Source organism: Podarcis cretensis (genome assembly GCF_951804945.1).
Source record: "Podarcis cretensis genome assembly, chromosome: 4".
Taxonomy (NCBI): Eukaryota; Metazoa; Chordata; class Lepidosauria; order Squamata; family Lacertidae; genus Podarcis; species Podarcis cretensis.
This window is the reverse complement of record NC_137173.1, coordinates 17,073,582-17,217,347: the sequence shown is the minus strand read 5'-3', so window position 1 is coordinate 17,217,347 and position 143,766 is coordinate 17,073,582. Positions and strand designations below refer to the sequence as shown.

The 143,766-nt window shown below is 45.8% G+C and overlaps 2 protein-coding genes and 1 long non-coding RNA gene across 8 annotated transcripts in view; 2 read left to right on the top strand and 1 right to left on the bottom strand.

Moving 5' to 3' along the window:
• Positions 1 to 47,555, top strand: part of SMCO4 (single-pass membrane protein with coiled-coil domains 4) — a 48,263-nt gene extending 708 nt beyond the window's left edge. For 2 of the 4 annotated variants that reach the window (XM_079974262.1, XM_079974261.1), the window contains exon 2: positions 46,673 to 47,555. In XM_079974262.1, the coding sequence (XP_079830388.1) occupies positions 46,811 to 46,990 (180 nt within the window). In that variant the 5' untranslated portion in view covers positions 46,673 to 46,810 and the 3' untranslated portion in view covers positions 46,991 to 47,555. Of the gene's footprint in view, positions 1 to 25,273; positions 25,420 to 46,672 lie in introns of those variants that run through there. The other 2 variants (XM_079974260.1, XM_079974259.1) reach the window with 2 other exon arrangements.
• Positions 47,556 to 71,546: 23,991 nt separating this feature from the next.
• Positions 71,547 to 138,698, bottom strand: DEUP1 (deuterosome assembly protein 1). 3 transcript variants are annotated; one of them, XM_079973776.1, is made up of 13 exons: positions 138,584 to 138,698; positions 135,588 to 135,648; positions 128,033 to 128,204; positions 124,482 to 124,577; positions 123,122 to 123,256; positions 119,604 to 119,717; positions 109,598 to 109,852; positions 104,224 to 104,369; positions 101,796 to 101,901; positions 96,260 to 96,457; positions 92,457 to 92,656; positions 78,338 to 78,626; positions 71,547 to 71,973 (listed from the first exon to the last, which is right to left on the bottom strand). In XM_079973776.1, exons 2-13 carry the CDS (start codon positions 135,629 to 135,631, stop codon positions 71,800 to 71,802), a joined length of 1,929 nt encoding a protein of 642 aa, XP_079829902.1. In that variant the 5' UTR covers positions 135,632 to 135,648; positions 138,584 to 138,698; the 3' UTR covers positions 71,547 to 71,799. The 3 variants fall into 3 exon arrangements, with proteins under 3 accessions (XP_079829902.1, XP_079829903.1, XP_079829904.1); XM_079973777.1 differs by having other exon boundaries at positions 109,598 to 109,849; XM_079973778.1 differs by lacking the exons at positions 71,547 to 71,973; positions 78,338 to 78,626 and adding exons at positions 80,328 to 80,358; positions 90,870 to 90,974.
• LOC307215233 lies at positions 79,078 to 95,651 on the top strand. The gene is made up of 2 exons (XR_013838411.1): positions 79,078 to 79,222; positions 94,712 to 95,651. It is a non-coding gene; the product is annotated as an uncharacterized lncRNA (long non-coding RNA).
• Positions 138,699 to 143,766: the final 5,068 nt, after the last annotated feature.

The window sequence follows — 143,766 nt, the reverse complement described above, 5'->3', positions numbered from 1 at the left end:
GGAGGGCAGAGAAAGAGTTGAGTGTGTTTGGGCGGGATGAGGCCTCTTTCGGGTTGCAAGGAAGGCGAGAGGCGGGAGTCCCGTTGGAAACTTTGCAAAGCAAAGGGAAGAGGCGTGTTTAAAGCTGGGAGGGGAGGTGGGTGGAGGGGAGGGGAGGGTTAAAAGGGGGTCGCGGATCAAGTTGCTGCCCTGATCGCGACCCGGAGACTAGTCCCTCCCTCCACCCCCCCCCTTTAAGTCAGTTTCCAGACGCGCAGCTGCTCGGCTTTGTAAGCCCCCTAGTAAGCGGATCTCCAAGAGACGAGTTGCTGTGTGGATCGAAATGGGGAGTCGTGCAGGCTGGAACTTCCTGCGCAACTTGGCCAGGACTTCCCCAGCCCCGATTGAGGGAGAGAGGAGGATCCGTACACGTAACGCCGCTTTGCTGCTGATCCAAGAAGGAGCCGTCCCTCTCTCCTTTTTACCCCCGCCAGCGTGTTTTGGACTTTGCGCTGTTGCATGTCTGGGACGATTTTCCCGGTCCCTTTTAAAGTAGGTCTTGGCTGCGTTTTGGGGGAGCGGAGATCAGGACTGCACCTTGCTTAGGCAGGGGCGTCTCATGGATGTTTTCCTCGGATGTAAGCCCAGCTATGTTCAGCGACATATGTTACGCCTAGTCGCGTTGCAAATCCTAAGCACCTTTAAGATTTAGTGCAGTTTTGGGGAGCAGAACTTGAAACAAGAGACTTGATGAATATAGCAGCGCTGCATGAGACTCTGGGAACTGTAGTTCTTTTAAAATCAAATTTAGCCTGGCCCTAAGAAATATGAGTAAAGGGGAAGAAGTCGTAGCGTAACAGCCCAATAAGTTGAGGTTAGTGGGACACCAAAGGCTGCTTTATCATTTTCGCTCCAGTAGCTGTGAAACTGGCGACTGCTTTTGATCTTTGGACACAGTGACATTCGTCAGGCACACATTTCTTCGGTTAATATTATGCTCAAGGTGTATGATTTTCTTTATTGCATTTATATCCTGCCCTTTCTTCCGAGGAGCAGTGGCGCAGCGTGGGGGTGCAGGGGGGCCCGGCCGCACTGGGCGCAACATCTGGGGGTTAGGGTTAGGGGGCGCAAATCCACGGGTTAGGGGGCGCAAATTACTTGCCTTGCCCCGGGTGCTGACAACCCACGCTACGCCACTGCCGAGGAGGTCAAGGGAATGCACATGGTTCCTACCGTTTTATCCAAGCAACAGCCCTGTGAGGTAGGCTATGCTGGGAAAGAGCGACTGGTCTGAACTCTTGCAGTGAGCTTTGTGGTTTAGGATGCGATCCTATAGCAAAATCCACTGGGATGAGTGGGTTTGGGATTGAGCCAGGAAGTTCCTGGCAGAGCTGGGCTTTATCTTCCCCCATCCCAGCTCAGCTTAAGCCAGCTCTGAAAAAGGGGGCGTTTGGGGATGTGAGGTGGTGGCAGGAACAGAGAGGGATCTCAGGCAGGATCCCAGGCCACTTCATCTTGGTCACATGACCTGGCAACCCTGGCTACCTTTGAAGGTGACTCAGAAACTACAAGTAATCCAGAATGCGGCTGCCAGACTGGTGACTGGGCGTGGCTGCTGGGACCATATAATGCCAGTCCTGAAAGACCTATGCTGCCTGCTAGTATGTAACTGAGCACAATTCAAAGCCCTAAATGGCCTCAGTCCAGTATACCTGAAGGAGCATTGCCACCCCCAGCTCCAACCTCACTGAGGTCCAGCTCCGAAGGCCTTCTGGCAGTTCCCTCACTGTGAGAAGTAGGGTTACAGGGAATGAGGCAGAGGGCCTTCTCGGTAGTGGCACCCGCCCTGTGGAATGCCCTCCCATCAGGTGTCAAGGAAATACACAACTATCTGACTTTAGAAGACATCTGGAGGCAGCCCTGTGTAAGGAAGTTTTTAATGTTTGATGTTTAGTTGTGTTTTTATATTATGTTGGAAGCTGCCCAGAGTGGCCGGGGCAACTCAGTCAGATGTGGTAGTAGTAGTAGTAATAATAATTTTAAGCCGGCAAAAAGGGCAGTGTCACTCAAACACTATTTTAAAGGCTTGTTTTGCCTCTGCCAGGCTCTGCCACCCTAAAGCAAGCCCGCTGCTGAACAGAGTTTGGATCTGCCAGCTTAACTTTCACTGACTTGATTTACATCAACTTATTGTGCGAAAGGTATTGTTCCTGTGGTGTGGATTTGAATCCGGGCATTGCCACCCTTTTTCTGCCCATGGGCACATTTGCACACCGGAGAATCTGTTCTGAATGCACCCCACTTCTCTTGCACACCTAGACATGTGCTGCAACCTGTTTTATTGCCTATGCAGTAATGTAATACTACTTTCAAAACTTTCCTGGTCAACTGGTGGGGTGAGAGCGGGGGTACCAGGAGGGCATTAGGGATGGCCTTAGTGGGCACATAGGTGCTATGTTGGCAATAATATCAATCAATCAATCAAACCTTTATTGCATTAGCATACAGCCATAGCAGGATAAAACAAAAATGCTATAGACAAGTAACCAAACAAAATTCAAAGCGATATTACTGGGGTTATGACATTTAAATTACCCTAAGACAATAATGTAAAGAATTAGTTGCCGGGGCCGGGAATCTAGAAAGCGGATGTATATAAAGCATAAAATGGCCCCAAAATAGGCTAAAAAATTAGGTTAAAAAGGTAATGAAAGAATTAAAACAGGTCCAGGTCTAGGGCACACTACCCAGTCAGAGTAGACCTGAGTTTCAAGGCCTGCACTATAAAGATTGCCACCCCACGTGAAACTTGGGGATTTGCATCCACAAGAAGCGATTTCAAACAGTCTTCCTTAGATGTAATGGTGGACAGGATCAAGCGGAGGAGCTTAGTTCTTATTAGCTCATAAATAGGGCAGTAGAAAAAGAAATGTATGAAGTCCTCTACTTCATTCATTGTGCATGGACATAGACGCTGAGTAATAGGGGTCTTAGAATAAATCCCCTGCAGGAAGGCTGTGGGTATAGAATGGAAACGGGCCATGGTAAACACTCTTCTCAAATTGGGCTCCGTCAGGTCTATCAAGTAGTTGGCAAGTGATCTTACCACTTTCACTTTAGGGAAATAAATAATAATAATTTATTATTTGTACCTTGCCCATCTGGCTGGGTTTCCCCAGCCACTCTGGGCGGCTTCCAACAAAGATTAAAAATACATTAAAATGTCACACATTAAACACTTCCCTGAACAGGACTGCCTTCAAATTTCTTCTAAATGTCAGGTAGTTGTTTATCTCAGGGCGTTCCACAGGGTGGGTGCCTATACCAAGAAGGCCCTCTGTCTGGTTCCCTGTAACCTCACTTCTCTCAGGGAGGGAACTGCCAGAAGGCCCTCAGAGCTGGACCTCAGTGTCTGGGCAGAACGATGGGGGTGAAGACGCTCCATCAGGCATACTGGGCCGAGGCCGTATAGGGCTTTAAAGGTCAACACCTACACTTTGAATTGTGCTCAGAAACGTACTGGGAGCCAGTGTAGAGAAGGCAACCCCTTCTCTGAGCATTGCCCCATTCTGGTTTGAAGGAGGGGAGCCTGCAGCAGGAAAAGAGAAGGGAATTTGTGCGTTCCCATTGACCTAAGAGTTATTTTTAACCTCCCGCCTGTGTTTTTGTACCAACTTTGTGTTTTTCAGTTGGGGAACCTGTATTGCATTGTGCTCGGGACTGGTTTCGTTTGGGGAGGTGGCAGCAGGCTCCCCCATCCCTCTTCGCACAGCCATGATGGAAGTTCCACCTGCTTCCCCTCCCTATAGGCCAGGTGTGAGGAACCTTTGTCCTTCCAGGTCCTGCTGAACTACAACTCCCATCAGCCTCAGCTAAGCTTGACCAACCAAACAGTCAGGGATGAAGGGCGTATCACTTCCTTTTTCAACTGTTCTTTTCATTAAAGCATCCAATAAAACAAATGCAAGCTTCAAGGGGGGGAAAATCATCATCTGGAAGGCCAAAAGTTCCCCATCCTTTGCCGAAAGTGTGGTGGGACATCGCTTCTCCAGGTCCCTGTTTTTCAGGCTGTGTGTGGCAAAGGTGTGGGAGGCAGGCAAAGAGAATGTAAACCTGACACCGAATACTTTACAAAGCTTTAAGTACAGGCAGGGCTCTGAGCTGGCAGCAGGAAGGAAGCTGATGAGTAGGGGCGTTTCAGAGATCCGGGAATGATTGGCAAAGGAGCCAAGACGCAGCCTCTTTTCAACATCTGAAGGGCAGAAGGCGGAGCAGACTATTGCTTCCTGTTGTTCGAGAGGGCAGGGCCAGGATCAGGCGGCTAGAAAGTCGTGTTTTTCAAGGTGAATTTGGGTTCCTGAAATTCGTTCTGATTGTGCAGATAAAATACAACAGATACAGTGGTACCTCGGGTTACATACGCTTCAGGTTACATATGCTTTCAGGTTACACACTCTGCTAACCCAGAAATAGTGCTTCAGGTTAAGAACTTTGCTTCAGGATAAGAACAGAAATCATGCTGCGCAGCGGTAGCAGGAGGCCCCATTAGCTAAAGTGGTGCTTCAGGTTAAGAACAGTTTCAGGTTAAGTACAGACCTTTGGAACGAATTAAGTACTTAACCTGAGGTACCACTGTAGAATTCTACAGGCTGTGTGCTCTAGCCTGTGGAAACAGTTTGGGTCCAAGGATCTCCAGGCATACACCTCCAGTGGTGGAGACATCAGGCGCCATACTGGGCATCCTCACTTGGTCGCAAGCAGCCGACAGCCAGGTACAAAGGGCGCCTGTCACCGGGTGAATTACAATCGCTGCTCCAGATGTTTTGAACTCGCCGTGGATGGTGCTGATGGAAACCGTAGTCCAAAACATCTGGAGGGTGCCACATTGACGGTGTTCTAGAGCTGATGATGTGGCCGTGGTGCCTTTAAGACCAGTGTGTCTAAGGTTCTTGGCTCCCTTGCCCTGGTTTTATTGGATGCTGGGCAGCTTGACAACAGCACGTTAACCATGATCCAGGATTTAATCAAACCCTCTTTTCTCACTTCCTTTTTTAATTTCAGTCATTCGGCTAGGACCCTGTGGGGCTCCGCATTACGGAATGTGGGGAAAACAATACCCTCGGATTCTTGGCTGCCGTCACTAACACAGATTGAAAACCCCACAATTTGCTAATGAGAATGGGGGGGGGGGAGTGGGCAAATCTAAGAGGCAGGCAGGTACACCCTCCCAAAGACATTTACCTGGCTGCTGAATCCAGCACCCGTAGATATTTGGCAACCCGGGCAGCTGCACAGTTGGCCCATGTGGTTGGTTTCACTCTTTAAATATTGCGTATAAGGGGAACTCTGTTTCTTCTATACATTTATTGAAGCATTGTGATCCTAAGAAGCTAATTATGACCTGGAAGCGGAAGAGAATTTCACATACAGTGGTACCTCGGTTTGCAACCGTTTTGGATTACAACTGCGTCAAACCCTGAAGTGTGTGTCCCCTTTTTTTGGATTACAACCCATTTTTTTTTGGAGGCCCCAAAGCGCGCCTTGGGTTACAACCTGTTTTGGTTTACAACCGGACCTCCAGAACGGATTATGGTTGTAAACCAAGGTATCACTGTACAGTGGTACCTCAGGTTAAGTACTTAATTCGTTCCGGAGGTCTGTACTTAACCTGAAACTGTTCTTAACCTGAAGCACCACTTTAGCTAATGGGGCCTTCTGCTGCCGCCGTGCTGCTGGAGCACAATTTCTGTTCTCATCCTGAAGCAAAGTTCTTAACCTGAAGCACTATTTCTGGGTTAGCAGAGTCTGTAACCTGAAGCGTTTGTAACCTGAAGCGTATGTCACCCGAGGTACCACTGTAATTGCATTTTGAACATTGCAACGGAGTCAGATCATTGGCCCATTGTGCTCAGAGCTTCAGGGGTTTCCAAACATTTAAGGTTTGTGGGCACCACCCCCTTTGTTCACTTCTCTCCCCTCCCCCCCCAAAAAAAACCAGAGAATATGTGTACGTGCTCCCTTTGCTTTTTCAAGAGCTCTGAGTATAAGATCCTGTAGAATTAACCTGAGCCTTGGAAAGCACATAGAGTTGTAAAAGGAAGTGGGAAAGAGGGTCACTCTTCCAACTTCCTGTTTCAGCACTTTGTAATTTTCAAGGGAGTAAAAAATGTAGACACCTAATGGCCAAGGGGGCAGTGAGTTCTTCCAGCTGTTTTGGACTACACCTCTCATCAGGCCCACCCAGCATGGGGATTGTAGTCTAAAAAGGCAACCGGAGAGCCCCAGATTGGTGAAGATGTTGGAGAACTTCTAGATGTTGGAGAACATTGGTGGCAAAGTATTTTTCTTGCAAGCAGAAGGACCCAGGCTCATTCCTTAGCCTCTTCAGCTGTGGCTGGGAATGTCCCTTTGCCTGAAACCCAGGAGGGTCACTTCCACTCAGTGTGGACGGTACTGAGCCAGATGGATTAAGGTCCAACTCTGTCTAAGATAGCATCCTGTGTTCCAGACCCATTGCTTAAGATGAGGTTGCTAATCTAGCAAGCGTGCGTAGATCCGCTCTTTAGCTGTTTGGCGGTACAGTTGCCGTCGTCCGAAAATAGTTCTTAAGTGCTTTGAAGAGATTAAGCCGGGCGTACTTGGGAAAGAAAAAGAGAGCTACATTGTTAGGCTTTAAGAATTAAATGTCCTAAACCGCCAGAATTGTTGTAATTGAAAAGGAAAAGGGGGGGGGGGGGGTGTCAGAAGGCTCATATTAAAACAGCCTACTAAAGAATGTCGGGAGATTATTAAAAGGAGAACCCTAATAATTGGTAGGATAATCCGCTCTGAATGTGAGCAGTGCAGCTTTGGTTGAGTTTCTAGGCACAGTTTGGCAGTTCGAAGAGGGCACAGATGTGAATTGTTTATTGAGCCAAGTTTAATTTACAACTTTCCCTCCTTTTAAAAAGATATTCCGAGTTTGACAGAGCCCATCTTTTTTCTTTTTGTAAATCACACACTTCCTTAATAATAATAACACTTCCCACCCGCCCCAATAATACTTTAGTTGTGCCAAAAGCCCATCGCAAAACATCCAGCCTGTTAGGTGAACACGAGTCTCTGCGGCTTTTAATGTCTGAAGGAGTGATATTGTCAGTAGTGCCAATTCCATCTGTTGTTGGATGCTTCCTTTGAACTGGAGGTTGATGCTATCCAGGAGATTAAGTGTCTCTTGAACTCATAAACTTGAAAGATGTGGCTCAGTGCTTTAGATCTGAAAAGGAAATATGATTTGGTCCACTTGGGTTACATAGTGGCATAGGATTTGACTTACACAACTTGCGGCCCATCAAGTTGAATGCAGCAGCTGTCTAGCATTGACTGCCAGGTGTATGACGACACATGCACAGCGTGAATAATAATAATAATAATAATAATAATAATAATAATAATAAAATAATAATATACATTATTTATATGCTGCTCATCTGACTGGGTAGCCCCAGCCACTCTGGGCTGTTCCCAACAAATTATAAAACCACAGTAAAATATCAACCATTATAAACCTCCTGATACAGATGTCTACGGAAGGTCCTAATAATTGTTTATCTCCTTGACCCAGAGGGCGTTCCACAGGGCGGATGCCACTACCGAGAAGGCCCTCTGCCCGGTTCCCTGTAACCTCACTTCTCGCAGCGATGGAGCCGCCAGAAGGTTCCCGTAGGCTGAATTCAGTGTTGGAAATTAGCCCAGCACCTTTTGTACTTGGCTGTAGGTAACTTGCAACAGTCAAGATCCAAGGATCTTGGTACGCATGAACCTCCAGATGATGGAGATGTTGGGCGCCAGGTTGGAACTAATCCCACATCCTGTGGAATTCTGCCTGCAATGTTTTATCGGAATGAATTTCAGGAACCCATTTTTTTTTCTTTACTAGAAACAGGGAGCAGCTCTAGCCAGCCTAGCCTTGTGCTTCTGTTGCCTTTGGACCGCAGTGTGTTACTGAAGCATCGGAGAGGGAAGGCGTAAGTGGAATGTGCCTGATCTACCCTTCCAGTCACTTAGTCGGGCGCTGCTTGTGTGTGCTTAGAAATGCAAGGACTGTTATTGTGGTGGAATGAGCAAAACAAGATGTGGGCTAAGCAATGTAATTACTTTTCCAAACACTCAAGGCCCCGGTTAGCTTGCTGGCGGGAACAGACCTGGATGTGTTTGTCATGCGTCAGGATCTGAAACGGCGAAATGGGATCTTCTTGCCCCTAGATGAAAGAGGCATGCAAATGAGGTGCTGTGCTCAGGTAGACGCAATGAAGTGCAGTCTCCCCATTGCTGTAGGCACCCCAGATAAGGACAATACCTGTGCTTCTGTAGTTGCCGTATTGGAGTTGCTGAGCTCATTCTTCTGGGCTCTGTATCTACAACAGGGCGGCAGGCGTTGCAGCAAAGAAGTGTGTTCAGCGTTAGAAACTCAGGTGTAGGCGTCAAATGGCTCCTTAAACCAGGGTTGCAATGGCCAAAACAGAATGTCTAGTTGCCGTTTTGGGGCCAGACGGCTCGGAAGTCATATTTTTCAATATGACGTTTTAGTTCCTGAAATTTGTTCTGATTGTGCCAGTAAGATATCACGGGTAGAATTCTGCAGGATGTGCTGCTAGTGTGTGAAAACGGCCCAGATCCAAGCATCCCCAGGCAGGCAACTCCAGGCGGTGGAGATGTCAGGATTGCCCTGCACACCACCATTTGGTAGCCAAGCTCCAAACCCAAAGTCCTGTTCCGATGCATTTTGGCTTCCCTGCTGATGATACAGTGGTACCTCGGGTTAAGTACTTAATTCATTTCGGAGGTCCGTTTTTAACCTGAAACTGTTCTTAACCTGAAGCGCCACTTTAGCTAATGGGGCCTCCTGCTGCTGCCGCACCGCCGGAGCACGATTTCTATTCTCATCCTGAAGCAAAGTTCTTAATCTGAGGTAATATTTCTGGGTTAGCGGAGTCTGTAACCTGAAGTGTCTGTAACCTGAAGCGTCTGTAACCCGAGGTACCACTGTATTGCTGATGCCTTTGCTCCTTTCGCTTCATGCCTCTTCTGGTTCTGTGAGACCAGGTGGGAGGGGAGTTGGTTACAGCAGGAAGGGGAGACACCCTGTCTTCTTCACCAGCCAGACCCATCTCTGCCTCTTGGCCTCCCTCCTCTTCTGCTTCCTTTTCTACCTCTGATTCTGCACTTCCCTCTGCCACAGCCTCTTCCTGCTCACTAAACCCCGTTACCTCTTCAGCTCCTGACACCTCCACTCTCCAGCCTTCTCCCTCTGACCGCTCATCATCACCCCACCACCACTTCCCAGGATCTGAACCTTCTTCCCTTGGAGGTTTCCCAGCTGGTTCCTCCCAACATAACTCTGTGTACAGCCAGTCTGAGACAGTCCTATCAGCAAACTCAGGTGGTGAGTGCCATTAAAACACGGGAACCATTTTCCAGGCTGAGGGCTGCATTCCCTTGTAGGCAACCTTCTAGAGGCCACTCCTTCTATCTGGGATGGTCGTCCTCTTCCACCGAGCACGCAGCTTCAGGAGGGATGCACACGGAGCGGTGAGGGAGGAAGGAGACACCTGCCTAGCCAGCCAGATCAGCTGAATCACCCCTGGTGATCAATGGGGTGACAGATATCGCAGCCAGATCGCCCTCACATTACCTCACATGAGATCATTACCCCACTCTTACTTACCATCCCGGGCTGCCCATCTGAGGCCACATTGTTCTTTCTTTTATCAGATCAAAAGGAACAGATAACAGCAAAGGTTGCTAGGATTATTGAGGGTGCAGTGAGATTAAGGGCCACTAAGGGATGCGGGTGGCGCTGTGGGTTAAACCACAGAGCCTAGGACTTGCAGATCAGAAGGTCGGCGGTTCGAATCCCCGTGACGGGGTTAGCTCCCATTGCTCGGTCCCTGCTCCTGCCAACCTAGCAGTTTGAAAGCACACCAGTGCAAGTAGATAAATAGGTACCGCTCCAGCGGGAAGGTAAACGGTGTTTCCATGTGCTGCTCTGGTTCGCCAGAAGCGGCTTAGTCATGCTGGCCACATGACCCGGAAGCTGTACGCCGGCTCCCTTGGCCAATAAAGCGAGATGAGTGCTGCAACCCCAGAGTCGGTCATCATGACTGGACCTAATGGTCCTTTACCTTTACTTTATCTGAATGACAACTTTGGTCATTTGATTGCCCTTTTTACCCACTGCTGTCTTTTTTATTTGCATATATTTTATTTGTATATATTGCTTGTTTTGTGTTGCTATGGCCGTTGGCTAATGCGAATAACGTTTCTCTATCTATCTTCTAGAGGCTACATGTCATAGATGGGCATGGCCAGAGGCCATAGTGGGCAGGACAACAGGTGGGCCTCTTAGCTTTGTGCATCAGTTGAATCCCTGACTAAGGACAGTGGAACCCCTGCACAAGGACTTTTGCTTGTGCAATGGGGGCTTTCCCCCCATCCTCCCCCTGCAACCCCCCTTGAAATTAGTTCTGGAGAGGACGCTGGAGAAAAGCAGAGATCCAAACACGAACAGTATTATCAAAGCATCAGTGACAGAAGCGAGTCTTATGTGTCAAGGAAAGAGATGTCTCTATGAGATATCTGAAGTGGCTGGTGGATACTGCTTCACTTTAGAACATAAGTAGAGTTCTGTGCTGGATCATGCCAGTGGCCCACATTCTCCAGAATCCTGTTCTCACAGTGGCCAGGCAGGATCTTGGCGAAAGCAGGGCACACACTCTGTTCAGATTTCTTGGCCTATAGCCGCTGATAGACAAATCAAGCATGAGCCACATGGCTTCCTTAAAAAACAAAACATCGAGACCAATGGCCGTCGCTACCGTAGCAAATTAGATAAGTTAATTAAGACCAACTTGGCCCGGTTCTTCGGCGAGGCTGTGTTTCAGCCATCTGCAGCTCGCCCGCATCTCCGTAGCCATCTGGTTAACACATTTTGTTAATCCTTAACTCCTCTCCCCTGCCTTCTGTTTAGCGTGGATTGTAAACTCCCTGAGTGGGGACTGTCTAGGAAGCCGTGCCTAGCAGTTTCTGGGTAAAAGCGTCTGGCAATCCCCCCTCCCATGGGTCTCCCTATTTGTTTAGATTCAATCATTCCTCTCTGCGCAAGAACATTTCCCTCGGCACGTCACGGAGCTCCTCGCGTGCTGTTCTAGGATGCCGTGCCAAAACCAATTGTGCCGAGAGCTGTTGCACTTGCCTGCAGCGCTGAGGGCTTCCAGGCTGGCTTGAGTTTATGAGTTATTTTGGAAATAAATTAGCCTCTCGATGGCTGTCATCATGCCTATAGCAAGAAGCGATCGCAGGAGAGCCATCAGAATCTACAGGCAGAGGAACAAATGGCAAGTTTCCGGGTCCCGTCTGCATTATATACTTTGGAAAGTCGGGGCTTCTCCCCTAGGAATGCTGGGAACTGTAGTTTAAGGGTGCCAAGAGTTGTCAGGGAGACCACCAACTGCATCTTGTGGCAGTGAGTGCCATAGGTCCCCTATCCGTAATGTGAAAGTCGTCCATTAAGTCCCGAGTCCATTGTTGACCAGCTTCAATGAGTGAACCAATTTTTTACGGTTAGAGAAGGGAGAAATAATTCCTGCGTTCAATACCATTGTTAATCTTATAGATCTTTGCCATATCTCCTTTTGGACACCCCCCCCACCTCCCCCTTAAAATCTCACAGATTCTTTACAGTCTTTCCCTTAGGGAAGACGCTCCAATCTTTCTATCATTTTAGTTGCCCTTAGAACAACACCAGGAAGCTGCCTTATGCTTTTTCAGACCATTGGCCCATCAAACTCCGTTCTGCACTGAGCCAAAGTCTGCAGTTCCTCTCTGCCCCCCCCCCCCCCTTCTGCTAACAAACTTCATAGAACCAGCTGCATGGAATTATCAAATAAATCCTTAATCTGCAGGCTTAAAAAGTTTCTTTCTAAACGGATAAGATTATCAGAGACTGGCAGGGAGGAGGGATAAATTCTGTGGCAGGTTTAAGCAAAGTACACGGGGAGTGTGGGTGTGGGTGCGTTTTGCAAAAAAGCCTTAAGGGAAATGCTTTAACATTTGTGGTGAGATCCCAAGCAACAAGGCTGGAAAACATTGCAGCCTGAGACCTTGAATAGCCACTGTCTGTTTGTGTAAGTAGCTCTGGGATCTGTGGGCCAATGGTCTAACTTAAACTTAGGCAGAGCTGGTGCACATATTTTGTGCACGTACAGGCATACATCCTCTTCTTGGTAAGCCTACTGTGGATTTTTGCATCTACCGAAGATTCATGCCTTGCAGGGGGTCAGACTAGATGACTCAAGGTATTCCTTCCAACTCTACAATTCTATGAAATCTGAAGTGCCCCTTCAGCTTTTGTGCTGCCCTGGCCTCAAGGAGGAAATTGGAAGCTTCCACTTCCTGCCGTTTAGGGTTTGGATGAAAGCCTAAGTCGTGTCTAGTCTTAATTATGGTTTGTTAGAACCACCTGCTGCCTGGGGTATTGCCCCCTCTTCTGGGTGCTGCTGTTTCATAAAAATATCGACGCACTGGAACATGTCCAGGAGAGTTTGACATAGTTGGTAATGAATTGGGAGATGGGAGTTCCATGAGGAGCACTGGGGATGTTTAGTCTGGAGAAGAGGTCAGAAGATAGTGTTTCTCATATATGTGAAAGCCTGGCTCAGAAGGTGGAGCAAGTCTTGTTTTCTGTCATGGGTAGGAACAGGGCCAGATTTAGGTTTGATGAGGCCCTATGCTACTGAAGCTCTTCGTATAGCGGTTTTTTCGTCTTGCGAAGCAAGCCCATTCATTGACAGCTTAGCGGATTAGCGCTATTAGCAGTTTAGCGGCTTTTAGCGGATCAGCTGATAAGCGGCTTAGGGCTTAGGAAAAGGGGGGGGAAAGGGGGAAAACCCCCGCAGGAACTCGCAATACATTTTCGTCTTGCGAAGCAAGCCCATAGGGAAATTCGTTTTGCGAAGCGCCTCCAAAATGGAAAACCCTTTCGTCTAGCGGGTTTTCCGTCTTGCAAGGCGTTCGTCTTGCGGGGCACCACTGTATGAGTGATTCGAACCTGAGACCTCTTGCATGCAAACCAGGTGTTTTACCACTAAGCTACGTGCACCTCCTTGCCCGAGATCCTTCTGAAATATCTTGAATGCCTCTTGAGCTTTTCTTTCAGCGTGGATTAAATTGTTTCCCCGCTCAGTTTTCTTCTAAAATTCCATTTTCTGCCCGCTAATTGTATTTCCACCCCCTCACTCTCCACCTTGGTTTCATGTTAAGTTGTCCCCCTTCCCCAAGTGCTGCCTATTAGCCAGCCAGCCTCAATTTTTTTTTGAAATGGCTAATCTCACGGTTTCTGCGGCTCCCGCCCAGCGTAGACTCTCCCCGTCTTAATTTTGTTTAGACTTCGATTTTAGACTTCGATTTCTTGCCTTTCATCTCCTTTATATATATATTTCGACCCTCCCTCCCACTTTCAACTTTCATCCTCTCCCAGGGAAGGCGCTTGTATTTCTTTGCTTTTAGTGAAACTCATTTGCATTCTTGAGACTCATTGTTTATGGCAGAGGACTAGTCATTTCCGAATAAAGCGTTCCCTTTTCTCTCTCTCCCGACACCTCGCGCCCTCCGAAGGCTTTGCTCAAATTTTCCTCTGTTTGCACAAAGAAATCGCAAAGAATAAAGAGCGGTACTAGATTTTATTTATCTTATTTTCAAAAGGGTAAGGAGGAGAAGAAGCGGTCGTCCGCCTCAATCAATGTGCTGGGAGCTTTGTCACTGGGAAAGTAGGAATGCAATAACTCTCAGTCTGCCTTCTCCCCAAATGATTTGATAGGGGTGGGAGCAATGCAGGAATATTTCCCCCCCAGTTTTGGCTTCCGTGTTTTCATCCTGAGTTTGGGGTTGGAGAGTGGTAAAATTTGGGATAATTGATGTAACAGCGTATTTCCCTATTTTGAAGTCAATACAGTGGTACCTCAGGTTACATACGCTTCAAGTTACAGACTCCGCTAACCCAGAAATAGTACCTCAGGTTAAGAACTTTGCTTCAGGATAAGAACAGAAATCGTGCTCCGGCGGCGCGGCAGCAGCAGGAGGCCCCATTAGCTAAAGTGGTGCTTCAGGTTAAGAACAGTTTCAAGTTAAGTACAGAGCTCCAGAACGAATTAAGTACTTAACCTGAGGTACCACTGTATATTACTATATACCAGCCCAATCTCTTTGTCAGAGAGCGGCTGCGTGCTTCTCAGCCCTTTCCAGTTCCTACTCACCAGGGGAATTTAGAGGAGCAGAATGCAATTACCGGTGTTGAATTGTAGGCAATAGTTGATCAATAGGTATTTTCCTTATAATCAGTCAGATTCTCTTGTTTGCCTTAGTCTTGTGTGGCTCAGTCAGCGACAGGCTCCGGTACGGGGCAATCAAATTGCAATCTTGCTAACTCCACTGTCTGTGCCACTTGCTGTCCGTGATGTTGGGTTATCAAGTATTTTGGAGAAAGAAGTGCTAACTTTAACATCTTCAAGTGCCTGAGGTGAGAAAAGATGTGTTTTGCTGGGCTGATTCATACCCTAGTTGCTCGTTTGCAAGCATGATGCAGAGGTGCATGTTTCTGAATGTTGTGCTTCTGGCATTAGTGATTTTTGGCTCATGGCCATGAGCCTGCTTGGGAGGCGCACTTCCTCTTACAGTCATAACTCGGGTTACAGATGCTTAAGGTTGCGTTTTTTCGAGTTACGGACCGCCGAAACATGGAAGTACCAGAATGGGTTACTTCTGGGTTTTGTCGGTCGCACATGTGGAAAAGCACTAAATTGTGCTTTGCGCACACGCAGAAGCGCTGAATCGCAATCCACGTGTGCGCAGATGCGCCGCTGGGGGTTGCGGACGTGCATTCTGCATGGATCACGTTCACAACCCAAGCATTCACTGTAGTTGGATATTTTCTGGTGTGGAATGTACCTGTATGAATAAAGTGGACATTCCTGCTTCTCTAAAAGTACAGAATCATACGTGTGGCAGAGTGGCCATGTTTGCACAGCACAATAAACCAGGGGTTACTGGCTAACCATGGTTTTCTGGTTATGAGCAAACACACAGGCAGTGTTAGAAACTGGGACAGAAAAGCTAGGAGCCAAATGGCTCCTGGGACCTGGGTTGTGGGTGCCAAAACAGAATATCTAGTTGCCAATTTTGGGGGGGAAGTTGGCAAAACACTATTTATTTATTATTTTGATAAGCATGAACTAATACACAATTAACACAAGTGACAAATTGTTCATATCACATTTTAAACAGAATTTGTTAATACATGTTTAATTTGGTGTTTGGAATAAAAAAAAATTGGTACCATACAGTCATACCTCATGTTACGTCCGCTTCATGTTACGTTCTTTCAGGATACGTCCCACGGCGACCCGGAAGTATCGGAAAGGGTTACTTCCGGGTTTCGCCGCTCGTGCATGTGCAGAAGCGCAAAATGATGTCACGCGCATGTGCAGAGGCGGCAAATCGCCACCCGCGCGTGCGCAGATGCACCGCTGTGGGTTGTGTTCTTTTCATGTTGCAAATGGGCCTCTGAAACGGATCCTGTTCGCAACCACTGTACTTCAGTTTTCAAAACACTTACTCTTTATTCTTAAACTCCTTAACATATTGTCTATCCTTAACATATACTTTGAGGCTTCAGAGCACATACATTTCAGTAATCCTTGAGTGTCAACTAGGTGCAAAAAAATGGCACCCTGACTTTCGGAGGTACTCGCAAATGGAGAATCTTTAGGCGTGAAATGTGCCTGGCGCCCTGCTAATTTCGAATCCTGCCTACTGGTGGACCCTGCTTGGCTCTTCCTGTGGCACAAGTGGAATAAACTGACAGTGGATAGCTCACTGAGTGGAGCATGAGACTCTTAATCCCAGGGTTGTGGGTTTGAACCCCACACTGGGCAAAAAGATACCTCCATTGCAGGGGGTTGGACTAGATGACCCTCGGTGTCCCTTCCAACTCTACAGTTCTGTGATTCTATGCAGGAAGCCACAATTAAGGTTGGTTTCCTTTGATGTCTGAGCTAGGATAGTTGTTTGTTGCTCCCTTTAAAAAAAACAGGATTGCTACCCAGCCTTATACCATGCTAGTTCACAACAAATGATGTTAAACCCTAGTTTATTGTGGTCCGTGAACATGGCAGTGTCTCTCCATGAAACGGATACCAGTTGCAAATACAATATTAGACAAACTTGCTAGCCGCCGATTTAAAAAAAAATTGAGTAATTAATGTTTCTCAGGTGATTACCCCTTTGCTGTTGTCCCTGGATTTTTGCACCTATTTCAAGAAAAGCATTCTACATTTAAACCACACTAACAGTGTAGGGAGGCAAAATAAAATTAACATGGGGGTGCTTCTTTTGAAAGCTTCGTTTACAGATTACAAGCTGAATTAATACGCCAAATTAGATCCCTCATTAGGGCATCGGAACATTTTCCAATATAAATGGAAAATTATCCAATACAAATTGCCCTAATTTGCAGAGAAGATTTTCAATTTGGTTTTTGATTTTGATTTGAAAACCCATATCATTTCCTGCCACCCTAGAAACTTGCACAGGTTATTTAAAGGGTCAGCAAACTTACTGCGCCTTCGGCCGGTGTTTCCAGCGCCAATTGTGCGGAGGGTGGGTAGCGTGTGCCCATACGTGTACGCACACGCTATTTCTGGCGCACTTCTGGGTTGGCGGAGCACCGGAAATAGCTTGTGCGCATGTGCACAGGCCTCCGACCCCGATGTGCAACGGAAATAACACTTGTGCATGCGCACAAGCTATTTCCAGTGCTCCTCCGACCTGGAAGTGGGCAGCCACGCATCGCCGGTAAGAGTAGGCAGCGGGGGTCGCTGCGTTCTGGATAAACAAGTTCCTCGGGCCTTATCTGGCCCGCGGGCCTTAGTTTGGGGACCCCTGGGTTATTGTGTTCTAAGAAATGTGGACTATGGCAGCTTTCTAGCAAGAGAATCCCAGGCAGCTAGTGATCTGCAGAAGCTGTGAAATTGATGCTTAGGAAATGGAAATATTTCTCTTTCAGCCATCATACCTATGGTCACAGCCACCCCATATTTTTAAAACTCAGTTATGCCACTTTTAACAGTCACTGGGTGGGATTTGCCTAGCCACCCCCATCATTGTAAATTCTCTGCAAGGACTTCTGCTTGTGCAATGTGACTTCCCCCTTCTCCTTTGCATGTGACCCTTGCACCTCTGAAATTGGCTTGGCGGGGTCAGGGGAACCCCCAGAACAGCATGTGGGGGAAGGGGAGGGGACTCAATCACAAGAACACTCCCTGCTCCTGAAGTTTGCAGCAACTTGTAACAGAACCTTAAAGTCGGCTGGGGTTGGCAACCTGTGTAGCAGCTTCAGGAAAGGTGTTACATGTGTGTGAATGGAAAATAAAATAAAAATCCTTCCAGTAGCACCTTAGAGACCAACTAAGTTTGTTATTGGTATGAGCTTTCGTGGTATCTGAAGAAGTGTGCATGCACACGAAAGCTCATACCAATAACAAACTTAGTTGATCTCTAAGGTGCTACTGAAGGTGGTCTCTGAGGTGCTGGAGGAGAATCTTGAGAGTCCCATGGACTGCAAGAAGAACAAACCTCTCCATTCTTAAGGAATCAGCCCTGAGTGCTCAGTGGAAGGACAGATCATGAAGCTGAGGCTCCAGTACTTTGGCCACCTCATGAGAAGAGAAGACACCCTGGAAAAGACCCTGATGTTGGGAAAGATGGAGAGCACAAGGAGAAGGGGACGACAGAGGACAAGATGGTTGGACAGTGTTCTCAAAGCTACCAGCATCAGTTGACCAAACTGTGGGAGGCAGTGGAAGACAGAAGTGCCTGGCGTGCTCTGGTCCATGGGGTCACGGAGAGTCGGATAAGACTAAACAACACACAAGGTGCTACTGGAAGGAATTTTTTTATTTTGTTTCGACTAGGCAGACCAACACGGCTATCTACCTGTGTGTGAATGGATCAAAGAACCATAGAATTGTAGAACTGGAAGGGGACCGGAGGGTCATCTAGTCCAACCCTCGGCAATCTTTTTGCCCAGCGTGGGGTTGGAACCCATGACCCTAAGATTAAGAGCCCTGTGCTCTACCAACTGAGCTATTCTGCAGTAAGTAGCCCAGCTGTGGCATTCTGCCCTGGTTGCCGTTCCCAAACCAAATCAACAAGGGCAGCTTCACACAGAGACCAGTTGCGTTGAATGATCTGTGGCTTCTCTTGTAAGAACACTAGATTGAGAAAAACACTTTCTCTGGGAGAAAAAGTGGCCTTTGGTCCTGCTGGGCACAAGCTTGAGCGGTCAAGTGATAACTTGCGCAATGGGTTTCAGATCATTTGGAGACTCCGTTCAGCTGTTATCGACCTTCCCTTCAGCCCAAACTCTTGAGTTTAGTGCAGAAATAAAGGAGGGAAGATGGTGTTGTCTGTTGTATTACGATGACACAGCTGGGTGAATCGCTAGAAGATGAAACTCTCAAAGTTTGACCAGTGCTTGCTACCGAGAGAACATTGTTTCTTCAGCTGCAATGAGCCTTGAAATACCAATTGCCTAGTAAAATGAAATAAAGAGGTAGAATTCGTATCATATACAAAATAAGAAACACTTCAACACGGGCTCCTTTTTAAATAAGATTTGTGAAGAGGATTTGCGTCTTGATCAAACATTTATATAGAGTGTTCATTAACTGCTTCTTACTGAAAGAATGCGGGGTGGGATACGAAAGCACGAATATAAAGTAATCCCACCCCCCTCCGCAGCATATTAATGTAATTTAAAACCTGCAAATAACTTTTAACAAAGTGCAAGAAGACAAAAGCAAATGAAAAATGAAAAAAAAAACCCTTAAAGCAGGCATGCCCAAGTCTGTTATGGGGGCCTAATCCGGCCCTCTGGCTGGTTTTATCCAGTCCCTGTGGCAGTTTATTTATTGGGGTTAATTCCCCAAAAAAGCTCAAGAAGTTCAATCCTAAAAAAAGCTCAACCTTGGTCTGCCCTCATGTATGTTCACTTCATCAAATCTGGCCCTCTTTGGGAAAAGTTTGGGCCTTAAAAGTGAAAAATCGGGCAAACAAGTAAGGGCAGTATTCAACTAATTTATTGCATTAGTAGGGCGAGTACTAACACTAGTGCAAGAGGATTCCCCCCGTCCAAAGAATCATGGGAACTGTAGTTTCCACCTCATGGAGCTACAGTTCCCAGCACCCTTTACAAACTGCAGTTCCCAGGATTCTTTGCAGGAAAGCTACACACTTTAAATGTGTGGGTGCACATGCGGCTGTGGGTTGCTAATCTGGAGCAACAGGTAGAAGACTGCTGTTTCCTTCATTCTGGCAAGGCCAGCTCTAACAGTGGGTCGAATGAGGCGCCTCAGGCGGTGAATGCAGGAGGGGAGAAGCACAGGTGAGGGGTTGGTGTGTATGTGTCACATAGCTTGCCCAGTGCCTCACAAGCAGAGGATGTGGTCTTGTCGCCAGTGTTGAAGTAAGGTCCAGCTGTCCGTCCGGTTTGCTCCAGATAGTTGGGCGTCATATCTTTCGCCTCAGGCAGTAAAATGCCTTGGACCAGCCCTGTTCCGTTTAGCTAAAGCTGTCCTTTTGGGAAGGGATCAGAGCTCTGTGGGGCAAAGCACACGATTTGCATGTGGAATGGGTTGTGTTGTTGTTTAGTCGTTTAGTCGTGTCCGACTCTTCGTGACCCCATGGACCAGAGCACGCCAGGCACTCCTGTCTTCCACTGCCTCCTGCAGTTTGGTCAAACTCATGTTGGTAGCTTCGAGAACACTGTCCAACCTTCTCGTCCTCTGTCGTCCCCTTCTCCTTAAGCCCTCGATCTTTCCTAGCATCAGGGTCTTTTCCAGGGAGTCTTCTCTTCTCATGACGTGGCCAAAGTATTGGAGCCTCAGCTTTAGGATCTGTCCTTCCAGTGAGCACTCAGGACTGTTTTCCTTCAGAATGTATACGTTTGATCTTCTTGCAGTCCATGGGACTCTCAAGAGTCTCCTCCAGCACCGTAATTCGAAAGTATCAATTCTTCAGCAATCAGCCTTCTTTCTGGTCCAGCTCTCACTTCCATACATCACTACTGGGGAAACCATAGCTTTAACTATACGGACCTTTGTCGGCAAGGTGATGTCTCTGCTTTTTAAGATGCTGTCTAGGTTTGTCATTGCTTTTCTCCCAAGAAGCAGGCGTCTTTTAATTTCATGACTGCTGTCACCATCTGCAGTGATCATGGAACCCAAGAAAGTAAAATCTCTCACTGCCTCCATTTCTTCCCCTTCTATTGACACAGTAATGATGTGTTAATGGCAGATTTATACCAGACCATCCACAAATCATTTAACTTTGGTGCTTGCTAGTTGATGGTTCCCCAGTGTTATTGCATTATCTTGCATGATTGGGATGGTGAAGAATAAACCGGAAAATTAGTGGTAGGAAAATTTACAGACATTCAGCAGGAAGTTGCAGGGAATGAACCAACTGGAAGCAAGGCAGTATGTTCACCCACTAAAACCATAGCTTTTACTATACGGACCTTTGTTGGCAAGGTGATGTCTCTACTTTTTAAAAAATACCCATTCCCCAGAAGGAAAAGCTGACAGTGCTCAGAAGCCTTGCCCCCAAACAGGCAACGCATCTATTACACCACACTTGAAAACAGATGAAACAGACACAAAAAGCCAGCAGCAATCTCTTAAAACAGGCAACCCTCCCAAAAATAAAAAATGCAGTTGTAGAAAAATGAGAGGGGCAGACAGAACCGGAGGGCGCCATGGCGTTTTGTTTTGCAAGTGGGATTTATGGACCTCCCCCCCCCCCCGATGCTGGTGGCTGGTTTTTTTTGCTGAAAAGCACCTTAATTTAGAACGCTGGCTCCCTGCGTCGGAAAACCTCATCAGTATACACTGGGCAACTGAAATCGCCACAGGAGCCTGGGATAAGCCTGTCCTCCTTTAACTCCAGAACAGTGCCCATGATTAATATTTATGCGGAATGCTTTCATGTTTCCACAGCAAAATTGTCTTTCTATCAAAGGAAGTGGCGACTTTTCCCTGTTGAATCTGGGGGGGGTGTGTGTGTGGAGGGGAACAGGGGGGTGGAGAAGGGATGAGATCCTTTATCATATATATATATAAAGGTTTTCTGTATCTGAGACAGACATCAAGCCAGGGAGGGGGAAAACACACACATACCAGGCTTTTCTCTAATTTGGTGTTTCATTTTGTGAAATTGCCTATGCGGAGAAAAATAAAGCATTTACATGTATATGTATATGAACCAATGTTCACCAGCTCTTGGAAGGATGCCAGCACTCCCCGGGCCCCAAGAATGCTCTACGCTGAATGAGTAATAATCTACTGTTGTCAGTCCTGATTTATGGAGGGCTAGGCGAGAGCAAGTGTTTGCCGTCTCAAGTCGTCCCGCGCTCGGCGCGTCATCTCTGCAGTGCTGGCTTTCAAAAGTAGGAACTGGAAAAGACCCGAATATGCTTCTGTAGAGCCAAGAGGTAGTTACAGGGAACTGATTTCACATGTGCACGTAATGCAACAAGGTGTAGCTGTGCATGCCAATTGCCGCTTGCTTGGAACAGCCTTGCGCCTTTTATTTGTGTTATTTCGCGTGCTTTGTGGGTACGGATTTTTTTTTTAGCAGGGGAGAGCGGCAGCCGTCAGGCTGGCGGGATCTTACCTGAGCCAGCTGTGGAAAAGACATGCGCTCAGCATCAAAGAACCTGGAGCCCAGGAATTCCTTTTGAGGACCGGAACTGAACTCACAGTCCTTTCTACACAAAAACTTCCTCACCAGAGCTTTCTCCATCTTGGCTGAATAATTGGAGGAAGTGCTATTGTTCTCGTTGCGAAGCAGTTTGGAATCAGGTCCTTGCCAGCCTACTTCAAATCGCCCAGAGTTCCTAACCTCCCTTCTGTTTTAAAATGTGTTCTGAAAGCCGTGAGTCATAGCCTGTGATAGTCATGATATTCAAAATCTGCCTGTAGTAGCTATTTTCACACATTCGGGATATCACTTGTGGATATTTATTGAGTAATAAGCTGACAGGTGTCATGACTGTTGGAATTTTAATTGTTTCCTTTATTTATAATATCTCCTTTTTTTGTTGTTCAGCCCCCAAAATTCCCTCTGTTGTCTTTAAATTATAAACATAGATAAACACACACACACACACACACACACACACACGGCATTATGATAGAGCCATTTAATACACACTCAGAAGGAGAACAGAAATTTGATTCAGATCAAATACCTGGCAGAATAGTAAAAGGTAAAGGTAAAGAAAGGGACCCCTGACCATTAGGTCCAGTCGTGGCCGACTCTGGGGTTGCGGCGCTCATCTCGTTTTATTGGCCGAGGGAGATGGCGTACAGCTTCCGGGTCATGTGGCCAGCAATACTAAGCCACTTCTGGTGAACCAGAGCAGCGCACAGAAACGCTGTTTACCTTCCCTCCGGAGCGGTACCTATTTATTTACTTGCACTTTGACGTGCTTCGAACTGCTAGGTTGGCAGGAGCAGGGACCCAGCAACAGGAGCTCACCCCATTGTGGGGATTTGAACCGCCGACCTTCTGATCGGCAAGCCCTAGGCTCTGTGGTTTAACCCACAGCGCCACCCGTGTCCCAGCAGAATAGTAAACCTGCCCAAAAACCATCAAGGCTGAAGCTAGCTGGATCTTGCGAGGAAGGGAGTTGAACCATCTTGGGTCTCACAACAGAAGAAGCCCTGTTCTGAGTCCCATCCCACTGTGCCTCTGAAGGCAACAATAAAAGTCTCAAATGCAGAATGCAGTGGGCTGTTGTTGTTTTTGTTGTTGTTTAGTTGTTTAGTCGTGTCTAACTCTTTGTGACCCCATGGACCAGAGCACACCAGGCACTCCTGTCTTCCACTGCCTCCTGCAGTTTAGTCAAACTCATGTTGGTAGCTTCGAGAACACTGTCCAACCTTCTCGTCCTCTGTCGTCCCCTTCTCCTTGTGCCCTCCATCTTTCCCAACATCAGGGTCTTTTCCAGGGAGTCTTCTCTTCTCATGAGGTGGCCAAAGTATTGGAGCCTCAGCTTCAGGATCTGTCCTTCCACTGAGCACTAAGGGCTGATTTCCTTCAGAATGGAGAGGTTTGATCTTCTTGCAGTCCATGGGACTCTCAATAGTCTCCTCCAGCACCATAATTCAAAAGCATCAATTCTTTGGTGATCAGCCTTCTTTGTGGTCCAGCTCTCACTTCCATACATCACTACTGGGAAAACTGCAGTGGGTAGGAAAGCTCATATGAAGGAGAAGTGGTCCTTTAGATATCCCGGTGCCAAGCCGTTTAGGGATTTGTGGATAGTAACCAGTTCTTGGAAATGAACTGAAAGCCAGTGGTATGTTGAACAAAACTGAATCAATACACTTCAGCCAGTGCTGTTTTTCAAGAAAAAACAGGTGCAGGAACCCACCGTGAAGTTGTTGCAGTAAGCCTGCGGGCGACTTGGGGCAGACCTTGAACAGATGCTGGTTTGACAACAGCCACGTTCACTGCCTAGCTGGTTTAGGAGTCGCCCCTGGTTCTGGTGAAGGCCAAATCAATGCGCCCCCGACTCTCTCATTTTCTTAGATTTGGGCGGATGCCTAGGGCAGCTCAGAATGGCCATTGCGCAAGTGCAAGAGGCCTTGCTGGAAAGCTTCAAGCCCACCGCCACTACACGGGAGATGGGTGGAAGAAAAGGAAATATGAATTGGCCCCGTCCTGTAGCTTGGAAAGGAGCAGCCAGGAGCGAAGTGGAGTCCTTGATCTTGAAAAAGTGTAGACTCGCACACACTGCCTGTTTTGACTTGGAGTGTTCGTTTTGGGCTTCTCAGAAGTACGTAAAGGCAAGAAGCGGACGGGGGAAGCACCTGCCTGCAATGGCACACACCTGCGAGGTGCCGTGACTGCGTTCTGGTGCGCTGCAGCTGAAAAAAGGCACTGGCGGCAGCAACGCCTCAACAGAGCCCTGTGACTGAGCGCATGCTGTATAATCTAAACTGGATGTGACTTGGAAATGATGAATGTCTTAAGTGTTAGCTGCAGGATAATTTTGATCAGGTGAAATATTGGCACACTGACTTTTGCTTGCTTTTCTACTTCAGTAGAGGAACCAGCTGTAGCCAACTAAATAATAATAATAATAATAATAATAATAATAATAATAATAATAATTTATTATTTATACCCTACCCATCTTGCTGGGCTTCCCCAGCCACTCTGGGCGGCTTCCAACAAAATATTAAAATACAGTAATGCATCAAACATTAAAAGCTTCCCTAAAACAAGGCTGCCTTCAGATGTATTCTAAAAATCTGGTAGTTGTTCTCTTTGACATCTGGTGGGAGGGTGTTCCACAGGGCGGGTGCCACTACCGAGAAGGCCCTCTGCCTGGTTCCCTGTAACTTGGTGTCTCACAGTGAGGGAACCACCAGAAGGCCCTCAGCCCTAGACCTCAGTGTCCAGGCAGAACGATGGGGGTGGAGACGCTCCCTCAGATATACTGGACCGAGGCCTTGTCCAGTGTGTTGTTGGAGAGAGATCACAAATGATGGGTGGAAGGTTGTTGTTGTTGTTACACTCCACCCCCCCTTTTCCAAATACATTTGCTGTGCAAGGACCTATTGATTTGGATTTTTTTTTTTTTTTAGAAAGCATATTGGTACTCCCACCTGGGTGATGATTGCAGCCATTTCAGATAACCGCACTATCCGAAAGCAGCTTGTGTTTTAGCACGTTGCCACAGAGAGCCAGATCAGAAACGTGTACTTTTCTGGCATGCATCTGCGTGCGTGATGCCGAAGACCTACAGTGGTGCCTCGCAAGACGAAATTAATCCGTTCCGCGAGTCTCTTCGTCTTGCGGTTTTTTCGTCTTGCGAAGCACGGCTATTAGCGGATTAGCGCTATTAGCGGCTTAGCGGCTATTAGCGGCTTAGAAAAAAGGGGGGGAAAGGGAAAAAACTCGCAAGAACTCGCAAGACGCAAGCCCATAGGGAAATGCGTCTTGCGAAGCACTTCAAAAGACGGAAAACTCTTTCGTCTAGCGAGTTTTTCGTCTTGTGAGGCATTCGTCTTGCGGGCACCACTGTATTGCATTTTTAAAAAGGAGGAGAAAGGCAGCTCATTTCCATGCCTGAAGCCAATTGGATGGAGCTGTTCTGATGCCTCTTCCCTTTCAAGCACAGGATTCCACCTGGAAATTCCAATCCTGGCAACAGATTCCCTCAGCAACCAACTATCCGTAGCTCAGTCTTTTTTGCACCAGAGAACCACATCCGTTAAGAGTCTCTTCATTCAAATTCAGGATAAATCAGTCGCGCAGGCCTCATGTTCGCTGTAGGTCAGTCTATATCTGCCTTTAAATGTATCCTTGTATTTGGCAAGGTTTGAGGTGTTCCCTGTGCCAGGTAGCTCAAGCCCTTGACACAAGCACCCGAGGAACTAAAAATATTATTTCCCTTCACCTCGATATATAACCGGTTTGCAAGGCAAGGTTGAGGGAGAGTTCTATATCTGGCGCAGCGGTTGAAGCCGCAAAGCTTTTGGAAGACACACTATCCTAAGGAAGATGTTTCCTGTTAGCCTTGGCTTAGCCTTTGAAGCGCTGGGGATTTATAGCAGAGAAGAAGTGCTTAATAAATGCGCCCTTGTTTTTCCTTTTAACGAGGATTGTGCCGGAATAGAAACAAGAAAAATCGCCGCAGGCCGTGAAGTGACTCAAGTGTGACGCTGTGAGAAAGCAGAGCAGAAATCCTTGGGTCAGCTGTGGGAAACTTTGCCCCTCCGGATATTGCTGAACTACAACTCCCATCGTGCCTGGCAAGCATAGCCAATGGCCAGGGATGATGGGAATTGTAGTTCAGCAACAAAGGTCCCCCGGGCCTTCCTTAAAGGTTAAGAGGCCTGGAGAATGTATTGTTGCATTCCAGGAATGATGTGGAACCAACGATGTGCTCCTCCAAAGCTGTATTAGTGCAGGCTTTGCCAAACTTGTGTCTCCAGCTGCTTTTGGACTACAAGTCCCATCATCCCTAGCTAGCAGGACCAGGGATGATGGGAATTGTAGTCCAAAAACACTTTCAATGACCTTAACATACACATGCAAGATACGCCTTAGGTTAGGAGTAGCCGACAGGGTTCCTTCCAGAGGCTCCGGGCTAGAACTCCCACCCCCCTCTCCCAGTGGGAGTTGTAGTCCGAAACGCCTGGCGGACAGCCAGGTTGGCAAAAGCTGGCTCAATATCTGTGAGCCGAGGAGCCGTTGCTGCACAGCCAGTGGGAGGTAATTTTCTTTCATTGGTACAGCGACAGGGCGGACGGAAGAATGAGCTGTGGGATTTTGTTCCAAGCCTCCTGTTGTTCTTATTAAAGGGCAATTATGTCTCTGCCTTACCTGTCTGTACCAGGCAGAGTCCTGCTGGTTGCTTATTTTTTCTTCTTCTGAGAAAAAGGAATGAATTTCAGCAAAGGGGATTCGGTTTCGGTTTTTGGTTTAGTTTTGTTTTTGTTCTGTACTGTCTTTATGTGTAGGATTAAGAGAGACTGGCAGGGATTTGATTGGCCACCTCCCCCTTTTTCTCTCTCCCGGTGCCCCCCCCCCAAATCTGTTCTGGGCTGGAGGATCCCCCAATCCTCTGGAGCAGATTTGTGGGGCATGGGGCAAGGGGAGAAGAGAGTAAGAAAGAAAATCTTGTTGCACAGGTCCAGCCTAATGTCTACATTAGATTCCCCCCCATACCCCCAGTCAGTTTCAAATGATTGGCATGTCTCCAGTTCTGTGTGGAGTTTCACTTGCATGGCGGGGCTCCCTCTCCTCTCCCTGCAGGCCCCCAAAATCTACTTTGCAGGGTCCCTATACCCTCTGGAGCAGATTTTGAGGGGTTTGCCGGGGGGGGGGGGCTGGCTGCAAGGGAGAGGAGGGGGCAGTTCTGATGCTCAAACAGAACAAACAGACAATAACAGTAATAATTTTACCCTGCCCATCTGGCTGGGTTTCCCCAGCCACTCTGGGCGGCTTCCAGCACGTATAATAAAATGTCAAACCCAGAGACCCAGCTCTCTTTCCCAGGTCGATGATGCTTAGAGCCAAGCTACACATGTTGTATCTGAAGCAGGCATAGGCAGACTCCGGCCCTCCAGATGTTTGGGACTACAATTCCCATCATCCCTAGCTAACAGGACCAGTGGTCAGGGATGATGGGAATTGTGGTCCCAAAGATCTGGAGGGCCGGAGTTTGCCTATGCCTGATCTAAAGCAAGGCTTCCCAGACTTGGACCTCCAGCTGCTTTTGGACTACAACTTCCATCATTCCCTAGCTAGCAGGGCCAGGGATGATGGGACTTGTAGTCCAAAAACAGCTGGAGGTCCAAGTTTGGGAAACCCTGATCTAAGGTGTGATATATATGCAACCTGCTCTGTCTGTCTGTCTAATAATGTGTGGAACTGGTAATTAACAGAATCCAAGCAGGTGTGGAAGGGGAAATTTAAGCCCCTGGCCTCCACACCTGCTCTGATCCCATTTATTATCAGCATCCTTACCAGCCAATGCAATAATAGGCATTTATATAAACGAAACAAAAAACACCTATTTCCAGCCTTTGAAGTTGCATTACTCTCCTGCTGATAAATTGGCTGCTTAATTTGCTTTAGAACCAAACAAACACTTTTATTAGGTCCTTTCCACGCAGGCTCGGGGCAGGGGAGAAAGATGAGCTTCACCTCTTCCTCCTTAATAAAGCTAAACCCCAACATCTCCCCTGCCAATCTGACAAGCTGGAAGAGACTAATCAAACAAGCTTTCCTTCCAGTCGGGAAGCTCCCTGCGGGCAGCTGCCTAGGCATCGCTTGGCAATTAGGGCTGAATTCCTCCGTCTGCTCACAGAGGAAACTCCTATCCAGGTGAATCTAACCGTTCTTCTTGTTCAGTTCTGCTCTCACCGGCCTGTTACGTGTGGAGCAGGAATCAGGTGGCCTGCATTTCTGTGCCAGTCTCCAAAAGTCCTTCTCCATAGATGGCGCTGAGCTGTCTTTGGCGAGAGTGCATGGGAAATAAACCTTGAATTAATAAGGATGAGATTCTCCTCCATCGTGTACAGTGTTTGAAATTAGACAGGCGTGTTTTGCAACCGGCGCAGGTCCAGTTGCGACTGTGGAGATCTCTGGGTGTTACGTATCTCCACCTGGCTGATCCCTCCAGCTTTCTTAAGCAGGTAAGCAGAAGAACTTATTCATTGCATTTATCTCTCACCTTTTTCTCCAGTGAATCCATGGTTCACCCCCCCCTCCTCAGTTAATCCTTGCAACGGCCCTGTGAGGTAGGTTAAGAGCAGGCATAGGCAACCTCGGCCCTCCAGATGTTTTGGGACTACAACTCCCATGATCCCTAGCTAACAGGACCAGTGGTCAGGGGTGATGGGAATTGTAGTCTCAAAACATCTGGAGGGCCGAGTTTGCCTATGCCTGGTTAAGAAGCTGCGACTGGCTCCAAGGTCAGCGAGGGAGCTTCCTGACTGAGTGGGCATTCGAACCCCGATCTCCCAGGTCTATACCATCAATTAAGTAGGTAAATAAATCCGGGGAAAGCAAAATGTCAAAGAGAAGGAGCTGAAATATTTTCCTTGAAGCTTGGAATTGGTTTTATTCTGGATTGTTTTATTTGATGTTTTAATGTGTTGTAAACCACCTTGAAACTTTTTCTTTAAAATACAAAGAGACATAGAAATGAAAGGAATAATAAAAATAGAATTAATAAACCTCACTGATTTATTTATTTTTATTTAAAAAGGCGCGTAGACATTCTGTTTTGGCGACCGCAACCTAGGTTTAAGGTGCCATTTGATGACTAACTTACATATCTGAGTTTCTAACTTCTCAGTGTACCCTTTTCCCCTGGCATGCGAGCAGAGAGAGCGATTTCAGAAACCAATATCATCAAGGAGGTTGGGAACATCTTCTCTATAAGGCAGGGATGGGGAGCCTGTGACCTTCCAGGTGTTTTGGATTATTTGTGTTGCCAGTTAGGTACCGGGCTAAGTTCAAGATGCTGGTTTTGGTACACAATTTAGTACCAGGATACCTGAAAGGTTGTCTCACCCCCTATATACTACCTAAACGATCATTGTGCTCTGCTGTTGAAGGCCTCTTAGTAAAAGTAAAGGGACCCCTGACCATTAGGTCCAGTTGTGACTGACTCTGGGGTTGCGGCACTCATCTCGCTTTATTGGCCGAGGGAGCTGGTGTACAGCTTATGGGTCATGTGGCCAGCATGACTAAGCCGCTTCTGGAGAACCAGAGCAGCGCACGGAAACGCCGTTTACCTTCCCACCGGAGCGGTACCTATTTATCTACTTGCACTTTGATGTGCTTTCGAACTGCTAGGTTGGCAGGAGCAGGGACTGAGCAACAGGAGCTCACCATGTCGCGGGGATTCGAACTGCCGACCTTCTGATCGGCAAGTCCTAGGCTCTGTGGTTTAACCCACAGCGCCACCCGCGTCCCCGAAGGCCTCTTACAGGTGCCCTTGTACCTGGAATCGGGCCTCTAGCGTTGTGGTATCCATCTACCCTTTGCAATTCCCTCTCCTTGAAAATCAGACAAACATAGTCTTGGTTGTGTTTTCACTGTTGGCTGCAGAGCTCTCTCTTCCAACCAAGCTTTTATGAGTTGACCTCTTTCCCAGACTGCATCTGTATTGGAATTGCTTTAAAGAGGTTTTTACAGTTGTTTTATCACTTGTTGCCTGCTACCCTGGGCTCCTTTGGGAGGGAGGGCGTCTCATAAATGCAATAAATACATGACTCAACTCCCCATCATTCATGACCTGGCTGGGGCTGGCAGGTGGTGGACTCAAACTTCATCCAGAGAGCAACAGGTTAGTTCCTTTTGGCTGTAAGGAAAGGTTCTTCTAGTGCATTTTTCATGGAGCAGCCTTCCAGCTTGCAAACTCTGTGCCCTACAGTTTGCAGTGGTGCAATCCAGGAGCGGTTTCACCAACCTGTGCAATGGGTTTGGATAAAATAATTAGCTTGGGGCAGTCACGCAACCCACACCACAAAAAATAGATGGCCGTCTAAGTTGGCTCTCTTGAGTCCAACTCTTTTCGTGCTACCTGGATTAAATCGGCAGTGGACAGTTTCCTAAAATGTGCATCTGTTGGCCGGAATTTATGTAGAATAGGATTTTGGGAGTTTGGGGTGGTGTGCAGGAAGAGAAAGGCAGGGCAGGGGAGAATGTGGGCAGCCCAAGATGGGCCAGAGCTTTTTGCTGGCTCTCTTGGCCTAAAGTCCTGGGGCTTGTTTTCGTACTGCTTTTCTTCCGTGCCAGAATCCCCTTTGGTTTTGTGGTTTTAGAATTAACAGCCCGTTTCTGCTGTGGGCCCGGTCCTGCCAAGTCTGGAGCCTGAAAGGGAATATCTGTGCCAGGATTTTAATGACCAACTGAGATCAGAATCAGAAGCGCCAATGGTTCTTTATCCGTGCTTTCCCCCTTTTTTGCAAAACCATGAAGGCAAATGAGGCCAACAAATTCCTTGCAGAGATGCTGCATTGCATAGGATGAAAGAACTGGTTTAGCTGTGAAAGAGTGTGTGTTTGTGTGCATTTTTGCAGATATGTGGAACCAGACGGGCGTTTTTGTCTAGGCTGTTTGTTCCCTTATCTCCAATGCCCATTTCCATCAAGTGTGTTATCCAGAGCTCCAGCGATGTGCTACAGTTTGCATGCGTGCCTTGCCCGCTTCTATAAATGCTGTTGGGACAACAGTTGTCTTTGTTCGGGTGAGGAGGAAGCTGCTGGGCCAGCAGCTTGCTCACGAGTAGCCCAACCAATAATCAGCTCAGCCCAGCTGGTCTGCAGGTGGACAAGGATGGAGCTGATGAGAGGCTGCAGGCTTTTAAATTCCTCCTAGTAGCTTATAAACCCTTAGAGGGAATCAGGAACATAGGGTGCTGCCCTATAGGGAGTCAGACCACTGCTACATTGTGTAGTACCTATGGGACCGCCTCTCCTGGTATGCCCTGCGGAGGTCCTTAAGGTCCACAAATGACAGCATTTTGGAGGTCCCAAGTCGCAAGGTGGTTAGATTGGTATCAACTAGGGCCAGGGCCTTTTCAGTACTGGCCCCGACTTGGTGGAACGCTCTGTCACAAGAGACTAGGGCCCTGCGGGACTTGACATCTTTCTGCAGGGCCTGCAAGACAGAGCTGTTCCGCCTGGCCTTTGGTTTGGACTCAGTCTGACCCTTATGCTTCCCTCCCACAAACACGTGGTCCCGAGTTGTGTTTGCATCGTGTAGTGGGTGTCAACGTGACGCCTTGCGATTTAGACTTAATCATCACAGGTCGATAGCAAAGTGCAAATGGTTTTCCTTTCCTTTGCAGCCCCCCCTTTAAAGCGCACCCCCCCCCAATGCATAGGGTTTTGTGGGGTATATAGGAAAGGAAAATGTTTAAAAGCAAAGCTTAAACCTGCCCTCAACGGTATCTGCAGCCCCCTGCCTGCTGTCCATGAAGCCTCACGGTTTTACCGTATTTTTTGCTCTATAAGACTCACTTTTTCCCTCCTAAAAAGTAAGGGGAAATGTGTGTGCGTCTTATGGAGCAAATGCAGGCTGCGCAGCTATCCCAGAAGCCAGAACAGCAAGAAGGATTGCTGCTTTCACTGCGCAGCAATCCCTCTTGCTGTTCTGGCTTCTGAGATTCAGAATATTTTTTTTTCTTGTTTTCCTCCTCCGAAAACTAGGTGCGTCTTGTGGTCTGGTGCGTCTTATAGAGCGAAAAATAAGGTGATTTGGCGCAAAATTGCACCGAAGCCTAAAAAAGTATAGATTGTCAGGCTTCCTCATTCTAACGACTTCCGTGCATCACATTTAGGAATTTCCAGTAGAAGTGGCTCAGTCTCCAAGGGAACAAACAATATCCATTCTCATTTAGACGTCCCTCGTGGCTGCTCTGCACCTGTTTTTCTACATAGAAGTGGCATTTGTGTAGAAACTGCGCACATCACTTACGCATCATTCCCCCTTTAGAAGAGCAGAGTGGCTTGTTGCGAAGTAACGTGCTTTTAGGATCGTTGCCCTGATTTTTGAGCGGGTGTCTTGCATGTGAATGTGCAGAGTGGGAGAACTGGGATAGGGAAAGATAGGTCAAAGAGGGGGGTGTTGAACACATAGCAGGATGCTTTTTGAAAAATTGTTCCCCCCAATTTATTAAAGGGTCCTCCAAAACCCACAGGGGCTGAGGACTGTGCAGGTCGCGACTGTAGAGATCTATGCATGCTAAGTGTCACGGTCCGGTCTATGGGCGATTGATGTCCTGGCAGCGAGTTACCAAGTGGCCTCACCTGTGCGGCCGCGCCTTGCCTCTTAGGAAGGCCCCAGTCCTGCGAAGCCCTACTAGTCCCAGGGCCTGGCTCCTGCAAGCACTCCTGACACTAAGGGCCTTATCGCCAGGTGTGCTGGGATTCAGGTGGAATGGTGAGCAGTTGCTTGCATCATAGCCCTGGGTCCAGAACAGAGGGAAGGAGTTGAAGACATGTTATTATTTTTCTGTATAGGCCCATCGGTTTGCCAGTTCCTGCCCCAAGGAGCTTACAATTTAAAAGTCGTCGTAGGGAAACAACAGTAGTGGTAGACTCCCCTCCCTTGCAGGATTTTAAGCAAAGGGAGGATGACGCACCTGTCCTGTATGATTTCTGCTTTGGACTTGGGTAAATATTTGATGGTGAATGTGGGATAAACCACAGAGCCTAGGACTTGCCAATCAGAAGGTCGGCGGTTCGAATCCCCATGACGGGGTGAGCTCCCGTTGCTCGGTCCCTGCTCCTGCCAACCTAGCAGTTCGAAAGCACGTCAAAGTGCAAGTAGATAAATAGGCACCGCTCCAGCGGGAAGGTAAACGGCATTTCCGTGTGCTGCTCTGGTTCGCCAGAAGCGGCTTAGTCATGCTGACCACATGACCCGGAAGCTGTACGCCGGCTCCCTCAGCCAATAAAGCAAGATGAACGCTGCAACCCCAGAGTCGGTCACGACTGGACCTAATGGTCAGGGGTCCCTTTACCTTTACCTTTACCTTTACCTATGTTTCACACACTTAGGCTTGTGCAAGGTTATTTTAGTGCGTTCGTCAGACTGCATAGGAACACCAGGAAGCTGCACTGTACGGAGTCAATCTAGCTAAATATTGTTTGCACTGACTGGCAGCAGCTGTCTGAGATTTCAGAATAAGGCGTCTTTTCCAACCATACCTGGGGACACCAGGGATTGAAACCTGCATATTTTGCAAGTAAGGTATGTCATAACCTTTCGCACAAGTGCTGTGTCACTTATACGATATACGTGTTGAATTATAGTCAGGCATCCTTAAGATTTGGGGGGGGGGGTTAATTAAAAAAACAAACTGCAGTATGACAACAGTGCTTTGAACCAATGCACACACTATGCATTTCAAATAAAACATAGATGCAGATTGCATTGCAATGCAGAGGAGAAAAGGAATGGTGATGGAAAGAAAGCTTCGCTCCACAAATAAATTCCTTTTTTCTCTGAAAGGTATCACAGAGTGCTTCTCCTTGCTGCGAGCTCGCAAGGTAAATCTATTTCACAAATTCAACGGTGCAGCTCAATTTTAGCCATCTCCTTAGATCTTTTAAGGAGTCTGAAAGGTCTTTTTAATGTTCTACTTGCCAATTCTAGTCCGGCAATCTCCAAGCCCATGCCGATGTCGTCTTTCCGACAAACGTTTCAGATCTTGTAGCAGCATCACCACGGAATTCAGAATGAGCCACGAGGGCTATGCTCCCCCTCAGCTGTTGAAGTCAGTACAGTGGTACCTCGGGTTACAGACGCTTCAGGTTACAGACCCGGCTAACCCAGAAATAGTACCTTGGGTTAAGAACTTTGCTTCAGGATGAGAACAGAAATTGCGCAGCGGTGGCGGAAGGCCCCATTAGCTAAAGTGGTGCTTCAGGTTAAGAACAGTTTCAGGTTAAGAACGGACCTCCGGAACGAATTAAGTTCTTAACCCGAGGTACCACTGTATGCATCTGAATGCCAGTGGCTTGGAACTGCAAGTTTTAGCTGAGATTCCTGCATTACAGGGGGTTGGACTAGATGACCCTCGGGGTCCCTTCCAACTCTACAATTCTATGATTTTATGAAAGTGCTTAGGTCCAGGTCTTTCTGGCCACTGTGAGCACAGGATGCTGGACCAGATAGGCCACTGGGCTGATCCACCAGGCTCTTCTTGGTTCACAGCTTGGGGAGATGGGGGCTCCTTGATCCAATTTGATGACTAGAGGCCCAAATGACCTCTGTGTCAAGGAGTGCCTTCTCCCAACTTCCGCCGGCCTGCCAGCTGCAACCATTCCTTGTCCAGGCTAGCCTGATCTTCGTGGTCCATGCATTGGTTGCTTCAAGACTTGATTACTGTAACACACACTGTGTAGGGCTGCCCTTGGAAGCTGTAACTGATGAATAGCTTACTGGCGACACGTCACTCCGTTGCTGAGAGACCTGTTCCGGCCCCCAATAGGCTTCTGGACCAGGTTCCGTTTCCTTGTGTATAATTCACAAATCTCGAGGTCGCGGGTTCAAGCCCCACACCGGGGCCAAAGGTTTCTGCATTGACTAGATGAACCTCGTGGTCCCTTCCAATTCTATAATTAATTCTGCAATGTGGACCCAAAAGTATCTCATGAGTAACCTGATTCTTTAGGGCTGCACCTCAGTTGCTGAGATCTTCTGATGGGGCACTTTTGGTGATCCTGTTTTTGTGGCAGGTGTGCCCTGTGGAACTCCTTGCCAGTGGAAGTATGGCCGGAGTTAATCCGTGCCGTCTTTTATATGTCTTTTGAAAGCTGTATTATTTAGGCAGGGTTTTGAAGCATGATTCCACCCCCTCCTTTGAACCAACTAACGTTTATTGATGTTTTTATTTATGTTACTGAAATGTTGTGTTTTATGTTACAGGCTGCCTTGTTATATTTTTTATGAAACTGCTGTATACATATTTGAATAGGTAGCTGGTTCCTTGTTATTTCTATAATATTCTTCTCCTCAACTCCCCAAATATGGGAATTTTTTTAAAAAAATGTGACCACAAGCAGTTATCATATTCTGCATTCCTCAAGGCACACTTCTTACATTATTGATCTGCCCTGATTTTGCAGGCGTTAAATAACGTCTAACCCCAAATTTTATGGAAATTTCCTTTTTATAATTGTGGCAGTTGGGGATTGCAAATTCATCCCCTATAAATCCCTACTTATTTTGATGGCCTGCCTGTGAGCCCATAAATCTCTGTGTTTGATTAGCGGATTATTGGCTGTTCTTTGGATTTGTAAACGATATACGTTGCTCAAGAGACCCTCGGACCCTTGATAATACATGCAAAGGTTTTATCAGATAATGTCGGCTTTCTGGCAAGTTCCGTTTGTCTGCCAAGCATTTTTTCTTTAAAGTAAGAGAGCCTAATTTGCAGGAGTTGATAAAGGGTGGCCTTGAGATTAATCGTGAGACATACATAGTTATAAGTTATTAAATTATTCCTTAGAAAGAAATCACAGCATAGCACTTTTCATGCCTTCAATACATGCATCCGATCAACCAGTGGGAATTGAATGGGGGTTTAGAAATGTAGGTCAGGGTGGAGAGATTTGGTTCTGTTTCATGTGGCTGACCATACCTGTAGCATTCAGAAGCCCTTTCCCACCTTTCAGATTTATAAGCCAATAACCACATTTCAGATTTATAAGGGAATAACCAAATGGCACCTTAAACCTAGGTTACAGTCGCTACAACGGAATTCCTAGGTGCTGTAATAAATGAAATTTATCACAGTGTGGTTATTGTTCAGTTCATTTCTATACCGCTTTATATTTTAAAGAACATAATATCAAAGTGGTTTGCAACGCATTAAAACATAGCTTTCCCAACCTTGTGTTGCTACACGTTAGTGTAGGGGCTGGTTTAATCTCTGTTTTGCTGGTAAAACTGAAATTACCACACCATGGAATGATGCGTGTCTGCAAAGTGCGTCACCAACATGAAAAGTTTGGAGAGCTCTGCATTAAAACATCAAATTAAACAGTCCAGAATAAAACAAATTCAGACTTCAAGGGAAAATATTTCAGATCCTCCTCTGAGGGACGTTTTGCTTTCCCCATATTTGTTGTATCTATAGCTGCCCAGAGCAGAAGTACTCTAGGGAACCCGGGTGCTGTAATGGTTAGAGTATCGGACCAGGACCTGGGTTCAAATCCCCACTCAGTCAGGAAGCTCCCTGGGTGACCTTGGAGCCAGTCGTAGCTTGTTAACCTCACAGGGCCGTTGTAGGGATTAACTGAGGAGGGGGGTGAACCATGGACTCCTTGGAGAAAAAGATGGGAGATAAATGCCATGAAAATAAGCTCTTTTGCTTACCTCAGGCATCCTCAAACTCGGCCCTCCAGATGTTTTGGGACTACAACACCCATCATCCCTAGCTAACTGGGGACCAGTGGTCAGGGGTGATGGGAATTGTAGTCCCAAAACAGCTGGAGGGCCAAGTTTGGGGATGCCTGGCTTAGAAAGAAATCTGGAACGGCCAGCCAGGTAGAGATGTCAGTCGCCTACTTGGCATTCAGAGATCTCTATGTGGTCGCAATTGGACCCCCTGCCAGATGCAAAACGCGCCTGGCCCCTGGCTAATTTCTAACACTGTTCTGTTGGATCCATGGAGAGAGTAGGGTGGGGATAGGACCAGTCCTGCGCTTTTTTCCCCTGACAAATTTTGCTTACCTGAAACCTAACTCTGCTTGTGCAAACTGGGACGGAAAGAGCGGGAAAGTTCTATTGCTTTTCACTTTTCATAATACAGTGGTACCTCAGGTTGCACACGCTTCAGGATGCAGACGCTTCAGGTTACGGACTCCGCGAACCCAGAAATAGTATCTCAGGTTAAGAACTTTGCTTCAGGATGAGAACAGAAATCGTGCTCTGGTGGCAGCAGGAGGCCCCATTAGCTAAAGTGGTACCTCAGGTTAAGAACAGTTTCAGGTTAAGAACGGACCTCCAGAACGAATTAAGTTCTTAACCCGAGGTACAACTGTACTAGGTTCTGCCATACGTCCGGAATTTCCCGGATAGAGCCGGGATCTGTCTGTCGAAAATGGCGTCCGGGCGGAATTTTCGAAAGGCGGCTAAAATGTCCAGGGAAACCCAAGCATATGGCAGCCCATGTTGGCAGTGTTTGATTTTTGGGCGATTTTCCTAAGAAACAGGTAAAAAGAACTTCATGGGGAGGGGGGAGATTTTGCAATACTCAACAGAAAAAAGGTTTTCTTTTTTTTTGAAGGTGAATTCTGTAAATATTTATTGAAATTTTTAAATACAAAATGCAAAAATAATAAACAAAATAACATGGATCATAACACATTTTTCAGAACTTCTTTGGACTCCCTCGCGTCTCCCACTCCCACTCCCTCATTATAAATTTTTTCCAGCAATTTATCATCTTATTTATATTCTTAAGTCTTATTCAATTAATTTAATCTAATAATTCTCCAGAAATTTTATATTTTCCTCAATCTCACTTATCGTCAAATTCAAATCTAATTCAATGGTAGGCAGTTATTTCTGATCTAGCATCCTTCTTAGCATTCGACCAAATTACAATACTTTTGTAAATAAATCTTGAATTTCTTCCAGTCTTCTTCAACCCTCTCTTCTCCCAGGTCTCGAATTCTACCAGTCATCTCGGCCAGTTGCATATAGTCCATCAGCTGCATCTGCCACTCTTCCAGTGTGGGTAGATCTTGAGTTTTCCAGCTCTTAGCGATGAGTATCCTTGCTGCCGTTGTTGCATACATAAAAAATGTTCGGTCCTTCTTTAACACCTTCTGGCCGACAATGCCCAGAAGGAAGGCCTCTGGTTTCTTAGTGAAGGTATACTTAAATACCTTTTTCAACTCATTATATATCATTTCCCAGAAGGCCTTCACTCTAGGGCAAGTCCACCAGAGGTGAAAGAATGTTCCTTCATGTTCTTTACATTTCCAACATTTATTATCAGACAAATGGTATATTTTGGCAAGTTTAACTGGGGTCATGTACCAAGAAAAAAGGTTTTCTTAGGGTGGCTCCTTCCCTGTGCCATTCTCAAACTATTCCCTGTAAACAGACAGTTTCAACAGCAGAGAGGAACCCCATATGCCATGGCGAGTTCCTTGAAGGAAAAAGATTCCTGCATTAGATGACCCCTGTGGACTTGTAAAAGGGTAAGAGTATTGGGAAATAATTTATAATGAATTGGGAAAAAATGTTTAAACATACTTTTCCACCCCCCCCCAAAAAAAACCCCCGAGTCCTTTTCATTGGGGATAATTCAGATAGAAATTCCCAGGTGTCAAAAATGAATGCCACCACTGCAGCCCGTGTTTCGTTAGCGCCAAAATGCAAAACGAGCAAGGTCCCAACTAAAAAAGAATGGCTGCTCATGGATATTGCAAGCTACTGTATTTTCCGCTCCATAAGACGCACCCTTTTCCTCCTAAAAAGTAAGGGGAAATGTGTGTGCGTCTTATGCAGCGAATGGCGCTGTGCAGAGATGAAGAGATTTTTTTTCTTGTTTTCCTCCTCTAAAAACTAGGTGCATCTTATGGTTAGGTGCATCTTACAGAGCGAAAAATACGGTAACTGCTTCTCAGCCTCTTTCTCCCCTGCCTGTAATATGCAGACCATAATAATAGCGGCTTACCTTACAGGGGCGTTGTAAGGGTAATTGAGATAATATATGTGAAAGTGCTTTGAGCACTCAGAAAGCTGTAACGCGAATGCTAAGTAGGGTTACTGCATATGTGATGGCCGCAGGCAGTGATCAGGGCAAAAAAAATCTTCTTCCTTCATCCCCTGCTATAGAAGAGATGTCACCTACAAGGCAGTCCCGAGACACTTGGAATTATTAAAACCTCATTGAAATAGCTCTTTCCTCCTTTTTTCTTTCTTTTTTTTTTTACTTCCTGTCATTCTGGCAGAATGTGGAGATTATTTTCATTTCTTCCAAATGCAATCGGAAAGCCCGGAAACTTTCCGAGCCGCACTTAACTGTAAAAAGCGATGTTTTTGTTAATGGCAGGTCAATTTTGATTTAGGCCTGTAATTTGGCGGGGGCGGGTGGGGGGGGGATACCTATCTCCCGTCTGAAGGATGGCAATTTCATGTGCTCTCCTAATACTCCTAGAATTGCCGTGCATATAACTAAAAGCTTTTTACCCTTGAAAATAACGGAACCGGGGAGGTGGGGGGGGGGACGAACAGATCATAATACTTCAGTGGTATGTAATGGGCTGCCGGAAATTTCTGTGGTATGCTAGAAAATTTATCTTCATGCACTAGAGGAAAGTTTCTGCTCTGTGTTGCAGTGCAGACAGAATACTAACAGCCACTCAGCCATTTTTAGGAATTGGGGAGTATTTTATGGGGTCTTCTGCTCCCTTCTACTTCCTTTGCGGTTCCCTCACTGCAAGAAGTGAAGTGACAGGGAATCAGGGAGAGGGCCTTCTCGGTGGTGGCACCCTCCCTGTGAAACACCCTCCCACCAGATGTCAAGGAGATAAACAATTATAGGACTTTCCGTAGACATCTGTATCATGTGTCAACTTTTTTTTTTTGAATTTGAATTTTATTTATTTGTTAACATTCTTATATTCCATCGGTAAACGTTGTCATATTGCATTACAGGACTTACTATAATATAATTTCCAACATGTATACAAAAATTATATACAAATTTTATATACCTAGAAAGAAAATGAAACACACAAAAAAGAACAAAGAGGAAAAAACAAAAACAACCCCCCCAATCATATACACACTAGACTTCCTGTCTTTCTTGTTGTATATTCCTTTTTTACAAGTGAATGTACTCTTATTATTGTATATTTCTTTACATATTATCTAATACATTCCTATATCAATATGTGCTCTTAGTCTTGTTTCTCAACTCAGTGTCACTCCAACGTCAATCAAATGCTAGCATAGATAGCAAACCTTTACTGTATTTTTGAACATATGTTTTATATCTATCCCATTTTTCCACAAATTTTTGTTTTGAATTGCCTCTCAGGGTATTTCTTAACTGCGCCATTTCGGCAAATTCTTGTAGTCCGAGTCATGTGTCAACTTTTAATGGTTGTTGTTTTACTGTGGTTTTATAATTTGTTGGTAGCAGCTCACAGTGGCTGGGGCAACCCGGTCAGATGGGCGGCATATAAAGCATAAAATTATTATTCTTACAAATTCCCTTTGTTAAGTGTGGCACATTATTATTACACCTGAACCAAATGTGAAAGGGCACAACATAAATGGCTTCTGAGAATAGGTTTTCCTCCCCACACCTCTTGTAGGTATAATTCTTCAATACATTATTTTTAAATGATGCTTCAGATACATTTTATTTTTTAAATCCAAACCCTACTGACCTTGATAAACAAGAATGTTGTAAGTATTTTTTTTTTTTTTTTTTTTTAGAGAGAAAGAAAAAGTTCAGTAGCATGACTTGAAAATTACAAGTATCTGGTCTTTTAAAAATGCATAGTGGAACTACTCAAGGACTGTTCTTTATTTTCCTGGTCATTTATTTCCTTTCAGCATTTGCTTGTGGACTGAGCCAGCTTTGGGGATAAAATGGAGCCGCTGGCATCAAATGCTCCTTTCTGGATTGTGAGCACTTAATAAAGCGAAGGAACGTCTAGCTTAGAAGTAGGTTTCATCACCACCAACCTTATAAGAGACAAGACACACACAAGAAAGCTGCCATTCTGACAATTCCAGGGCTTATTGGCAATACGTTCAAAAGTGGTGAATTCCATCCATTGTGGGGCTATAACCTTCTTTCTAAAGCCTTCCAAGTTGGTGACCACCACTAGGTCTTGTGATGGCAAATTCCATGCATGGTATTGGGTGCTCCAGTAGTTCCTTGAGGAAATGACCTCAGGTTATGGACCTCAAGTTAGAGAGACACTGGTGTAGACAGTACTGAGCTGCATAAGGCAGCCCCCCCCCCCCCCCCGCATACATAGGAAGGGCCGTAGCTTAGTGCTAGAACATCTGGCCTGCATGTAGAAGACCCAAGGTTCAATCTTTGGTATCTCCAAGGTAGGAATGGGAAATGTTCCCAGTCTGAGACTCTGAGCTTGATGGAGCAATCTAAGGCACCTTCCTCTGTTTTGACCGCTTCATTTTCTTCTCCAATCTGATTTCCACTGTATGTGTTGGACTACTGCAATGCACTCTACGTGGGGCTACCTTTGAAGGTGACTCGGAAACTACAACTAATCCAGAATGCGGCAGCTAGACGGGTGACTGGGGGCGGCCGCTGAGACCATATAACACCGGTCTTGAAAGACCTACATTGGCTCCCAGTACGTTTCCGAGCACAATTCAAAGTGTTGGTGCTGACCTTTAAAGCCCTAAACGGCCTCGGTCCCGTAAACCTGAAGGAGCGTCTCCACCCCCATCATTCTGCCCGGACGCTGAGGTCCAGCGCCGAGGGCCTTCTGGCGGTTCCCTCATTGCGAGAAGCAAAGCTACAGGGAACCAGGCAGAGGGCCTTCTCAGTAGTGGCGCCCGCCCTGTGGAAAGCCCTTCCAGCAGATGTCAAAGCGATAAACAACTACCTGACATTCAGAAGACATCTTAAGGCAGCCCTGTTCAGGGAAGTTTTTAACGTGTGATATTTTACTGTATTTTTGGTTTCTATGGAAGCCGCCCAGAGTGGCTGGGGAGGCCCAGCCAGATGGGCGGGGTATAAATAATAAATTATTATTATTATTATTATTATTATTATTATTATTATTATTATCATCATCATCATCATCATCATCGAGTCTTAGCGTTGGAAGGGATCCAAGGGTCATCTAGTCCAACCCCCTGCAATGCAGTAATCTCAGCTCAAGCATCCATGGCAGGTGGCCATCCAACCTCTGCTTAGAAACATCCAAGGATCTACAACCTGACCGTTCCACTGCAAAACAGCTCTTACTGTCAAAGTTTTTTTCCGAATGTTTAGTTGGAATCTCCTTTCTTGCAACTTGAAGCCATTGGTTTGAGTCCTACCCTCCAGAGCAGGAGAAAACAAGCTTGCTCCCTCCTCCATTTGACAGCCCATAAGATATTTGAAGAAGGCTATCGTACATCCTCTCAGTCTCCTCTTTTCCAGGCTAAACATTCCCAGCTCCTTCAAGCGTTCCTCATAAGGATTGGTTTCCAGACCCTTGATCATCTTGGCCACCCCCCTCTAAACACATTCCAGCTTGTGAATATCCTTCTTAAATTATGGTGCCCAGAACTGGACGCAGTATTCCAAGTGTGTCTGACCAAGGCAGAATAGAGTGGTACTATGACTTCCCTTGATCTGCAGCCTAGAATAACATTAGCTTTTTTTTTGCTGCTGCATCACACTGTGGACTCACATTAAGCTTGTGTTGTGTTTCCATACATTGCAAAATAAGTATAGCAACACCGCAGCTGACTTGGAACAACCATATTGCAAGTCTTGGCGCACACATGTGCAAACTCCACAGAAACTGGCTTTGCTCTACTTACGAAGCAAATCCTTTCATGGTCTCCTTTCCTCACGCAGATCCATCCTTTCCATCTCTTGGTTTGCTTTCTGCTGTCTAGATAATAACCATGTGCCGACTGAGATTTGTTTTTTGTTTTAAAGAAGCTTCCTCTAAAACAATGATTTTTTGAAAAGAAAAGTAATTCAGCCATATTCTCTCACCCGGTGTAGATTTCTGCGCAACCATCAGGCATCCGCTGATGGCAAGAGTGACATTGTCTCCCATAATAGGCTGCCGGGGGCGGGGGGAGATAGAGGAATTTTGACAGTAGGTACAGTTCCTTCTGAGGGACACGGGTGGCGCTGTAGGTTAAACCACAGAGCCTAGGGCTTGCCGATCAGAAGGTCGGTGGTTCAAATCCCCGCGACAGGATGAGCTCCCGTTGCTTGGTCCCTTCTCCTGGCAACCTAGCAGTTCGAAAGCACATCAAAGTGCAAGTAGATAAATAGGTACTGGTCCGGCGGGAAGGTAAATGGTGTTTCTGTGCACTGTTCTGGTTCGCCAGAAGCGGCTTAGTCATGCTGGCCACATGACCCAGAAGCTGTAGGCTGGCTCCCTCGGCCAATAAAGCGAGATGAGCGCCACAACTCCAGAGTCGGCCACGACTGCACCTAATGGTCAGGGGTCCCTTTACCTTTACAGTTCCTTCTAAAACCCTTGGTTGAACTGAAGACAGACCTCTTCTCCGTTCCAAGACTGAGAAGAAGGGAGAATGCATACCTGTTTGATACAGGAACGTGCATAGACACCTATATGTACTGCATTGTAAACATTCCAAGTTTGGTATGGCAAGAGGCTCTGGAGGGATCAGCTCCCTGGTGGTGGTGGACCCTACACAGACAACTGGGAAACACTGGCCTGCGAGCGCCCCACCTGGAGAACAGCCTTTACCAAAGCTTTCATGGGCTTTGAGGGTGCTTGAACTCAGGACGAAAGGGAGAAACGTGTGAAGAGGAAGGCACGCTTGGCAAACCCTCACCGTGATCAGCTCCTGCCTGGAAACCTATGTCCTCACTGTGGAAAGACGTGTGGATCCAGAATTGGCCTCCACAGTCACTTACGGACTCACTGTTAAGACTTTGTTCATGGAAGTCAATCTTACTCGATTACGAGTGATCGAAGAAGAAGAAGAAGAAGAAGAAGAAGAAGAAGAAGAAGGTGGTGGTGGTGGTGGACCCAGCCCAGAAGATGTGGAGAGCTTGCCAACACTGACAGAAGGAGCTTGCTTTGTATTGTGGGGATTATTTCCTGGTATGTTCTTTCCCCATATGAGTCCAGAACATTTGCTTACTCCATGGGTAAACAAACTAAGGCCTGGGGGCTGGATCCGGCCCAATCGCCTTCTCAACCCGGTCCGCGGACGGTCCAGGAATCAGCGTGTTTTTACATGAGTAGAATGTGTCCTTTTATTTAAAATGCATCTCTGGGTTATTTGTGGGGCATGGGAATTCGTTTATTTCCCCTCCTCCAAAATGTAGTCCAGCTCCCCACAAGGTTTGAGGGACAGTGGACCGGCCCCCTGCTGAAAAAGTTTGCTGACCCCTGGCTTACTCCTTTTTAACATTTCCGTTTGGCCTCCCTCGCTGTTTTGATGCTGCTTTACAAAAATAATTTTGAAAACAACGCACTGCAAAACCCAGCACTTTGGGGAGAAGAGAGCGGGGAGCAAGCTCTCACAGCCAACCGCAAGCTGCAGATCCCAACCACAACACTGTTCAACACAGCAATTTGGACTGCCAGGGGTCCCCGTTCTGCAATGGGGTCCCGAGAACCCATTCTGTGCGTGAACAGCTCGCGATATATCTGTTTGGCCACACACTTCTGAAAATTGTGGGGCGTACAATGGTGCATTCTGCAGATACACAATTATGGATGCCGTGTGAACCTGTGGGCCAATGAATACCCGATCCCCTGTCTACATCTGTGAAATTTTCCTGACAAAGCCTGTTCTCTTGAAACTCCAGGCGTGACCATTCTTTCGCAGCGAGCTTTAATTCTCCTGCCCTTGCCAGGGGGGAAATTAGCTAGGTTTTGAGCTGTCCACAGAAAGCCCTTTGATTCCTGCTCCTCCTGCCTTGCAGAGATGATGAATGCACCTTGAGTCTGAATTCAGTGAGAAAAGATCCATGTTTCCTCCTTGCACCCTCTGCCTTGCATATAAGCAGAAGGCTGTGGACCTCTGGCTAGGACCTGTTGTTCAAGATGGCAGCCGAGGGCCCCCTTATTGACAGGACACTTAATTCTCGTTATTGCCATCAAGCCCTTAGCTGGTGTTATCTTGTTTGTCCGGCTGCCTGGAATGAATGGGGTCCTGCCTTGTAGCTGAATTAAACTTAGCCACAACTTTGGTGGCCTTGGAGAAGTGTCTGCCGCATGATGAAGTGCTGTAATTTTTCCACAAGGAGAGCATTGTTAAGGCTGTTCCTCGCCTTGTCCCAGAGAGACAGCCTGGCTTTTTAGGAATGCTTTGGGTAGAAGCTCCTGAGTTATTCTAGGTATTCACAACAATGTCGGGGTGAGAGGATCCGGGTGCAAGGAGCACAGGGCTCCTATGATTTCACACAAAAAAAAGTCATGTACAGTGTTACCTCAGGTTACATACACTTCAGGTTACATACGCTTCAGGTTACAGACTCCGGAACGAATTAAGTACTTAACCTGAGGTACCACTGTATCGGGAAGTTTTTTATTGTGACGTTTTATTATGTTTTTATATTTTACTGGAAGCTGCCCAGAGTGGTTGGGTAGAATCATCATCAGGGGAAGACAGGTTTTATTTACTTTTACTTATTTTACAAAGCCAGCGTTACTTTACAAAATAAAGTGAGTTGTTTGTTTTACATATTGTACAAAGCCAGCCTTTGCCAGCATGATGTTGTGTACTACAACTCCCACAACTGTGCTGGCTGGGACTGATGGGAGTTGTAGTCCCAGGAGTGCACCTAGGGGGAGAAGGTGGCTCGTAAGTGATGTATAGGCAAAGGAGATTTAAAACCTGAACGCAACCAATGCAGACGGTTAATGAATCAAAATGCACCAAAAACACGAAAGAAAAGGGCTTTCTTTTGTCCCCCTGTTGTTCAACAGGAGCATCAAAGAGTCTCCCCTCTTTCCTCCCCGAGAGTTAGGCTGCTAAAATGAAGGAATCTTTGGGGGGGGGGGCACAAGGATGGGAAACCCGAAGCAGATTTTGCTGAGCTCAGTTTGGGTGCAGAGAACAAATTCTCGGGACGAACATGTGCTCAGTTTCTTAATTCTGGTTATCTGCCCCTACTTCCCAAACCACTAGTTTTCACGTGACTTAGGGTTCATGTTGATCTCCACAAGCCTCACGTCTCCCCAACCTTCCTGTAGAAAAAACAAAATCAGTCTAGTTGTGATTGTAATGCTTTGGTTATATGGTTGCGACCTCCCCTGGGACACTGGTGGGATGTGCAGGGCCTTTGTGGGATGTGAACTGGGGGGGGGGGTAGTTCCAAGGTCCAGACAGAGCAGCTTTGAGGGCCGCATTCAGCATCTGGGCCTGAGGTTCACCACTCTCCCCTATAAAAGCATTTACTCCTTGTCCAACACAATGGATGGAAGAACCTACTATTATCCAATATGGAGGAATGGTGCTGGGAACTAACAGAAACTAATTAATAACAAGAAAAATTTGGGATTCCCTCTTGGGAAGAAGAAATGAATGGCACTTTGGCTATAGTTAAACAGAAAGTAGAAAAGATGGATGGACTGAATATCTTAAATAATCATTTTCTAATGTAACCGGCAGATGGAAAAGCAGAAGTCCCCCCTTTTATCTTTAATGTTTCTTATCTCTCCGTTCTTCTTTTCCTCTGTTTTCTTTCTCTCTTTCCCCTCTTTCTTGTCTTTTGATTCTATCTGTTCCAGATATTGTATTGTGAAAACCGTAATGAAAATTTTAAAAATCTTTGTTCAGCAGCTACCCCTGTCCTTGCCTAAGAATCATTTTTTCTCTTCTGTTTCTTTTCCAGGTTTTAAATACAAGAATTCCTCAGAATTGGGAGGGAAAGAACTTTTGGCTCGAAGAGGCGCTTCTTCGTTCGCATCCCGGCACAACCTTGATTCCCGTTTGTTCGTTTTGGCTGATTGACGGCGAGTCCCGGAGGAGAATGAGACAGCTGAAAGGCAAGCCCAAAAAAGAGACGTCGAGAGACAAAAAGGAGCGGAAACAAGCCATGCAGGAAGCACGACAGCAGGTCACAACCGTGGTGCTCCCCACGCTGGCCGTGGTTGTGCTTTTGATCGTGGTCTTTGTGTACGTGGCGACTCGCCCAAACACAACGGAATGATGCGGCTGTCGAACTCCGCCGCAACTTTTGCCTCCTCTTCTGCCCAGTGCCAAAACCAAACCAAAATGAAAAGTCCCCGAAAGGAGGAAGAGAAAGAGAGCCTTTTCTCTATCTCCGAGTTCATCATAATAATAATCCTTTTGCAAAAAAGAAAAAAGGAATCTTCTTTCTTTGACTTGAACCAAACTCCACAGTAAACACAGAACGTATTTGCCACCATGGCACAAAATAAGTTTTCTCGCCCAGCTCATGTGCCTTTTTGACTTTGAGGGGGGAGCGCAGGGACCCCTCCCCATTTTTGGACCCTTTCGTCATAAAGGGGGAGCGGGGGGTCACTGTTGCTTTTGAAAATTTCTGTAAATCGAGTTTGAGCCTATCGATTTGTTGGCAACATTGCAAGTGTTGTTACCGTGAGTCGTTGTACGTTGGCTTCGCAACTTTCCAAAGAAACAAAACTGCCCCCCCTTTCAGAATGTTATAATGGCATTTGGAAAACTTTGACTAATATATATATATATATACATATATTTATTTTTGGAATAAAGAAGATGAGTCTTGCATAAAAGCTTTCTTTTCGACTTGACCCTCAAAAAACACAAAACCCAGCTCCGTTATGTAACGTTTTCCATCAAACTCACGTCAGAGGGCAAACAAAAGGCTTCGCTGTGAGGATAAACTGGTGTTAAGATAGTTTTTAAGAGGTTGTCCCTGCAAAACTGCTTGTAATCAGTGATAACCGTAGCTTTAAGTGGTGGCTGGAATGGTTTGAGAAGCAATAAGAAATGGCATTTTGGAAAGTGGTCCACATGCAGGTGATTTAATTTTTTCCTAAATAAAAATAAAAAAGTGACCTTACTTCCAACATTTACTGAGGGTCTGCTCAAAACACGGTGTAAAAACCACATACAGTGGTACCTCGGGTTACATACACTTCAGGTGACATATGCTTCAGGTTACAGACTCCGCTAACCCTGAAATAGTACCTCAGGTTAAGAACTTTGCTTCAGGATGAGAACAGAAATCGCGTGGCGATGGCATGGCAGCAGCAGGAGGCCCCATTAGCTAAAGTGGTGCCTCAGGTTAAGAACAGTTTCTGGTTAAGAACGGACCTCCGGAACGAATTAAGTACTTAACCTGAGGTACCACTGTACATTAAAACTGAGGGCAACGAAATTTAGCAAGCTGCCTTACCCTGGCTCCAATTATTTGTCCATCTGGTTGAGTGTTGTCTTGATTGGCAGCTGCTCCCCAGGGTCTCAGCCTAGAAACTTTCTCCACTGCCTCCTACCCTTTAGATGGAGATGCCGAGGATTGAACCTGAAACCTTCTGCATGCAAAGCAGATGTCCTACCCACTGATCTACATCCCCTCCCTGAGCCTCCGGAGACTATGGTGTCCGATACAAAATGGCGCAAAGGAAGGAAAGGAGAACGGGTGATGCAAAACTTTTCGGGGGCTTCCGAGTTCCAAGGAGGGCGCCTTCCCAGCCCTATCAGGGGATTGAACCTGGAACCTTCTGCATGCAAAGCAGGTGTTCTGCCACAGAACTATGACTCTTCCCCAATCATCGGTGGTCAATCTTCAGGTCCATTAGGCTGTAGGAACATACGTAGGAATCTGCTCGCTAATGACCAGGCCCTTCATTCCTCTAGCTCCCATCTTTCCCAAACTTGGGTCTCCAGCTGTTTTGGGACAACAATTCCCATTGGTGGGAATGGTTGGTGCATGAAACAATTTTTAAAAACACCGTATTTTCTGATCTATAAGACGCACTTTTTCCCTCCTAAAAAGTAAGGGGAAATGTGTGTGCGTCTTATGGAGCGAATGCAGGCTGCGCAGCTATCCCAGAAGCCAGAACAGCAAGAAGGATTGCTGCTTTCACTGCACAGCGATCCCTCTTGCTGTTCTGGCTTCTGAGATTCAGAATATTTTTTTTTCTTGTTTTCCTCCTCCGAAAACTAGGTGCATCTTGTGGTCTGGTGCATCTTATAGAGTGAAAAATACGGTATCTTCTGAACTCACACAGATGAGAAAGCAGCAAGTGCAGTGTGCCTGCCTGAGCATGCATTCTCAGAAGTGATTCTACAAGGGGATCACTAAACTCTCCAAACATCATAAAAATAAAAAATATATTTATTTTGAAGATTTGCCTGCCATCATGCACCTCCAGGTGGTATACAAGGGGTACCGTGGCATCTCCCACCCAACCACTGTCTAGACCAGCATCCCCAAACTTGGCCCTCCAGATGTTTTGGGACTACAACTCCCATCATCCCTGACCACTGGTCCTGCTAGCTAGGGATGATGGGCGTTGTAGTCCTGAAACAGCTGGGAGACCCAAGTTGTTGAAATCCTGCTCTAGCTCAATCTCGTCTACACTGATTGGCAGCTGCTCTTCACGGTGCCCCAAAGGAAACATTTCTAAGAGAGGGGGCCAAATGGTAGCTCAAGTATCTTCTGTATTGCAGTCTGTCGGCTGCACATCGCTTGCCCTTTTAACAGGGTTTTCTCCTACGGTAGAGAATCAAACGAGAGATACAGTAAAGCTACTGTATTTTTTGCTCTATAAGACTCACTTTTTCCCTCCTAAAAAGTAAGGGGAAATGTGTGTGCGTCTTATGGAGTGAATGCAGGCTGCACAGCTATCCCAGAAGCCAGAACAGCAAGAGGGATTGCTGCTTTCACTGCACAGCGATCCCTCCTGCTGTTCTGGCTTCTGAGATTCAGAATATTTTTTTTCTTGTTTTCCTCCTCCAAAAACTAGGTGTGTCTTGTGGTCTGGTGCGTCTTATAGAGCGAAAAATACGGTATATGTGGGGGAAGCTTTTGCTCTTCAGATGTTGCTGAACATAAATTCTGGGTCTGATGGAAGTTGTAGTTTGGCAACATCTGGAGGGCCAAAAGTTCGCTCTGCTGTATAGAAAAACAGTAACAGCAAGTGAGAAAAGACATCGGCTTACAAATTTGCTGGTCGTAGGTCTCTCTTAATACTCTTTTTTTAAAAATAAAATAAAATTGTATACATTATTCTGGTCAAAAACTTTTCTAAGTGTTTCAGCAGTAGGTTTTCAAACTGTTTCTGGGCGTGAAGAGGCGGCAACAGAATGGAATGATTTATTAGAATCCTTTTAGCAGAAAAAAAAATCACACTGTGCTATTTCTTAGAGCCCCATCATGTGATAAGCCACCAAAGGGGCTCATTACCTGATAAAACCATTCTGCATATATTCTGTCAGCCCCCCCTTCCCCACAAATCCATTTATAGCAGTGATTTTATTAGCAGCAAAATTTTCTTAGCGTGAATCCCATCTCCGTGTAAGATGTTTATAAAGGGCCAAGACTTTAATGGAGCTCTTGCAAATAAGTTTTTCTTTCCTTTTCCTTTTTAACTATTATTATTTTGAGTTGGAAGAAAATAAAGGGGAATAGGAAGGATTGTCCTTCTCTCGTTACAATGGTGAGAATACTTAGCTCTTTCAAATGAGAGGTGCTTTAAAAAAACACAGCTGTAGCAATTTGAAACTGCCAGAGGACTCAAGGGATTCCTGTTCGTTTGTTTAAAGTTGGACGCATTACTAAGGTACCGGAATATTTGACCTCTGAGGTGGATCATGCTGAATGACTTGCGTCCCCCAAGAGAACCTTGCTATTTCAAGATCTCCCTCCCACAAAAGAAAAGCACTGTTGAGAACCATATGCTAGGAAGAAGTGCCTCAAGGGTGACTGGAGAAGAAGTGAAGTTGAGAAATCTAGGTCAGTGGTGGAGATCTTGTGGTTTCTCCAACTCCCCTTATCCCCAACATCAGTTTTCTTTCCTAACTTGGACAGGATCTGTGCTTCCTTTTTTTGTAATCCTACCTTTATTTTACTGCCGCTTCTGGCTTCTGGGGTTGCTCTTTGAAAACCCCTTATAAACAAAACTTTTAAAAATATTCTCAGTATGAGCTCTTAGTAGAGTGAAGGCTGCATTCTTAAACCCAGTTCATGGGGAGGAAGTCCTCTTGTTGACCCAAAAAGGAACCACAAGTAAACCTATGTAGGCTCCCGTCTGCCAAGACAGGAACCGTGGGGTGGTTATGCGGAACATGACACTCTATGAAGTGCCATATGAAACCACTGTTTTAATTCTACCTTCTTCCACTACCTTGCAGGACACCTTCGGGAGAAGAAAAGGCTAAGGAGCTTTTGGGGGGATATTTTTTTGGGACAGATTTATTGGGGGAGATAGCTGGAAGGGACACTGTTTCTGGTGCCCTCTTGCCCCTGTGCCGCCTGGTGCGCCCTGTCCACCCCGCCCCTGCTTTCCTACGCTACTGGCTGGTGCCAAGGGTATTGCTCTGCTTTCCTTTGGACCACATAAGTGAGGCCAAGAGAGAGGTCTTGTCTTCTGGGCAGCCCAGGACCATCCACACTGCCCAGGCTTGTGCCCCAAGGCGGTCACTTGGGCACTGCTGTGGGTTAAAGCCTCAGCGCCTAGGGCTTGCCGATCGAAAGGTCGGCGGTTCGAATCCCTGTGGCGGGGTGCGCTCCCGCTGCTCGGTCCCAGCGCCTGCCAACCTAGCAGTTCGAAAGCACCTCCGGGTGCAAGTAGATAAATAGGGACCGCTTACCAGCGGGAAGGTAAACAGCGTTTCCGTGTGCGGCTCTGGCTCGCCAGAGCAGCGATGTCACGCTGGCCACGTGACCCGGAAGTGTCTCCGGACAGCGCTGGCCCCTGGCCTCTTAAGTGAGATGGGCGCACAACCCCAGAGTCTGTCAAGACTGGCCCGTACGGGCAGGGGTACCTTTACCTTAATGCAGTACTGTCATACCTCTTGTTACGTTTCCTTCAGGTTGAATCTTTTCTGGTTGCGTCCCGTGGCGACCCAGAAGCAACAAAACTGGTTACTTCCAGGTTTCTCCGCTTGCGCATGCACAGACGCTCAGAATGACGTCACGCGCATGCGCAGACGCGGCAAATCGCGATGCACAGATGCGGGTTGCATTCTGCTCATGATGCGAACGGGGCTCTGGAACAGATCCCGTTCGCATCCAGAGGCCTCAGGTTACATACACTTCAGGTTACAGACTCCACTAACCCAGAAATAGTACCTCGGGTTAAGAACTTTGATTCGGGATCAGAACAGAAATCGCACGGTGGCAGCGGGAGGCCCCATTAGCTAAAGTGGTACCTCAGGTTAAGAACAGTTTCAGGTTAAGAACAGTTTCAGGTTAAGAACAGACCTCCGGAACAAATTAAATTCTTAACCCGAGGTACCACTGTAGTTTGAGTTTACCTCTGGAGGCGCACTCCATTTTCTCTCGAGGTGGATGGATGCTAGCCACAACAATTCTACCTGTAGCAGATTGTGGAAGCGGGATGCTTCATAGAAACATGGAATCATGATTGGAAGGGACCCCAAGGGTCATCATGTCCAAACCCCTGGGATGCAGGAATCTCAACTAAAGCATCCATGGCAGATGACCATCCAACCTCTGCTTAAAAACCTCCAATGAAGGGGAGTCCACCACCTTCTTCTTCTTCTTCTTCTTCTTCTTCTTCTTCTTCTTCTTCTTCTTCTTTAAATATTTATTGAGATTTTACAGAATCATAACAAAATACAGCGAAAAAAGAGAAAACAGAAAAATACAAGATACAAAAAAGAAAAAGTAAGTAAAAATAGAAAGAAAAAAGAAAAAATCCCTCTTTCCTTTTTTAACTTTAAAGTTCATTACCTTGTTTCCTTGACCTCCTCACACCTCCCCTTTTTGTATTCCCATTTACATAATCAAATCAGCAAATCCTCACCCTCTTTCAATTTATCATCTTTAACTTTGTATCTTAAACATATCACAACTCAAATGTTTTCATCCATCAATTCTAACTTTATCACTAATGCCACTTATTTTCAATCCAACATCATTTTAGCATTCATAAATTTTACACTGTTTCTGTAGATAGTCTTTAAATTTCTTCGAGTCCTCTTCCACCAGCTCCTCTCCCAGGTCTCGGGAGTCCTCTACCTTCTGAGGGAGTCTGTTCTGCTGTCAGAACAGCTCATACTGTCGGAAAGTTTCCCCCAATGTTTAGTTGGAATCTCCTTCCTTGTAAATTGAAGCCATGGATTTGAGTCCTACCCACCGGAGCAGGAGTAAACAAGCTTGCTGCCTTTTCCATGGGACAGGAAGATGGCCATCGTATCTCTCTCGCTGCTGTTTTTGGGCGGAAGGAGATATGCACGCGAATGACATGAAACAGCCCTGAGCTTTGGTACATAACTTAAGCAATCTGCTTTCAACCTGATTCAGTTGTGTTAAATTTATTTATGCTCCTCCAGGCTGCGTGTTAATGACCATGCTTGGGGAATAGCACTTGCGGTTCTGGGGCATTCTGTCTGGTGTTGCTAACCCAAGACTTGCCCTGGCAAGCAGGGCAGCCATCAAATCCACTAGTTGTTATTGCTGCGGAAACCTCTTCCTTCAGGAAAGGAACCTCTTTGATAATTGCTACACATGCAGAGGAATGGGAAGGTTCCTGCCAGAATTCTAATGCGACGGAGGTCCGTGGAACCGGTTCTCCGCTGGAAGAAAAGCACAAGGGGAAATTAACTCTCTATATCTTTCTGACGGCTGGAGGTTGTTGGAGTTTTGACAGCTCTATCCCGTGCTTCCGTAAAGGATGCTGGCGGTTTTCTCTCGCAGCCCCCTGACCTGGAAAGCTCTCTTGGATAACCTACGGCAGTCCTTTGGAGGTCTCCTTAGCCCGGGTCAGCATGTACAATGGTCAGGGATGGGAAGTGCTAAAGCTTAACAATGTGTGATGGACCAGTTTCTGCATCCCTGGCTAATGCTATTCTTTGCTCCATCTTTGGAGATCTCTCTTCCTTAAAGCCCTTCTCAGTAGCCCTCAAACCAAGCTTTTTTTTTTTTTTTTTTTTTGCACTGATAGGAGTGTCAGGAGTTCAGCCTACACTCGAGTAGGACCCTGGTAGAGACACATGCCCAACTGGCATGTTCCCTTCCTCTTGGTCAATCGTTCAGGAGCTTCATAAGCTTTCTTCAGCCCGAACATCACAGAGACTGATGCCAACCGACACCGGCACACTTAGGGATCCGCAGAGTCTTCACAGCTTGTGTAACAGACCTTGGCAACTCAGCATTTTGGCTAATCTACTTTATTTACATATAAACACACATGGAGCACTGCAACATGGCTCCCTCTCTCTCTAGCATCAGACAGCAAAGAGAATGAACAAAGGACAATAGTCCCACTTCAAGGAACACAGTAACACAAACATCCTGTCTTCGTCACTTCCCACTCTGTGGAGTCAAAACATATACTGTCATGTGAAAGACAACAATCCTATGACTGCAATCATGGATCAGGAATTCTAACAAGGAGAACCATTTTGTTTTAAAGGGGTGGGTGGACAAGCATTGGTAGGAGACACTGCAGGCCTGACTGAATATAATTTACCCCACATATATTTTTCCCAACAGGCCCCTTCTTGTAATAATAAAGAATGATTATTTGGGGTAAAAGTTGTAGAGTCAGCTTATGGTGCTAATGGATACACGTGGGAAAGGTAACAATTTTGGTTTTTTTGTCTTTATAATCCTTTGTAGATGTCTAAAGACCGTTTAGTAATTATTGGAATAATGTCAAGACTGCCTCATAATGTACAGGACAATTCACTTTCTGCACCATATACTTCTCATAATGTGTTTTGCATCTTTAAAAAAGCAGTTTAGGCAACTAGCAGCATTTTAGTGGCTTTCAGGAATTTGGCAAAGGAGAATTCCTGGAGGCCAAGATTCAAGTATAGGACAATATTCTTTGTTGAGAGAACCCCTGCAGAGGTTTAAAGGCACAAAATATGCATGGAAATATCAGCTGTTAGGCCTTTAAAATGTGCCCTTCTAAGTGAGTTCCAAAATGCCCTCTTAAAAAGTTTCTTCCTAAACTTTCCTTCTTCTCCCAGCATAGGAAAAAGACCACAAATTTGGTAAGTTAAAAATGGTATTACTTACCAATTCTTCAAAGGTCAGATTCACATGCTTCAGATGTGCAGGCAGAAAAATATAGCTTAGTTTCATCACTTTATAAAGTTCCTAAATTTTTGGTATAGGAACTCAAGAATGGCTGATGAGAGCCATGTGGTTGAGCTGGAGCAACCAGCTCAATCCACTTTACATGCTGGGCATCTCAGACAGAGGATGCGGAAAGCAATAGGTTTGATTACCTATTTCTTCCAAAGGTAAGGGGAAGTGACCTGGCAGGTCACCTAACTCTGTGGTATTAACCCCTTCATGCATTAATTAGACCAGGCTTCCTCAAACTTGGCCCTCCAGATGTTTTTTGGCCTACAACTCCCATGATCCCTAGCTAGCAGGACCAGTGGTCAGGGATGATAGGAACTGTAGTCTCAAAACATCTGGAGGGCTGAGTCTGAGGAAGCCTGAATTAGATTTAAGCATGTTGGTTATATGAGGCTGGTTATCCCACAAAAAGCAGTCACAACCTTAGTACATGAACAGAACTGCAAAGGTGTAGGTTTTGGGGTAAGTGTCCAAAATCCTTTAAACATGGGTTTTCACTTATGACTGCTCAGGGTTCATAAATATTTATTTGAAGAACAATGTAAATAAAATTAACCGTAAACCAAAGGCTAGAATGAATGAAAATTGAATTAGTAATCTGCTAAATCTGCTTCCACCCAGCTAATTCATTCTCCCCTCCACCCTCTTCCACTGGTCAATGGATACCAGTGAGCCAGTAGAGGACCCATCAGTATTGGCATTCTGCCGGCTGTTGAAGTCACACCTCTTTAGACGAAAGAGAGAGAGACAGAGACAGAGAGAGAGAGAGAGATTGCACATACTTTTGTAAATCAATAAAATCTTTAATAAAAATACATTAAAAAAAAAAAGATCCCTACTCTCCTGACCTGAACCTCCTGTTCTGAATGGTTTTGATTGCTGTTTTAACTATTTTAATTGCTGCTCTGCTTTAGTGGGCTCGTTTTATTGTGCCTTTTAATTGAGGGTGTTCATTTTAAGGCTCTGATGGAATTGTTTGCGTTAATTATGTGTGGACCAAACTGCGGGAGGCAGTGGAAGACAGGAGTGCCGGGCGTGCTCTGGTTCATGGGGTCACGAAGAGTCAGACACGATTAAATGACTAAACAACAACAACATATTTTTTAAAATTGTTATTATAGTTTTGAAGCCACTTTGGCAATTAAGCAGCCTATAGTATTATTCTCACCGCCACCATTGCAATTGTCAGGCCCTGCTCCCTCTAACGTCTCTTTCCTGCTCCCCTTAACTTTCCTTCCCTCAAGCAATTTCTTCTCCCATTCCTTATAAAACACAAATCCCCCAAATGTGGTTCATTGCAAGTCTATTCCTGCAAGTTTCCCAGATGTTGGGTATATGGGGCACTGGTGATTTCCCCCTTTCTTTTCCTGGTTTTTTTTTAAAAAATAAAAGGTTATTTTAAAGATCCCCCCCCAACTCATTATATCTCATTTTCCATAAATGATGTGCCGTCAGTATGCATTACGATTTGATCCCATAGTTCACTTTGTTGTTGTTGTTGTTTAGTCGTTTAGTCGTGTCCAACTCTTCGTGACCCCATGGACCAGAGAACGCCAGGCACTCCTGTCCTCCACTGCCCCCCGCAGCTTGGTCAGACTCATGCTGGTAACCTCGAAAACACTATCCAACCATCTCATCCTCTGTCGCCCCCTTCTCCTTGTGCCCTCCATCTTTCCCAATATCAGGGTCTTCTCCAGGGAGTCTTCTCTTCTCATGAGGTGGCCAAAGTACTGGAGCCTCAGCTTCACAATCTGTCCTTCCAGTGAGCACTCAGGGCTGATTTCCTTCAGAATGGAGAGGTTTGATCTTCTTGCAGTCCATGGGACTCTCAAGAGTCTCCTCCAGCACCATAATTCAAAAGCATCAATTCTTCGGTGATCAGCCTTCTTTATGGTCCAGCTCTCACTTCCATACATCACTACTGGGAAAACCATAGCTTTAACTATACGGACCTTTGTTGGCAAGGTGATGTCTCTACTTCTCAAGATGCTGTCATTGCCCTTCTCCCAAGAAGCAGGCGTCTTTTAATTTCGTGGCTGCTGTCACCATCTGCAGTGATCATGGAGCCCAAGAAAGTAAAATCTCTCACTGCCTCCATTTCTTCCCCTTCTATTTGCCAGGAGGTGATGGGACCAGTAGCCATGATCTTCGTTTTTTTGATGTTGAGCTTCAGACCATATTTTGCACTCTCCTCTTTCACCCTCAATAAAAGGTTCTTTAATTCCTCCTCACTTTCTGCCATCAAGGTTGTGTCATCTGCATATCTGAGGTTGTTGATATTTCTTCCGGCAATCTTAATTCCGGCTAGGGATTCATCCAGCCCAGCCTTTCGCATGATGAATTCTGCATATAAGTTAAATAAGCAGGGAGACAAAATGCAGCCTTGTCGTACTCCTTTCCCAATTTTGAACCAGTCAGTTGTTCCATATCCAGTTCTAACTGTAGCTTCTTGTCCCACATAGAGATTTCTCAGGAGACAGATGAGGTGATCAGGCACTCCCATTTCTTTAAGAACTTGCCATAGTTTGCCATGGTCGACACAGTCAAAGGCTTTTGCATAGTCAATGAAGCAGAAGTAAATGTCTTTCTGGAACTCTCTAGCTTTCTCCATTATCCAGCGCATGTTTGCAATTTGGTCTCTGGTTCCTCTGCCTCTTCTAAATCCAGCTTGCACATCTGGGAGTTCTCGGTCCACATACTGCTTGAGCCTTCCTTGTAGAATTTTAAGCATAACCTTGCTAGCGTGAGAAATTAGTGCAATTGTGCGATAGTTGGAGCATTCTTTGGCACTGCCCTTCGTTGGGATTGGGATGTAGACTGATCTTCTCCAATCTTCTGGCCACTGCTGAGTTTTCCAAACTTGCTGGCATATTGAGTGTAGCACCTTAACAGCATCATCTTTTAAAATTTTAAATAGTTCAGCTGGAATACCATCACTTCCACTGGCCTTGTTATTTGCAGTGCTTTCTAAGGCCCATTTGACTTCACTCTCCAGGATGTCTGGCTCAAGGTCAGCAACCACACTACCTGGGGTATATGAGACATCCGTTTCTTTCTGGTATAATTCCTCTGTGTATTCTTGCCACCTCTTCTTGATGTCTTCTGCTTCTGTTAGGTCCTTTCCACTTTTGTCCTTTATTATGGAAATCTTTGTACGAAATGTTCCTTTCATATCTCCAATTTTCTTGAACAGATCTCTGGTTCTTCCCATTCTATTGCTTTCCTCTATTTCTTTGCATTGCTTGTTTAAGAAGGTCTTCTTGTCTCTCCTTGCTATTCTTTGGAAATCTGCATTCAATTTCCTGTATGTTTCACGATCTCCCTTGCATTTTGCTTGCCTTCTCTCCCCCGCTATTTGTAAGGCCTCATTGGACAGCCACTTTGCTTTCTTGCATTTCCTTTTCATTGGGATGGTTTTCGTTGCTGCCTCCTGTATAATGTTATGAGCCTCCATCCATAGTTCTTCAGGCACTCTGTCCACCAAATCTAAATCCTTAAACCTGTTCCTCACTTCCACTGTGTATTCATAAGGGATTTGACTTAGATTGTATCTTACCGGCCCAGTGGTTTTTCCTACTTTCTTCAGTTTAAGCTTGAATTTTGCTATAAGAAGCTGATGATCTGAGCCACAGTCAGCTCCAGGTCTTGTTTTTGCTGACTGTATAGAGCTTCTCCATCTTTGGCTGCAGAGAATATAATCAATCTGATTTCGATGCTGCCCATCTGGTGATGTCCATGTGTAGAGTCGTCTCTTGTGTTGTTGGAAAAGCGTGTTTGTGATGACCAGCTTGTTCTCTTGACAGAACTCTATTAGCCTTTGCCCTGCTTCGTTTTGATCTCCAAGGCCAAACTTGCCAGTTGTTCCTTTTATCTCTTGACTCCCTACTTTAGCATTCCAATCCCCTATAATGAGAAGAACATCCTTCTTTGGTGTCACTTCTATAAGGTGTTGTAAGTCTTCATAGAATTGGTCAATTTCAGTTTCTTCAGCACCAGTAGTTGGTGCATAAACTTGGATTACTGTGATGTTAAAAGGTCTGCCTTGGATTCGTATCGAGATCATTCTATCATTTTTGAGATTGCATCCCAGTACAGCTTTTGCCACTCTTTTGTTGACTATGAGGGCCACTCCATTTCTTTTACGGGTTTCTTGCCCACAGTAGTAGATATGATGGTCATCTGAACTGAATTCACCCATTCCCGTCCATTTTAGTTCACTGATGCCCAGGATGTCAATATTTATTCTTGCCATCTCATTTTTGACCACCTCCAACTTACGCATGTTCATGGTTCTTACATTCCAGGTTCCTATGCAATATTTTTCTTTACAGCATTGGACTTTCCTTTCGCTTCCAGGCATATCCGCAACTGAGCGTCCTTTCGGCTTTGGCCCAGCCGCTTCATCAGCTCTGGATCTACTTGTACTTGCCCTCCGCTCTTCCCCAGTAGCATGTTGGACGCCTTCCGACCTGAGGGGCTCATCTTCCAGCGTCATAACTTTTATATGCCTGTTGTCTTTGTCCATGGAGTTTTCTTGGCAGGGATACTGGAGTGGCTTGCCGGTTCCTCCTCCAGGTGGATCACGTTTGGTCAAAACTCTCCACTATGACCTGTTCATCTTGGGTGCCCTGCTCGGCATAGTTCATAGCTTCTCTGAGTTCTTCAAGCCCCTTCGCCACGGCAAGGCAGTGATCCATGAAGGGGATAGTTCACTTTAGGGGTCCACAAAGGGGAAAATAGGGTAGAAATAATCCAATCAAAACAGGAATTGCCCAGCCTTTAAGGAGCCCACCCACTGAATTGTTACGAGTCATTTATCAAGGGATGCCTCTTGGTCTAGACACAGGCCTAGAGAAAGGGGTTTTACAGAGAGAATGAGAGAGCCTTTGTATGGGTGGATGTTTTGATGCTTTGCAAGAACCTTCATCTGAATCTGTTTCTAACGGCACACAGTTTAGAAATCACAGTGTGAACCTGCATGGTATAGTGCAGCAATTCTCAACCTAGGGTCTCCAGCTGCTGTTGGGACTACAACTCCCATCAGCCCTAGCTAGTAGGAACAGTGGTCAGGGATGATGGGAGTTTTAGTCCAACACTGAGAAACACTGGTGTACTAGATAGAATACTGTAGCATAGCTGGAGAGACCTGGTTTCTAATCCCTACTTGACCGCGAAGCCAAATGGGTGACCTTCAGTAAGTCATGATCTGTCGGCCTAACCCCCCCCCCCCCTCACAGGACTGTTGTTGTCCATGCTTTGTAATTTCTTTGTCTTGTAAGGCACCTTGAGTGTAGCCGCGTACACAAATTTAAAACGAAATAAAAAGGAGGTTCCTTGAAGGAAGGGTGTAATTAGGAACATAATTAATAACCATTACTCGTCTATTATTTTTGCCCTTTCTCCTGCAGAAGTCTCCTTCACGCTCCGAGTCAGCATCCGCTCCAGGTTATTGCTCTTTGCCTGCCAACCCCTGGATTTACCTTTTGAATAATACAATACTCTACCCGCATTTCCTGTAGTTACCTTCAGGTGTCTTATTGAAGCTGGGTCATATCCCTTTCTGAGTACATCTCTCCTTGACTGTAAAAGCTATCTCCTGCAGGTACTCATTAGTTTTATCTCCCAGTTATTATTTCTGTATAGCACTGCTCCACAAATCATTTTCTCGAGAGAGAGTCGCTAAACGCTGTCAAAAATGCATCGCATTCCAAGTTGCCCAGATAGTTCAGGGCTGCCTCCCTGTCCTTTGCTAACCTGACGCAGGCGGTTCCAGCTCATCAGAGTTTCTGTATGGCCTTGCATCCCTAAGAGGGGAAAAAATGAAAAGCATTCTTATGAACTTACAAAGGGTTCCCCCCATAGCATTTGCAGACAAGCAACACTGGCCTTTGACCGCACTTGGAACACTGTGTACCGTTCTGGTAACCTCACTTCAAAAAGGATCTGGAAAAGGTTCCAAGCAGAGGAATCAAAAAGATCAAGCAACTCCCTTATGAGGAATTTTTACTTTTTTTAGTTTAGAAAAATGGAGGTGTTTAATATTATGCGTGGTGTGCAGAAAGTGGGTAGAAAAAGTTATCTTCTGCTTTCATAGTACTAAAAAGCGTGTTCTCCTTCATGGAGAGCACGTGTTGCGGTGGGGGCCACCAGGACATTCCAAAGTTGTGGGGCAGGCTAATTGACCGTTGGCCACTGATGCGATTGGGCTTCCTTTGTCATTGGGAAGAAGTTAAATTTGCCATTTGTTGATTGACAGCCAGAAATGCTAAAACTCCTTGCACGAGGCTAGGGCTTCCTCTTTTCGCCCGTGCATCGGATTGCCCCCCCCCCCCTAGAATTAGGGTTGTTCGCTTGAGCTTGCTATGCCTGTCATGGGGTCGTCTGCTCTTGGGGCAGGGGCCTGGTAGGAATTTTGTCCATCTGGCTGATTGGCTGGGGCCATTTGGTTTTTGCCTACTGCGTAGCAAATCGTCACAACTTGTAAGGTTGCGGTTAGGCATTGGTTTATGGTTTGGTTGGTTAAGGGGCATGGATTGGCTGTGCCTGCCCCTCTAATGCTGCTGCTGCAAGGGATTCTGTTAAAGGAATTGGGGGCTAACTATTGCTTGTCCACCCTGTCAAGGGGGCTCGGGCCACTGCAAGAGCTCCTGGCTGCATTTGGGGTGGGCTGAGGGCAGGTTCCCTGCTCCGTCGCTAGCCCCAAGTGTATTCCCCTTTTCTGACTTTCGCAGGCGTGCAGAATGTCAGACTGTCCCCCACGGTGGGGGCGGCTAGTCGCAACCAATGCCTAAGCAACCACTCACATGTTTGTATTTTAATAAAGTTGTGGCCAAAATTATGCCAAAAACCTTAAACAAAAATATTGGTGTGATGTGTGAGTTATTGGGATGGCCCTGGGGACCTCGACACGCAACTTGTTGGCCACCTAGTGAAGCTGAATTCAGGAAGATTGAGGACAGGCAAAAGAAAGTCCTTCTTCACACAGGGCATGGGCAGCTTGGACTACTGCAATGCACTCTACTTGGGGCTACCTTTGAAGGTGACTCAGAAACCACAACTAATCCAGCATGCGGCAGCTAGACTGGGAGTGGCTGCCGGGACCATATAACTGTCATTTAAATTGCTACTCATTATTGATCCAGAGGAGATTCCAATGTACAGTTAACAGAGTCAAAACTTAAACACGTTGCAGGATTCCCCAAAAATAGACCAGAGGCGTTTCATCTAGCAGCGCTTTACCGCTACTGAAGGCAAATGAGCATAATGGTCACAAATCCAATACAATCAGGATTGGCACTGTTCATAAGAAATCCAGTTGCAGCAGACTTAACTTAGAATATCTTATAATAAGTCTAAACCTGAACACTATATACAGTACACCACACCAGTACGAAAGAGAGACAGAGAGAGAATGAAACCCAGGCTCCTTCTGGCCTCACGATTATAGTCAGCATGACCTTGACAGAAAGAGATAACAGAACCAGTTTAAACCAGCTGTACTCAGCTTCTCAGAAGAAATAACCCAAACATCATTAAGTTTCTTTCACAAAGAGAAGCTTCCAGAACCCCCTGATCTAATTAGAATAGGAAATATCTCTACACATCAGATCAACACTTTCTGTATATAGAATTGCAAGACCTACATTGGCTCCCGGTACGTTTCCAAGCACAATTCAAAGTGTTGGTGCTGACCTTTAAAGCCCTAAATGGCCTCAGTCCTGTATACTTGAAGGAGCATCTCCACCCCCATCATTCAGCCCGGACACTGAGGTCCAGCTCCAAGGGCCTTTTGATGGTTCCCTCACTGCAAGGTTACCGGGAACCAGGCAGAGGGCCTTCTTGGTAGTGGCACCTGCCCTGTGGAACATCCTCCCATCAGATGTCAAGGAAATAAGTAGCTATCCTATCTTTAAAAGACATCTAAAAGGAAGTTTTTCATGTCTAATGTTCGTATTATGTTTTTATATATGCTGGAAGCTGCCCAAAGTGGTTGGGGCAACCCAGTCAGGTGGAGGGTGTACAACTAATAATAATAAAATAGTGTGAACTATGGAATTTCTCCCCAAATATGCAGTGATATTCTACCAAATCATTTAAAAGATGATTAGACAATTTTCTTGGAGGACAAGGTTACTGAGCAGGTGATGCCTATCAGAGGCAGGATACATCTGAATACCACTTTTGGGAATCACAAGTGGGGAAATTGCTGTTGGACTCTGTTTCTGCTTGCTGGCTTCCCAAGGGCGTCTGGTTTGGACACTGGTTGGAACAGAGTGTTGGACTTGATGAGCCTTTGGCCTGGTGTTCTTAGTTTGTACAGATCCATATCTTAATCCTTTTTGGTCATCACCTTCTGGATCCACCAGTGTAATAAGATGGCGTGCATTTGACAATCCAGTGTTTTGCGAGACACTTCCTGGTTCTTCCCGTGCTTGTGGCTGAATGATCACCCACTCCTTTGTTCTCGGCTCCAACAGGGGCAGGAGGGCCAATATCAGATTTCTCTCTTTTTTGGCATAAAAGCCCTGTCTCTGACATAGGAGGGGAATATCAGATGTATCCTATGGCCCATGAGATTCACTCCAAAGGGCAATAGCATTGCACCTCTAGTTAGCTGGACCTTTCGCTTGGAAAAACGAATCATTAGTAATAATAACTTCCCCGTTTTTTAACGCCGGACCTTAGATAACCCATTTACTTAACTCTAGCCTCCGCAACTCTCCAGTAATTGACTGAAATTGTTTCTCAATTTCTGTGCAAGTTCACCGACACCTCCCAGCTGTGTCACGTCTTGATATAAGATTTCTGGCTTGACAACGTTCACATACTTGATCATTTTCTTTTCCTTTGTCGTTTGTTCCTCTCTAGTGGTTCCTAATTACCTCCTGGAGTTTCCCTATGTGCGAGTCTTTGATGTCCTCATTATCGCAGTTCATCTTGTACAGAACGAAGGCAGGGCTGAATCGTTCTCGGTGTTCACAAAGGGCTTGGAACACGTAGCAAAACCATGATGAAAAGGATTCCTTGTCCCTCCACTGTGAAAACCCACCTGCTTGAAATATTGGCATTATTCTGAGCTCCTTGAATTGCTCCCTGAATGCCGCAGTTGCAAAGATTAGGGCAGCAATGACGGCGCTCAGTTATCCTGTCGTGGCTTAGCTAAACGTTAAAAGAATTTTGAACATATAGCCATGCAAAATGGACTCCTGCTTTTATGTTTCCTGCCTTGGGTTTTACTACACTTGATCTTAGCCAAAAGGCCGAGAAGCCTTGGGTTTTAAAGCAGCACTAGGAAGCTGGCTCTCGCCTTCGTTTTCATTTCCCACAATGCCTTGATGTTCCCACAATGTTCCTCTGGGGCATTGTGGGAAATTAAAATGATGGCTAAACCCACCTGCCTGGTGCTGCCTGTTCTGTTGCTGACCTCCGCCATTGCCAGGTAAGCCTTACACTGGCTACCTACCTGGAGTTGTTGTTGTTTAGTCGTTTAGTCATGTCCGACTCTTCGTGACTCCATGGACCAGAGCACGCCAGGCAATTCTGTCTTCCACTGCCTCCCACAGTTTGGTCAAACTCATGCTGGTAGCTTTGAGAAACTGCCCAACCATCTAGTCCTCTGTCGTCCCCTTCTCCTTGTGCCCTCCATCTTTCCCAACATCAGGGTCTTTTCCAGGGAGTCTTCTCTTCTCATGAGGTGGCCAAAGTATTGGAGCCTCAGCTTCAGGATCTGTCCTTCCACTGAGCACTCAAGGCTGATTTCCTTAAGAATGGATACGTTTGATCTTCTTGCAGTCCATGGGACCCTCGAGAGTCTCCTCCAGCACCAATTCTTTGGCGATCAGCCTTCTTTATGGTCCAGCTCTCACTTCGGGGACATATCAGAGGCACTATGATGCGCCCTCAACCTTGGAGCTATCTCTAGCCATATAAACCTGCTTAACAGCATCACATGGTATCTAGAGGACCACCTTTGCCCATATGAGTCTGCCCAAATATTGCAGGCGCTGCTCCGATTTGTCTTGGTGCCATAGTTACATAGGACAAGACACCTTGGTACATAGGTCTCTTGTCCTACGTAACTGATTATTGTCTCCCATGACTGGCAGTGGCACTCCATGATCACCTGCAAAGGTTTTTAAATCCTGCCAAGATCCGTTAACTGAACCCTGAACCTTATTTATGAGTGCTAACAGAGCTGCAAGCTCTCACCATTATTATTGCAGTCATCGTTCGGCTCTGGTTGCCATCAAGTTTTGCCCAATGTGCGATTTAGTGAAAATGCCCTTTTGGAAAAATACATACACAGGGACTTAGCAGAGTTCATAGATGCAGGCTGTTCAAGTTTCCCAATGTATGTGTTGTGATGCTTGGGGCAGCACCCTTTGTATTTAGTGTAGTCGCCTCTTTAAGGAGGGGTGACAAGGAAACTTTCATTCTTGCTGTCCTAAACAGCTTGCCAAGAGGATTTTAGGGTCTTGTGTATGCAGGCCTTTCCTATGGCCGGTGTGAGCTGAATCAGAGAAACGGTGTTCTTGTATGAACTGATTTGACTGGAATAAGTCTGGAATGGCTGGTACTGGTCGGGAGAATTCCATTGGAAAATGGGAACAGAAAATGAGGTCACGAACGGAAATCATGCAAACAAATATCAGTTGTATTCAGTACCATTGTTTTAAGTCCACTAATGTTAGGTAATTAATTACATTATTTCGTGCATGGTTTTTTAATATATACAGTGGTACCTCGGGTTACATACGCTTCAGGTTACATACGCTTCAAGTTACAGACTCCGCTAACCCAGAAATAGTGCTTCAGGTTAAGAACTTTGCTTCAGGATGAGAACAGAAATCGTGCTCTGGCGGCACGGCAGCAGCAGGAGGCCCCATTAGCTAAAGTGGTGCTTCAGGTTAAGAACAGTTTCTTTCTTTTCTTTTTTTTAAATAATATTTATTAAAGATTTTCAAATATAACAGAAAAAGAAAAACATCCAAATTTAAAACCTAATTTTCATTGGCATCCTTCCAGGACTTCCCCTCCCCTCCCCCTCTTGTATTCCAATTCTTTCAAATAGATTCAACAAATTCTTACCCCAAATTTTAAAATTATTTATCATTGACCCAATTTAAAAAATATTTTCCCATCCCCTAAAATCGACCTGTTCCCTTCCACGAGTTCCCCTCTTTAATATGCAATACAGATTAAAATAAACAGAAAAATAGAAAAAAGAATAAAATGTAATTTAACACCCTTTGGATTCCAAATTTCCCTCCCCCCTTTCCCGGTTGCGTTCCCAATGTCCGTCAATATCTACTGTCATCCTGGAGCTCCCACATCTAAACCACAGTCCTTCACCAGTCCACTTTGCCGTCTTTTTATTAGTCTTTGCCGTCTTTTGGTCATCTTTGATTTCACATGTCCAATCTTGGAAGGAGTCTATCTTCCAACTTTGTCCAGTTCTTGTTATTCTTGTTGTTCTTGTTGTTCTCTCTCCTCCTCTTTTTTTTTTCCTGCTCTCCTGCACAAATGTTCTAATTCCAAAAAGCTTCTAATTCCTCTGCAGAGGCTTTGTTATTCAGGAACAAAACATTACGTCAAGTCCCTTCCATTCTTCAATAGATAAATCTATTGTCTCCTTTAGTGTGTAGACCTCTGTAGACAAAATAGTGTTCCATTTCTGCAGTTTCCCAGGAGATAAAAAGTCCTATTCAAATTCGATGCCAACAATACTTGTAGTGTCCCACAGCTCCTCTAGAGGGATTATAGTAGCTCAGTTTCCTTCCCGATCACACCCAACAGTCAAAGTAACTTATTATTCCTTGTTTTAAACAATTTATATCCAATTTGTAACAAATGTGACCAGCAAAGTCCTCGTAACAAAGTTCTCTTTTTGTTCTTCCGCTTTGACAGCTCCTTTGACAGCTGTCAAAACCTCTATTTCTCCTCTCCTGGCACTCTTACGGATCGCTCCCGGGGTTTCCGGGGGGGGGGGGTTGCCTTTTAATTCACATTCCACTTTTCTCCTCCAGCCCAGTCTTATAATTTTCCATCGCGAAGTTAATAATTTTATCAAAAAAAGGTTGCACTCGATCTTAGTTGTCAAATCATTTGCTTTAGCTCCTCTACAACAGGGGGGAGGCTGACTTCCTTTTTGCATCTCCCCCGCTCGCTCCGAATTTAAAAAGAATTTTCCCCCTTTTTTAACCCAAGTTCCAATTACTCACGGGTTATTCTTTTAAAGTCCAAATTTTCAATGGAAGAAGTCAGCGCTCTCCGTCGAATGGCATGCGGCTTCGCTCGGCAGGGGAAGCGGAGGACTCACAGCACCCCCCCGTCACCCGCTCCGCAGCCTTTAAAAAGGCTCCTTCGCGGGTCGGGGGGGACGCAAACGGTGCCCGCCGAGTCACCATGCCCATGGGTTTCAGCGCCCATGGTTTTTGAGGGTCCCCGCGTCGCCGGCGCGGTAGAACCCAGCCCCTGCCGAGCAGGCTCCCTCCGGAGCTCGGAGGGAGTCCGCCATTCGGCGATGGCGCCAACCCGGAAGACTGAGGTTAAGAACAGTTTCAGGTTAAGTACGGACCTCCGGAACGAATTAAGTACTTTACCCGAGGTACCACTGTATATATATCCCTTCCATTGAAATGCATTTAAATTATGTAGCTAATTAATTACATGAATTTTGGCCATAGGGAATAGCAAGATGAATAACTGAGGTTTTAGCAGAAGCCCAACTGTAGCAGAATGGAAACAGCAATGATGGCGATGAACCCGCGTCATGGCAGAAATCGCTGCCTCTTTACATTCCTATCTGTTGGTCACACTTTTCTGTATGTAGCAAATGCAATGCCTGAGAGATTTGCGCAAGGCATGTGCAACAGTTTTATATATAACAACTTATCACTGCACATGTTCTCAGTGTCTTTAAGTAGGTCAACATTGTTCTTCAAATATGAACACTCCTTTCAGGAAACATTTATTTTTACATAAAGACCTTTTATTTTCAGTAGTGCATAAACTAATTTTTCTTCACAAGAGTCTTTGTTATAGCTGAGTTCTGAGAGCATAAGTTGGCTCTAATGTGTCAGTGCAATGTAACCTGGGAGAAAGATAATGTGCCATCCTAATTCAAAGGTATTATTTCATTTCGTTTTTAATTTTGAATACTGCCTTTCTACATTTCTGTATTCAAGGCATTCTCCATTTTTTCCAAAGTGCGGTAAGAAGTTTCTTGACAGCTTAATGGGATTCATTTCCTTTGTCGAAGGAACTATGGGCAATGTAAAAGAAGTCTTGCAATAATACTTCTTGATTCACAAATGTATATGTTTGGCAGGAAGCAATTCTGCAGAGAGGTGCTACGCCAACTCTGTATTAGTCTCCAAAAACAACGGTCTAGCACTCCCTTCCTTTCTACATAAGGCTTGACAGTTGGAAACAGGAGAACAAACTTGGAGCACCATTGAGGCTGCAATTCCATGGCCCCTGTGATCGCATCCCGGAGATGACTGTGGGATATCAGATCTCGCTCTCAAACCTCAGAGAGTCTGGCACCAGAGAGGTAGAACGAATACCAAAACTCTCCTCCCTGCCACTGCGAAATTCTGTCCCAACCAACATTGGTGGGACCCCAGAGTGTATGTCAGGAAGAGTAGCAAGTGTAGAAGAAGAAAAGTTTGGATTTGATATCCCGCTTTATCACTACCCGAAGGAGTCTCAAAGCGGTTAACATTCTCCTTTCCCTTCCTCCCCCACAACAAAGTGATTTGTACTCAGAGGTGTCTCAGCTGCCTGGCCTAAATCTTTCCCTCCCCTTGTTTCCAATGGGAAGAAAGATGTTGTTTGAGGAAAAGCACTGTAGCGTTTGCCCTCCTAGGTGTGTGACATCATACTGGGTTCATAAGGAAAGGGTTAACTAATTGTAAAATAACTAAGCAATAGGAACCCAAGGGGAGGAGTTAGAGTTGTTAAGAAGTCAGTCTGGAGTTAGATAAGGGATGGAGAGGATAAGTCTGTGGGTTGGGCTAGTAAGAAAGTGAGAGAATCTGTTAAGAGGAGTCAGTCAAACAGTTGAGTTAATCAGTCAGAAAGTATTATGCCAGTAAAGAAACTAAAGTTAAGAAACTGACAAGAATATTATCTGAGAAACCATAAACTTGTTAATACTTATAAAATAAACTTGTTTATTTGGTTCAAGTTTAACAACTGTCTGGACTCAGTGTGTACCCGAGAGTAACGGGTTGGTGGCAGCAGGGAAGTGAGCACAGTGGTGGCACAGGGATCAATAGACCATTAAACGTCCGGGGACCCTGTGTGATCGCCACAAGCACCTTCAAAATGGGCAGAGGTGGGCAATTTTATAGTGTTGTACTTTAATTTGTTGTGAACCTCCCTGGGGCCTTAGGGTGAATAAAGAGTGGCTTAATAAATAAGCTAAGGCTTTGAATGGGTGGGTTAAAATGCACTCAAGCTTTACCTCCCCACACGCCACCGCCCCTGCACCCAGCTTCAGGATCACATGGTAAATGCTTTTTTTTTTTTGTATTTAATGTGGCACATTTTTCAAAACTGCAAATAGGAGTGGCTGAGGGCTGAAAATTACTGGGATTGTAGCAGATGGGGAGGAGGGATTTACCCTTTCCTAGCCTGCTGCCTTCATTTGAAGCTGATCTTTGAACTGGGTGGAAATAGATTATTTTATTTAGTGATTCACATCATTTTGATGATACCGCCCATTAATAAGACATCTGGCCACTTTACAGGGGGGAAAATGCAATGCAAATAGCAGCTTCAGGGGAGCAATGTTAATCGGAGCCCCAGCAGATTGGCAACCACCCAAATCACAGACTGGATTTTGGCAAACTTAAATAGAGTGATCCGTCTTGGAGGTGGGAGGAGGGTAAGCTGGGATTTTGTTTTCGCATTTCTTTCCCCCCTCCCCCAATTGTCATATAATGGAAGTCAAGAAAACTGTATTTATAATAAAAAGCCATACTCTAGAGTTTGGATTTGATATCCTGCTTTATCACTACCCGAAAGAGTCTCAAAGCGGCTAACAATCTCCTTTCCCTTCCTCCCCCACAACAAACACTCTGTGAGGTGAGTGGGGCTGAGAGACTTCAGAGAAGTGTGACTGGCCCAAGGTCACCCAGCAGCTGCATGTGGAGGAGCGGGGAAGCGAACCCGGTTCACCAGATTACGAGACTACCGCTCTTAACCACTACACCACACTGGCTCTAGCTAACCACAATGTGCAAAATAGATCAGAGAAAGGCAAAGGACACGTGAAGTTGCCTTATACTGATTCAGACCATAACCAGTTCAGTATTGTCTACTCTGATTGGCAGCTGCTCTCCAGGGTTTCAGACACTGAGAACCTGGGACTCCCTGCATTTTAAGAGATGCTCTAACTCTGAGCTACAGCCCTTTTCTGAGACTGTGCCTTTACGCTGCAACATTCAGGGTTTCCCCATATCCAGTCCTAAACAGATTCCTAATCTGCAACAGGTCATCTGTTTCTCAGCCTAACCTACAGGGTTAATATGAAACTAACACAGCTTTGAGGACTTTGGAAACAGGATGGGATAAATAAATAAATGAAGGTTTTTAGGCGAGCTACAGTTTGCTCTCTCTGTATATTTGCTTTACGGTGCAGTGAAGGACAGACAGAATCCAAGGTGAGGGAGGAGATCTGGGACCCTCTTGAATTATTATATTTTAGCATCTGCTGCAGTTGGCTGGCTTTGTGAACAGGGTGCATCTTAAATAAAAGTTCAATATATTGTTACGGAAATTACGGGAGGGGGCCCACATCTTTAAAGTTAAATGTTACAAATACTATGCCTGAATGTATCCTTTCAACTTGACAGCTCAGGGAAGTTACCAAGCTTTAAAAATAATATAAAATCAACTCCTTTGCCAGTTTCCTCCATTCCAAAGCTATTTTCCCCTTGAAAAAGGACTCCAGGAAGTTCCCAGAGGTGACACTTGCTGAGATGATTGTTGGCCAAGGAAAGCCTAATCCCATCACCAGACTTGCCAAGGGGTCCAGACATGCAAAGGAAGTTCTATTGTACTTTGGGTGGTGGGACTTCAGAGGTGTTTGCCTATGCTAATCTTATACCTGGGTCTTGCCCTGACATGTCTGTTTATGCTAATCTTGTACCAAGACATGTTTGCCAAGGTTAAACTGGTGTAACCCCTGTCTATCCCTCCCCTTTTGTGACATGTCAGTGATGTAGCAATGATGCTGTACGAACTGTATTCTGGGATATGGTGGGAAAGTTTTAAAAGTCTTTGTCACCCCATCCTCGGGGCTCAAATTTCCTCTTTGAACCTATTGCGGAATAAACTTTGGTCTACAGCTATTTGCTCCGGTTGGTGGCTGGAATCTTTCTTTTATTCTGCAGGAGCCCGACAAGCTGGGTGACTGAGCAGCCTCACACCTAGATTTTTCCGTAACAATATGGACATCTGGTATGCATTTAAAGGTTAAAAAGTTTTCATATTTAATTTCCAGGTTTCTTTTTTTTAAGATCGCATACACTCTGCAATACACAATATTCCAAATTCATGTTGAAATGAAATCCACAGTCGAAGTATATACAAAATCTCACATTACAAACACTTCTTTGCATAAAGGCAATTCTTTTCCCCCTTTCCCCCTTTTATAAAGCAGCAGCTGATTATTTATTCTGGGATTGTCACTTCATTTTAGACTTCCTTTTTTTCCAGGCTCATCTGTGCCTGCTTTGCTTGAAAGCGGTGTACTTCTTTATGGTGTTCTCCGACTGCCTCTGCAGCTCTTCAATGTGAGAGTTTAAAACCTGCTCAAAATCTCTCGCTCGCTTCTCCTCCTCCTGTAGGAACTTCTCTGTCACCGTCGCAGCAAATGGAGTCTCTGGGGAAGCCTGAACGACACAAAGAATTGGCACAATTAGGACGGGGTATAATTAGCCAGCTTTTCTTATTAGCTTTCACACTGACAATATTGCACTGGTGAAACAATCTCTCCTTCTTTTGCACATTCTGTTCCACAGAGTACTTAGCCCAGCCAGTGGTATTACACCCCGCTAGGATAAGTCCGTGTCTATATTGGGACGCCACTGCCTTCAAATTGGAAGAAGAAAAACTACAATAACCATGCTGGGACGGATCCCTTATTTAAGGTTCCTTACTACAAAAGCGCATGAAAACCAGTATTTTAACATTACTGAAACTCTGCCTCATTTCACATCTTAAATTTTATGTCTTGATTTTTGTGTTTCTTATTCCAAAGAGGTATTTATCCAATCTCTGCATTTGTCTTAAAACCATATGCATCACCATTTTTTTCATAAGCTAACTTAATGCGGCTTAGAGTATAAAGGGTCATGTACGCGGGTTAAACCACAGAGCCTAGGACTTGCTGATCAGAAGGTCGGCGGTTTGAATCCCTGCCACGGGGTGAGCTACCGTTGCTCAGTCCCTGCTCCTGCCAACCTAGCAGTTTGAAAGCACGTCAAAGTGCAAGTAGATAAATAGGTACTGCTCCGGCGAGAAGGTAAATGGCGTTTCCGTGCGCTGCTCTGGTTCGCCAGAAGCGGCTTGGTCATGCTGGCCACATGACCCGGAAGCTGTACGCCGGCTCCCTTGGCCAATAAAGCCAGATGAGCACCGCAACCCCAGAGTCGGCCACGACTGGACCTAATGGTCAGGGGTCCCTTTACCACATAAAAACATGTCCATTAAAAAAATAATCCTGTATCACAAAATAGCAAGCATGGAGGTACAGCACTAAAATAGCATAGCTAAGAGATCAATCGACTAAAATCCTCCTGGAACAATCACGTTTGGGCCAGATCCTGAAAAGAACGACATGCTTTGGACAGATCAGTTTCCCAGGAGAGGGCGTTCCACAAAGTAGGCCACCGTCAAAAAGGCAGCAGGTGTATGCTGAATCTCATTTATCCAAGCGATCTGGAGCAAGGCCTTGGATTTTTGAAAGGCGGGTGTGGGGAGGAACATATCAAAAGAGGCAGCCCTTGGGGAAAATTAATGTTTTAAAGGTTAAAACCAACACACTGAATCAAACCTGAGAAGTTTCTCAGTTTTCATGGGCAGATCCTGTGTGTGTGTGTGTGTGTGTGTGTGAGAGAGAGAGAGAGAGAGAGAGAGAGAGAGAGAGATATTATGGCATGAACCAAAGTGGCGTGGTTGTGGCTTAGGGAGGAAGGGTTGTTGTAGCTAGCGTACCAACCAAAGCTTGGAAAGAAAAGCGTACGTCTCACCACTGATGTCAGCTGCAGGACTCCCAAAGCTGTGAACCTGATACTTTAGGAGCAGTGATATCACATCCTAAAAAGTCAGGTCAGCTAACCCTGTAGGGGTTTGTCCTCTCTCTGCTGCTGCCGCCACTTGATCTCCTCAAGAGTAGGGGAACAAGCAGCAGAATCCAAACCTCTGGTTTGGCAACTTCAGCCCATCTACACTCCGCTCTCCCAGCAGCGTAGACCCGGCAGCCTAATCCACATGGCCAGCCCCTGAAGCCAGTACAGCCCAGAAAGCCGATTTAAGGATTTTATTCAAAAGGAGGACGTGTAAATAGAAAGAGGGGAGAGAAATAGCAAGGGCACGGCTCAAACCTGAAATAAAACATTATAGGTCTAACTAACACTTCACTTGATCCAAACTAACATTGCTAAACACACGGTCACTTCTGGTCCTGGCAGCTTCAGAAATCAGTTGCAGGTTAGATGGGATCAAGAGGAACAAGAACTGCCTCAAAAGAGTAACCTTCTAAAGAGCCCCTGAGCCAGGTGGGTCTTGACTGACACGTGGCCATGTCCTGCCAATCATCTCTCAGGTCAAGATGCTCAGCTTGACACCTTTTTTATAGGCTGGTGGTGAGGAGATGGCAGACAACTCCTGGGAACAGGAAAAGATGGCTGCCGAGGGTGTAATTCCCTGCCAGGTTTCTCTATCTCCTTGCTAGACAGAATTTAATTAGGCACTTGTCAGGGACGTCTTAAGCATATCTGGCACCATGGTGCAAAGATCCCTCCTGCGCCCCCCCCCCCAGTTTCCTAGAGTTGCTGACCTTTTTAAGGGAGGATGGCTGTGAATAGGATCCAAAATGCAGCAGTCTGATTGGTCCTAGAGCAATAGGATTCAGAATGCAGCAGTCTGATTGGTCCTAGAACAATGCAGCAGTATGATTGGTCCACAGGAGCCACCCAATCCAGCTCCAGGTGGAAGTGAATCCACAACCTGATTGGCCTACAGGAAAATCCCGGAATTAGCCAATCACGTGCAGCCCATTGTGTAAATAATGTATATAAAGCAGATATTTTGGGGGGACATTCATTCCTCCTCACCACTATGAGCTGAATAAAGAGCATGAAATCCACTCTTGACTCCGAGTATATGTCAACGGCGCTGCCAGTGATGCGCCCGGCTTTGCGGGGCTGGAGGAGGCAGGCAGCGGTTGGAGGGCAGCTCTTCCGGCGGGGAAGAGGCAGAGGCTGGACGCGGCGGCTCCCGGCTCAGCTGGCCATTTCGTGCCGTGGTGGGCACGGCAGATGGAGGCTCTGGGCACGATGCTGCATGGTGGAGGTGGGCGAGGGCGGCAAGCTGATGCAGGGAGGTACTGCGTCCAGCCTCCGCCTCTTCCCTGGCACCGTCCAGAACCTGGCACCCTGGTGCCCTGCACCACTAGCCTCTATGGGTAAGACGGCCCTGGCACTTGTGTATTTAAGAAAGGACCTGTCTTCTCGGCTAAAGCATAATGGAGGACAAGAGACCAAACTTCCTCACAGGCTGCACACCTAACTCTGAGTCAGATCATCCATCCACTAACAGCATTTCCAGCTTGTCTGGATTAAGTTTCAATTTGTTCTGTCCCATCCAGTCCTTTGCGGCTGACAGACAGCATTTAAGGGCTCCATTACTTCCCCGTGTTCAGAAGGCAATGATTGAGCTGGGTATCATTTACATACGCAGCCAAATCTCTGAACAGCTGCTAAGCAGCATGGGGAGAAAAGAGAAAAACTCCAGAGGCCACAAGCCAACGGGAAAAGCAGCAAAGTCCTTCTGGGTCCTACCTCACAGAGCCAACTTGAGATGGTGCTCCTAATAGCCACACCTGCCAAGGCATCCCAGAAATGCACCACAGTTAATGGTGGCTAAACACTACCGAGATGGCAAGGAAAATCAACAGGATCACAGTCCCTCTGTCCTAGCACAAGTCATGGACAAGGGTAACCAAAACAATTGCAGTCCAAAGCCAGAGAGGAAGAGTTCCTGATAATCGGTTTTACTCAGAAACCCAGAACTAAGTTGCAACACACACACACACACACACACACACACACAAAATTTGCCAACAGGTAACAGTTCAAATCAGAGTGTTCCTATTATTATTTCCCATAAAAGCTGCACTACACTTTACTTCAGTACCAAAGGAAGGAAGCCTTCTCTAAGGGAAGTGTTCACTACTGAGCTATTTTCACAAAGCGAGGGTCAAGTAGACACAGGACGCCCCGCACTTCTTCAAGAATCTTGTTCATACCATGTGCGCTGTTTTAAAGGTTTCGAAGCTAAGTAAGTGCTTGTTCACACACACATATTAATTGTTTTTTGATTGCAGCATCAAGCGATGCCCTATTACAGGTTAATCACCACACAAGTTTTTTCATAGCACTTGACCCCTCTTCCAACAAAATACTTTTGTTGAGAGCGATCCGGATACCAAGGGAAGCAAATATATTTGTGAGACTTGAAGGTGCTTCCACTCATAAGGCTGGATTCAACAAAATAGTTGCACGAGGAGGAGCCAGGCCAATAAGTCCCACTAGTGCAACAGGGCTTTCCTCTCCTCTCCTCTCCTCTCTCCTGCCCAATTGGCTCGGGGTTCAAATTCAAGTGGCATCAGCATTACGAAAGGTGCGGTTTTTACAACTGAACAGCATCATCGTTATCATTCCAACAGTTTTGCGTACCAAATTTGTTTGTTTATTTCAAATCAAATTTGGCAAACCAAGGAAGGAGTCAGAGTAGCGTAAGGGGTGATGCAAATCTAGTTTGTGACTAAACCTTCACTTGCCAATTAAATCAATTAAAGCTCATATCCCTGCACCCACCACATGAATTCTAAGGTAAAGGTAAAGGGAACCCTGACCGTTAGGTCCAGTTGTGGCCGACTGGGGTTGTGGCGCTCATCTCAGTTTATTGGCCACGGGAGCCAGTGTGCAGCTTCCGGGTCATGTGGCCAGCATGACTAAGCTGCTTCTGGCGAACCAGAGCAGCGCATGGAAATGCCGTTTACCTTCCCGCCAGAGTGGTACCTATTTATCTACTTGCACTTTGTGCTTTCGAACTGCTAGGTTGGCAGGAGCAGGGACTGAGCAATGGGAGCTTACCCCGTCGCGGGGATTCGAACCGCTGACCTGCTTTTTAATACCCAGGTGCTTGTGGAAATAAAAGTCCTGCAAGGTTGGGGGCTGAGACATGCCGGCGATTAGGACTGTGATGTGGGGCGGTAGTTTTGCGCTGGATTCAGCCTCAAAGTCTGTGGCGTTTTCCGTACGCCAGAACTCCGAGGGCCAAGCAGCCCCCAAGGATCTGTAGCACAGATGGGCAAGATGGCTGAAGCCAATGTGCAATAGCAGCTGACCTTGCCTTGTGCTGCAATCTCACCTGGGTGGGGTGCAGAGCTTATTTTCAGCCAGAGGACGCTGGAGCGCAGTTCTGGCACCTCTCAGGTGGGCGCCATTGCAGGCTGGCGTACCCCCTGCCCGCTTCTTGTCTTTCCGTGTTCATGGACTGGGTGTTCATCAGTATGCAGATGACACCCAGCTCTACCTCTCCTTTAAATCAGAACCAGTGAAGGCAGTGAAGGTCCTGTGTGAGTGTCTGGAGGCGGTTGGAGGATGGATGGTGGCTAACAGATTGAGCTTGAATACTGACAAGACAAAAGTACTGTTTTGGGGGGACAGGGGTGGGCGGTTGTGGGGGATTCCCTGCTCCTGAATGGGGTAACTGTGCCCCTGAAGGACCAGGTGCGCAGCCTGGGAGTCATTTTGGACTCACAGCTGTCCATGGAGGCACAGGTCAAATCTGTGTCCAGGGCGGCTGTTTACCAGCTCCATCTGGTACGCAGGCTAAGACCCTACCTGCCCGCAGACTGTCTTGCCAGAGTGGTGTATGCTCTGGTTATCTCCCGCTTGGACTACTGCAATGCACTGTATGTGGGGCTACCTTTGAAGGTGACACGGAAACTGCAATTAATCCAGAATGCGGCAGCTAGACTGGTGACTGGGTGTGGCTGCTGGGACCACATAACACCGGTCCTGAGAGATCTGCATTGGCTTCCAGTACATTTCCGAGCACAATTCGAAGTGTTGGTGCTGACCTTTAAAGCCCTAAACGGCCTCGGTCCTGTATACCTGAAGGAGCGTCTCCACCCCCATTGTTCAGCCCGGACACTGAGATCTGGCGCCAAGGGCCTTCTGGCGGTTCCCTCATTGCGAGAAGTGAGGTTACAGGGAACCAGACAGAGAGCCTTCTCAGTAGTGGCGCCCACCCTGTGGAACACCCTCCCTTCAGATGTGAAGGAAATAAGCAGCTATCCTATCTTTAAGAGACATCTGAAGGCAGCCCTGTTCAGGGAAGTTTTTAATATTTAATGCTGTACTGTTTTTAACATTTGATTGGGAGATGCCCAGATTGGCTGGGGAGACTCAGCCAGATGGGTGGAGTATAAATAAAAAAATATTATAATTGTTATTATTATACGTACTTCTGAGAAGCCCCAAACGAACAAGTCAAAACGGAAGCTGGCCATCGTGTGCAAGTCTACACATTTATTTTTTTTAGATCTCTGACTCTACCTAGCTCCTAGCTGCCCCCAGCTGCAATTGGTCAAGCTACAGGGTGGGGCCAATTCATATTTCCTTTTCTTCTATCCGTCTCCCGCGTAGTGGCAGTGGGCTTTAAGCTTTCCAACCAGGCCTTTACCATTGCATGCGTTTTTGCGAGCGCCCTTCTGAGCTGCCCATGCCATCTGCCTGAATCTAAGAGAATGAGGGATGCTTTCTTTGCACAAGCTGCCTGAGTCTGATTCACCCCCATCTCTACTCTGCTCCCTTCAAACCTTTCCTGAAGATCCTCAGGAGAGACTTTTCACAGGACCGTCAAGAATGGCGAGAAAGTTCGATTGCACAGCAACCTTCCACTCGCCCAAGTTGTAGATGCAACCAGTGTTTCTCTTACAAAACAAGATCTGGAGATCCTTACCATCCGGATTTCATCTGCAACATAGATTTGGCTCAGTAACGTCTCAGACTTGTTCTTTTCAGGGAGGCAGCTGCTGTAACGTGCTGGATACGCCTCTCGAGGTGATGGAGACCTGCCATCTGCTGTGGGTTCTCGGGTTCTGCTTGGTCTTTGAAGAGGCAACGTGCAGCTGCTGTCGACGCTGACAATGTCGCCTTGGCCCTGCCAGGCAGGAACTTCCGTCCTGTAGTGTCCGAAGTTTTCGTAAGCTGCAGGTTGCGGTGCCCATTCGCTTTCATTCTGCGCAGGTCTAAAAGACGAATTAAAAGGTTTACAAGCTGGTTTATTGCCAGGAAATATTTGCTGACATGAAACAGTCTTTTCCAAAATGTCCCATGGAATGTGGCTTTACAGAACTCAGAGTGAGGCCTCCTTTTGGGATAGAGGGCAGAAGAAACATTCAACTTTGAAATTTGGCTTGACTTTTGCCAAATTTGTGTGGGATGTGAAACACAAGAGCAATCAAGTACAAGTACAACATTCCTAGAGTGAACGTGTTTACACATGGGGAGGAATGTTTGTCCAGCCAGCAGGTAAACTTCCTGTTTCCTTCTGGGCTGGGACAGACTTCTGCTGCATGTGACTAGAGGTGGGCGTGGCCTCACCTGTGCAGGTAACGACAAAAGCACAGGGCAGGGCAGCTATCTCTCTCTCTCTCTCTCTCTCTCTCTCTCTCTCTCTCACTACATGCATTGAAGAAGCAACATCTGCTTAGCCAAAGATGCTCTCTTGGCTCCAGCCAAGAGGGGACAAAGGGAATATCTTCTTATGAGATAGATTCTAGGTGTATGTTACCTTTCTAAGCTAAGTCTGCCTTCTGGGATCCTATTGTGAACAGAATGATATGTGAGTAAACTCTTTTTATACTTTTATGGAAGACTGTGTCGTGTCTTATCTTTTATGAGGGAATACAGGGAAAATACCAGAACAGTTATTATAGAGGCTTTAGCGAGCCTGAGCAAACGCATCCGCTGCAAGTTTAAAAGGGGGAATGTTACTCTGCTAAATTGTGAACTTGTTAACACAAGTTGGAAAGGCTATTATCAGACAATATATCCTCTCCTGCATCCCTGAACATTCCCACAATTTGCAGTCCAACGTTTTCATTGCATATGCAAGATGCTGACCATACATTTGAATGGAAAGGCCATGGGAAGGCCAAAGTATTCACAGCCCATTTTAAATTGTACAGATGTATTAAGTCAGACCATTGGCACATGGAATCTAGTACAGGAAAGGGCCTGGGGGGCCTTTGTGCTGGAATGTCCATTTGACAATTGCCAGGGCGCCTTCCCTAACTCTTGGAGAGCCTTTTAACTGGGGATTGAACCTGAGGCCATTTGCATGTCCAATTCCCCAAGTTCTTCCATTTGAGCTAATAATCCACTACACAATGCACACCCCTGTAACAAATATCATAATTAATCTTGTTCTAACTGCGTTTCCAAGCACAATTCAAAGTGTTGGTGCTGACCTTTAAAGCCCTAAATGGCCTCAGCCCAGTATACCTGAAGGAGCGTCTCCACCCCCATCGTTCAGCCCGGACCCTGAGGCCCAGCACTGAGTGTCTTCTGGCAGTTCCCTTCCTGCAAGAAGTGAGGTTACAGGGAACCAGGCAGAGGGCCTTCTCAGTAGTGGCGCCCACCCTGTGGAACACCCTCCCATCAGATGTCAAGGAAATAAACAACTATCTGACTTTTAGAAGACATCTGAAGGCAGCCCTGTTTAGGAAAGTTTTTAATGTTTGACATTTTACTATGCTGTTAATTTTCTGTTGGAAGCCTCCTAGAGTGCCTGGGGAAACCCAACCAGATGGGTGGGGTATGAATAAACAAACAAACAAACAAACAAACAAACAGTCTTCAGTGGAGATGAAGTTATTTCTAATCAGTTTCTGCCGAGTAAGTCGTAGGGATTGATCTGTCAGTTTCTGTTCCCTCCGCTTTTCATTTTTTCAATCTTAAAATCAGTTCTCCACATTCCTGCAGCAATTTGTGAATTTTTGAAGAGAAATCCTCATGAACATTCCTCAGTATCTTATCCTAATAAACATATTTTTGTATTCAGTTTTGAACTGTGTACACATTTTGAAGGCAATTTTTCCTAATGCCTTTTTTGCACGTCATTTTCACTTATTCATTTTTTAATGCACATCACCCCCAATTATGCACTTCCCCCCCATTGTAAACATTGGTTGTAGAGATGCATTGTAAAATTCAAATAAGTGCAAATTTCAAAGGATGGCTGTGCTTCGGTTCTTACGCTGTTTAAGAACATGCACGTCTGATTTGGCTTTAAATGTGAACCAAATTCACTTTCTCCCCTCTCCTTAGTGGGTGGTAGCCTTCAGTAGTCCTTGCTGCAAATCTCACACTGGGGCTTTCTTGGAGATTACACTCTTCTGATTCTATACAGCTACAAACTGAAGGAAACAATTGCGAAGTTACCAGCATTGACTCGATTTTTTTTTTTTTTTTTTTTGCTTTCCACTGGGCAAATGTTACCAAGACGTATAAACATAAACAGCACAAAGACATTAGCATGGCATCTGGAAATTGCCAATTACCAACTCATTTCCCCCAAAAAACCTCACCACATGTTTTCTATTTTTACTATCTCAAAGATATCCTTTTACCCTTCATTCCTTGGCATAATTGCCATGGAAACAGAACAGCAAATTAAAATAGAAAAACATGGTTTATGTCCGCAATAAAATAAAATATACCCTAGAGTCAAAATAAGCTACCAACAATAGCTTGATTTGTCTGCTTCTGTTTGATGTTTGATAATATAACTGAGGCTTTTGGGGGGAAATATTGGTGCATTTCCTGATTTACAAAACCAGAACCTAGACACTAGGATTTCTGGCATATGTTTAAAACTATGTATGAATTTTCATGTTCAGGCACCACAATTTGTAGATCAACTATATGGACTTGACATCCGCATTAAATCAATCCATATTCATATTTGCCTAGCGATCTCTGCTGTGGTTTTAACAATTAAGTCTGGATTGTGTGCTTTACCAACAACCCAGTTGTGGCACCTTATTCTCATCACAGCACGCTCCCAAAGTCAACCAGTGAAACTTTATGCAACTCACAATAGTCTATGGAATAACCAAGCGATGGCAAACCTAGACAGCATCTTAAAAAGCAGAGACATCACCTTACCAACAAAGGTCCGTATAGTTAAAGCTATGGTTTTCCCAGTAGTGATGTATGGAAGTGAGAGCTGGACCATAAAGAAGGCTGGTCACCGAAGAAGTGATGCTTTTGAATTATGGTGCTGGAGGAGACTCTTGAGAGTCCCATGGACTGCAAGAAGATCAAACCTATCCATTCTGAAGGAAATCAGCCCTGAGTGCTCACTGAAAGGACATATCCTGAAGCTGAGGCTCCAATACTTTGGCCACGTCATGAGAAGAGAAGACTCCCTGGAAAAGACCCTGATTTTGGGAAAGATGGCGGGCACAAGGAGAAGGGGACGACAGAGGACGAGATGGTTGGACAGTGTTCTTGAAGCTACAAACATGAGTCTGACCAAACTGCGGGAGGCAGTGGAAGACAGAAGTGCCAGGCGTGCTCTGGTCCATGGGGTCACAAAGAGTTGGACACGACTAAACGACTAAACAACAACAACCATAGCCCACATAGGAAATCCTTGCACATTCTGACAACCAGTTGTTAAGATTTTGCTACCCCCAGATCAGAGAATAGTGTTGCACAATCCTGGTAAGCGATCTTAGCATATACATTTCTGTCTACCAATTAGCCTGGCCCTATTTTGCAAAGGAAAAGGAATTAGTAGCCCCTTGGGAGATGTTCGAGGTAGGGCAGTTTTGCTGCACACATTCTGAGGACCAGGTGCAGGTGGGGTCACCCATGGGATGTTCAAGCAAAGGGAAAGGAATTCTGGAAAGATTTCAGCTGGGGTACAGCTTGGATGTGGATAACAAGTAACCATTTGCTTTGCTCTGACAAGTCCCATCAATGGGCAGAGAGTGTGTTGTGCGAGAAAGGAACGAGGGCTAGGAATTCAAGCAACTTTGGAAGGCGAGAAATCACTGGAGTTTGACAGCAGCAGCAGATCTGTAAGGTAGCAAGGCTCAGATGGATTATTGGGGGAAACTGCAAAGCCAGTGACCCCCCCCCCCATCAGCTCTCTCTGGAAGTTTTTATGGGTTTACAGGTCCTCAACTGAGCCCGTCTCTCCGGTGCATCTCAGACTCAGGGCCTGTCCAATGAACACTTGTGTCTCACATGGCCCCAGTACAAATTCTCAGGTATTTCACATATTGACATATTTCTACCTCCCAGAATTGCAGTCAGGTTACTTTTTCTTTTTACTCCTTCCCCTGTGAAATTTTGGTTCTCTGCCTTTGTTTTAATTTTTAAAAAATCAGTGTGATTTTTCCTAACATGAACATTTTTGCAAGCAGTTTCCCCTGGAATAATTCATTGTTATATGTTGCCTTTACCAATATATGCATTTTGACGCATACGTTCCCATAATATACACAATTTTCTACATCTTATTTGGTTAGAGAACTACACTACAAAATTTAGGGGAAATGTGAATTTCAATGCACAGGTGTCTTTCAGTTTGCATATTCTTTTGGAAAGAGCAAATAGCTTTGCCGTAAAAGCCAAACTAGAATGAATTTCTCTTCTTTCTACCATTTAAAATATTTCATCTTATCCAAACTTCATACCTTCCTCTTTCGCTTTAAGTGAGCAATTCAGGATTATTTTTAAACTGTGTGTGTCAGTATTTATGAAACATTTAAGGTAATTCAGTGGGCGACTGGCTAAAAATGAACGAGCCAGAGATATATTTACAAATTATTTCTTTCTATTGAGCTCAGGACATTGTTATATATTGCGCTGCTCTTTCATGGCGCGTATGAGTTTAATGTGATATTAATTTATTCAGTACCATCTGAAATGCTGCAGCTTTTCATGTCGACTCAATGGGGAGCACTAAAAATCACAAAAAAGCATTGAAACACTTTTAATGAAAATTTAAAAAACTGAAACTGGCAGGAGAGAAAGAGATGATAGATGGCAGGTGTAGTTCAAGATGCTTATTAAAATAATCTCCTGCTGAGCAGTTTACATCTCACACTGCTTTCTCTGGTCCTCGCTTAATTTTTTTTTTATTATTAGACAGTATTAACATATTCTCTGTGGCTTGTAAAATGAAAAGCAAGGGGGAGAATCAAGATAATATATTACAAAAGGTTGTATCCAAAGTAGTGCTGAGAAGCAGGGCAGCAGGAGTTCTGTTGCAGTAGGGGAAATCCTTTTGCTCATGGACCGTCCCATCCAAAAGTTTATGTGGCTATGACACAAAAGGTTATGTCTATTTCTAAGATTTGGAAGCACCTGACTTAGCACCAAAGACCTCTTCTGAAATATCGTACATAGTTTTGGGCTGGATAACCTTAGATATATGGATCTGAGAGCAGATCCAGTATACAAGATGTGTTGGTGGGGGAAAATATAGAAAAGAGAATTTCTGGATGCCAAGATCCAAGTTTGGGACAACCCCAGTAGAGATTAAAAAACCACAAGAGATGCAGCAAAGCAAAGCGTAGAAATACAGTGGTACCTCGGGTTACAGACGCTTCAGGTTACAGACTCCGCTAACTCAGAAATAGTACCTTGGGTTAAGAACTTTGCTTCAGGATGAGAACAGAAATCACGCGGCAGCAGTGGGAGGCCCCATTAGCTAAAGTGGTGCTTCAGGTTAAGAACAGTTTCAGGTTAAGAATGGACCTCCAGAACAAATTAAGTTCTTAACCCGAGTGTTATGTACTGAGTGAATAGGATTCAAAATGCAGCAGTCTGATTGGTCCTAGAACAATAGGATCCAAAATGCAGCAGTCTGATTGGTCCTAGAACAATGCAGCAGTATGATTGGTCTGCAGGAGCCACCCAATCTGGCTCCAGATGGAAGTGAATCCACAACCTGATTGGCCTACAGGAGAATTCCGGAATTAGCCAATCATGAGCAGCCCATTGTGTAAATAATGTATATAAAGCGGATACTTTGAGGGGACATGCATTCCTCCTCACCACTATGAGCTGAATAAAGAGCATGAAATCCACTCTCGACTCAGAGTATATTTCACCGAGGTACCACTGTATAGGTGTTAGACCTTTAAAATATGTGCCCCTCCAAGTGAATTGCAAAAGGTCCCCTTAAAAAGTTTCTTTCCAAAGTTTCTACCTTCTCCCAGCATAGGAAAAGACAACATGTTTGGCAAGTTAAAAATGGGCTTACTTACAAACGCTTCAAAGGTCAGGTTCATGCGCTTCAGAAAAGTTGTGCAGGCAGGCAGAACTTAGCTTAGTTACAAAATGGTGTAAGTTTCTAGATCATTGGTATAGGAACTCAGGAGAGGCTGGTGAGAGTCAGGGAACAACCAGCTCAAACCTCTCCACATGCTGAGCCTCTCAGGGAGACTTAAAGGTAAAGGTAAAGGTACCCCTGCCCGTACGAGCCAGTCTTGACAGACTCTGGGGTTGTGCGCCCATCTCACTCAAGAGGCCAGGGGCCAGCGCTGTCCGGAGACACTTCCGGGTCACGTGGCCAGCGTGACATCGCTGCTCTGGCCAGAGCCAGAGCCGCACACGGAAACGCCGTTTACCTTCCCGCTGGTAAGCGGTCCCTATTTATCTACTTGCACCCGGAGGTGCTTTCGAACTGCTAGGTTGGCAGGCGCTGGGACCGAGCAGCGGGAGCGCACCCCGCCGCAGGGATTCGAACCGCCGACCTTTCGATCGGCAAGCCCTAGGCGCTGAGGCTTTAACCCACAGCGCCACCTGCGTCCCTCAGGGAGACTTAATATGTATTAAAAATAGGCTTGATTACAAGTGGCCTGGCAGGACAGCCTGCTCTATGGCATTTTTTTTTTTAATGATATTTATTATAGTTTCAAATAATACACAAAAACCAAAAACAACTTTCCAAAAAAGATAAAAAGGAAAAAAGAAAAGAGAAAAAGAGAAAAAACAAAATTAAAAAAAAAACATTCAACCTTTAAAATCCTAATTTTCAATAACTTTTTTCTGCGACTTCCCCTCGCCTCCCCTTCTTGTATTCCATGTCCAAATATTTATTCGACAAGTTCCTATCCCTATTTTTTAACCCTAATTTGTTATTATATTTAATTCAATTTATATATCAAACTTTAACTTATATACATTAATCATTATGCTTAAAGAGTTTTTCTAAGATCGACCCAATCTTCCTTACACGAATTCCCCATTTTTGTATTAATAACAAAGCAAAAAAAGAAACAATAGAAAGAATCAGAATATATTTGTACGCCCTTCGGATTCCCAAACCCCACCCTCCCTTTCCCGGTTTCAATCCCTAAACCATTGTCCATTAATCCATCTGTTATCAGCCTGGGTTCCTCACGTCAGAGGCTCTTAATTGTCTCTCAGTTCCTATCTGCCGGTTTTTTTGATAGTCCTTTATGTTAACCGCCAAATCTCGGAAGGGCTCTGTCCCAAAAATGTCCATGTTCCTTCCAGCCGGGCCTCCATATTTAAAGGTGAAGCTCAGAAATTGTTTCTTAATCCTTTTTGGTCCAAATGTCCCAAAATCTTCAGATCTCCACAAAGGAAGATCTTTCCATTCCTCCTTCTTCAATTCAAACCAAATTTTCATCATCCAGTCCTTTTTTTTCTTTTATATCCATCTTGACAGGCCTCCGGCTCTCCTTTGCCTTCTGCAGCTTTTCAGCCCCTCCTTCCTGCTGCTCCTGTTCCACAAATATCTCTTTCTCCACTTCCTCCAATTTCTCAAGTTTCATTTCTTGTTCAGCTGCCTGGACTATGGCATTAACCCCTTTATGCACCAACTAGACATGTTGGTTATATGAGGCTGGCTATACCACAACATAAGGAGATCGTAAAATATCTGTTCTTTCTCATCTTGCAATTCAACTTTAGAGAATCTGCAATAACGCATACAATATTCTTTTTGAGGTAATCTCTTAAGAAATACCCTTAATGAACTAAGAAAAAGCTTGAGCTTCAATAAGATTCACAAATCCCAGACAAAGTTGATCTCCTTCATCCCAGGCTGGGACAAAGAACGCAACTTCCCCCAAAGAATCACGAGAGCTGTAATTTATCCTGCACAGAGCTACAATACCCAGCATCCTGAACAAATTATAGTTCCCTGGATTGCATGAGGAAAGTAATGTGCTTAGGAAGTGAGAGAGGCAGAAATCTGTCCCATTCTTGTTCATCACTGCAGCCGACAGTGGGCCAATCAGAACACAGAGAAGAAAAACTATAGAGGCAAAAAACTATAGAGGAGCAACTATCCACATTTTATCAATAAGCCAAGACCTGCAACTGTGGTTCTAATGCCTGTAGTGTTGGTAGTTTTCCCCAGTGGGTAGATGCTCCCTGTTTCTGCCATATACAAATGGAAAATTAGTACAGTCGTACCTTGGAAGTCGAACGGAATCCAACTTCTGAAACGGTTCGGAAACCAAGGTGTGGCTTCCAATTGGCTGCAGGAAGCTTCTGCAACCAATTGGAAGCTGCGTAAGCTGCATCGGACGTTCAGGTTCCAAAGAACGTTTGCAAACTGGAACAATCACTTCTGGGTTTGCAGCGTTTGGGACCCAAACGTTCGACTCGCAAGTCTTTTGAGATCCAACGTACGGTTGTATTGTGGAAGAAGAAGAAAAGGATTTTCCATTAAATGTTTTCAGAATCAGGAAAGCTTCCACGTGAGCCTTGTGCCAAATTCAATAACAGTTAGAAATTATTGCTACACAGATAAATAAAAATAAATAAATTCCCATGCCAGATTTCTGAGGTTTACAAGGGGCGAAACTTGTTGCATCACCTTTGCAGAATGCAGAGGTAAGGCAAATTGGTTATTATTTCGAAGAAATCCTAGCAAGATGCCTAAAAGCAAGAAACAGCAGGTGTTTAAGACAATCAAAGGAATAAAACACACATGCCCATGTGTTTCATCAGGAGTCATCATAAAAGCTTCATAGCTCGGTTAATATATATGCCATTTTTTCACTCATCTATAATTCTATGGCTAGACCTCAGTGGTGTGCTTCCATTATTAACTAGTTGCCCTATAGATTACGTTTCCAATTCTGATGGAGCCATGAAACTGATAATAGCGTGTAGGGCAGTATTGATGCGATTGTCATGGAATTTACTCTGGGCCCTTCCAGTCTGTCACAGTTTCCGGGTGGGATTCAGTCATGCATTGGCAGGTTCAGGTTGTGCAATTGTAGTCGGGATGCCTTGCATGGCCAAAAGATCAGTCCTTTTTTGTGATAAGGAAAGTGATGACAAAATGCTCTGGAAAGGAGAAGATGTTTTGACGCAACGTCATCTAGTCTCCACCAACAAATCAGACCCAAATTCTCATTAAGCAGCCAACATTGTCTAATCTCCCTGCAAATAAATCAGGATGCTTCATAAACCTAGAGCAATTCCCCTGTGAGGGAAAAAAAGGTAGTAATAACTGGACTCTTTTAGTTACAGGTAGGTAGCCGAGTTGGTCTGCCGTTGTCGAAACAAAATAAAAAAAATTCCTTCCAGTAGCACCTTTGTTGTTGTTTAGTCGTTTAGTCGTGTCCGACTCTTCATGACTCCATGGAACAGAGCATGCCAGGCACTCCTGTCTTCCACTGCATCCTGCAGTTTGGTCAAACTCACGCTGGTAGCTTTGAGAACACTGTCCAACTATCTCGTCCTCTGTCGTCCCCTTCTCCTTGTGCCCTCAATCTTTGCCAACATCAGGGTCTTTTCCAGGGAGTCTTCTCTTCTCATGAGGTGGCCAAAGTATTGGAGTCTCAGCTTCAGGATCTGTCCTTCCACTGAGCACTCAGGGCTGATTTCCTTCAGAATGGATAGGTTTGATCTTCTTGCAGTCCATGGGACTCTCAAGAGTCTCCTCCAGCACCATAATTCAAAAGCATCAGTTCTTCAGCGATCAGCCTTCTTTATGGTCCAGCTCTCACTTCCATACATCACTACTGGGAAAACCATGGCTTTAACTATACGGACCTTTTTTGGCAAGGTGATACCTCTGCTTTTTAAGATGCTGTCTAGGTTTGTCATTGCTTTTCTCCCAAGAAGCAGGCGTCTTTTAATTTCGCGGCTGCTGTCACCATCTGCAGTGATTATGGAGCCTTAGAGACCAACTAAGTTTGTTATTGGTATGAGCTTTCGTGTGCATGCACACGAAAACTCATACTAATAACAAACTTAGTTGGTCTCTAAGGTGCTACTGGTAGGAATTTTTTTATTTTGTTTGGGCTTTTTTAGTTTTGAGAAAAAGCAAGTAAGAGGGGAGGAGACATGACAGAGGCATAATAAAAAAATATGCACCGTGTTAGAAAATGCTAGAATCTGGGGTTATCCAATGGAGCAAAAGGTTGGAGGATCCAGGACAGAAAAAGAAGCAGCTTGCCTTCATACAGTAAATAAACTATGGCATTGGCTATCACAAGATGCAGTGATGGCCGCCAACTTGGATGGCTTGAAAATGAGATTAGGCAAATACATGGAAGGCAAGGCTGTCTATGGCTATGGATCAAGATTGCCAGCCTCAGAGACAGTGCTGTTGTCATCCAACTGGCTTGGGAGAAAATGATGGAGTTTGCCATTGGGGGTGAAGTCAAACTGTTGGAAGATTTCAGCGCCTGCTGTGGCTGTAGAGACCAACATGGGAGAGACATGTTTTGTTGCAGCTGGGGCAGATGAAGGTGTCCGGTGTGCTGCTGTAGCTGCAGCTGCACCATGGTGTTTCTTCTCTCTGCACTCCTCCCAGCAGTCATTCCGCCTCTGGTCACTGCTACGGATGCACAACCTGTCTCCAGGCACCGCGGTCACCTGCAAAGGATTCCCATGGTTGATGTCGCCAGCCTTCACATCACATTTGCAGACATCTTGGAAACACCAGAATTGGTCTGGTGGCTGAAGCCAGCTCCCCGTCCATGGGGATCCTGCCATCTTCCATTCTGTGGACCCGACCAAGCCAGTGTAGACGTCACGGAGCCAGGAGTGCGAACATGCTGGGAATGTGAGCACACCTTTGTTTGAGACTCTGTCCTGCCATGTGATGCCCAAAATCTTCCTGATGTGGCGCAAGCGGAAGGCATTGAGGTGTCACTCCTGGGGGTTGCAAGTTGCTGATGACTCACTACAATAAAGCAGTATGCTCGACATGCAGGCTTGGTAGACCTTCATCTTGGTGCTGGACGTCAGAGACAGTATGTTTCTGTTTAACAGCTGATGGGGCAGTTGTATTCAGTTTAACAACTGGGAGAGGGCAATTGTGCTCACGTGCTGCTTGTGAGTGTGCTGGTCCCAGGGGATTACCGTGCGGCGTGGTCCGAGTCCAGTCCGAGGTCGAGGGTGTGGTATGGAGGCTGTCCGTCAAGGCTGAAGCGGGGTCCAAAGCAAGGAGTCGGGTGTGGTCAGGAACTCTGGCAGGAGAGCAGGTCAGGGTGCCGGCAGGAACAGGTTACCAACGATGTTGCTCCCACAACTTGGGACTGGGGCTGGCTGGCTTTTATCTCCTTTGAGGCATAGGGCGGTCCCAGTCCACAGGTGACTCGCCTCTCCTGGCCTGGAGGCGAGCACTCCTCCTGCGGGAACTTTGTTCCCTCCGCCTCTCTGCCCTGAGCCTCTGCAGCTCAGGAGAGGCTGGAGGGCTACTGGACCCAGAGGCAACCTCACCTTCCCCTGACGGGGCTGAGAGTGGAGCACCTACAGGCAATGGGTCCTCCATCACCTCTGGAGCCAGAGCAGATTCAGCTGGTGTCTGCTCCTGAGGATCCGGCACAGGTGAGGGCCCTTCAGGTTCAAGCCCCAGCCCTGGCTCAGCTGGTCCTGGAGGCAGGGACTCCTGTGCTGGCTGGGATTCCTCAGGTTCAGCCTCTGAATCCAATTCCCAGGCCATCACAGTGAGCTTCCCACTGGCATGTGCTTGGTCACTTTGAGACCAGAATGATGGTCTAGAGTTGGGTCCTTGTTCTGATCCAGCTGGGCTCTTCTTGTGTTTTCATGTCACCCTTTTTCTGCCTTGAAAGAAACCCATTAGCGGAGAGCCGTTCAAGAGGGGCAAGGCCCCCGTTTCTCCTTGGCAGAGGTTTAGAGCTGAGCAATCCCATCAAAGATGCATTTTCTTTCAGGTTGTGTAACCCATTACGATCACATTATAATTGTCCCCCGACTGTTGTGGAATGTCCTGCTCCCTTGGTTAACGTATGAAGGATAGCAGTGTGCTCAGCTTCCCTGGCTTGCTCCCTGCTATAACGGATATAATTGCAATAAACTACAGTGTCCTGAAGTGCCATTAGAGAAGAGCAAATGGGGTCAAGCTCACTTTCAATACGCTGCCATCTCCAAAGCAGCGGGGATGAGGGAGGGATGGAAAACAGCCACATAAACCACAAGGCTCTCGGACAGTCATTATAACACCTCACCGTAACAGGCATTTTACAGATTGTGGAGGGACTCCCTCTTCCTCCTGAGATGTCCTATCCCTTGGTGAAAGAATTGTTTCCCAACTCTCCGTTTCCAAAGAAGAACTGCACGAGGCGGCAGGGCACAAAAATATTTTTGCATGTTGAAATCTTTTACTAAAGTTTTTCATGATTAGAGAATAGAGAATGAGCAGGAAGAAGAAAGGAAATAGAGAAGACAAAGGAAAGGGAAAAAGAATAAAGAAAAATAAAAAAGACTTCTGATTTTCTATTTCATAAGAAAAAGGCATTTAAGACATTCAGTCCACAATGACTAAATAATAATAATAATAATAATAATAATAATAATAATAATTTATTATTTATACCCCACCCATCTGGCTGAGTTTCCCCAGCCACTCTGGGCGGCTTCCAATCAAGTGTTAAAAACAATACAGCATTAAATATTAAAAACTTCCCTGAACAGGGCTGCCTTCAGATGTCTCTTAAAGATAGGATAGCTGCTTACTTCCTTCACATCTGATGGGAGGGTGTTCCATAGGGTGGGCGCCACTACCGAGAAGGCCCTCTGCCTGGTTCCCTGTAACCTCACTTCTCGCAATGAGGGAACTGCCAGAAGGCAATATTTCCTTTAAATCAAAGCATCTCAAAATAATTAATTTCCTTTTCCCATGAAAAGTCCAAGAGGACTTTCCAAATTATTATTACTAACAGTAAATGTCAACTGAGCTTCTTCTTTAATATCAACTTGACCTCTGGTAATTCTTACCACCATGCCTCCAATACTGAGTGACAACAGTAAATTCTTCCGCTTGTATCGCATATTGAAACAACATTCCTTAATTGGAGAGCACAAAAATATTCAGTACAAAACCCTGTTAAGAACTGTGTGGCATGGAATGTTGAGAGACTGACATTTCTTTCCACAAATTCTCCAAGTGTGGGCAGGTGACACACATGCCAAGTCTGCCTCCCGTATCCCAGGGCATGCTGTGCCCACCTCCTTGAAGTCCCTGACAGTCCTTGTCCATAGCAAGACTAGCACCTTCCTGCCCTCAGTTTTACAGCTGCAAAGGAGAACTGTGTCTTAGATACTAGGACCCAGGCTGCTGATGCTGATGCTAAACAGCTGCTTGCAAGCTAGAAGCATATGGTTTAGCCCATAGGTAGGCAAACTAAGGCCTGGGGGCCGGATCCGGCCCAATCGCCTTCTAAATCCGACCCTAAATCCGACGATCCAGGAATCAGCATGTTTCTACATAAGTAGAATGTGTGCTTTTATTTAAAATGCATCTCTGGGTTATTTGTGGGGTATAGGAATCTGTTCATTTCCCCTCCCCAAAATATAGTCCGGCCCCCCACAAGGTCTGAGGGACAGTGGACCGGCCCCCTGCTGAAAAAGTTTGCTGACCCCTGGTTTAGCTGTTATTGGAAAGAGAGCGTTGACCAGGTTGACCATTTGGCCAGCAAGGCACCTTGTCAATCACAGAGCAATTCCCCTTCACTCGCCATGAAGACGTCAAAGAAGAAAAAAGAATAGCTTCGGAGAGACAAAGTGCAGTTATTTGTGTACAGTCATGCACCTACCTCTCTTCTGTCTCTTCCACTTTTACTGCCATCTGCTTGGCACAATTTCTTCCAAAGTACATAATGGGGTTCACTCGCAAAGGCATTTCTTTGTCCTTTGGCAATTTCGCAAGGTCATTGCGTAACATTCCACTCTCGCGCTCCAGCTTATCGATGGAATCGGAATAGGCCGTGTGTTCTTTCTTGTACAAATCTATCATCTGTTGAAGGAATTGTTTTGTTTTTTGTTTCTTTTTTTAAAAAAGATCAGTTTGTTTACAACTTCATCTTAATTGAATTCACACAATTCAACAAAGAAACAGGCACAGGGCAATATTTTCACCGCTTATTTACCATATGTAATCATACAGCATTTATTGTAAATGATAACCCTCACAGAACTGCCTCCAGAAACTGCAAACAAGACAAATGGGTAGAAAGGATAATAGCCTGTGTAACACAAAAAAGCACCATATTACAATTGCTCAATGAACCCTGCAAACTGCGTTTTCATTTTCTTTTTTTCAAATCACTCAACACATTTGAACTGCTTGCCTCAGAAGTCTTAAAGAGGCACAGAAGACATCCTTAGCTGCCAGAGTTGTAAATATTTTCATTATAATGCTCCCTCAAGTTATGCTTCCAGAAAGGGAGAATTGTAGAAAAATGCTGAAGTCGTAACTACATAATTCCTTCAAAATCTTTATGTATAAAATTGCAATATCCTCATGTCAATGAGAAAAATTGCCTTAAAAGTGCTGACTAAAAAAGCATAACCAATGCCATGTTAAATATTTTGGAGGCGGTTTATTAAGGAAACGGGAGACATGATCCCACTGATTAAAACAGAGCAAACTCTCACACACAAACTTTCCTCTTCCATTAAAAAGCAATGGGACTTTTACAAAATGTTTAATTTGCTTAGCTTCTACAAAGTTAAATCATAGATTTGCAGTGACACTAAGAAATACAAGGGGAGGTGGTTTTTCATGGGATGGGATATAAAATATGCAAGGGACACACACACACACACATATATATTTATTTTGTAATGCAATGAACTCTTCACACCTCAGTGGGAGTTAAAAGAGGGGGAAAGCTCAAATTCTGCTCTCAAACACTCCATTATTATTCAACTGCAGGAAAATGCTAGATCTGAACTTCAAGCACCTCGTATAAACAGCCTAATTCACCATACACTTAAACTGGAATACTTGACTATAAGCTGATTTACAGCACAATCCTAAGGATGTTTATTCAGAAGTTGGAGCTTGATGGAACTCGCTCTCTAGAGTTTAGAAAGTATGTTTAGGATTACAGCCTCCATCCCATTTACTTCAGACCTGAAGTCTCTCTCGTAATAGGCTTGTGGGTGTTTGCATTCCTTAACAAAAACAGTTCTTCAGATAAATCATCTTTGCAGGTTTATCTGATCACTGGGGCTTTTATTGAATGGCAGATAAAAAAAGGGAGACATGAATGCCAGCGGGCTCTCCAAAGCGATATTACTGGCTGTTAAGGACAAATATAATATTTTGAGTCTGCATTTCTTTTCCAGGTTGAAAAGCACTTGATGGTGGAGACAAGGGTTTATTCCCATATTTCCCCCTTGATTTATCAGAGAGGTAGAAGCTGTGGCCCTCCATATATTGCTGGACTCCATTTCCCATCAGCTACATCCAATATATCATGGAGTGTCTTTTACCAGCTGAAGTTGATACCCCAGTTATGTTCCTATGTGGATGGGGATAACTTGGGCTTAGTCGTTTGTCTTGTTCCACTGTTTTTATCGAATAATGGCTCTTTCATGCTGGATTGTTTTTTAACATTTTACTGTAAGTTGACTAGAGCAAGGGTCAGCAAGGTTTATCTTGCCTGGACCGGATCGGTCCCGCGGAGATCCTTCCGTGGGCCGGATTGTGCGCCCGCCCGCGATTTTCGGTGCCTGCGTGTGCACAGATGCGATTTCCAGTGCCTGCATCCGTGCAGATGCGATTTCTGGTGCCGCGGAAGCAAGTCCCCGTGCCGCGCTGCACCGGTTTAGCACAGCATGTGAGCGGCTGGCTCTGTTCAGGGGCAGCTTGTAGGCTGGTCAAACGACCTCCGTGGGCTGCTTCTGGCCCATGGGCCTTAGGTTGCTGACCCCTGGTCTAGAGGATGCACCAGTAGTGCTTAAGAAATTGAATTAACCAATTTTGTTTTTGTTATTACTACTAATCATAACCATCATACAAAATTATATGCTTCTATTTATGATTATATGCTTCTATTTGCAGATGATTCACTGCAGATAATGACAGCAGTCACGAAATTAAAAGATGCCTGCTTCTTGGGAGAAAAGCAATGACAAGCCTAGACAGCATCTTAAAAAGCAGAGACATCACCTTGCCAAGAAAGGTCCGTATAGTTAAAGCTATGGTTTTCCCAGTAGTGATGTATGGAAGTGAGAGCTGGACCATAAAGAAGGCTGATTGCCGAAGAATTGATGCTTTTGAATTATGGTGCTGGAGGAAACTCTTGAGAGTCCCATGGACTGCAAGAAGATCAAACCTATCCATTCTGAAGGAAATCAGCCCTGAGTGCTCAGTGGAAGGACAGATCCTGAAGCTGAGGCTCCAATACTTTGGCCACCTCATGAGAAGAGAAGACTCCCTGGAAAAGACCCTGATGTTGGGAAAGATGGAGGGCACAAGGAGAAGGGGCGACAGAGGACGAGATGTTTGGACAGTGTTCTCGAAGCTACCAGCATGAGTTTGACCAAACTGCAGGAGGCAGTGGAAGACAGGAGTGCCTGGTGTGCTCTGGTCCATGGGGTCACGAAGAGTCGGACACAACTAAATGACTAAACAACAACAGCAATTTGCAAAGGGGGTTGGGAAGTTTAGCAGACGTTTCTCAAACTTTAAATGGAGGCCTTGAACAGCTCAGATTTGTTAATTAAACACACCACTCTGGAGCTAACTAACTAAATTCTTGTTTCAATATCAAGATGCTTTGTGTTTTCCAAAAAGACAAGAAGTAATCAGCATAAATCTATCAAGTGTAAAAAATTCATGTAATATCCTCAAGCTTAGACACTGTGCGAGTGATTTCCTGTGGGCGGAATGGAAAATAAAAGCAAGTTTTGATAGACAAGATCAGTGGCCATTCTGCTGTTACTTCCCAAAGCGGCCTGCCCAGACTATAGATATAAACAACTTATGTGATTTAACAGTTCCTTGGTGTTATATGCCCTTGATTTCCCCACCCTCTCTTTGAAAGCTGATTCAGGTACGCTACACTCAGACACAAAGACTTCAGCATGGTGTGGTCTTAGGCTGCAGGCCACGGAACTGACCCTGCTCACATGGTTTGATGTTATTCACCCACATGGTCCTGCAGGGTGGGATCACACAAGAAAAGCTTGACAACTTGGATTTCCTTTAAAAGTCTCAACAACTTTGGCTGCTCCCCGCCCCCTGTAACAAAAATCCTGGCTACACCCATGGGTGCCACACCCAAATAATCTCAACAAGAAATTCAGAAAAGTAATGCAGATCAGCAAATATTGCTAAGAAACTGCAGGTTATAGGGAAGAGACATGAGCAGAAACGTTGGAAAGATTTTCATGTGTATGCTAGGAGTATAAACCCCAGAATGCTTGGTTCTGTATGATAAGTGTAAGATTAGTGTTATGTCAAATGGTCTTATTTCCTTCTGTAGTCTTGTCCCCCCCCCCACTCCCTGCCCATATTCTATGAGGCAATCGCTTCCTTAAACGTCAATAGGTGCTAATCTCCGTAAGGACCAAATGACCTCCGCTGCTTTTTATTCTGTTTGCATACCTGTTGTTTCCCTAACATTTTCTCTTTTATCTCTAACTCCGTTTGTAACTGCCTTTCCAGTAGAGCAGCTTTCTCCATGATAGTTGCTATAGTAATCTCCTTCTGATGAAGCTCTTCTGTCAGGTCAGAGATTTCCGTCCTCATTCTTTCCACCTCAGAGCGATGGGACTGTTCTTCCTGATAAAGGCGGTCCCTTATCTGCAGCAAATAGGGAAGAATGAGCGCTGGCATTGCAGATAGCATCGTTTTTTTCCACATACCACCAACTTTTGGGGTTCTCCATTTCCAACACGGCAGCCCTGCCAGGCATGTTAGCGATAGCACAGAGATTTAGAAAGGCTTACGATTCAGACCAGCTTCTCCGTGTTTCACTTTAGAGTTCACACTTTCCACCTCCTCTCTTGTTTAAACGCTACATGCCGAGAATCATGGGAGCCAACTTTGAGTGGGCATGGGGGCTTCGGCCCCCACAATAAAATATTTGAGGAGGCCGGGCCCCCACAAAGTTGACTGGCATTCCCATTCAAATGGTGTGTGTATACTGTGTCATGTGATCGATTTTGCAGGGCGGGGCTTACCTGGGCCCCCACAATATTTTATTCAAGTTAGCACCCCTGCCAAAAGGAAGTCAAGTGAAAGAAAATTTACCCACCAATGGTAATGTGCCCAGCAGTCCAACCTCTGATATTTTATAACAGTGGTGGGGAACCTTTTTCAGACCAGGGGCCACATTTCCTTCTATACAACCTTCTTGGGGCCACATGGCAGGGGGGCGTGGCCAGAGGCAAAAGTGGGTGGAGCAACATATGCAGCCATGTTGTATCATTGTTTGTAGCCAATGGCCATTACGATATAAATATAAAATGAAAATGCAAGTTAAATTATCCAGGGCAGCAAACTTCTATTTGACAGAATGCCTGGTTTTAATAACTGTGTTGTGCATTTTATTTTCATTGAACCATAGAACTTTAGAGTTGGAAGGGGCAATGAGAACCATCAATTTCAACCCCTTGCAATGCAGGAATCTATTGCTCAATGTGGGGCTCGAATTCATAACCCTGAGATTAAGAGTCTCATGCTGTACTGACTGAGCTATCCTAGTTATGTATCCTGTTTGTTTGTTCTCTAATGGTTTCAGCTACACAAATAAATATTTGTAAAAAACGCAAATGTGTGAATCACAGAAAATGCAATGAACGTAAGTTTTTACCTTTGTACAATAGGCTAGTACATCCTAAATATCTTTGCAGAAGCTTACGAAAAGCTTGGCCTGTCGCTCAACATCCAAAAAACCAAAGTGCTGCACCAACAAGTACAAAATAACCCCTCTGCAGCGCCACAAATCCAACTCAATGGTGTAATGTTGGAAAATGTCAATCATTTCTCCTACCTAGGCAGTTATCTTTCCACAAGGGTCAACATTGATGCCGAAATCCAACATTGCCTGAGCTCTGTGACTGCGGCTTTCTCCCGATTGAAGTGCAGAGTGTTTGAGGACTGGGACATTCGCAGGGAAACCAAAATGCTTGTTTACAAAGCTATTGTACTACCAACCTTACTTTATGCTTGTGAAACATGGACCACTTACAAACGCCATTTCCAACTTGTCGAAATATTCCATCAATGGTGTCCAAAAAATCTTACACATCACTTGGGAAGACATGCGAACTAATATCAGTGTACTGGGTGAAGCAAAGATCACTAGTGTCGAAGCAATGAGTCTTCAACATCAACTTGTTTGGACTGGTCATGTTGTGCGGATGCCTGATTATCGTCTGATTATCGTCTTCCAAAGCAACTACTCTATTCCAAATTAAAAATGGAAAGTGTAATGCTGGTGGTCAACAAAAGAGGTTTAAAGACGGTCTCAAGGCAAATCTAAAAAAATGTAGTATAAACACTGGCAACTGGGAAACACTGGCCTGTGAGCGCTCCAGTTGGAGAACAGCCTTTACCAAAGGTGTCATGGGCTTTGATGACACTTGAACTCAGGACGGAAGGGAGAAAGGTGCTAAGAGGAAGGAACGCTTGGCAAATCCACACCATTATCAACTCCCGCACGGGAACCTATGTCTCCACTGTGGAAGGACGTGTGGATCCAGAATTGGCCTCCACAGTCACTTTGTTAAAACCGTGTTTATGGCAGACACTCGGCTACGAGTGATTGCCAAAGAAGAAGAAGAAGAAGAAGAAGAAGAAGAAGAAGAAGAAGGAGGAGGAGGAGGAGGAGGAGGAGGAGGCTAGTTTCTAACACATTCCTCTTTATCTGCCATCCAGATGAACAAGAGGCATTTTCAGAGGTCAAGGACACATCCCAGCCAGTCAAAAACATTCAGAATTTGAAACAGCATGCAACCTGGGGAGATTTCCGAAGAGGCATGGAGGCACGGAGGTCCCCATTTTGCTCCCTGCCTACCACTGTTTTAAAACATTCATAGGATGAAAGTGGTTGGTGGGCTATCAAGCTGCATATATTGCCTTGTTGGTCCTTCACTTTACTGTGACTTGTTCTGTTCTGTTCAGTTCTGAGCAGAATTGCAAAATGCCATTTTTGGCATTCGCGAAAACAGAAGGATATCTGCATCAGCAAACAAATGCTCAGAGTATGTTCCGTCAGTGCTGTTGATGTCACAAAGTGTAATGTTACACTGTTAGGACATGATGTTGACCAATTCGTACCCTGGAGAGTGAGCATCAGGCAAGCAGTTGTATGTAGATTCCCTTCTGCACTCTTATTTACGGAGAAAACTCAGACACAGGGACATTCTTCACCTTGCAATTCAAGGTATTCTCTTATCCCTGCAGCGAAGAGAGTGGGAAGGAGTTTGGGATAGCAAGCCCAGAAGCCAAGGGCCCACCCCCAAATTTTCTCCAAGGAGAATCCAGAGAGGCAAAGGAATTTTCCAAAAGGGCTAAATGGTTAGAAACTACTTATATCAGCTTTAAAAACAGGTTGCACGTAGTAACCGGAGTCTACTGTCCCCCCTCTAAGCAAGGAAAGTCAATAGTTAAAGTACCAGGTACTACCAGAAATAACTTTTAGCAGCTCACTAAAGAGAAAACATGATAAAAATAAATAAAGTCTATGCTGACATAGTGTTACAAAAAAAAAAAAAAGCCCCACTCTCAGAGAAAATAAGCTTGCCACTAGTGTTATTTAATGGGTTGTTCTATGCTATTAGCTTTGAAGGTCACATTTCCTGTACCGCTTCCCTCTCCCCCGAGAGTATAAAGAAGCTTGTGGGTTTTCATAAGTTTTCTGCCAATAACAAATAGCAAGATGCCAATAAATCCTCCTGTTTCTTAGAACAATACAGCCCTTCTGGATGCCAATATAAAAAGGGCCAATCAAGCAACGTTCAGTTGTATTCTGTTTCCTTATGAATTGCCATTGATTTTCATTGCACTCTTACATGCAGTTTGCCCCTTTGGCGATATTAAGGGTTACTGGGCACATGCTTCGTACACGCTGGAGATGCGTTTCAAAGTTGCTAAGAACCAAGGATGTCTCTCGCCTTAAAAACTGATGGCTTTAAGAGGCAGGTGTAAATGAAATCAACGCTCTTAAATGCTGCAATATTTAAAAGCCCCCCCCCCATTCCCCAGGCAGCTTCTGCCCACTTGTGCCCTCCAGATGTTTGGATTACAACTCCAGACAGAAGTGTTATTGGGGGACAGGGGGCAGGCAGGTGTGGAGGACTCCCTGGTCCTGAATGGGGTAACAGTGCCCCTGAAGGACCAGGTGCGCAGCTTGGGAGTCATTTTGGACTCACAGCTGTCCATAGAAGCGCAGGTTAATTCTGTGTCCAGGGCAGCTGTTTACCAGCTCCATCTGGTACGCAGGCTGAGACCCTACCTGCTCGTGGACTGTCTTGCCAGAGTGGTGCATGCTCTAGTTATCTCCTGCTTGGACTACTGCAATGCGCTCTAAGTGGGGCTACCTTTGAAGGTAACTCGGAAACTGCAATTAATCCAGAATGTGGCAGCTAGACTGGTGACTGGGAGTGGCCGCCAAGACCATATAACACCAGTCCTGAAAGATCTTCATTGGTTCTCAGTACATTTCCGAGCACAATTCAAAGTGTTGGTGCTGACCTTTAAAGCCCTAAATGGCCTCAGTCCAGAATACCTGAAGGAGTGTCTCCATCCCCCATCATCGAGCCCGGAGACTGAGGTCCAGCGCTGACGGCCTTCTGGCGGTTCCCTCGCTGCGACAAATGAGACTGCAGGGAACCAGGCAGAGGGCCTTCTCGGTAGTGGGCCTGCCCTGTGGAACGCCCTCCCAGCAGATGTCAAGGCAATAAACGAACTATTTTACTTTTAAAAGACAACTGAAGGCAGCCCTGTTTAGGGAAGTTTTTAATGTCTGGCGCTGTATTGTTTTTAATATTCGGTTGGAAGCTGCCCATTGTGGCTGGGGAAATCCAGCCAGATGGGCAGGGTATAAATAAGATATTATTATTATTATTATTATTGTTGTTGTTGTTGTTGTTGTTGTTGTTGTTTAATCCACATGGGCAGAGACCAACAGGCCTGGTTGGCATTCAGTGGGAATTGACAGCATGGCCTCTAACAGGCTGCAAAATTATCTGCAGCGTGTAAGGAAAGTGAATGGATAGCTCAGTCGATGCTGATGACACCAAGGTTGCAGGTTCAACCCCCATATAGGACAACTGCATATTCCAGCATTAAAAGGTTATCTTCTGGGCCCTTCCAGCTCTACAATTCTCTAAGAAGAGGCAGTTTGAGAAGCACCAATTCCGTCTGCATCCACACTTTCCATTTACTGTAGAATGGCCAAACTTTGGCCACTTCCCTTTTTTACATCTGCGTGATGTTCTGATGAAGATATACCCTGCCCATATTTTACCTGTTCAGCTTCCTTCCTTTCTCAGAGCTTGGAAAATCCAACTTTCTTGCTTTTTTAAAAAAACCACACAAAGCGACAGCTATGCAATCGCCCCAAGTGCAGACAGCCCGCTGTGCAGCTGTTCGATAGCTTTTCTGGCAGATTATTGCCTGCTGAAGCCAATTCCATCTCTCACCTCTTTAGGACTCCATTTTATCCCTCTGGTTGGTTGGTTGGCATCCCTCTCTTCCCTTTCCAAACAGCATCGCCTTTATATTCTGCACCATCTTCCTTAAACCACAGCAAGGATGGAGTGGGGCAGTAATCATAACTGGGAGTGCTTCTCTCCCACACCACAATCCCAATGAAAATTACCCCAACCCCTGCAAAACACTTGGGGTTTGGGAAAGGCGGACTGCCCAGTAGGCAAAAGAAATGTGTAAAAGTCTAGAAGTAGAGTTGTTATTCCACTTCCAGCTTTAACAGCAGTGACTGGATGCTGATAACACTGACGGCACACTGGAAAGGCATTTAGAACACTTGCATTAACTGGTACAAAGCTGGAGAAGAGAGATCTGAGACCCACAATTAGCCCAGAAAGCTTCTTTCTCATGCTCCAATGTCCTTCTACAGCCTGGATCATAGTTTGTCCTTAATTGTGACCCACGGAATAAGATCAGAACATACCTGATTCAGCTCTTTCTGCTGATTTTCCTGCTGTTGTTCCAAGGCAAGTATCTGAGCTTTTTTTATTTCCAGGTCCTTGATGCATTGTGCATAAGCTGACTGAAGTCTTGAAAGAAAGAAAGAAAGAAAGAAAGAAAGAAAGAAAGAAAGAAAGAAATTTATTACAAGTCCAGTTTTCCTTTCTTAAAAAACCAACCCAAATTTATTGTTTTATTATATGAAACACATTACATTATGTTTGAATGACACTACACATAGCATAGTCATTCCCAAACTGTTTTTAGTAAATACCAGTGTGCTGAGAGGGTGAAAAAATTGTAAAAATATTTAGAGGTTCCTACAAGTTGCTTCTTCCTATCAGGGACCACACTCAGGTCAGTGGACTCAAGACAGAAACCATTTAGGGCATAAAGAATGAAATGTGCCCCCAATTTTAAGTCAGAAAGAAAGTGTGCTTCAAGCATCAGCAATTGTGAAAAAGCTAGGTTGGCAAGTATTGTTTACAAATACATTATTAGACTGGGTTGGGGGCGGAAGGCTGCTGTTGCAAATACGCTGGCAAGGGAGCGAGTCCTATGGAACACAGTGAGACTGACTTCTGAGTAGCACGGTAGGATTGTGTCGCACTGAACTCAGCCCAAATGAGGAAGCGTTGCAACACACTTCAGAAAGCTATGGCTGGTGCAAGCTCTAGGCTACGGGGAGACCTTGGGCAAGTCCTCAGTGGGCCCACTGCCTTCTCTCTCTTATCTATCTATCTATCTATCTATCTATCTATCTATCTATCTTTTTCACAATAACCTTCAAATAAAATAATTACAGTATTACATAAGGTTACTGCCCACCCTCACCACCACAGCGTTTTTACTCAAACCTTTTCTACTGTGTTATATTTTTATCTATTACTGTCACAGTTATTTTGCCATTTTTCGTCTGCTGCTTTCATCTCGATTCCTGCCCGCTGTCATGTTGTTGTTTTTTTAAAGTAGTCCATGAAAGGCCTCCCCATTCTTCTATTCTATTCTTCTTAATTTTGCTGTTCGCTTTTTGCCATTTCTGCATAGCCCACTACTTTCAAAAGCCACTCCTCATTTGCTTTCTCTCTCTTAAAGGTAAAGAGACCCCTGACTGTTAGGTCCAGTCACGTACAACTCTGGGGCTGCGGCGCTCATTTCGCTTCATTGGCTGAGGGAGCCGGCGTACAGCTCATGTGGTCAGCATGACTAAGCCGCTCCTGGTGAACCAGAGCAGCGCACAGAAATGCCGTTTACCTTCCCGTCGGAGTGGTACCTATTTATCTACTTGCACTGGTGTGTTTTCGAACTGCTAGGCTGGCAGGAGCAGGGACCGAGCAATGGGAGCTCACTCCGTCGTGGGGATTCGAACTGCCAAGCTTCTGATCGGCAAGCGTTTAACCTACAGTGCCACCTGTGTCTTAGGTGGCCCAAACTGCAGCATCGCCCAGAGGCAGAGAGAAGCACCCGGCTCCCTCACCTTCTCCTTGCTCCACTGCCAGTTGCTTATTCAGAGAGGGCAGGCAAACTGGTAGCAACATTAAAGACAAAGGGTAGCAGCAGCAGCTTGGCAACAGGCCCCTTGCTGGGTCATGAGCTCTAACAGGGGTTCAATCAGTGTTGGTCCCCAATAATGTCTCTGGCTTATAACCTTAGGCTTACTAGGCATTTGGCCACAAGGGAGAAATACCAAGCATTCAGCTTCTGCCCTTTAAATGTAGTAAAATGCTTGTACTGGCAACACACTGTCAGGTGCCCTGATGTGAACACAAAAAGCAACCTTAAACAACACAGTTCAGAAGCTAATTATTTCGAGGCCGAGTGCTCGAGGTTCCCAGTTATCTGCATAACGCCAGACCCCTCCGGTGAGCCACCATCGCACATGCTATCAAACAAAAGGTTTCACAAAATATAGCTATTAAACTGTCCATCCCTATCGATCAAGCTGCAAAAAAATTCAGGATTCTCTTGATGACAGCTTCCCCTCCTATATTTGAAAGTTTATTAAAAGCAAATTGCTTGTTTCTTTTTTAAGTAAGAACCCAAAGAGAAAAAGGGGACAAAATTATCCTGTTCTTCCCATTCATTTGTGCTTGGGGGGCACCCCACACTCGATTCAGTGTGGTTGCCCATCCAATTCAACACGGCATATGCAGGAGAACTTTCCACTGTACCGGGCCTATATTTACAATAGGAACAGTGTGCATTGCTGTGCACGTCACTATTTGTGTAGCAAACTTATATTGAGTCAGACCACTGACTGGTGAATCCAATAAAACCAATGGACAGGTTTATCTATTTCAGTGTCTCTGCTCTGAGCAGGTGTAATGTTTGCTATCGCCACCCAGAGGCACTCACTCTCATGTCAACATGCACCAATTCACGCAGGGGAGACCTGTATTTTAAATACCTACTTCACGCGGCTTTCTTCGTTATTTTTATACTCTTCCATTTTGGCGACTTCGTTGCGCAGCTGCTGGCACTCCAGCTCGACCATATTCAAGAGATCCTCGCGTGACTTCAGTTCGTTCGTCACTTGGGCGAGCCTTGCTTCAATATTCTAAGCAAAGACAAACAAATGCGTTCAAATTAGCCCACCCAGTGATGGCTTCACAGAAGGTGTTTCTGTCACACGAAGAACCCAAGTGTCTGTAAACTAATTCACATATGCCATGGCTTGTAATAAACTTCTGAAAGATGTTATTCCGCTCTTCACCTCTTATTTTTTTAAATTATTGTTTCCCTAAGATTCTCCACTTGCAAACTTCTCTCCGCAGAAAAGTCTCTTGGAAACCAAACAGGTCCGCTCACCTCTCTTGGTGCGGGACGGCCGAGGCTTCACTGGGGCCCCGACGAGGGAACTGGAACAGCGGCTCCCTTCCTGGTAGGTGGTGGGGGCTTAAGCCTATCAGGAACTGGATCCTAGCCTGAACCCGGCTTTGAAGAATGGGGATGCAGGCGGTGCCAATGGAGCAGGTAGGCTTCCATCGGATCTGCCCCTTGCCCATTTAAGCATTGGACGTAACTGGCTGTACGTTTGAAAAAATAATATATACCATTCATTGTATTGAATTGTAGATTTCAACAAAAGTAGCTCATAAAGTTCAACGAAAAAAGTAGAAGACCCAGTGGATCAGTTCATTCTCTAATCAGTTTATGCATAAAGTCCATATATGTGAAAGTGTCTATTCCACCTGTCTGTTCATAGAGTCCAACAGTCCACAAGAAAGGTTGTTGCAGTTCCACAGAATTAGCCTTGTTTCGCCGTCAGTTTGTACTACAGTGGTACCTCAGGTTAAGTACTTAATTCATTCCGGAGGTCCGTTCTTAACCTGAAACTGTTCTTAACCTGAAGCACCACGTTAGCTAATGGGGCCTCCTGCTGCCGCCGTGCCGCTGGAGCACCATTTCTGTTCTCATCCTGAAGCAAAGTTCTTAACCCGAGGTACTATTTCTGGGTTAGCAGAGTCTGTACCCTGAAGCGTATGTAACCTGAGGTACCACTGTATCCTCAAAGTAGTTAACAAACGTTTGTTGAAATCTACAATTCAATACAATGAATAGTATATATTATTTTTTCAAACGTATAGCCGGTTACGTCTTGTGTGTTTATTGAATATGTTTCATGTAACCAGAGGTTTGTTGTTGTTTTGCGCATTTAAGCATTGGGGCAATCCTTTGTTCTGGATGGAGGGGAGGTTGTAGTGTCCGCCTGCCACTCCAAACGCTGGGGTATCCTGTTAAAGGGAACTGGGGGGAGTGGCCATGTCTGCATGCCTGGGGGAGGCATGCGAAGGCACTCCCCCAGACGGTGGTCCTTGCGGGGGTCATCCTATTTGATGTAAGTCTTAGGAACCCCCCTCTGGATTGAACACATGGCAGTATCAGGTTAAGATTTTTTTTTTTATGCCACCATGTTAGGAAGATAAGAAGCTGTCTGATATTGAGTCAGGCCAAGGATTTATTTTTTATTTATTTCATAAAATTTATATTCTGCTTGATTGTAAAAAAAAAGAAAAGAAATACAGTGGTACCTCGGGTTAAGTACTTAATTCGTTCCGGAGGTCCGTTCTTAACCTGAAACTGTTCTTAACCTGAAGCACCACTTTAGCTAATGGGGCCTCCTGCTGCTGCTGTGCCGCCGGAGCACAATTTCTGTTCTCAGCCTGAAGCAAAGTTCTTAACCCGAGGTACTATTTCTGGGTTAGCAGAGTCTGTACCCTGAAGCGTATGTAACCCGAGGTACCACTGTACCCTCTAAGTAGTTAACAAACACAATCCATCTTGCTCAGTATTTACATTGACTGGCAGCGACTGGCAGTGAGGGCTTCCTACAGAGGACACTCTTAGCTCTACCCAGAGACACCAGGGATTGAACTTGGAACCTTCCATGTTGAAAGCAGATGCTCAACTGTTTTTATGTGATGACCACATGGAGGCTTTTTGGGGGAAGAGTCAACATACAGACACATTGGGCACAATGCAATGCAGAGACAGACTTGGAACCTGGTGTTTTGGGAAGTTCCATGCAGAGTTCCATGCTTCTCAGTCCCTACATTCAACATCCAACTCTCGTATCTGCATTAACAAGACATATATAGGTTTTATATCAGTTTAACTGCCATGGCTTTCACTGAAGAACCCTGGGAACTGCAGCTTGATAGGGCAAGAATTTCTTCCTAGAGATCCCTAGTCCTCCATCACATAAATACATGCCCAATATTTTCTTGGGAAAGGGAATGGCTGTTTAAACCAATTTAAGTCTGTAATTTAGAAGCACCCCCCTCCAAAAAAAAAGATCTCCCAGAAATACATTCACTATATTTGGAATTATATGTTTTACTGTTATGGTAAGTGGTAACCATGTTATTCACAAGGCAAGCTATACCATATGACGGTTACAAACTAAATTATATCAACAGCCATATCATCCGTCAACAGGAGAAGGAGAAAGGCTGCAGATTTCAGCATTGGAACATGCAAGTGTGGGAGTTATTGCTTCCATTTATTTGACTACATTTCAAACTGAAATGCCAAACTTTTGAAAGCTTCTGAAATAGTCATGGTGGTGACTCACAACTCCAAAAATGATCTGCTGTGATATGGAAAACAAGTGCCTTGAGAGGCAGAGAGGCTTTTTGGAGACGTTTTTCGAAATGGTAGAAGGGGAAGGGAAGAGAACTAACTACACTGAATGAATGGAACATGCATCCCATATGAAAATTAACGAAGAGATGATTCACTGACCACTGTCCTCTACAATTCAATAGTGGTTCCATCATAACCCTACCCAAACACAGGTGAGGAGTTGCACAGAAGCAATCTACTCATTATTAGAAAAAAGGGGGTCTCTTTAAAGGGATGCTGGTCTCACAAGATCATGGGAGACCATACAAAGGCGAGATGTTTTGGTTTGCTTGTTCGCTTCTGCCCCAAAGTGAGAGAAGGGGGAGGAAGGAATTGAGCTCTGGGTCATTCTTCATCTCCAGTGTAGCGTAGTGGTTAAGAGCAGTAGTCTCGTAATCTGGGGAACCGGGTTCGCGTCTCCGCTCCTACACATGCAGCTGCTGGGTGACCTTGGGCTAGTCACACTTCTCTGAAGTCTCTCAGCCCCACTCACCTCACAGAGTGTTTGTTGTGGGGGAGGAAGGGAAAGGAGATTGTTAGCCGCTTTGAGACTCCTTTGGGTAGTGATAAAGCGGGATATCAAATCCAAACTCTTCTTCCTCCCAGGTACAATCCCAACTCATAGACCCTATGAGCAAAACCAGTTCAAGTTCATTTGCTGCCACAGGAGAAAATGACCCTCCCCTCCAATGGCAACCACTTTCGGCTATTCTGATCGGGCTGCTGAGCCATTTATTTGCAAGAGAAAATGGAACACAATTAGCAGAAGAAGGGAGGGGGTACAACTCCTTCAGATGTTGAGCCATTTATGCAAGGAGCCCAGGTGAGAATGTACCATCTTCACAAGGTCATCTTCTTAATTAGCCGAGAGCCACCTGTAACTCTGCTACTTAAATGCTTTCTAGGTTTCCCTCTTGCCTTACTCCTTTCCTGGGGAAAGCCCACTCTTCAAAGGAAACATCTATCTGGAGAAAACCTGAATTGCAGTTTGCACCAATTGAGCGTTAAAGAGCAGTTTTCCCAGGGGTGGGTGGAGCTGAGAGCCAAGAGGATGAGCACCCCAGAGTTCAAGGGCACATTCCAGCCAGGCAGAAACACCCAAGGAGTGTATGAAGCAAAGCTGGAGAGGGGTTGTGCCAGGGGCAAGACCAAAGGGCCAGAGTTTTCTAACACTTGCACTAGACAATACTGGGGAGAGAAAAGTCGGACATGCATAGCTATTTTTAGAAGCAGTCCTACTATCTACTATAATACCTAGACGCAGCCATCTGTACTATATGGTGTTTTGGGTAGCTGCTGTTGCTTCGCCCTCTGCTGGTCCTTTTATTTTATTTGAGCTTTTAAAAAATGCAGCTGCTTAGCAAAGTGGACTCGGGTAGGAAAAGTACACATGGTTATAGCTGGGGTACTAGAGTCTGTTAGTGAATATTAGAAACTAAAGAACGGTAGTATTTATATAATATTTGGGATCTGAAGGGGAAATGCAAGCTGCAGAACTGGGCCAGGCTGGCTGGGCTAGCTGAGTGCAGAGCTATTAAGCCAGAGGTTTTCAACCTTTAGAGTCCACGGCTCCCTTGGCCAACTACATTCTTTCTGTGGCACCCCTGTGGGGCTCAGGAGCCCAGTTATGTCACCCCTTGTCTGCAGAGCGGGCAGCCTTTTGCCCTTTTTCAAATACCCTCCCTTGGAGTGTTCCCTCAGCCTCCTCTCCTTTCCCTTCTCCCTTGGGAGTCCCTCTGGGCAGCCACTGCTGCCACCCTGGTCTCTGAGCTGCCCCCCCTCCCACCCCAAAGAAAGGTGCCTCTTCCCACTGCCCCACAAGAGCCTGGGAAGCACCTTCTGGCCAGCCCCAGAGGCACCATTCACCTGGGCTGCTTGTAAACCAGGGGCGTGGCAACAAACAGCTGTGCAAGCTTTGGGAGGCAGAGACATGAGAGGGCATCAGAGGAGGGAGGGAAGGAAAGAGGGACAGAGGCCAGTGTTGCCCACGGCACCCCTGAATATCATTTAAGGCACAGAACACTGGTTGAAAACCCCTGTATTAAGCAACAATGGAGAGACAGGTACTGGACCATTTAAAGGTAAAGGTAAAGGTAAAGGGACCATTAGGTTTAGTCGTGGCCGACTCTGGGGTTGCGGCGCTCATCTCACTTTATTGGCCGAGGGAGCCGGTGTACAGCTTCCAGGTCATGTGGCCAGCATGACTAAGCCGCTTCTGGTGAACCAGAGCAGCGCACGGAAACACCGTTTACCTTCCCGCCAGAGCAGTACCTATTTATCTACTTGCACTTTGACGTGCTTTCGAACTGCTAGGTTGGCAGGAGCAGGGACTGAGCAACGGGAGCTCACCCCGTTGCGGGGATTCAAACCGCTGAGCTTCTGATCGGCAAGTCCTAGGCTCTGTGGTTTAACCCACAGCGCCACCCGCATCCCTTTTAATGTAAATTAATGTAATTTCAGCATAGGACAAAAACCGTGCAGTGAAGGTGTGCGATGCAGCTCTGTAAGGAGCGAATTCCACAACTTAGGGACTGACTACAGAGAATGCCCTCTCCTGGGACAAGCACTCCAGCTTCTGAGGGTAGTGGCACTACCAAGAGGGCCCCCCTCTGCTGATCTTAACACCTGGGAAGGTCCTTATTACCTCTGATGGCTCTTTACCTGGCACTTCCTTTGGTACATTTTCACTTCCTGCTGGAGCTTTCGGTTTTCCTCCTGCAGCCTGTTCCTGCTCACGGCTATTTCGCTCACGGTTGACTTCAGTTTTTCCATGAAGAGCTCGTTGCTTTCGGCGGGTTCCGCCAGGACGTTGCGCTGAACGCCTGGGTGCTCGGTTTGGCACTGGCTGCAGGTACCCGCGTCGTCTTGGCTTAGCTTCTGGCACCGCGTCTGGATTTGGCAGTGCTGGGCTTGCTTCTGGCGAGACAAGGAAAACAGCTCGCATGAAATCCATCTTTTTTGCACAGAGGTGCCTCTCCCATTCTGTGAGTTGCAGAAATTTAGAAGGCTGAAGCAGAAATCCAACACTGGAGAAATTATTATTTTTTTGACAGCAGGTTTCTGGCATAAGACTCGCTACCAGAGTTCTACGCTCCTGAGATTTGGCCCAGGCTACCACTGTGGTCCCCAAACATTTGGCCATGGGGAGGCAGATTACACAGGACAGATCTACACAACTGCAATGGGTCGCAGGCAATTCCCTATAAAGTGAGAGTGGGGTGGAGATTTAAAGGACGGCACAGTGCTGCCCCCTACAATCACTCCTTCCTCGGTTAATTTTTCTCCTGGGACTACATAGGAAGCTGCCTTACAATGAGTTAAACAATGGATCCATCCATCTCAGTGCTGTCTGCACTGACTGGCAGCGGCTCTATAAGGTTTCAGACAATAGCCTCTCCCGACCTGGAGATTCCAGGGACTGAACTGGGACCTTATACCACTGAGCTGCAGTGTTTCTGCTCACAGTTTCAGGGATTAAAAACAGGGCTGGGGAAAAACTTCAGCTCCTGCTCCTGCGCTTTTAAATCTCCCTGTCCTCCCACTTTTTTTTTTTAACCAATTAATTGTTATTAGTTTTCAAAAAATTTAATGAATCTACATCCAGCTAATACAATACGAATTTAAAGTTGACTTCCCCTCCTGTTTTCCGCGGTGTTTCCCTTCTCCCCCCTTCTTGCTGCATCGTAGTGCGTACAATCCTTCGCTTAAAATTCAATGTGTTGGTGCTGACCTTTAAAGCCCTAAACGGCCTCGGTCCTGTATACCTGAAGGAGCGTCTCCACCCCCATCGTTCAGCCCGGACACTGAGATCCAGCACCGAGGGCCTTCTGGCGGTTCCCTCACTGCGAGAAGTTAGGTTATAGGGAACCAGGCAGAGGGCCTTCTCAGTAGTGGCACCCGCCCTGTGGAACACCCTCCCTTCATATGTGAAGGAAATAAGCAGCTATCCCATCTTTAAAAGACATCTGAAGGCAGCCCTGTTCAGGGAAGTTTTTAATATTTAACGCTGTACTGTTTTTAACACTTGATTGGGAGCCACCCAGAGTGGCTGGGGAAACTCAGCCAGATGGGCGGGGTATAAATAATAAATTATTATTAATTATTATTATTATTATTATTATTATTATTAAATAGCTTAACATCTTATCATTATCTTTATCTTTTTCCTTCATCCTTTTCGGCTGTTCCCACTTTTGTGGCGATTTGCACAAGCCGCGATGGACTGTGCTGCTTTCGTGTCCAGCCGGTGGAGGTTGGACCATTACGGCAAAGAAGGCATTGCCCCACCAGCTGCAACCCCAACTGACCACGTCTACTTCCCTCCATTCCAGGGTGTGACACCAGCTGTCCACTTCCTTTTCCTTAGCCTCATTGTTGCCCCCTGTGGAACTCAGCATGGAGGAGGATGGAGACAAAACATTGCCTCTAGCACCACCTACTGCCAGTCTCCCTGCCTTCTTCCCCACCAGCCCTAATGGGCACCAGCCGCTGGCCCTGCATGCCCTGAACACATCCACACCTGCAATTGTTGCCTGTTTTGAGGAGGCTGGGAAAGCTGAAATCAAACAGTAAGAACATCCCAATACAAATGTGACAATAAATGGCTATGCGTAGTTAAACTCATTGCACAACAGAGGCACATCATTTAGCCGTATAAAAATAAAACCCTTGTCACCTGCTACGTTTGTTTTGTTTGATTATGTTCCATTGATTTCGCTGAGCGTTTCTTACATGCCTTTTTTTCGAGGGCAGAAATGCACTCGTGGCTCTCTGATTGACACCCAACAAGCCAGGCAGAAAAACAATGTTACTATGGTAATTATGCTGCTCTGAGAATGTTGGACATCTGCTTTATCCACATCAAAGGCAGAGTCCATTAAATCAGACAAAAATATGAAAATGAGAGTGACCCAGTCCATTATTCTCAAGTTCGTTCTTCTAATCCAATACTCTGTAATTTAGTAAACCCCACAGAGTGCACTGAGCAACAAAAATGGGGGGGGGGGGTGGCGGCTAATTGAGCCCAAGTATCATACTAAAAGGAAAGGGAGTTCATGATGGCTGGGAGTTTGTTAAGAGGGAGATAGTAAAAGCACAACTTCAGGCAATACCAATGAGACGGAAACATGGAAGGTGCCTAAAGAAGCCAGGGTGGCTATGTAAAGAACTTTTAACTGATTTAAGATTAAAAAAGGATGTGTACAAAAAATGGAAAAGGGGGGAAACCACCAAAGAGGAATTCAAACAAATAGCCAGCACGTGTAGACACAAAGTCAGAAAAGCTAAAGCACAGAATGAACTCAGGCTTGCTAGAGAGGTTAAAAGCAACAAAAAAGGCTTTTATGGGTATGTTTGTAGCAAAAGGAAGAACAAAGAAACAGTGGGGTCACTCAGAGGAGAAGATGATGAAATGCAAACAGGGGACACAGAAAGGGCTGAACTCCTCAATGCCTTCTTTGCCTCAGCCTTCTCCGATAAAGAAAACAATGCCCGACCTGAAGAATTTGGAGCAAATGATTCAGCAGAGGAAACACAGCCCAGAAGTACTAAGGAGATAGTACAAGAATACTTGGCTAGTTTAGATGTATTCAAGTCTCCAGGGCCAGATGAACTGCATCCAAGAGTATTAAAAGTGTTAAGTTCACTGTACTGTACCAGCACACTGTCTGATGAAAGGAGAGCCTTGACCGCGTTGAAGGCCGCCGTCTCCCGATGACCCCAGGCCCAAGGCGTCTTTGTGCTAAGGAGTCGGTGAAGAGGCTCAGCCACTGTGGCTTTGTGGGGCAGGAACATGTTATAAAAGTTCAGCAGCCCCAGGAACGCCTGCAACTCTGTCTTGTTCTTTGGGGTGGGGGCCTGCTGGATAGCGCGGATCTTGGATGTGGTCGGGTGAAGGCCGGAGGCATCGATAAGATAGCCCAGGAACTCTACCTGTGGAACGGCGATCTGGCACTTTTTCCTCTTTACCTTGAGCCCAGCCTCTTGGAACCTGGTCAGCACAGCACGGAGGCGCTCGAACAGCTGCTGGTGTGAGTCTGCAGACACCAAGACGTCATCAAAATATGGTACCACGCCCGGAAGCCCTTGCAGGAGACGCTCCATAAGGCTTTGGAAGATGCCAGGAGCCACACTCACCCCGAACTGCAACCGGCGGCAACGGAATGCCCCCCGGTGGGTGACGATCGTCTGGGCTTCAGCAGTGGCATCATCGACGGGCAGTTGTTGATAGGCTTGGGCAAGGTCCAGCTTAGCGAAGACCTTACCCTCACCCAGGGAATGCAGCAGGTGTTGGACAACAGGAACTGGATAAGCGTGCTGCTGAAGTGCCTTGTTGATCGTGCACTTGTAGTCAGCGCAGATTCTCACTGACCCATCTGGCTTGACAGGCGTGACGATGGGAGTTTCCCACTTGGCGTGGTCAACCGGCTCCAAAACTCCTTGGGCGACTTGATGGGGGCGACTTGTGGATCAAGGCTAAAGGAGATGGGCGTACCTGTATATTGCCCCAAGGTGCCGTCGAAAACCTCGGCAAAGTCTTTGACCAGACCCTCAGTCTCTGCGTTAGAGATGCAGTTGATGCCGGTGACTTCCAGGCCGAGGGCATCAAACCAGTCTAGCCCTAGGAGGCTTGGCCGCTGACCTTCGACCACCACCAACCGGAGCAGGCCCGAAAAATCCTTGAAGGCAATCCGGAACCGGCCAACGCCTACCACGGGAATGTCGTTTCCCTGGTAGTCTCTCAGGTGTACGCGGTGAGAGTCGAGTTGCCTTTTGGACACTCTGGGTACCAGTCTTTTGATGGTGCTCCATGACACGATGGACAGGGCAGACCCGGTGTCGATATCCATGTCACATGGAGCTCCTTCAATGAGCACCGTGACGTTCAGCTTGCGTCGCGTAGGCGAGTCGGTTTGGCCAATCGTGGTTCCAGACGGGCAGCGGCAGTTGGTGAGAGCGAAACAACTTTCCTTGGCAGACTGGAGTGAAGACTTGGACTTGCGAGTCGATGAAGGGGGGGGGGGTGTCAGACGGAGCCGATCGGCAGACCTTAGCGATGTGGCCCCTTCTGGAACACTTCCTACAGATGGCGTCTCTGAATCGACACTTGGCACGGGAATGGTTGCCTCCGCAGCCGGCACATTCCGGTTGGCCCTTGGACTTCTGTTGGAACTTCCTGCGCTCCCGCTTTGTCTGGTGCACGTCATCGTCTTCACTGGAGGATGCCTCATCACTGATGGCCTCTTCATGATGCACCGGAACTGGCTCCCTAGCAAGACGCGGGCTGCTGGACTTGCGGATCTCCTGGGCGGAGCGTTCAGCAGCTTCTGAGGCCACAGCCTCCTCAATGGCTTTCTGTAGCGTGAGGTCTGGCTTGGCGAGGAGACGCCGTTGCAGATGGATGTCCTGGACCCCGCAGACGATTCGATCCATCAGGGCATCGTCTTAATCTCGGAACTCACAGTGCATTGCAGCCTGTCGCAGGGCGGTGGTGTAGTTGTTGATTGACTCCCCCTCTGCCTGGTTCCGGTGGTAGAACGCATGGCGGGCAGCAATCTTGGACGGCTTTGGTGCGTAGTGGTTGCGGAGCTTCTCTTGGATCGTGTCCCATGGTGTTGCCTGGACTGCTTCAGGCGCAACCAATGCTCGGGCCGTCTCAAACACCTCAGGCCCACAGAGGCTGAGGAATAGGCCCCGCTTCCGATCCTTTGATACTGCTGTCAGCTCGTTGGCTTGGAGGTAGCAGTCAAACTGAGCGAGGTAGGAGTCCCATGATTCAGAGGCTGGCGCAAACGGTGGTAGAGGCACAAGTGAAGCCATGATTCCGATGCCGGCGTGAAGGGCGATGGATGGAACACAGTGCTCTTAGCCAGAACAGTCAGCTCTGAATTGGTTCTGTCCAGTGATTTCGCTCAGTGATTTCGCTCTGTGATTCAGCTCAGATCAGAGGCTGGCCGCATCTGGCTGTGCTCTGATGTCCATCGATCCCATCCTCGTCGCCAGTGTTAAGTTGTGGGTTGACATAGCAGACGACACAGCGATTTCTCCAAGTAGCTCTTTATTTTGTAAGCTGGAATAGAACTGACTGCAAACAGCTCAGCCGACCTGCTTTTATAGGCAGCCGGCTGTCAACATTGTAGCAACAACAGCCCAGCGTTTCCTGCCTAAAATAACTGACGTGGACCTGAGTGAAAACTATCTACAGACCTGAGTGAAAACTATATACAGTATCCCCCTGCTGGCCCAGGGTGAAACTTCACTACATAACAAAAAGAACTGGCAGATGTGATCTCAGAACCACTGGCAGTCATCTTTGAGAATTCCTGGAGAACAGGCGAAGTCCCGGCAGACTGGAGGAGGGCAAATGTTGTCCCTATTTTCAAAAAGGGGAAAAGAGAGGACCCAAATAATTACCGCCCAGTCAGTCTGACATCAATACCAGGGAAGATTCTGGAGCAGATCATTAAGCAAACAGTCTGTGAGCACCTAGAAAGGAATGCTGTGATCACCAATAGTCAGCATGGATTTCTGAAAAATAAGTCATGTCAGACTAACCTGATCTCATTTTTTGACAGAATTACAACCCTGGTAGATGAAGGGAACGCAGTGGATATAGCCTACCTTGATTTCAGCAAGGCATTTGACAAGGTGCCCCATGATATTCTTGTAAAGAAGCTGGTAAAATGCGGTCTTGACTATGCTACCACTCAGTGGATTTGTAACTGGCTGACTGACCGAACTCAAAGGGTGCTCATCAATGGTTCCTCTTCATCCTGGAGAAGAGTGACTAGTGGGGTGCCACAGGGTTCTGTCTTGGGCCCGGTCTTATTCAACATCTTTATCAACGACTTGGATGATGGACTCAAGGGCATCCTGATCAAATTTGCAGATGACACCAAACTGGGAGGGGTGGCTAACACCCCAGAGGACAGGATCACACTTCAAAACAACCTTGACAGATTAGAGAACTGGGCCAAAACAAACAAGATGAATTTTAACAGGGAGAAATGTAAAGTATTGCACTTGGGCAAAAAAAATGAGAGGCACAAATACAAGATGGGTGACACCTGGCTTGAGAGCAGTACATGTGAAAAGGATCTAGGAGGATCTAGGAGTCTTGGTTGACCACAAACTTGACATGAGCCAATGCAATTCTGGGCTGCATCAATAGCAGTATAGCATCTAGATCAAGGGAAGTAATAGTGCCACTGTATTCTGCTCTGGTCAGACCTCACCTGGAGTACTGTGTCCAGTTCTGGGCACCACAGTTCAAGAAGGACACTGACAAACTGGAACGTGTCCAGAGGAGGGCAACCAAAATGGTCAAAGGCCTGGAAATGATGCCTTATGAGGAACGGCTAAGGGAGCTGGGCATGTTTAGCCTGGAGAAGAGGAGGTTAAGGGGTGATATGATAGCCATGTTCAAATATATAAAAGGTTGCTGAACAACTCCAGGCACGCCTGGAAGAAGCGGACCATTTGGATCCCTTCCAGTCGGGATTCAGGCCTCATCATGGGACTGAAACTGCCTTGGTCGCACTGGTTGATGATCTCCGGCGGGCTAGGGACAAAGGTGAGAGCTGTTTCCTAGTTCTGCTGGATCTCTCAGCGGCGTTTGATACCATCGACCATAACATCCTTCTGGACCGTCTTGAGGGGCTGGGAGCTGGGGGCACTGTCCTACAGTGGTTCCGCTCCTTCCTCCTGGGCCGTGTTCAGAAAGTGGTGGTGGGGGATGAGTGTTCAGACCCCTGGGCTCTCACTTGTGGGGTGCCTCAGGGTTCTGTCCTCTCCCCCATGCTTTTCAACATTTACATGCAGCCGCTGGGAGAGATCATCAGGGGGTTTGGGCTGGGTGTTCATCAGTATGCGGATGATACCCAGCTCTACCTCTCTTTCAAATCAGAACCAGTGAAGGCGGTGAAGGTCCTGTGTGAGTGTCTGGAGGCGGTTGGAGGATGGATGGCGGCTAACAGATTGAGATTGAATCCTGACAAGACAGAAGTACTGTTTCTGGGGGACAGGAGGCGGGCAGGTGTGGAGGACTCCCTGGTCCTGAATGGGGTAACTGTGCCCCTGAAGGACCAGGTGCGCAGCCTGGGAGTCATTTTGGACTCACAGCTGTCCATGGAGGCACAGGTTAAATCCGTGTCCAGGGCAGCTGTGTACCAGCTCCATCTGGTACGCAGGCTGAGACCCTATCTGCCTGTGGACTGCCTCGCCAGAGTGGTGCATGCTCTGGTTATCTCCCGCTTGGATTACTGCAATGCACTCTACGTGGGGCTACCTTTGAAGGTGACCCGGAAACTACAACTAATCCAGAACGCAGCAGCCAGACTGGTGACAGGGAGCGGCCACCGAGACCATATAACACCGGTCTTGAAAGACCTACATTGGCTCCCAGTACGTTTCCGAGCACAATTCAAAGTGTTGGTGCTGACCTTTAAAGCCCTAAACGGCCTCGGTCCAGTATACCTGAAGGAGCGTCTCCACCCCCATCGTTCTACCCGGACACTGAGGTCCAGCACCAAGGGCCTTCTGGCGGTTCCCTCACTGCGAGAAGCCAAGTTACAGGGAACCAGGCAGAGGGCCTTTTCGGTAGTGGCGCCCTCCTTGTGGAATGCCCTCCCACCAGATGTCAAAGAGAACAACAACTACCAGACTTTTAGAAGACATCTGAAGGCAGCCCTGTTCAGGGATGCTTTTAATGTTTGATGTATCATAGTATTTTAATATTCTTTTGGAAGCCGCCCAGAGTGGCTGGGGAGGCCCAGCCAGATGGGCGGGGTATAAATAATAAATTATTATTATTATTATTATTATTATTATTATTATTATTATTATTATAGAGGAGGGAGAAAGGTTGTTTTCTGCTGCTCCAGAGAAGCGGACACGGAGCAATGGATCCAAACTACAAGAAAGAAGATTCCACCTAAACATTAGGAAGAACTTCCTGACAGTAAGAGCTGTTCGACAGTGGAATTTGCTGCCAAGGAGTGTGGTGGAGTCTCCTTCTTTGGAGGTCTTTAAGCAGAGGCTTGACAACCATATGTCAGGAGTGCTCTGATGGTGTTTCCTGCTTGGCAGGGGGTTGGACTCGATGGCCCTTGTCGTCTCTTCCAGCTCTATGATTCTAGGAATTTTAAAGGCATTTTAGACTGTTCCGAGGCCATTTCTGCACGAGTTATTTTCATGCGGTGCTCTTATCCTCATAATCTACATAGAACTCTGGCCTAAGGTTACCAGACGTCCCTGTTTCCTGGGGACAGTCCCCGGATTTACAAATCAGTCCCCTGACAAAATCCATCTATTTAGTAGGAAGTTGAAAAGAATCCCCAGATTCATTGAAGAAAAATCTGGTAACCTTAGACTTGGGCTGGCGTTTCCCATAATTCTTAAGCACTCCCCCATCTCCTTGAATGAACATGAGTTGCTGCTTTGTCCTGAATCAGTTCACCTAGCCTGGGATGCCAATAAGATTTCCCAGGCCCAGTATATTGTATGTGGCTTGCTCCCCACTGCGATCTATTTACAAGACCCGCTGCTTATGAACATATATTAGCATAGCCAACCTCAAAGGGCTGTTGTTGCCGATATTGATATTATTCATTTATTATTTGATTTCTTACCCGCCCTTCCCCTGTCAGGTCCCAGGGCAGGTTATAATGCTGTAAGATTTGGATTTTTTGTTTGTTTGTTTAACAATTTAAAGGACAAATTACAGTCACAGGAATAAGGCAGTTTCTCTTGCAAAGATGAAAGCGTGGGGAGGGGAGGATAATGTACAGAACCTTCAGCCCAAGAGTGGAAAAGCAAGGCAAATACCGTAGACTCCGGTGTATTAGACGACTGGGTGTATAAGACGACCCCTGCCAATTTGGGGGGTCGACTTATATGCCCAGTCTTATACGCGGCAGCTTCGTTGGGCAGCGGCAGTGGGCGGCAGGCTCCGCGCCGGCAGGAAGCTGCCCGGCGAAGTTGCCCAGCGAACCCATACCCGGCGTATAAGACGGCCCCCGACTTTTTAGAGGATTTTCTGGGGTTAAAAAGTTGTCTTATACACCAGAATCTACGGTATATACATAACGTCATCCACAGCAGCCCCTTTGCTTTAACTGCAACATTTCTTGGTTCTGGTATTTACAACAAAATACCCCACAAATGTTTGGTCCCAGCAAATGGTAGCACTCCTGAAGCTGCTATTAGCTGCAGAGAGAAAATACATTTGCACATGCACACACACACAAGCCCATCTAAGGAAACCCAGAGCCAGGAGATCTGATCACAGATGTCCAAGGTCACCTGTAGTTTGGTCTTGAGAGGGTAGAATCAGTGAAGATATACCTGCTCCTGAAAGAATATGCAACATCCTCAAAACATACCCACTCCACACCTACGTAACTTCCCTGGCACTGATAGTAAGCAGACAACAATCTCCAGCACCAGTTATTTCACAACAGAGATTGAGACGTTTACATTTTCTTACAACACAGAGACGTTTTGTGTACTTATGTCAGAAAATCCTTTAATGACACTGCGTTTCAAACATTTAGAACCTGACTTGCAATGATCTTCACATAGCCATTTCTAAAATGGTGTAATTTTGCTATCCAGACCTGCACAGTTTTAGTACAATTTCTCTATGAAAGTAGAAACAGCAGCATGGTACCTGAAAGAGATTGCATTTCTCAGACAGCAGTTTTCGCTGAGCATCTAATGAAACGAGGTGGTTCTGATACAGCGTTTCTTGTTTATCCCACTCTCTTGATTTTGCTCTAAATTCCTGAAAAAATAAAAAAAAGAAACCCACAAAAGAAATGAATCACATCTCTAAATATGCATATTCTCTGTATACGACCAGAAATATAATGTATCTTGCAATTATATATATAAAGCTATTTTGGTTATTTATAACAATTAACAACAGGGGACAAATATTGGTGGGGAGGAAGAAGTAAAAGTATAAAATGAGAACTTGAAAAGCACATTGTACATAAAGAACATAAATGGGTCAATATACATGGCTACTGAAGTAAAATGTCGGGAGCACTTCAAGTTATTGCATAAGAGACTGTTAAGCTATTATTATACAGTACTTGCAAGGTGCAAAACACTTTCACAACTATTAATAATTATTACTATTTAAATCAGGGGAGGGGAGCTTCCACTCTTCCCATCTGCCCTGCAGGGCTGTTTTCAGGAAGCCCCACCCACCTGATGTCAGGTGTGGGACAGGTAAGGGCAAGATTTCAAAGGAACAACTGAAGGCTTCAAAGGGCAACATCACCTGACACCACTATTGCTTCTTTAAATAATATTAAACAATATGAATACTGGTTCTATAGGATGGCAACACTGGGGAGGCCATTTTGCCAAATATTCTCCAGGGGAGGGCTAAAGTCTAACCGGCTGTCACATGGAAGATGGATCAAGCTTGTTTTTCTACTGCTCTGGATGATAGGCCCTGAATCAATGGCTTCAAGAAAGGAAATTCCTCCTAAACACTGAGGTCACCAGCTTCTGGTGACTCCCTCACTGTGAGAAGTGAAGTTACAGGGAACCAGGCGGAGGGCCTTCTTGGTGGTGGCGCCCTCCCTGTGGAACACCCTCCCATCAGATGTCAAGGAGATAAAGAACTACACAGCTTTTAGAAGACATCTGAAGGCAGCCCTGTATTGGGAAGTATTTAACGTTTGGTGTTAAATTGTGTTTTCATATGTGTTGAAAGATGCCCAGAGTGGCAACCCAGCCAGATGGGTGGGGTAAAAATAATAAAATAATGATTACGATCCACCATAGCTACATGGCGCCTCCATGCTCAGTTCATGTGAACATCAGTTGTGGCAGACAAACAACACAGAAGCACTGCTGCCTTCACATCTTTAAAAGCATCCTACCTGGCTAGTCAGCGTTGGAAAAAGACTAAGATGGACCTTTGGACTGATCTAGCAAGGCTCTTTTTATATTCTCATGTTACGATACAATACTCTTCCTTGTCATTGTCCCATACAGAACAACGAAATTGAAAAAAATCTACATAAGACATTAAGAAACCAACAAGCCTGCTATCCCAGCTATCCCAACCTGGTTAGCCCTCTAAAAACTCTGATACCCCATTTTTAAATACAATATACTCCCATAGAGACTCCTTACACTGCGTTTAAAATCAAAATGCATTTGGATAGAAACTGTTTCTCAGGCGGCTAGTCCTAGTCTTTATAACCCTGTACCTTCTTCCAGAAGGCAGAAGCTGAAAGAGATCATTTCCGGGTTGCGCACTATCCTGCACTATCTCTACAGCTTTCTTATGGCACCTGGAAGCATAGATTTGATCCAAGGTGGGAAGAGTGCACCCATTTATTCTCTCCGCAGTCTTTACAACCTAGGACAATGTCCCATGAAACCTGGGGCATTTATGAATGTGTGCCTTCAAACGGCAGTAGCATATTCCCGCCATGAGGTTCTTCCCCTTCTATACTTTTCCATGTCTGCTTCGGAAGGGAATAAACAACTGCTGCTCTTCTTTGATTTGCTTTCAGACTAAGAAGAAAATACTGTGTTTACTCTCTGTTCTCTGCATTGAGCAAAGGACAAAGCTGCCTAACTCAGCTGTTTCAGCCCAGGACCACTGAAGTTCCAAAAGCACTCTCTTTCGGAGGAAGCTGTGGGAAAGCAGCAGTAAATTCCTGGCGGCAAAATGTAGGTTCTACAGTGACAAGGACAGATCCAGAGAAAAAGCCAGCAGTAAATCAGAAATTAGGTGGCAATGCGCACACCACTTCAATAAGAAATGGTCACGAAAAGCCAGTGTTTAGAATCGTAGCTAGTGCCAGTAAATATTCCCCTATATCTGAAGAACACTGTGCACCAAAAAATTCCCTATAGCCAGGGCATTTATAGCCTGTTGTGACAAACTAAAGTTGGAGACAAATGATGATGATGATGTTTCCCCCCCAGAGAGCGGAAGTATATTCCTTGTGGTGTGTACATTGGTTGAGCTTCTGCTCCTGAGAAAAAGGGGCTAAGCAGCTTTTTGCACAGTTCTAAAGGCGGGCAAGGGGTGCGGGTGGCGCTGTGGGTTAAACCACAGAGCCTAGGACTTGCCGATCAGAAGGTCGTCAGTTCGAATCCCCGCGACGGGGTGAGCTCCCGTTGCTCGGTCCCTGCTCCTGCCAACCTAGCAGTTCGAAAGCACGTCAAAGTGCAAGTAGATAAATAGCTACCGCTCCGGCGGGAAGGTAAACGGCGTTTCCGTGCACTACTCTGGTTCGCCAGAAGCGACTTAGTCATGCTGGCCACATGACCCGGAAGCTGTATACCGGCTCCCTCGGCCAATAAAGCGAGATGAGCGCAGCAACCCCAGAGTCGGCCACGACTGGACCTAATGGTCAGGGGTCCCTTTACCTTTACCTAAAGACGGGCAAAGGGGGGGGGGAGAAGGTACAATAAAGGAGACTCCGACGAAACATCAGGAAGAACTTTCTGACAGTAAGAGCTGCTCCAACAGTGGAATGGCCTCCCCCTCGGGATGTTGTGGACTCTCCTTCCTTGGAGGTTTTTAAACACATGGATGCTTTAGTTGAGATTTCTGCATTGCAGGGGGTTGGACTAGATGACCCTTGGGGTCCCTTCCAACTCTTAGATTCAACCCAAATACCACACTGGTGGCAAGGAACAGTCCCAACCTTCCCCTCGGCAGGATTGAACCTGGCACCCCTGGCCATCCCCTGACATTGCCCAGTGATGATAAACAGGTAGGCCTGGTTTGGGAGAAAATGGCCTTGTAGGTCCAATGGGACCCTATGGTGGGCTAAGACTGGCTCTTAGGGGTCTTCCCACCTCCCCTCACCACAGAGGTGGTGGTAGTGTAGAGGGGCACAAGAATCCTGTGGTCACAAGGCATACTTTTGGAAATCGAAGAAGAAGGAGAAGAAGAAGAAGGAGAAGGAGAAGAAGGAGAAGGAGAAGGAGAAGAAGGAGACAGAGAAGAAGGAGAAGGAGAAGAAGGAGACGGAGAAGAAGGAGAAGGAGAAGGAGAAGAAGGAGACAGAGAAGAAGGAGAAGGAGAAGAAGGAGACGGAGAAGAAGGAGAAGGAGAAGGAGAAGAAGGAGACGGAGAAGAAGGAGAAGGAGAAGAAGGAGACGGAGAAGAAGGAGAAAGACGCTCCTTTTAATACAGGAACTGACCTCCAATTTCTGGTTCAAACTGCTCAGCTGAAATGGGGCTTCTTGATTTTCTGTACATTTCTCCAAGCTGTGAGCTTTTTTTTGTTTTAATTGGTGCAGCTGTAGCTTTTCATAGCTTTGTGTCAGCTTGGCAAACTGGAAGAGGAATGAACGTCACAAACGCCTTATTTTTTTGCCTCGGTTTTGGAGGTGTAATTGGCAAAGGCAGTTAAGCTTAAATGATCTAATCAGCCATCTAATCTGGGTTGCTGGTTTTTTTATTAAGAAAAGTACAGTTAACTTACATGCATTCAAGTACACCAGCTTACGTGCATTTAACTGGTGCGCATTCAGCTTTATGCACTTGGCAAATTAAATAGGGAGGCAGAAAGGAAGGGGGCAACCAGGAAGAAAGTCTTTGGCAATCCCACCCCCCATTGAACCCAATACATTTCGACTATACTGTACTTGATTTTGGCTTTATGTACTATCCCAGGAATGCAATCCCAGCAGAAATTGAGAGCCACCTGTACCAGCTATTACAACTAAACAGTTAAGGGTGAACAAGCCAGTGCTTTCATACAACCTGTGATGTTAATTAACTGCACTTTTAAACACAGATTGCCTGGATATTTGCTTTATACATGTAGAGTAGAGCTTTCCAAAATCTGCATCATAACACGTTAGTGCATCGGCTGCAGTGTGTAGGTGTGTTGTGTGAACGCTCCCCGTCCTCCTCCCAGGGCTGGAATGGGGGTAGTTTAACATGTGGCTTGCTAGTAAAACTGATTTACTGCGTCGTGAAACAATGCATGTCTAAAAAGCGTGTGCCCAACATGATAAGTTTGGAAAGCTCTGATGTACAGGGATGTCTTGCCTGGTGTTTGTAGGAAGTGTTTTGCATCAGTTTAGCGCCATCTTGTGTTGGTGCTTTAATGGTTCTTCAGAGTTAGACAGCGGGGTTAACTAGCTTGATCCTGATCTAAAAAAATTAAAAATCACCTTTGTTATAAGTTTTAAGACTGACACTTGGGTGGGGTGGGGACTGCACTAAGCTGGATAGATGTGTCACTTGTTGAAAACTCCACTAGGCTTGGTGCAAGTAGCAGGAGAACACAGTGTGCCTATATGCACTCATCCTGTGTGTATATCCTGTGTGTTTGCACACATGAGGGGATGGGAAGGCTTATCAGCCCCTGTCCCTGGTGGGTTTGGCGAGAATGAATTGGACCCTCAGGGCGAGAAAGATCAGCCACCACCTGACTCAGTACATCACAATATAGGCAGTCATTGAGCTAGTTACAAAGCAGCCCGCAATCTACTAAACCTAGCTTGAAATATTATGAACTGTAAAATAGGAATGAGATTTCCCCTTCCTTACTTGATTCTTCAGGGCTTGAAGCTGCGTGTCATAGTTCTGAGCCATCTCATATTTTGTCTTTTGCAAACTGTCCAGTTTCTGCCTCAGTAGCCCAACCTGCATTGAAGTGGACATGAATCTTGGACATCAAAAGAGTTCCAAAAGCCAAAGGAATTTTTAAAAGCATAAAGATATCACTGCTAAAAAAAACAACAAACAGCATGCTATCAACATGTATTGCAAGTTACAGGCACGACATAATACCCATTCCACATTTGTAAGACCTTGATATTTTAGTGCACACCTACCCTTGGGAACTCCCTGCATATTGATATCAGGCAGTAGTCTTTGCTGTATGCTTTTCAGCACCTGCGAGAATTTTACGACAATTTGATCATAAAGGGAAATCTATGAATCTTCCGAAAAGTTTCACTTTCCCCCTACAAACCTTTTGCATTTCATTAAAGCTCAAGTCGTTACAATTCATGTTCTGAAGCTGCCTGACCGCAGCCTAAGAAACTAAATCAAAATAAGTGGTTTTGAAGTCTGTGTCTGAAAGGCACACAGTGATAGATTGAGACCATATAAGAGTGCAGCTGAGATTATCCTAATCTAAGAGGGTTCTCACGGGACGCGGGCGGCGCTGTGGGTTAAAGCCTCAGCGCCTAGGACTTGCTGATCCAAAGGTCGGCAGTTCAAATCCCCGCGGCGGGGTGCGCTCCCGTTGCTCGGTCCCAGCGCCTGCCAACCTAGCAGTTCGAAAGCACCCCCGGGTGCAAGTAGATAAATAGGGAGCGCTTACTGGCGGGAAGGTAAACAGCGTTTCCGTGTGCTGCGCTGGCTCGCCAGATGCAGCTTTGTCACGCTGGCCATGTGACCCGGAAGTGTCTCCGGACAGCGCTGGCCCCCGGCCTCTTAAGTGAGATGGGTGCACAACCCTAGAGTCGGACACGGCTGGCCCATACGGGCAGGGGTACCTTTACCTTTTTAAGAGGATTCTCACAATCTAGTAAATGTATCTTATTTCTTCTCTTTATGAGGCTATAAAAATGCTACTAATTTTACTTGTAATGAAAATAGGATCTTGGGGCAAGGGGATTTTCGTCAGGGCTATGTCAGAGCAGAAAGGGTTAAGCTCCCCCTCTCCATCCTATTGGCCCTGATCCTGCCTGCCTCTCCAGAGGCTGCTATTTGCAACTATAAAAACATTCATGCAATTGTTTGGCCTTAAAGAGTGCCTAGGAAGTTCTGAACTAGAGCTAATGTATGTAGACATGAATGAAGTGCATGTCAAATCCTTGGGTATCACATGGGTACACATAGGTAAAGGTAAAGGGACCCCTGACCATTAGGTCCAGTCATGACCGACTCTGGGTTTGCGGCACTCATCTCACTTTATTGGCTGAGGGAGCCGGTGTACAGCTTCCAGGTCATGTGGCCAGCATGACAAAGCCGCTTCTGGCGAACCAGAGCAGCTCTCGGAAACGCCGTTTACCTTCCCGCCGAAGTGGTACCTACTTATCTACTTGCACTTTGAAGTGCTTCCAAACTGCTAGGTTGGCAGGAGCAGGGACCGAGCAACGGGAGCTCACCTCATCACGCGGATTCGAACCGCCGACCTTCTGATCGGCAAGTCCTAGGCTCTGTGGTTACACATATGTGGGTACACATAGCACAATTCAAAAGCCATGCCGTAATAGCTGCGCACTCCAAAACAATATATTTTGTTAGGAGTAGGGACAAGCCACCCCTCCTAGTTTGGAACATTCTGCTGCTGCTGCCTTTAAATGGAGCTCTTCCCAGATGGCAGATTTGCAAGGACAGCAATGGACATGACAGCTGGAGATGGTTCCATTTTGATCAGGAGACAGGAGCCCTCCAAGCCAACAGAATGGATCTTCCATGTGATGTTGGATTTTCTGCAGAGCATCACCAGGAAAATACGAGTGCATCTTCAAAGAGAAATTTAAAGGCAATGGGCACCTGCAGATGTGGTGCTGCTCAGGTATGTTGAGTTCTCAAAAGAAATAGAATAAGTATGGGGGAAAGGCAGGAGAACGATTTGATGATAGGCACCCCATACGAAGAACAAACAATGGGTGGCAAACGAACAAAATTCTAGAACAAATACCTGGTGTAGCAGCATACTTTCTCTGAACCAAGCTTAGAAAGGAAGCAATTGTTCCTTCTAGATTTCATACAAAGAGTACTGATTAATACATCTGAAGGCGAAGTGAGTGAGAGGAGAAACTGGTGAAAAAGTTTTCCCCAATACATCTAATGCATTACTGCAATGGTTAGATATAAATGTGGGCTTAACTGCTTTGTAAAACTTTACGGCTGGGGCAGATCTTGGCTTGATTTCAGGTCCAAGGTAGGTAGTTTTTCACAGTTTATTAAAAATTGGGTGACTTGTCCAGGATGGTGGGTCATAGCGGGGTAGCTGCAAAGAGAAGGTCTATGTATTGCAAATGCCCATAGCCATTGCTTTTTCGGCAAAAAATAAAGTAAAATAAAATGAGGTGCTGGTATCTAGCTGGCAGCAAAATAATGAGACGATGGTATACTCTGTGCCAGTGAGTAAAAAGGTAAAGGGACCCCTGATTGTTAGTTCCAGTCATGGCCGACTCTGGGGTTGCGGTGCTCATCTCGCTTTATTGGCTGAGGGAGCTGGCGTACAGCTTCTGGGTCATGTGACCAGCATGACTAAGTTCTGGCGAACCAGAGCAGCGCACGGAAAAGCCGTTTACCTTCCTGCCGGAGCGGTACCTATTTATCTACTTGCACTTTGACGTGCTTTCGAACTGCTAGGTTGGCAGGAGCAGGGACCGAGCAACGGGAGCTCACCCCGTCGCGGGGATTCGAACTGCCGACCTTCTGATCGGCAAGTCCTAGGCTCTGTGGTTTAACCCACAGCGCCACCCGCGTTCCCTGTGCCAGTGAGTACCACTCCCCAAAAAGCACTGCTGCCAGGGTTTCAATTGATCTTGGTGCACTCTGCAAATAGACACACTGCACTCCCTAGCAGGATTCTAGTCTGCAAGGACTACTAGACCATCCGAGTCAGGATAGAGGGCAACTTTTGCCCTGACCACAACAGCCAGTTGCGTCACCCCATCCTGGGTTCCTGGTCATACCCGAGTGGCAAAATATTGGGAACTGACATATAATACATAATGCAAACACATGTATGTTACATCTGTACACACCTAATTCCTCCCAGCCAAATCTATATGCAGTGAACAGATCTCAGGCATATTACTCTTTCAGAGATGGATTGGATTTTGCAAGTTAGGGAATTCCCAGCTTCAAACCAGTGTCCTATATCCCAGCCAAGCCACTACATTCCACACATATACCCAAGACAGGGCAAGAGAGTCAGAAGCTCAGTTCTGATCTCACCGTGCACGGAGGGTCCGGGGTGAGGGGAATTATGTGTACTCAAATGTTCATGGCCGGGTACAGGATTAGAGCTGTTGATAAGTGCACTGAACATGTATGTTAATAAAGCGGGCAATGAAGTAGTACCTCCAGGCCAATGCTTCATTCACAAAACAGAAGGCGTCCCATACCTCTAGACCTTTCTGATCCAACCTGCTTTGGGCACTTGCCAATTCTTGATCGCGGACAGTCATTCGCGCTTCTAAAGCCTGCAATTTCTTCTCCCATTCTCGTTTCTTGTTGTTTACCATGATATCAATCTGATGCATTAATTCTTGAAGCTCAACATTGCAAGGGACAGATCTTTAAAAAAAAAAGAGGTCTTTTTTAAATGTACTGCATAGAACAGATTGAAATAGTATTCTTCAGGCTATTTTTCCCCTCCAGTGAGCTCATATTCGACTTGAGAATAACCGAATGGCTTATTTTAATGGTTTTTTTCCCTTAGTCAATGTTTCTTTGGTCCAGTTTGGATGTAACACTAAACCGTGATTTAGTGATATCCTACTATGTTTTACTCCTAGTAAAACCCCTTAAAATTAATGAACACAATTAAGATAGGTGCATTCATTTCAACAGACCTACTCTAAGTAAAACTTAAGTTGAATACTACCCTATGGTTTGGTTGTATATCAGAACCTAGGCCCCCTCACAAGCTATGGTTTGTAGGCTGTAAAACCAGGATCTTAGATTTGAAGTTGTTTTATGAATCCTGGCTTGCTCTGTGGCCTATCATTTACATCAACACTTGCTATCGTGGTGCAAACGCAATGTATTACAGTGCCTCATCCTAGCTACCCACCTGGTGAGAAACATAAAGAGCAGCTGCTCAAAAATGAACCTGCCCATGTGAGTCATGGCCCTATCAAAAAAAAAAACACCCTGTCCCGCCACACACTGGTTGGGCTACAGACTCCTTTCGCTCCATTCTTCTTGCTGGCATCACCAAGACAGCTTGGCAGAAGAGGGACTATGTCAGAGGAGTGCAGTAATTTTTTGTGTAAGGGAACAGTTAGGGCCAGAGGGCCGGCTTGTGAGGGCGATTGGATTGATATGTGAGCATTTTGCCTCCCTCTCTAAACTGGGCATAAGCGCCCTGGGGTTTGGGAAGGAGGTGCCAGGGCTCTGATTGAAATTGAAATAAATTGGAATACTTTATTGTCACTTGTACTACTTGTATACAGTGAGATTACTAGAGCACCCCCCATTCAGCTCTCTTAGTCTTAATTCCCCTTGTTTACTGACGCACACACACCAAACCCGAAAGTCAGTTGCCCTGTTGTTATCTTTTCATTCAGCAGCCTAACAGCCCACAGATGAAGCTGTTCTTTACCCTGTTGGTGCGACTAATCATGCTTCTATATCTTCTGCCTGAGGACAGGAGATCAAGAAAGTGCCGGACAGGGTGTGAATCATCCCTGAGAATTTTCCTCACTCTCCTGAGGCAACGTTCTTCCGCTATTTCATCCATCGGATTCACAGGACACCCCATAATATCTTGTGCTGTATTCACCACCCTTTGTAGGCACTTCCTATCAGTTGATGTCAAACCAGTGTACCACACTGTGATGTAGTATGAAAGGACACTTTCTATTGTAGACCGGTAGAAGGAGATCATCAAATGTTGATTGACATAGTTCTTCCGCAATACTCTGAGGAGATGGAGTCTCTGTTGGGCTTTCTTAACCACTTGGGTTGTATATATTTTCCAAGTAAGGTCTTCACTGATAGGATGCTGAAGCCTCTTTCCTAAAGCCAGACGGTCTTTGGGAAGGCACCTGGACCCCTATGGAACATCACACCTCCCTCCCTAAGCCAGGCAGAAGCTCCCCAGGCTTTGGGAAGGAGGCACCAGGCTTTAATACATTAATACTCTAATTTACCCCTATTTAAGGAACTTGCCTAGTCCCCCTAGTCCACTGACCGCGTGCCACTGGAATATGTGGAACTTCTATGCCACCCCTACAGTTGATAGGAAGGAAATACCTATTAAGTGGTTATTAGGTGCCATATGGTGAACAAGGTTTCATCTGGCCCTGTAAACGCTCCAGGTGTGTCCCCCCAAAAAATTGTCTTTAGAAAAGAGACACATGTCAGCCTGCATGTGCCCAAGCGCTGGTCAGTTTGCCTGAACAGATTCACCTCTGCCTGCAACCCGCCTTGTGTTTTGATGGGGTCTCCAGATCAACAGCCTTCACATCACCTGCCAGGGAACGCTGCAATTAAGAGCAGAGTTAAACAGGGCTTCAGGCCCTGGTGCCAAATCTCCTTGGCATCCTCTCTGCCAGGGATCCTGAACTGTGCTTTCAACAGCCACAGCGGGGCTCTGTTGGCTCACTGGGTCAGACAGCAAGCTGTGTGCGGACAAGACCTGCTGTGGAAATGTGACAGCACAAAATGGAATGAATTAAAGCAGCTGAGTATGCTAAGAAAGAGGGGAGGGAAGAAGCAGCCCTGCTAGGAGAAAATGCAATTTGCTAAAACTATGCTGTTGAATCTACAGTTGCTTTTATATCCCTGTGGAGTAGCTTTCTCACAAAGGAAACTGCTCCGGAGGCCAGGAATGAAGGTGGCCGTGGATTGCTGCAGGAAATTGCCATATTACTGACATAATTCCTGCCTTTTCACCCGTATTCCTTCAGCTTTTGTATGTGAGCAATGGGTTCTTGCGAGTGACAGCAGGTTAGGGAGGGACGGTTTTGATGCTGAAGCCTCTGTTAGCGACTGAACTAAGCTGCCTTAAGGTTAAAGAGGGGCAAGAGGGGCAGAAAGGGGTCTGGGTGCCCTTACTGGTTGAGCTGCTCAGGTTTTACAAAGGAATAGGAGCAGGGCGGGCAGAGGAGCCACAGGGAAAGTAGTGACAGGAGGAGAGGCTTAGGGAGGGAGGATGCAGTAGGCAGGCAACGTGAAGCTGGATAGGCTAGGGAAAGAGAGCGTCAAGAGGGAGTGGTCCAGTGAAATGAGAGGAGGCAATGTAGGGAAACTATATGCCCAGCCTTCTCTGAAAGGTACCAAATTTGATCCTTGGCATATGGTTACCAGATTTTTTTTCCAAAGAGTCCAGGGACACGTTCTTTTCTTTTTAAAGAGGAAAAAAGTTATTTTTTAAAATTATTTTTTTAAAAAATTAAGAAGTAATATCTTCTCTTTTGTCGCACGGCTTTCCTCTGGGAGCTCTCTTGGAGCACTAGCTGCTGTGGAGTAGGCTTGGGTCGGGCCTGGGCTCGGCCACATGTCCTTGCCCTCCCGGCACTCTCCTACCTCTCCACCTCAGCGACAGCAGCAGCGGCACGGCAAGGTCAGGGCTCCCCTCTTTTTTCTCCTTCCTCTTTCTCTCTCTTCCTTCTCCTTCTCCTCTCCTCCTTTTTTTTTTTAAATCAATTTTTATTAAGATTTTTAAACATAAATGCAAATATAATAAACAATGTAACATATATCATAACATAATTTCTTAACTTCTTTGGACTCCCTCACGTCTTCCGCTCCCACTTGCATCTTTGTCAATTCTTGCCCGCAATTTATCATCTTGTTTACATTCTTATGCCCCATTCATTTAGAATATAATCTAATAGTTCTCCCAAAGGTTTAAGATTTTCCCTCAATCTCACTTATCATCCTAATTGCATCTAAATTAGTGGTGGTCAATTATTTATGATCTAGCCTCCATCTTAACATTCAACCAAATTACAATGCTTTTTTAAAGTAAATCTTAAATTTCTTCCAATCTTCTTCAACCTTCTCTTCTCCCAGGTCTCGGATTCTGCCGGTCATCTCGGCTAGTTCCATATAGTCTATCAGTTGCATCTGCCACTCTTCCAGTGTGGGTAGATCTTGAGTTTTCCAGTGCTTAGCGATGAGTATCCTTGCTGCCGTTGTTGCATACATAAAAAATGTTCGGTCCTTCCTTAACACCTTCTGGTCGACAATACCCAAAAGGAAGGCCTCTGGTTTCTTAGTAAAGGTATACTTAAATACCTTTTTCAACTCATTATATATCATTTCCCAAAAGGCCTTCACTCTCGGGCAAGTCCACCAGAGGTGAAAGAATGTTCCATCATTTTCTTTACATTTCCAACATTTGTTATCAGACAAATGGTATATTTTGGCAAGTTTAACTGGGGTCATGTACCATCTATATATCATTTTCATTACATTTTCCTTCAAAGCATTACATGCAGTGAAGTTCAGCCCGTTGGTCCACAACCTTTCCCAGTCCTCAAACATGATATCATGCCCTATATCCTGTGCCCACTTTATCATGGCCGATTTAACCATTTCATCTTGTGTATTCCATTTTAACAGCAAGTTGTACATTCTTGAAAGTATCTTAGTCTTAGGTTCTAACAGTTCTGTTTCCAATTTCGATTTCTCCACCTGGAACCCTAACTTTTTGTCATTTTTAAAAACTTCATTAATCTGAGCGTAATGTAACCAGTCTCACACTTTGTCCTTAATTTTCTCCAAACTCTGCAATTTCCAATTGTCTCCATCTTTTTCTAATATTTCCCAATATTTTGGCCATTTGGCCTCCATATTGGGTCTTTTTCGGGCCTTAGCTTCCAGCGGTGAAAGCCACCTTGGAGTTTTATTTTCCAATAAGTCTTTATATTTTGTCCAGACATTAAATCCTTCTCCTCTCCTCCTTCTCCCTGGGTCGGCTCTGGGGTTTTTACTGGCCCCGGAGCACCACTGGGCAGTCGGCTGGGTGAGCGGGCGCTCTCGCTCCTGGCTCAATTTGGGTCACGCGGTGTGTGTCAGCAGTTCCCCCAGTTGACGTGCCGGGCGTCCCCGGTTCCCCTTCGGCAGTGGCAGCGGCAGTCTCAGCAGCCCAGTTGGCTATGGCTGGCTTCAGGGGCTTCTCGCTGCTGTGGCGCCTGCCATTTTGCCTCACCAGAAGTCCTCATAGGATGTGTCTTGTGCCATTGAACCAATCACACAACATTCATTTCCTACTAATAAATCTATAACACTTAAAATATAAATCCAGGGACATTAAATGAAATCCGGGGACATTCCGGGGACGGATTTTGTCCGGGGACAGATTTGTAAATCCGGGGACTGTCCCCAGGAAATGGGGACGTCTGGTAACCAGGCATCTACAGTTTAAAACATATTTGGTAGCAGGTGGTGTGAAAGATCTCTGCATGAGACCTGGAGAGTTGCTAAAAACCAACCAAACCAAACCAAAGACAGTAATCTGTCAGCGTAAGCCATCAGGAAGTATTGACATTCAAAGAAAAAGGTGTATGTTGGAAGTGTGATGAAAATGAGGGATCTTTTTTCATATGTGGTGGCCCTGTAAAATGATTAAGGAATATTGGGAAACTATATATAATGAATTAAAAAACTTACTTAAAAAAACTTTCCCCCCAAAACCTGAGATTTTCCTCTTGGGGATGGTAGACACCCCCCCAAAAAATGTAGGGGCAAGGGTAGACCCCCCCCCCCCAAAAAAAAAACCCCCACACATGGGTTTATTACTATATGCCACCGCTGCAGCTAGAACCTTACTGGCACAAAGGTGGAGAACAAGCATAGTACCCATTAAGGAAGAATGGCAGTGTAAAATGTTCGAATATGCAGTGTAAAATGTTCGAATTATTTGTGGGACTGAATGTAGGTATGTTTGTATATATTTAAGGATTGTATGAAATGTACCGTGTGTTTGTATGCTTGTATATTCGCAATATGTGTGTATTTTATAATTAAAAATAGTTAAAAATTAATTTTAAAAAAACGTTCGAATATGCTGAACTGGTCTGAGGGACAGGATAAGTGAAAACGAAGATAAGGAATATAAGGAGGAATGGATAACGTTTATTGAATATTTTAAGAACCAGTATAAACAAATACACAGCTTAGCAGGTCTCAAGTAAATCCAGCAGAGTTGAAATAGATAAAAGAGCTTTTAACAGACAACGAATTGGATGATTAAAAAGATGTGGATTACGCGGAGTAGCAGAAAAGCAAAGGAACCAGGAAAAGGGTGGAAGTGAAGTCATATGGTATATGTATATATGCTGTATTTGGTACGAAGTTGTAGATAGGACAGGGGGAGGGGGTTAAAGGTGCTCTCTGTTCCTGTTTTTGAAAATGCAAACAGAAAACCAAATGAAAAAAGAGAGAGGAAGTATTGACAGTCGAGTCTGTGATGTTCATAGCAGACAGAAAGTTTGGTGTCGTGCTGACAGGCATATTTGCATTTAATCTTCACTTGCATGAACAATGAAACAGTGCTATTATGCCAGAAAAGAATCTTTATATTTGTTCCTTTGAACGATGATGATTAGATGGTTTGTTAATTTTCCCACCAATTTGATTAGTTTGCTCCAGGTTTTTGTGGGCACTTGGGCAACAAAATATATTTGGTCCCCTAAAACATCACTTTTTTGCCACCTCTGCTTCCTCCTCGACAAACTCCCCACCCTCCTCATCTAACCGCCCTCCTACAACCATTGTCCAAGATGGAGAGAGAAGGGAGAGAGAGAATGAGTTTTGCATGATCAGGAACTGCAAAGGTCAGAAACGATGTTTTCACATGTTGATTTGCAAATAACCAGCCCAATCTTTGACTCTGGGCAGTTAATTGTATTGAATCACTATAAAACTGCAATCTCACGAACGCATACATCTGAGTAAGTCTCAGCAGGACTGAGTCAACACGCACAGGTTCATGCTGTGCCGCTGATAAACATTGCAATCAAAATGTCAAAAAGATAAAGGTGGAATCTAGACACATATAAAAAACGTTGTGAAGATGCTTTTTTACAAAAAAGTTTTGAAAAAATATATTGAATTTGCCGTAGGTCACCATCGCCATCTAGTGTCATGGTTGTATAATGCACTTTACAACGCACTTTAAAACATTTAAATTATGTATAGCTGAGCCCAAAGAATTCTCAAGCAGGTTGATGACATCACTTCTGCAGAAAAAGATTTTTATTTTTATTTTAAAAAAAGTGTCCTCTTCATGATACAGTAATCTTATTCTGTTGACATAAGGCTTCCGAACTACTCTAATTAGGTAATGATTTTAAAAAAGCTTTCCAAACAATAGCCTTTCGACAGGGGTGAGTTTTACAGTGCAATTTCCAGATCGTAACATTTTCTAATTGGAAAGGTTATGCACGCTGAAGGTTTTAAACAAAAGACGCCTCTACTGCTTTGACCAGGCCTGAAAAGTAATTTCAATATGAAATGTAGGTCAATTAGGGGTGCACTCTTCATTAAAAGCAATAAGCTGCATTACTGCTTCATGGTTTGCCTAATATACAAAATAGTAAATTCATCAATGTCAAGCATCACGGTATGGCTAAGAACAGATTTATTACGTTTTACCACAAATGATTAAGTGATGTCTGTTTTTAACTTTTTAATATGGTTTTCATTGTACTGTTTTATTGTTCTAAACTGCTTTTTTTTTTTTTAAATGACATAGTGGTATATAAATATTTTTATAAACAAACAAACAAACAAGGCGGCCATTCCTGTTCAATATAGTTGCTGCCTGAGCTGTCTAGGCCTGGTGTTTCTTTATGAGATAAGCAGTAATGAAGAATCAAAAGACCACAGAACTTTGAAATCTTGAAGTGTAAGGTTTTAAGTTCTACATCATACTGAGCGTACAGATGTAAATAAGATAAGAAAAACCAGGAACGACCAGGAAATTATTACGCGTCAACCTACCTAGTCATCATTTGTTCCTGAAGTGCTTCTATCTTCTTCTCCATTTTAGCATTTCTCCAATCTATTAAGAATATTTTGGGGGTGGGTGGGTTAATGTTTTTTCCCTTAATTATTCATTTACATAGAAGACTCATAGTTAAAAGGAGAGACTTGAGAAACAGCAGTAACAAAGTACAAGCGTCTTACTCTCAGGGTTGTGGGTTTGAGTCTCGTGTCAAACAAAAAATTCCTACATTGGGGGACTAGATGACCGCTCATGGTTTATTCCAACTCTACAGTTCTATGGTTCCAAGTGCAAACATGCCAGGTCAGAGGGGTGGGAATAGGGCTGTTTGCTGTGTCTTAACTGTTAAGCTAACATCAATGTGCATGTAATATGTGGTCTTCAACTGATGGGACTATTAATCTGCTTTGGAAATATCTTGACATTAAAGGGTGGGGCATAACTTCATTAAATCAATAAAACATCCAGCCAAGTGGTGGATTTGTGCCTGATCAGAAACTGACGGGTCGGAGGAAGCCGGGAGAGATAAAATTCTCACTGCTTTGCAGAATGAGCTCACTATGTGGCATCATAGAATCTTAGAGCTGCAAGGGACCCCAAGAGTAATAATAATAATAATAATTTTTATTTATTTATACCCCACCCTTCCCGGTTCAGAAAACCAGGCTCAGGGCGGCTAACAACAAATTTAAAACACTTAATTGATGAAACAAAAAACAGCATAAAATACAGTATAAAACGTGAATAACAATAAATTCAGAATTCAAAAATCAATCCATCCAATAAACCAGGGCTAGCTGGCTAAATGAGTCCTATTTGGGCCAACAAGGAGACCAGGGGAGAATTAGCTGTGGGATCCCAGAGCGGGTAATCTTCATAAAAAGGGGAGGGGAGGGGAGGAAGGGGAATAAAAGATCAGGCTAAGTTCAAATTGAAAGCCAGGTGGAATAGCTCTGTCTTACAGCCCCTGCGGAAGGTTAAATCCTGCAGGATTAGTCCAACCCCCTGCAATGCCGGAATCTCAATGAAAGCATCCATGACGGATGCCGTGACAGATGATCGCCTTTTTTCAAACAGTGAAAAAAGGATCCCCTCAAGAAATCTGTGTGAGTCTCTGATAGTCTTTCGGAATCCTCTAATCTGGTGATTTCATTAGCAAAAGCTATACAGTCGTACCTTGGAAGTCGGACGGAATCCATTCCGGAAGTCCGTTCGACTTCCAAAACGTTCAGAAACCAAAACTCCTGCAGCTCCTGCAGCCAACCGGAAGCCCTGTCGGACATTCGGCTTCCAAAAAAAGTTCGAAAACTGGAACACTTCTGGGTTTCGGTCGTTCGGGAGCCAAAACATACGAGTACCAAGGTGTTCAACAACCAAGGTAGGCTATGTGAGATGGCATTTGGGAGGCTGCAACTCTTAACTGGAAATATGTCCTGTAGAATCCGCTGGAAACTATTTGTGTTCTGAATTAAACAGGCGCAGAATTGAGCTGCCAAGCAGCACGTCACTGGGATATACTAATGAGACAATAATTAGCATTTATAGTGGGGGTGGAGGCTGAGAGAGAAAACAGCTTAGTCTAAGGCTACCTAGCGAGTCAGAAGAGCCAAAGCTCAATGCAGCGTGTTATATGCAGAAGGTCCTGGGTTCAATTTCTGCTCTCTCCAGGGATGGGGGCAGGAACCCTGTCTGAAACCCTCAAGAGCAGTTCCCAGTAGACCATACTATGCTAGATAGACCCATCGTCTGACTTGGTACAAGGCAGCTTTTTGTGAACATCGAGGGGCATACCTTGTCCTGGAGTGTGTCGACTCCAGGGGGAATGCGCTTCTGAGCATATACAGAGGGGCTTCCTCGGTCCAGACTCAGTCAGGGAGGCAAACCTGTGACTTTCCAAATGTTAAACTACAACTCCCACCAGCCCCAGATGGCTAATGGTCGCAGATTAAGGGAGCTGGAATCCAATGTAAGAACATAAAATGAACCTGCTGGATTGTGTCAATGGCCCTGCCAGTCCAGTATCCTGTTCTCACAGTGGCTGACTAGAGGCCTGAAGCAGGATGAGAAGGGAACAGCACTCCGCCGCAACAAAACTGCTAGCACATTTGCAAAGCTAAGCAGGGTCCTGTATGGTTTCCAACTGGATGGGAGACTGCATGTTGAGATCCCTGCATTTCACGGGGTTTGACTAGATGACATTTGGGTATCCAGCCAACTCTCCAACTCTGATTCTATGATTCCCAGCAACCGATACTAGCATTATGTGGAGTGCCACAGATTGATCCTCCTTGCTCTCAATGGTCTGCCATGGAAAATATGGGAAAGGGTGGAATGGTTCCTCTGAGCATATGCAGAGGGGCCTTTTTCCAAACTCTCTCCATACTCCACCCTGGAGCAAGTGGGAAAGGAAGAGATTAAAAAAAACAGCCTCTGAGCATGCACAGAACAGCTTTGTCCATCCTCTCTCAGCATGCCGTCAAGGTGCATGTGTGGGAATGTGAGGCAGAGGGGAAGTGCCTCTGAGCATACCTAGAGGGCCTTTTTTGCAGGATCTCACTACTCTGCCGAGAGCACGTTGGAAAGGAAGGGCACCTCTGAGCATATGCAGAAAGGCTTTGTCCAGCCTCTGTTGGTACTCCGCCTTGGGGAAGGAGAAGCAGAGAAAATGCCTCTGAGCATGCACAGAACAGCTTTCTCCAGGCTCTCTCAGCACTCTGCCCTGGAGCTGTGTGGGAAAAGGAGGAAGGGTGCCTCTGAACATACACAGAGGGCTCTCTCCAGGGGTCTTGACCCCTAGGGTTATGAGCATAACTAGAGAGGCTTCCTCCAGACAGTCAATAGCTCTGGAGCACGCAGAAACCGGGCAGTAGAAAGAGGACCTCTGAGCATGCACAGAGTGCCTTTCTCCAGAGGAAGACTCCCTGCCTCCCGCAGCCCTAAATGCACAACTCTCAGAAACCTAGCATGAATGAGTGGGTGGGGGCCCGCTTACCTTGCCCCTTCCCCTGCTGCTGCTGCTGCGAGCCGCGGCTGCCCTCGCTCTGGCGGGGAAGGAGCCCGTCCGCCCCGCCGCCCTCCTGCCCTCCCGCCGCGGCTGCCGCCTCGCGCAGGCCCCGCCCCCCTCCGCCCGGGCGGCAGTTGCGGGGAGGGCCCGGCTGGCTTCTGCCGTTGCCGGGGCAACGGGGCGGCCTAGGGAAGAGGCTCCGTGGGCGGAGGGAGGGAGCAGGCCTGGGGAATCCCCCGATGGAGGGGCGGGGCCAGAGCGGAGGGGCGGGGCCTGAATCAGAGGAGGGGGCGCCCTTCTACCGTTTGCCTGTGTGCCAAATATGCACTGCAACAAAATAGACTTTGGTAGCTCTCTCACTGCAGATGGTGACAGCAGTCACGAAATTAAAAGACGCCTGCTTCTTGGGAGAAAAGCAATGACAAACCTAGACAGCATCTTAAAAAGCAGAGACATCACCTTGCCGACAAAGGCCCATATAGTTAAAGCTATGGTTTCCCCAATAGTGATGTATGGAAGTGAGAGCTGGACCATAAAGAAGGCTGATCGCCGAAGAATTGATGCTTTTGAATTCTGGTGCTGGAGGAGAATCTTGAGAGTCCCATGGACTGCAAGAAGACCAAACCTCTCCATTCTGAAGGAAATCAGCCCTGAGTGCTCACTGGAAGGACAGATCGTGAAGCTGACACTGCAATACTTTGGCCACCTCATGAGAAGAGAAGACTCCCTGGAAAAGACCCTGATGTTGGGCAATATGGATGGCACAAGGAGAAGGGGACGACAGAGGACGAGATGGTTGGATAGTGTTCTCGGAGTTACCAGCATGAGTTTGACCAAACTGCAGGAGGCAGTGGAAGACAGGAGTGCCTGGTGTGCTCTGGTCCAATATTGACATCCTGGGCATCAGTGAACTAAAATGGACGGGAATGGGCGAATTCAGCTCAGATGACCATATCTACTACTGTGGGCAAGAATCCCGTAAAAGAAATGGAGTGGCCTTTATAGTCAACCTCTGCTTAAAACCCTCCAAAGAAGGAGAGTCCACCACTTCTCCTGTTGAACAGCTCTTACAGTCAGAAAGTTCTTCCTGATGTTGAGTCAGAACCTCCTTTCTTCCGAGTTCCTTTCTAGCAAAATAAAGCGATTTTTATCTCAAGCATTCCAGACTGCCAGAACCCTAGGGTACCCTAATTATTTAGCAACTGACAAAGATTAGTTTTATCTCATTGCACCGAGGTCTTTAAAGGGAAGCAGGGCTGATAGCAGCAAAGGGAGATGAGCTCAAGACTGGGGACTCGGTTTCTCTTTGTTTTGTTTCCAGAGTGACATCATGCTACTTTTCTTGTCTGTTGCTATTTCCGTGAAAACTGCAAATCTCTGATAAAAGATCCCATCAGTTCCAGGTCTATGAAGGGGAGCGAGGGAAATCTTGGACAGCTTTTAAAGTGATATTATTCCCCTCCAACAAACTTCAGGGTTCCCCCTAAGTTTGCCACCCTCTTTCCCCCCTGTAGCCACCACATTCCTCCAGCTCAGGATGGGGCAACAGAAGAGGGAGGTGAGCATATAGGGAAATAAGGGGGCAGGAGAAGGATTAAGCATTCCTCCAGCAGCAGCACCCTTACCACCCAGCGCCACTTTTTAGACTGTGTCAAATTCAGGTCTTTGTCAAACAACACGGCCCCATCTGCACTGTAGATTTAAAGCAGTATCACACCACTTTAAAAAGCCCCTCAAGAATCTTGGGAACTGTAGCTTGTTATTTGCTTATTTGCTCTCAGCAAGCTATGTAAGGACATAAGAAGACCCAACTGGATGAGGCCAATGGCCCGTCTGGTCCAGCATCCTGTTGTCACAGTAGGCAGCCATAGATGCCTGTCAGAACTGGGCAAGCAGGATCTGAGCACAACAGCCCTCTCACGCTATTGCCTCCGACTGTGAAGGCAGAGCATAGCCACTGATAGTAGCCATGGATAGAGTTATCCCCAATGGATTTTTCCAGTCATTTTTTAAAGCCATCCAAGCATTGCAAGGGGCTAGACTAGATGACTCTTGGGGTCCCTTCAAATCCCCCTGGTTTACTATCCCTAGTACTTCAAGACTCCCATAAAAGTGCCTGGCTTAAAACCGTCTATCAAAAACTTCACTCTTGTGGCCTATCCCCACAACACCTACTAACTATGGGCCTCACTAAAGCAAACAGTTTAACTGGTCAACGTCTAAAAGATATCAAGCATCAGAACAACCTGGCCGCTATAAGGAAATTCTGCCCTTGGTATGTCCAGTTTCCACCTCTCCATTTTGATTCTCTGGCCTCATATCTGCACAAACTTATTATCCCAAAATACAGATGTGCTTTTACACTTGCAAGACTGGATGTTTTGCCATCTGCGGTAATTGAGGGTCGATTCCAAAAGATCCTGCCTGAGAAACGTCTTTGCCCCTGTGGAGACGGTAGCACCGAAACAGAGGCACACGTCCTCCTGTCCTGTAGTCTCTACAAAGACCTGGGGAACGAGATCATCACCCCACTCGTACCAACCATCCCAGGGCGCTCAACCACTGCCACAATGTCCTTTCTTCTATCAGATCAAAATGAGCAGATAACAGCAAAGGTTGCTAGGTTCATAGCAGGGGCAATCAGAATAAGGGGCACTAACTGACTGCTGATTCAGGACTTTTTGTGCTGTTATATCAAATTTCCGTTTCTGCGTATACTGTAATGTTTTACTGTTGCTGTGGCCATTGGCTAATGCGAATAAAGTTTTATCTCTCTCTCTCTTGGGGTCCCTTCCAACTCTACAATTCGATGATTCTAAGTTGGCTGGCCATCACTGGCTCGAGTGGGAGGGAGTTCCATAGTTTAACTAGGCCCTGTCCTGAATCTTCCAACATTCAGCTTCATTGGAGGGGTTCTAGAGCTATGAGAGAGGGAGAAAAACAATTTTTTTCTGTCCACTTTCTCCATATGATGATAATTTTATAAACTTCTTTTATGTTACTTTTTCTCCAAAACTAAAAGATCTCAAATGCTCCTAGAAGTATAGTCTCCAGATCAACAGAAGTAATAAAAAGGTAAAGGGACCCCTGACCATTAGGTCCAGTCGTGACCGACTCTGGGGTTGCGACGCTCATCTCGCTTTATTGGCCGAGGGAGCCGGCGTACAGCTTCCGGGTCATGTGGCCGGGTCATGTGGCGAACCAGAGCAGCGCACGGAAATGCCGTTTACCTTCCCGCCAGAGCGGTACCTATTTATCTACTTGCACTTTGATGTGCTTTCGAACTGCTAGGTTGGCAGGAGCAGGGACCAAGCAACGGGAGCTCACCCCATTGCAGGGATTCGAACCGCCGACCTTTTGATCGGCAAGTCCTAGGCTCTGTGGTTTAACCCACAGCACCACCCGCGTCCTGAAACAGAAGTAACAGTACTGCTCTATTCAGTCAGATCCCACCTGGAGTCCTGTGTCCAGTTCTGGGCGCCGCAGTTTAAGAAGGATGTTGACAAGCTGGAAGGTGTGCTGAGGAGAGCAACCAAGGTGATCAAGGGTCTGGAAAGCAAGCCTGATGAAGGAACTGGGTATGTTTAGCCTGGAAAAGAGGAGACTGAGAGGAGATAGGATAAGGTAAAGGTAAAGGTACCCCTGCCCGTACGGGCCAGTCTTGACAGACTCTGGGGTTGTGCGCCCATCTCACTTAAGAGGCCAGGGGCCAGCGCTGTCCGGAGACACTTCCGGGTCACGTGGCCAGCGTGACATCGCTGCTCTGGCGAGCCAGAGCCGCACACGGAAACGCCGTTTACCTTCCCGCTGGTAAGCGGTCCCTATTTATCTACTTGCACCCGGAGGTGCTTTCGAACTGCTAGGTTGGCAGGCGCTGGGACCGAGCAGCGGGAGCGCACCCCGCCACGGGGATTCGAACCGCCGACCTTTCGATCGGCAAGCCCTAGGCGCTGAGGCTTTAACCCACAGCGCCACCTGCGTCCCTATCTGTGGAGATATAATAGTTACCTGCAAATATCTAAAGGGCTTCCACATGGAAGATGGAACAAGCTTGTTTTCTCCTGCTCTGGAGGGCAGGACTCAAGCCAATGGCTTCAAGTTACAAGAAAGGAATCAGCAGTGAAATGGACACTCTTGGGAAGTTGTGGTGGACTCTCCTTCCTTGGAGGTTTTTAAGCTGAGGTTGGATGGCCCTCTGTCATTGTTGAGACTCCTGCATGGCAGGGGGTTGGACTAGATGACCCTCAGGGTCCCTTTTCAACTCCATGATGCTATGAATGTTCTCCAATAGTTCAAGAGCAGCCCCAGAAAAGATGTGGGTGGGGGATTAAAAAAATATATATCACCAGAAAATTATTTTTGACTCAGTTTGTCAGGGAACAGCTGCTCACTGCCCCCATGTGGCAAACTACAATTCTATTATTATTGTCCCACTGCTATTTTTGTAAAATTATTATTATTATTAATCCAAGCTGCTTGTTTTTGTATGTGTTCATCTCTTTTTTTCATTATGTCACATATACATACCATCTCTCCCCCCCCCCCCCCCCGTGATATGGAAACATAAATTTTATGGGCTGCGTGTGTTTAAACCCTGTATTATTATTCCCATTCTACTCTCTCCATTTTCGAATGGCAATTGAAATTGCCACCTAAATATGTTCTTAAGCTGCTCAGAGGGCTTTGAAAATAGTGACCCAGAGGTTGAATACCATCAGCAACCAGGAATACATTGCCTTTTCATTACAAGAAGCATTTATGAAAGCAGACGAGGGAAGCAGAACCAGAGATCAGCAAGGAGGCTCTGTGATATGCGAATAATAACACTCTTTTGTCCACCAGAGTTTGGAAAATCTTCAGCGGTGCCCCAGATCTCATGCTCTGGGTACAGAGTTAAAAATAAAGCAGCTTCTGGGTGAGTCAAATAGCCATGCCTTGTTCACACACATTTTATAAGGGATCCAACTGACCTCTCTATCCTTGAGTAATCAGCCTCTTTTCTCAACAATCACTCCCTGTTTTCGCCCACCACAGAAAAATGCAACATTTTTTTAAAAAGGAGCAGATCTGTAGTAGAATCTCCACAGGTGATTCCTGTTCTGATCACTGTTTTTCCTTTTTTTAAAAAAAAAAAAGTCTCCTCCTGCTGGTTTCAATCCAATTAATTGCTT

Bases quoted from the DNA above. Each gene is read 5' to 3' on its own strand.
- DEUP1 (XM_079973776.1), bottom strand. From the start codon at position 135,631: ATGGAGAAGAAGATAGAAGCACTTCAGGAACAAATGATGACTAG. The intron at 123,257-124,481 runs GTAAGGAAGGGG...TTCCTCTTCCAG, and splicing joins TTCAAGCCCTGAAGAATCAA to TTTGCCAAGCTGACACAAAG. The intron at 92,657-96,259 runs GTATGCAAACAG...TTCCTTCAACAG, and splicing joins AAATGTTAGGGAAACAACAG to ATGATAGATTTGTACAAGAA.